General features: G+C 37.1%; 2 protein-coding genes across 2 annotated transcripts; both read left to right on the top strand.

The window, feature by feature from the left end:
* The first annotated feature begins 34,367 nt into the window (after positions 1-34,367).
* Positions 34,368-35,971, top strand: LOC121406258 (histone-lysine N-methyltransferase SETD1B-like). The gene has a single exon (XM_041597280.1). The coding sequence runs from the start codon at positions 34,377-34,379 to the stop codon at positions 35,769-35,771; it is 1,395 nt and encodes a 464-aa protein (XP_041453214.1). The 5' UTR covers positions 34,368-34,376; the 3' UTR covers positions 35,772-35,971.
* A 23,745-nt stretch (positions 35,972-59,716) lies between these two features.
* On the top strand, positions 59,717-116,259 carry LOC121429844 (amyloid-beta A4 precursor protein-binding family B member 2-like). The gene is made up of 13 exons (XM_041627092.1): positions 59,717-59,820; positions 62,122-62,176; positions 67,356-67,514; positions 68,218-68,376; positions 72,789-72,916; positions 91,903-91,908; positions 100,630-100,883; positions 103,331-103,423; positions 104,290-104,405; positions 104,873-104,940; positions 108,677-108,785; positions 112,325-112,390; positions 112,943-116,259. Exons 1-13 carry the CDS (start codon positions 59,717-59,719, stop codon positions 113,039-113,041), a joined length of 1,416 nt encoding a protein of 471 aa, XP_041483026.1. The 3' UTR covers positions 113,042-116,259.
* The last annotated feature ends 937 nt before the right edge of the window (positions 116,260-117,196 follow it).

Raw genomic sequence — 117,196 nt, forward strand, 5'->3', positions numbered from 1 at the left:
TTGTGTAACCGAGACCTAGGACACCATAGTGTTGTTGAGGAGCAGCTGATGCATAGCACTGTTGGGGGCAAATTGATATGACATTCTTCACTCCACGATTGCCAGATTGTGATGTTATCCATCATATTCAATTTAGAGCTTTCGTTATTGGAAACTTAAAGTCATAGATTACAAAAGGCTTATTTGAAAAAATCCAAACTTTCAAAGAGTTTTGTACATAGGAGCCCTTGTAAAAAGTCAGGGCAGCGTCTTTTGGGCATGACTCCAGCAAGTAGCTTTTCATTGCAAATTCTCATACGTCATAAGCTTCATCATAGACAGGAAATGCAGCAAAACCACTATGAAAAGACACATCTGGGCCCTGTCTTACAACGACTTGCGATTGAGCCGATCAATCACAACTATGGACGGCCAGCAATGGCAACATATAAAATGCATGTTAAAGAAATTTCATGATATGAATGTATATCCATAATTCATTGATTTCTTGACAATTTGGTGTTTTCTCCTTTGTTTACAAAGGACATTTTACCAATTTCCTGTAAGAAATTATGACACTGATGGATTTCCATAGAGTTACGATTGAGTGGATCGAGCATAACTCTTTGCAAGACAGGGCCCTACTGTAGTGGGATTCCTGCTAAATGAGAGGCACATAATTTTGACGAGGTACTATATCCATAAGGATATAAAGAAGGAAGAAAAATAACCATCAAATATGTGACTGAAATTTTTTTTAAATTCATCTCCTCAGGAGGTTACTTGCAACACATTTGGTGTTAAGTATGTGGAATGAATTTGGGACAGTGTTTCTGTCACTTTTTTTGAAGCTCTATGACACTTCTGGTCAGTTTTTTTTCCTGGGTTTCATTTTTACAACATATCATAGACAGAGGTGACAAATGGTTCCTTGTACATGTAGCTCAGATTTTTTAAATACTGTCATCAAACTGGCTACAAACACAGCTACAGTACCGGGACAGTCCCAATAGAGTAGCGGTGTTACCTGCAGTGTGAATTCTCGGACCCGCAATAAAACTACCGGTACTTGGGGATAACCTTGCCTTGCAATAACTCGGCAACAAACTATCGCTAGGCAACAAGCCAAAGTAATAATTGTTGCGGTGTTCTTTCAGTGTGAAGGCACACCGCTACAACATTGGGATAAACCGCTTGTGATATGTTTATAATAATGCGGGGGCATCGTGGTCTAGTGGTTATGACTCTCTTCTTTCAATGTGTAGGACGTGGGTTCGATTCTCCGCCCTCAAGTATTTCCGGTGTATCAGAGTCGGATCACTCACGGGGTCACAAGCCTGCACATGTTTAATATGGAGGTCATAAAAATCCCTTGCCGCAGTGTGAATGGATACATGCAATTTATTCCGGCACAGTCCCGGGGTAACCTTTCTATTGTGAATGCATTTATGATGGGTTTATAGCTTTGTCGCCGTGTTGCTACAGCACGGGGATAAATTTGAAAACCAGTGTGAAGACAGTATTAGAGTCGTCAACGATTTAATTCGTTTTGACCTTTATTAAAATTATATTTGAAAAGCTTATGGCAGTGTTAAGGAAAGTTTGGTGTGTCATGGAATGTGTATGAAATAGATCTTTTTCATCTGCTCTGCTTTGAAAGGAAAGTGTGAATGAATACTATCAAAAAAATTTATTATCAATGTATGAGAACGTGGGTGTAAAAACAAAGTCTTTGCAATTTTGAGATTTTGTCCGATAGATAAAACGTTGTGCTTGCTTATTTTATTACTTGGAATGGTGTTGGGTATTTCAGCTTGCCAACAATGTATGCTAGACTCCTTTCAAGACATACATTTACTTGCACATACCAATCAGGGTCTGTCCCCACAGACTATACATGTGTTTAAATGATGGTCTATGGAGGGACATGTTGAAGAAGAAAGATAAATGCAAATCTCATGATCAAAAAGATTTTTGTTTTGATATTCGGTCGGCAGAAGACGAATGCGGTAGCTTTGTTTGGAATTCATTGGCGTAATTGTTTATTCAGTTGATGTCGCTGGAAATTAATCATTCCCCGGACATGGTTATTGATGTTGCAAAATATGACATGCCTTCACTCAATCCATATTTCTACGTCCATGAGGTTGACAGTTTAATCTCGACGAAAGCTGTCATTTTTATTTTGTATTTCATGAAAATGTGTGTTTCACTCAATCCATTTTTCTACATCCATGAGGTGGCCAGTTTAATCTCGACAAAAATTGTAATTTTCATTTCTTATTTCATGGAAATGAGTGTTTCAGTCATATCCATTATATTTATTCTTGCTAAGCCTAGGTGGATTAAGTATGCATTTGAGTGTAGGTGTGAACTGGCTTTTTGATGGCCGATAGCACTGTCAGTACACTTTTGGAATGACGTTTTATCCTTTGGATTACATTTTGACAAATTTGAATGAGAAAGAGAGCACCAGCGATCACTTTAGCAAATGTCATGAAGAACTCTGGCATGGAATCAATAATTCAATCAGTTGCTACCAAATGTTATGCAAAGTGATGGTGTAATGTGCTGCTTCCAATAAAACACTCTTCGAGTATGATGCGTGTTTATTTGTACCAACTTCGTTCTGTCGTTGGTGGCATGGAATTAATCATATCCCCACCAAAACCATGATAGGCCCGGGTATTCGTTTCATTAATCCGTAGCCCCGAGCATATGCCCAGATATCAGGAATTAACTGCCTTTGCTTCTGCAGGGCAAGTAGACTGGCTGGGGCCACTGTGGAGATTTTTTCCCCTCATACAGCGAAAGAGGATAAGGTATTGATTTTGCAGTTCTATGTTTCCATTTTGTCTGCCGGCTGTAATTAGGTCTAGATTTCATCAATGCTGTTTCACACAAAAGCCCATGATGCATGCTTGCCTTGACCAAGTTTGTGAATACAGGCACGAGATGGAGATTAAAGAAAAAAAGATAATGTATTCTACTTGCTATTGTTCCAGCTATTGCTTTGATCTTACCGACAGTTCCTGAGAAGTATGAGATTGGTAGATGCAGTGACGCAGAGAGAAATGGAGTAATATCTAGTGTTGCCATGGCAATCTCTGCGTTATTATGTTTTTCTGAAGGAGATAGTGGCATGAGTTCCATAGTGGTATAAATTGATTGAAATTGCTGTTTCATTGTAGGGGTGTTTAATGTGTTGATAAAGGTATGACAACCAAGATTGAGCTGGTAAGGGCAGGATTTTTCGTCAAGTATAATAATAAAATAAAATACATCATTATTATGAAAGCAGACTCTGATAAATATAAATGTTGATTCCTGTTGCATTATACATATTTGTAATGCCTATTCGGGTCTTCTACCACTAAGGTGGATACATGTCTGGGGGGGGGGTGAGTTTTATTGTAGTATTCTGGTGTTTTACTGTATGTATGTCTTAACTCTTTGCATGCTGAATTAATTTTTTTTTTTTTTTTTTTTGGGGGGATAATAATGACAATTGTTTCTAGGTTTTCTTGAATTCAAGATTTCCATATTGCACCATTGATACTTATTATTATTATAAATAGATGTTATCCAAGAACTATCGCCTTTTATTAGCTTATCTAATTTTAAGGTAGGGGAGAAAACTAATTATTACGATTGTTGAATTTAATTGTATGTATGTGCAAGATTGCAACATCAGCAGGCAAAAAAACAACTGTTTATGCATGACTTGACAGCTGCATTATGGAGTGCTGAAATTCAAGCCCAGTATTTGTCATGTTTTAACAAAGTACTACCTTTTCAACATATTTGAAATGATTTCATTTGAATTGTGATAGATGATGTGCTTTGAATTTGCTATGTGAGTTGAAAAGTGTGCATTTTGGTTAATCAGCTAAAATTACCATATTTCAACTTTAACTTATTTTAATTAAATGATTTTGAGACCCATGATGCTTTCCATAATCCAATCACATATTAATGGCATGATAAGACTGGTCACTGTATCAGATTTACAAATATGTTGAATACTGAATGTAGTCAATCCTATTAAGACTTTGTAAACTTTGAGTAAGTCTAACACTTCTTATGAAGATATGAACTTACTACTATATTGTAGACCCTATTGCCAACTCTGGGAACAAATGCATGATTTAGGGTTGAAAATGTTCAATCTTTCAGAGTGAATTTAGATTAAAGAATGAATCATTTCTTTGAGTGTTGCTTGTAGTCCATCCCTAAACAGAGATGCCAAGTTCAAAGACCAGCTATGCGTGAGATTTTCTGTAAATCTGAGTGAGATCACAGACATTATGTACAATGTATACGGGGATAGGCTGTGATAGTTGCGTGAGACAGAGATTTGAGGGGATGAACAAGAGTCCAAAATGCTTGAGTCTCACGCATAATGCGTGAGACTTGGTAGCTCTGCCTAAAGTGAATAAAAATATTCTGTTCCACTCTGTGTTTTTCATGTACTCGCTCACTGCTGTCTGAATCCACTCCTTATAGAGTGACAATATTCATACTTTTTTAAATACAGAGGAGGGTACCGTAGTCCATCATGGTCGAGTAACATTACCCGTCATGACGGCATGTTGCGTCATCTTTACACTTCATCTGTTCTCCTGAGACATACATGACATGCACAAACTTTTTCAGAGATTCAATGACACCCTCCTCCCACCCCCCCCCCCCCGCCTTCTTGATGGCATCCATAAATCTTTCAGAAGTGATGTTCCTGCCATTAACTTTCTCCTTGTTTTCTTTTTTTGATTCTGTCACGTCTTCCCCTTTTCGATGCCCCTTCTTCGATGCACACTCATCGAGCCTAGAGTTATAGCTCGCTTGAAGTCTGCAAACATGGCAGAATGCCACGGAGTATATTAGTCATTAATGTCACGATAGAAAGCAATGATTAACCATATAGATCGATGACTAAAGGATTTGATTGAGTAGATCTGTGAATTCCAGTGCCAAGGAATAGCCGGTATTGCAAAATGATGATCAATAATCACTGATTGAGTAGTAATAGGATAAGATATTGGAAAACTAAAGAAGGCTATAGTTTTATTGTTTATTAGTATTGGTTTTAGAAGAGCATAATCCTACTGCCAACAATAATATTTTGTTTTATAGTGCTTAACTCGTTGTAGACTGAATGATTTTGCTATGACACAAGCTTTCCATAGACCCCAGTCCGCATATATTCGGGCTTGGTCTCTAATGGGGTATTGACATGTATGTAGGCCTACCCTGACCCCTATCTTACAAAGAGTTGTGATTGGTAAGATCAACAACTATGGAAAGCCAGCAACACCAAAATCTTAAAATCTGTGTTTGTTCAAAATGTTTTCAAGATACAAGGTATACTCATGCATTGGGTATTCGGTGTGATTCTCTTTGTTAACAAAGGATATTTTGCTAATTTCATGTCAGAAAAAAGTATGACAATGATGGATTTCCTTAATAGTTAAGGTTGATTTGATCAATCATATTTCTTTATAAGATGGGACTCAGAGTTATGTTTCATAAGGCCACCGCACACCTTACAACCCAACTGGTCTGCGACTGAGTGACGGGAGATGTATCGCAAGTTAGTCATAAGCCTCGACATTGCACACCTTGCGATCCGACTACCATGCTGTCTGCAACTCACGCATGCGCTTTTTACTTTTAGCCATAGCAACTGAGAAAATGCGCTTACTACTACTGAGTACTGCGTGTTGTTTATCATGTGCGCGTCATGCAACTCTGGCTGGAAGTTGGATCGAGCTTGTGATTCAGTCATAAGGATTCGACATGTCAATTCCTTACGATTTTCCTTGCGACTTGTCTCTGACCGGTCTGCGACTCTCAAGCTGACAAGAGCTGTGACGTCACATCTCCCCTCACTCAGTCGCAAGCCAGTTGTAGACCAGTCGGGTCGTAAGGTTTGCAGTGGCCTTTGGTGTTCTAGAGATATGTTATTACCCTGGTCATTAGATTCCGACTTTATCTCTTGGACATAGTAAACATGAAATTAATTTCACCTCTTTTTAATAATTATGTGACCCGCCACCCCAAAAACTAATAAAAGATCTCCAGGGAAGGTTCTCTAAAAATATATAGCCAATTAGTAATTGGTCTTCAAAACGCAGTAAAATTCAGAATCATTTTACCGTAAAGAGTCACTCTTCCTTTTCATACTGTAAGCATTTGTAGTTGTAAAGTTGAAAAAAAAAACAAGATACAAGAGTTTTTTTGACACCATTTTTTCGTGGACACCAATTTTTCGTGGAATACTTGAAAGTTTTACCGAGAGTGCACAGTGTTCACATGTCATGCACTAGTGAACCCTGGACTTTGTTTTCTCCTTTACATTTCTTCTGCATTTTCAATCAAGTGATTGTTAAGGTCATTGTTGATCAATTTTGGCAAGTGCTATGCTATATTAAAGCTTATGATGTGCATTTTCAAGCTATAGAAATGTCTCAAAATTCCTTTTTAGGCAACTTATTGTTGGTTTGGAGAACTGTGACAGATCACAATTAGTGGTTGTACAAGATGTTGTCAAAAGTCAATCTTGTTGATAATTAGGTCAATGGCATGCCTCTGTGTTAATACGGAGAGGGCATTACTCTGTAAATAGAAATAATAGATCTATATTGATTTTTTAGTGTGTTTGGAATGTGAATTGATCGGTATTTTATGAATTCCCATATGTCAAAGGCTGCACTAAATGGCATCAGCGCTTTTTAGACATGTCAATTATACATGTAAGTTAATGTATGCTGGGTAGTGGGAGGACTTAGTAGTACCATGGATCTACTACTGCTCTAGTAGTAGCTCAATATGGTAGTACATTGGTTTAATTTTTATTGTTTTAGAAACAAGTGTATTAAAACATGAAATTGATGTACTGTAGCATCATGAAAGGAGGTATGGATTTGTAGACTCTCTGATTCTGTCTGATAAACTGTTTCTGTGTCTTTCTGTTCTTTGTCTGTCTCCTGCTCTCTGTCCATCCCTTGTTCTGTTTTCAATTGTTCTTAGACCTTCCTTCACTTCCCCCTCTTCCATCTCTCTTTCCCCTTCTCACTCATTCTGCCCCCCCCCCCTCTGTCCTCTTTACCCTTATACTTCCACTTTTTCTTCCTTTCTCTTTCTCTCATCGGCTAGCTGTGCTCCCTTCTCCTCCCTCCCTCTCTTAACCTTTGCTTGTTTTTTATATCCCTCTTCAGATGTCTTTTTTTCTCTCGCTCTCTCACTGTTATGCCCCTTCTCCCCCTCTCTCTCTCTTTTAACCATCTTTCTCTTTTGATGCCCTGAACCTTCTTTCCGTTTCTCTTACTCCTTATCCCCTCTCTTTTCCCCCTTTCTCATTGATCCCCTTCTCTTCCTCTCTTTTACTCTGATTTTTATTTCCCCCCCCTCTTCTCTCCCCATCCTTGAGTCTTGACTTTGTGATGATGCAGCCTACTTAGGGATGTGGTCTTGCAAACCTCCTCGACCCTCACAGCAATACGCAGCTTAAGCCAGGGTTCACTCCGACCCACTTAAGCTCTAATCCTTCATCTATTTCTGCATTTATCATATCAAATGTATTTAGGAATACATGTGGACATTTGCCACGGTAGCTAGACAAAATAGTAATATACTCAAGAACTATGAGGCACGTAGACCAGGTAAGAGTGAACATCCTTGCCAATTTCTTCTGATGAAGATATGAACATATTGCATAAATGTGTAAAAGCAGTTTTGTTTACTGTATATTTTGAGTGCTTATTTCTCCTGGGCAAAGCCATGGAAATATTATCTCTTGTGCTGTTTACCTTTGTTGTTTCGATGTGCAAGAATTATAGTTCTTCAGAAGTTGAAACTTGAAATTAGAAATTGATAGAAAAATCGGTGTCATCATAAAGAAGGGAATAGTTAATAACCAATACAGATCTCTGCGAAGAATTAGAAAATCATTGTTACGGAATTAATACTAATATTTGGTAAAAAAAAGAGAGAATTAGTGAAAGAAAAAACCTGTGAGAAAGTGCAAGTTCAAATTCAGAAAGACTCTTTCATCACACCACTATGTATGATGGATGTAATGTCTATTGTGGGGGTATATTGCTTTTGGGTTTAGGAGGAACAAGATTTCTCCTCCGGGCTAGTCTTAACAATAGACCTTAAGAAATATCCGCTTGGCTTTTGCCAGAGCTGTCAGAAATGGTGAAGGATGGCAGTAATCTATTATACTTGCTATTTTCTTGGAGGAGAGAGATTGGAGAGGGAAAGTGCTATCGAGTATTCACATATTTCTGATGAAGTTATTACTTTTCAGATGAATACGTGTAGTAGAATGTGCTAGTCTGTGTATCCAGACCCATAGCGACCCTTTACACGGTCAATTGTGAATTGATTAATACTACAGAGCACCCAAATACAAGATTTGAGATATAAGATTCTCAAAATGGGTATGAATGTATTTTTTGAGAAGATTTGGAAAGGTATTTCATTATAGATTTTGATATGGACCCAAATATGAATCTTATTCTCCAGTCTGTATGTAGAATATTTATTGTCAACATTCAAAAGCCAAAGCACAAAGCATGTTTATAAGGCTATATATTTCCATTTCATTTTATTCTACTTTTTTTCTGGGAGGGAAAGGGGTTATAAATGGGATAAAAATTGTGTAGTAATTTTTTTCTTCAATATTTACTGAATTCGTTTTATTGAGTTGATGTAATATTTCCTCCCTATTTGTGGTATAGGATTGCTAGTATGGGCCTGGCAAGTTAAGACTAGCAAAAGCCCTCAGAAAAATATAAGTCCGCCAATATTGCGGAACCTGCCCAGGGGGCACGCATATACAGTATGACAAAGCTCATCTCGGGAGAGAACCCCTTTTACAAGTTAATATTTACCCACAGACCGCTGTGAACACACGCTCACAAGTTAAACCCAGGCTCGGGAGCTGACGATACGTCAGGGTTGCTTTATTGAAACCAGACTTGAAGCCACAAGCCCCAATTTCTAATTCATCGCGAGCTGCTTGGGTCTTGATTAAAGAAAGAGTATCGGAGGAGATTGTCGTCATTAGACTTGCATTTGCTGGTGAAAGAGGGATTTTGTGGGGACGTGCCCTTCATTTTCGCACCCCCAAAGAGATTTGATTGCTTACCCTACATCAAAGTCCAATATCCCCTCATGCAGGAATCTTGGAAGTGGAAGTTTGGAGAGAAATAGTATGCAAGTGGGGTTTCTGGTGACTGATTTCCTTGTACGATTTATGAAAGAAAAACGATTATAGTTAGACTGAACAAACAGTCAAGTTTTTAGATATTTTGCTCTGGAGGCTTGACTGTCTATTTTACTTTGTACATAAATGTCAATTGTTGTCACGATCGTTGCATGAATTGTATTATCAACTTTAAAGTAGATTCAGCAAATCGATGACCATTGATCTGAAAATTCATTGTGACTTCGAGATATTATTTTATATTTCCATGGGAATGTAATAAAAGCTGAATTTTACAAGAGTGTCAGTTTCATGTGAGGAAATCAATGTATCTATTTTGATTACCATTTTCTCGAGTGGAGTAATAGATGCATGACAATCAGAGAGCATTTCAGTTTGATATATTTGCGATTTGGTTTTGAAGAGAGAAACAAAAAATACATGTATGCTTTTGTTCAAGTTTGCTACTTAAAGTGGCTGTCACATGGAACATTAAAAGTTTAAAGTCTCAGCATATGCCAACTTATGTCTGGCAAACTGTTCTGAAATTTAATCAAATATTACTTAAAAACAATTATTTAATTCTTGATATAAAAGTTAAAGAATCCAAGAATTCATTTCCGGGTGTCAAGAAATTCATTTTGTCTTGGTAACAAATTTCTTCCCCTAACACTTGGTATAGAATAGAATAATGAATATTTGAAGAAATCTGAACAAAGTATAACGGTAAAATGGTAAAATTAATCTGATCAACCACTACTATGGAAAGCCAGCAACGTCAACATATTGTCATCATGTTTGTTTGAAATATTTTCCAGATACAATATATACATTCATTGTTTTCTTGAAAATTCAGTGTGCTTCTCTTTATTTACGAAGAACATTGTGTAAATTATGACATTGATGGATTTCCATATAACCATGGAAGGTTGATCAGATCAATTGTAACTCTTTGTAAGACAGGGCCCAGCTTACAAACACTTTTCTTGCCAGCCTTCATGCTATTTTAACTTTGCTGCTTGGCCCTGAGAGTAATTTTCACATTTTTGCAAATATAAAGTGTTTATGTGAATTTTTTTCTGATATTCATTTCATAAAGTGAGCATTTCTGACTCATGTTCCGATTGAACGCCAAAGTGTAAGCCTATTAATCCCTGTAGATTAATAGATGCTAGATATACGTGTATCATGAAGCCACAGGGTTGCTCAATATCACAAAATTAACCATCAAGGTCGTACGACCAGCTCCCCATCAAACGTAATTAACCAGGCTTGTGCATGAATTATCTCTGAGTACGTAGCTCAGGATGTCATCGCTTGGAATGCATGTTATCGTACAGACAACCATTTTTTACTGTTCCATTTTGGGAGGCATTCTTCAGGCATCAAAGCTTAGAGTTTCCAGGACGTTTCCTTGACGCATGCGAACGTCTTTAGCAGGTGTGCATGAATAAATTATGGGGTTAATGTGACAGCATTCCTATATGTTTTCCTACACAATAGCATTTTATATAATGGTTTAGGACTTGAGAGCTTAATTGATGATTGTACAGTTCTATGACCAATTCATCTTTGTATACATGCTCTTTATCTTGAAATTAAACCACACTGCAGTCAACTGCAAACTTCAAATTGGCAATTCCATTAAAACACCAAATCAACGATTAATGATGCAAATTGGTAACTTTTCATGAAAATCCTGCTATTATTACTTCCTTTCATTCATTTCATAGGATATCTATTTTTTTAAAAGTATGAATGAATAAATGTTACTGTTGCCAATTTTAGGAGCTAAACAAGGTTAATTTTACAAATGTTATGGGTTAAAGGTCGCCATTCATTAACCCTTCATAGACTGAATGATTTTGATATAACTTGATGAATTTAATAGACTCCAGCCCGCATAATATGAGGGTTCAGTCCCCAACAGGTTAATACATCCACTGTAGTGATATTGCTGCATTTTTGCTGGAATGATATAGTGTACATTTGTAGATGATTCAATATGATTGTCTTTTCCTTTTCTTTCTCTTTTTCTCTCTTTCTTTCTCATACTACCTTTTTAGAGTGCTATTAAGAGACTTAACCGTTCTTTGTGCGATATAAAAATTGAGTATTATTATTGTTATTAGATATTAATGATGAAAAACTCTGTTTTTTATCTTTATTTCTTCAATTCAATAGCTATTAAAAATTGTGAATGGAAGAAGAAGATATTTATCATGAAAGAGCGAAAATGAAGATTGTTTTATATTGGTGTTTGATATTGGATGTTAAAACTGTCCTTTTATATGTTTATATGGAAAAATGGATAGTAATTATTTCGAATAAAATGTGCATTATTAAATAAATAATAAGTTTAATTTTCCTTATGGGAAAAGTTGTTAGATGGTATATAATAAATTCATGTCATAACTGTCTTAATTCTTTGGAAAAAATTATGGTATTTTTTATTATCAGTTGTAACTGATAATTATTGGTATACAGTCTTACGATGTAAATAAAATTGGCAAATGCAAGTACTTTGTTATGATAAAAGTCATATCATAAATTTGGAAACAGTTCACGCCTAATGTAAAATGTCTTTCACAGGATATATATATGGCTTTTGTCGATTGTTATTAGACACTGCAAACAATGTGAGAACATCGTAATAACCATGCATTTATTTTAGTCTTATTAAACTGCTTTGCTTTGGAGGCTGCATCCTTCCGAGCTGGATAGATGCCAACTGATCCCATCATTAATTGATCATGAGTTGGATGTCACTTGTAGATGGGAATGAAACATCCTCACTACATGTAAGCTCTCCTTTTATATCATCACCTGCCTCACAATAATAAAACAAATAATGTTCAGGGCCAAACCTAAATTGTATACATTACTTCCTATTGCAGTGCTCTCAGTAGGAAGTCTTGTGCAGATATATATGCAGCATATTCTTAGTGAAGCAGTCTCACTATATAGCATATCTTGCTTGCAAGTATCTTGATAAGAAGTAGCAGGGGAGGGGGGGGATGGAGATTCAACTTTATGTTTTACACACACACACACACCCAGCCTGAAAAGCATGTATAGGATAGCGAGGTTAGAGATGGAATTTGAATGTGGCACAGTTACTGTAGGGAGGGTGACGGTGGGGGAGGGGGGCTATTAAAGTAAAGGAGTGTTGTATTTCTTTAGTATATCCCAATTTGCTGATAAAGCTTTTGTTGAGTTGTGAAAAGTGACTGAAAACATATCATCAATAAATCACAAATTAGGATACAAACTGTAAATAAGACACAGGTAATAATAATTGAAAATTTGAATTTTAAAGCATGAATGGACAAATAGATGCATGAATAAAAAAATGAATTTATGAATTTATAAATAAATCAGTAAATAGATTATGAATAAATGATAAATTGAATAAGTCAGCAAAAAGATTAATATACGAAGAGATAAATGATAGAAATTTTTAAACATGTAGGCTTAAATAGATAGTAAATAATTCATCATTAGCAGATTTAATTAAAGCCCTAAATAGATAGTAAAATAAAACTATAGCAGATTTAATTAAGCCCCTACATAATTTGGGCATCAATGGACCCTCAAAATACTACAGAAACTTTCTCTGATAACTGTGTGAATTGAATCGTGCCCATGGATGGACTGCAACTGTTTGCTATTTCTATCAAGGTCCATTATCATAAGCCTTCCATTATGATGAGGAAAAATAATTATAAAAGCCATGATTTTTCTGTCATCATTGAAAAGAGTGAAACCAATGAAATCAATGGGCAGTCATCCTTGAAATGGGATTGCCATTGTGTGGGTGCAATAGTCAACCATTGGTGATTTCAGACCGACCTGATCACCAGAATACCCTTAAATTTACAAAAAAAATTGTTCAGGCCTTAAAATAACCAAACCTTATTTTTTGCATTCATATCGACCGGAAGCAGGCCTTCTCTGGATAAGTTCTGAAAGTTACAAGCATGCTGTGGTCTGGGAGGAGGCACGATTGCTCAGTGGGTAGAGCAGGGGTTTTGCATTCCGGTGACCAGGGTTCGATTCCAACTTGGTGTGCTAATGCCCTTTGGTAACTAGGTCCCTCAGAGAAGACCTTAAGCCATTGGTCCTCTGGTTGCTTGCTTACAAGCATTCCTGCTTTCTTAGTAATCGAGTAAAAAATCACCACCATTTATCATTAGCAGGCAAGCTGTGCTTTTCAAAATCGCTGCCTCATCAGACCTATGGCGCCAATGCCCAGCTAATTGCTTTGTTGAAAAAATTCTCAGAATTTGCTTTCACACTGCCAAAATACCTGTAACCTAGGTAAATTGGTTGCGAAAGTTCTCGTAATTTTTCACAAGGATCTGCTATTAAGCTTTTGTTTACATTTGGGAATATCGCGAGTATTTTTCTTTCACATTGGCATAAATACCTAGTATTTTTTTATCAGGTATATGGTATTCTTGAACATCAATTCGGTCTGAATATGCACAATATAGATTATATAGATGGTATGGATCATCTCTAGCAGGTTGATAGATCTGCTGCTCGGGATACTAATCCCAAGAATGTGGATTCAATAATGAAAGGAAAAAAAAATAAATTGTGAGATGACAGTATAATCCTGAGATTTGGAGCCATAATGACAGCTAATGACAAATATCCAGCAACAAATACACATACAAACACCAGTAGAATATATTAGATGGACAGATATCATAATATGATCCATGATTCAATTATTAACTTCTCTTGGTTTTGGTAATATTTAAAATACATTTTAAAAGAATGATTCATCAAATAATATTTTGGTCTCAGGAAAAGAAAATATCTTTTTTTTCTGCGCATATTGGTCTCTCCCCTTCTCCCTCTCTCTCTCCTCTCTCTGTTTGTCTCTCTCTCCTATCACCCTCATCACCCTCTGTCCCCAGTGCCACAAGGGCCCCTCTCTCCCTTATGTGTGGGTGTGTGTATGCTTGTCTCCTCTCTCTTACCTTTTTCTTCTCTTCTATTCTTTTCTGCTCTCTCTTCCTTTGTCAGGATTCATAATCATATGACCATGTCTAATATTTGTTCAGCCACAGTGATACATATTTTTGTTTTGTTTTGCAGAGGATGCATTTTGGATACATGTTGGTGTCTTCCTTGCACGTCCAATTTAGTCTCTTTTCCCAGGCTCCTTGTCAATAATCGTACACCAGCTGCTCCTCAAAGCTCCCCCATCACCAGGTCCAATTTCATTATTCTGGGGCACGCTTGTTCTTTGGCACCAATCATGCTTATTACATATTCCAATTTTTGGTATCTTTATGTGGATCCCCCATGGTGGTGAACACCAGCTGAACCTATCTAGCCTGTATTAGTCTAGTACACCAGACACAGCTGTGCTACTTCTGCATGAAATAATGTTGCTGCGCGTATACAGTCGATGTAATTGACATGTGATTGTGTAGATCTGCGACCGCCCTTTAACGTCACCATCAGAAAGATGGAACGCAGAGGTCCAACCGTGAATTCCCTGGATCGGTATGTTTCTTCCCCTTTGTAGCTTGGGTAATAGATCTATGCCACAATGTCCAGAACTTGTCTTGTGTTTTAATTTGCGTCCCCAAATAACCATCGTAATTCTGACGGTTATTTGCAAAGATGTGAAATTGGGGTCTAGAAAGCCCGTAGAATATCGAGGTGTTTGGTTCATATTGCACTGTGTGGCAGAAGTGCCAATGTAATTATGATGTTGATCTTTAGGGGGACGAGCCAGAAGGGGACAGACATTCATGTGTGAGAAGGAGGCACAGGTTGTTGGCTCTTGTTGGTATTTTCCATTCCAGAGAGGTATTAGGCTTGGGTGATTTCAAGTCCGGTGTTGGCCTTGGTGTTAGTGTTAGTGACCATCTTGTCCCCATGCTCTTTGTATCACAGCCATGGCATGCATGCTCCATTCCATATCATAATGTATCCATGTAACTCCATGCTATACCTTACCACTTCATGTCTCTCCTCTCTCATCTCAAAATGCCACAGTTTCCATCCACTCTTTTCATCTGGTACCCCACCCAACCATCTTACTTTCTAGGAAAGATCACCCCCCCTCTCACCAGGGATATCACCCCTTCAGTCTTTTGCATCTCTCCCTAACTCAAGCCTCACTCCTACCATTCAGTAACCCCACCTTACCATATTAGATAAAAACCAACAGTTCCCCCACCCCAGGGGGTAGAGTCGGACTCTCGCTTGTTGCTATTCCAGGCAACAGCGTGGGAAGTGATTGCACTCTTGCTAAGTAGAAGCCAGGAGGTGGTGAATAAACTTTGCATCGGCGTAGATATGATTAGGGTCGACCCCCGCAGGATACCGACAATCTCTCGCACATTTATAAGCAGTCTGTCTGGGGTGTGTTTATACGCAGATGTTCATGTGCCCTGCCGTGTGAATGCCTTGCACAGTGCCATAAACATGTGGGGGCAGGGGTGGAGGTAACAAATCATTGATAAGCCCACTAGATCATCAAGAAAACCATTACCTCCATAGATCAATGCATGCTATTGCATGGTTTGATGATATTTTAAAGATGAAATGAGCATCGGAGGATCATCTACTTAAGGCTTACCTTGTATGAACACAGCCATATTGTTCACATACTTTACTATGTATTCTGTCTGTCGGTGTTCACATTTAGTCTTAAATGGATGGTTTGTATCAATCCAGTTACCTCTTACATAACAAGCAGTCATTGTGTTTGTGATGGCAACATAGTCATGTATAAACCTTAATATGTTACCATTCCAATACCATATCTAGCACATCTGGAAAAATTAATCATTGACAGCTACTTATGACTTGAGGATGGTTTATCAAATAACAAGGATTCACTTCATTATCTAACCTACACATCAATGTATTCCGGAATTAAATTTATGACACAAAATCATGTTTCCTTTGAAACAGTTCAAAACGTTATAACTGTTTTAAAGGTACTGTACCTACTGTGTGTTAATTCTTACTAATGCCTTGGATGTTGTGCATAATTTGTTGAGTAATTCTTCAACTGTCAGAGATAATTCATATCCGAGCAGGATTCTGTCTCACAAACAGTTATGATTGATCAGATCAACCTCAACTGTATGGAAATCCATCAATGTCATAATTTTTTCCTCCTGAACTTTGCACAATGTCCTTTGAAAAGAACAGAAGCACACTGAATTTGTAAGAAAACAATGAACGTATGAATATACATCATATCTAGAAAATATTTTGAACAAACATGCATTTTAGATGTTGGCGTTCTGGCTTTCCATAGTTGTGGTTGATCGGATCGATCACAACTCTTTGTAAGACAGGGCCCTGTTATTGAGTTGAAAGCACAGATGTACGAAATAAATTTCTAAGCATGTTTTTCACTGTTAAAGCAAACTACTTGTACTTGTATGCAGATCGATTCTGAAGTTTTGCTTTATCGAGCCAAAATTAAGCAAAATACTCACTAATAACCATAGCGATGTGATGACGTCTAAGCCAAATTTTCTGCCATGTACAGGTATTTAACCACCTGTGCGCAGCATTAATAACTATGCTTATCTAAATGTGCAAAACTGCATGCAAGCCAGACAATCGAGTCAGTCAGTAAGGGTGCTGACTAGGATTTAAGCAAAATTACTTTGCTGAAAAAGGCAAGAGAATAACTTTGATTTTAAAGTATTTTACTTTAGTAGAAAACTGAGTAAAATACTTAGAATTCATGGTTGAATAATTGAATTGAATACCGGGCCTCATCATAAATTTTTGTAGCCTTTGGTGTGAATATGGCTCTAAGCATGTCCAATAGATAGGCCCAGTGTACAGCATGTCAAGTGGTACATGTAGGGATTCACAGATGCAGTCCCAACACACCTGCAAGAGAAGAATGGCAGTTCCTCTGGACCTGTCATCGGTGAAGCTTTATATAAGTGTTCTTCTAAATGAAGCTCTCCTTCATTAGAACACCCCAAGGGAGGCCAGGCTCGGTAGCTGTCAGGACAGAGAAGATGCTACATGAAATGGCAGGTATCCAAGGAGTTTCTTTTACACCTACCCAATAAAAAACCACCTGTGAATTATGAGAACTTATACACTCCTCAGAATTATTCTTGCATTCATGCATGCCTTTATAAACCATTTAAGTTCTCCTATATGAGCCTATAACAAGATATAGGCCTACATTCTTGTAGTGATCCGTGTTCTTCTTGCATCACATCAAAATTTCTTTTAATTTACCTCGTCTTTGCAAACAGCTCCATGACTTTGCAGATATTAATGCCTAAGTTCTCATGATTTTTTACAAGCATCTTCTGATTTTGCAGACCTATTTATGTTCTTTTGAGGATGCTTGATACATGCAGGCATAATTTGCTTTCAAATAACGGGCAAAATACCTGATACCTTTGCGATTGGGTGGGTTTAAAAGCAGCCAATGATCAGACCTCTCCCCTTGCTCTACCCATCACTAACACGCCTAAACATCATTAATCCCGTTACCCGACACCTAAAGATGGCATGGCTAGGCCTTGTTTATACTTAACCGCGGTCTGCTAATGAAGCTTTGGCCGAGGAGAGCCGCATCCAGTGACGATTACGTATTCCATCTACCCTCCCGAGAGTGGAAATGTAGAAGTTCAGCTGAGCTTGGCGTATGGATGCCTGGGTGTATCCATTTCATGATCCGGCTACTTATTGGCATTCTTGATTAAAGCCAAGGTAATAGTCTGGACAGGAGGTTTCTGCCAGCATCAGATAAAAGCTTAGCTCTGATTTTTTTTGGTGCGATGGTTCCTGATATCACCTCCCAAGACAGGGCTCGCGGCCCAAACCTATCTGATGTATAGATTCTACATGCACACTTATTTTAATCCTAAAATTTTGTAAAAAGTAGATAAACCAGGGAGGGTGGGGAATCAGGAGGATTCCACCAACATCATAGAAAAAACTTACTTCTGTTTTTTTTTTGTTTTTTTGGGGGGTGCAATAATTCTTTATATCACCTCCCATGGCAGGGCTCTGCCCAAACCTTTCTTGACATGGAGAGTGGACGTGCACCCCTATATTAAATGTGGATATATTAGGGAGGGTGGGCGCATGGGAGGAGGGGGAGGGGAGCAGGAGGATTCCGCCATTATTAGATAAAAGCTTACCTCTGATATTTTTTTTGGTGCAATAGTTCTTTATATCCCCTCCCAAGCTAGGGCTCCTGAGGTTTGTGAAGGTAGGATAGGATGGGGTTGGTGTAGAGGATGGGTTTATACTACCAAAAAGATATCACATCTTCTTGATACTACTGCACCAAAACCCTTGTTCAAACCCTTGTTAAAAACTTTTAACTTTTAACTCTTAACTCTTTTACTGATAAGGCCCAGTGTCATTACCGATGCAGCAACCTCTTGCTACTTCTTTCGCTACTTCCACTATCATGGTTGATGGTGTTAGATGGTGGTCTTTCTGTTTATATTATAGTTGAACTCTTCTCCATATACCCCATTAACATGCATCGTGAAATCTGTTTATCTAGTCGCCATCTTTTGTGATAAATCTGACCTGAAATCTTCTATCACCCAAAGCACACTGCCTGTCCGATATAGTGCATTTTACCCCAAAATCGAATTTCTGCTTCACAGGACTAAAAGCATTCAGCCTAAGTACCCAGGGCTGGAAATAAAGCTAACAGATCTTTGATGAAACCCCCCCTCATCTTTGCGATTCCACCATACCCTACTCCAACCAGGCATGAGTTCTCTAAACAAACTCCTGCAGCGTTATATTTCCCCCTTTCTTATTCACCTCTAAACAGCACCTTTGCCCCTAACCAGCCAATCAAAACATGCGTTACATGTACAGACAGCAAGCCAACATGGAGCACACCCAATTGGAGAGTGCGGTGTAGCACCGAGGATGACTCATCCTTGCTGCTCAGTTTAGCCAATCAAATATCTCCACTTTATCTCTATGTCTCTTTCTTTATCATCGCCGCATCTCGCTATCGATAGAAGCAGAGATAAATTGACGTCAGAGGACGTGGCCCATCTTCAAGGTCTTTTCTCTAATTTTGTTCCTCCTTTCTCGTCTGTGCAGTCTCCATCTCGTTTCCCTTTTCAACATTTGTCGTATTCTTCTCTTTCCCTTTCTCTTAATTTCCCCGTTCAATTTCTATTTTTCCTACATGTTCTCTATCTCGTCTTTTACTTTATTTGTCATTATCTTTCATAAAATGCTTTTGTGTCTCTAAGCTCTTAATACTATCTATCTTTTTCTTTTCTTTCATTTCTGCCCCTGTATACCCCCCCCTCTTCATCTCTCTCGCTTTCTCAATTTCATATCCTGCCCCCCCCTTCGTTCTTCTTTTATCTTCTCCTGTTTCATCTTTCACTGTTTGTTTGATAATTCGCGAAGTGTTGCTCTCCCTTTCTCTTTCACCCTTTTATTCTCCACTCTACCTCTCGAGTATATAACATGTTAATCTCTCTCTCTTTCTCTCCATCTTTCTTTTCTTTCTGCTCATCGTCTCTCCTTTTCTCTATCTCTCTTTCTATCCATATCCCCCTCTTCCTCTCTTTCCTCCACTATATCTCTCTTTCCATCTCCATTTCTCTCCATCCCACGACCAACAAGCTTTATCCAAGACATGTTGCAGACTTGTAGAGAACGAGGTACCTCACGTTGGTGCCCACATAACAAACACACACACATTTTCATAAAGAGTACAAGATGACTTTTCTTTAGAAATACCCCTGTCAGACTGTTTTTATTAGCCAAGATTGAATTAGAAGCGCCTGGTTCTCCCCTCCCTGCGTACATGCGCATCTTGTGTTATTACCATTCTCTGGGCGAGATGGACAAAATGTCAATGAATATTACCCTGTATAGGGGCTTATTGAATAAATGAATGTGAGTGCATTTATGTTCCCTGCATATGAGGGTTATGATGTCAGGGACGGGGCATAGTTTTATTATTTGGTCTCGGATGAGTATGCAGTAGATGGTCTCACATGCGATATGTAATGTTTGTAGACTTATGAAATGAATTTGTTTTAAATCTTAACCTTTTTTTCCCTTGATATTCAGTAGGATCCATTCTAACATACCTTGGTTTATGAAGTTTGATATCAATTAGATAATAATGTTGCCTGTGCACTGGCTCTTCTAAAGAAATTGTCTGTAAATTAGGTTATCAAGGCAATATTGTTGAAGCTTCTTCATCACTTTGTCTAATGAAGGTTTACAAATATATTGATAATCATTTTTTTTTTAAAGTTTTAATTGACATCTAATGAAGATGTAGAAGTATTAGACTTGCCAGAGAGACATTGAGTACAACAGTGGGGATATGTAAAAGAGTTAGTAAAATGAAAATTAAAGTGGGAAGGGGGAGGTTTGGAGTTAGTGAAATAGAGGGAGAGAGAGAGAGAGAGGGGTGGGAAGGGGAAGGAGTAGAAGGGGATGGAGAGAGTGAAAGAGAAAAAAAGTAATTTATTTGTTGATAGGGGGTAACTGTTGTCATACTTTACATTATAAGAAAAAGAGGGATATGTATTCCTAAGAAATTGAAAATGAATAGCTTTTTCAAAATAACTGAAATAAATGTTTCTTTTGGGGTTGACTTATCTCCCTCCTTCTATTGTCACAACAGCCTATTCTAAAGACATTACATTGCCTTGATATGACTGCATACAGACCCTCATATTCAAAGTATAAACACGTACTATTAAATATTGCCTCCTCATCCCACATGGAATACAGACAACCTATCCTATATACAAGACGATCTCATTCAATGTTTATCATGACCTTTATCAAATCGTATCATCTTTGCCAGCGAGTTACCAAGCTAACCAGGCAATCCGAGGGGGAGAAGAATATGATGTCATCTACTGAAAGAAGTATTACTTAAGACGTCTCTGTCTGGTACGGGCATAGACGTTGAGAGGCCCTCGTTCGGCAATACCCCTTCGATTCCTCAAATTGGCAATTGCAGAAGGGGGAGGCCGGCTGTTGAGACTTCTTTGAGCCCAGTCGAGCGAGATGGACACTTTACCACGAGCAACTTGTTGATGCCCCAGTTCTTTTGGTGAGACATCCGACGACACTCTTGATTTAGCAGATTTAATGAGACATTGCTTTGTGCTCCTTGAAGATCTATTTTGCTTTGGAAATGTCTGCCCTATCCTATTTTTAATTCTAGGTGGTGGGGGGGGGGGTAGTTTTTCCCCTATATTTTTATGCATTCTGTAGTCGTGTCCTTGACTGTGAATCCCCTATGAGCCACTTCTTCAGTCGTGAGAACACGGACAGAATATCAAATCAAGGAGAGATCTCCTTGATCTAATCAAAACACAAGGCTCTGTGTATATAATGCTTTGACTTCAAAAGAGTACCACTTGTAGTCCATAACGACCCGCCCCCATCGTCAAGAACTCATTTAACTCATCGGTTTTTGAATGCCCCCATGATATCGCTGATCATTAAGTTGCGTCTGATCGCTCGAATCGCTCATTGCAAACGTCAGAATGTTGGCACCGCGTCTGGCCACCATGATGAATGGAATTAAAGATGGAGACGTACCCCACTCACCGATCTTGCAAGAGGAAAAAAAAATCATCCTTTTAACTTCCCTCAATCTCTTTCACCCAAGGAATGAACAAATGGAATGGGTGAAATCTAAAAAAATGGGAAAGGCAGCGGAATTTCCAGCGTATGCACCCGTGGCCTTCTCCCTGTCGTAATCCACATCCGTTTCAAATCATTTTTCGGTCACCCGCGCCAGACCGCAGACACAGCAAGGCCATGCGGATTTCACGGCACCGATTCAGTGCGAGGTCATTAGGCTCCCTCATCAATATCGACGAATGGGGAAAAAGAAAATGTAAAAGGCTCTTTCCGTTGGCCAAGTTCTAAATCTGCTTGAAATGATTAAGCTTGGGAAGCATACAGACCCCCTGGTGTGGTGGCTCCCTCCCGCTATCGATCTATATTTCATGGTTATCATCACCGACTATTTGCAAAATCTACATGAAACATGTAATGATTTGATAGTCACAGAGGGTTGGTGAGGTATCGACCAGGTTCAGAGGAGTATTCGTGCATCTGATTTGCAGATTGTTTCATCTCGCCCCACTATTTGTGGTGATAGTATAAAGGTTAGCTTTCTTCTTTGTCTGTTGGATTTGTATTCATGAGTGCAAAGCTTTCCATTGCCTAGGTATCCTATACTAATAAAGGATCTTAAGGATTTAGTTCATTGGGTATCTTCCCTTGGAAATTCATGTACCAAGACAAATGATGTTTGATAGGCATGTCTGTCCATGTTTTCCCGGGTGAGTTGAATTGAAACTTCTTTTTTGGTGTGGTGAAAAATGGTGTAAAATCCTTCTTGAATGGTACATTTTTATTCTTGTCACTTCATTGTCTTGACTTGCGTCAGTTTTCATGAGGGAATTTTACACCGTTTGGACGCTTAACATGTTACAGACGATGACGATTGCCCAGAGTAGAATGAGGAATCATAACCTGCAGACATTATGTCGTGTCCCTGGAAATCGCCTTCTGGTAAAGTCACTATCTCACATTCCCTGGACTGACAATTTAGTTGGCTAGACCAAAGAATTTCTCCCGGGTACATGTGCATCGCATTTGTTGCCCCCCTTCCCAAGAAGTCTTTCTCACAGGTATTTTCAATGTTTTTCTTGAAATCTGAAGTCAGCAAATAACAATCCTCTCCCCTTGAAAGCTGATGTCATATGACTTTGAATATATACACAGGGATTATATCTAATGAAGAAATATAGCAGAGAGAGAGAGAGAGACTGGAAAAAGCAGTGAAAACCTAGAACAGCGATGATCACAATTAATAATTCATTTATGTAGAGACAACTGCATCATGATTTGCAAGTGGCATGATTACTGCAGATTTCAGATTTTAATTGCTTCTCAAATATTGATATGGGAGCCGTGTTGTGTTTGCGGGTGATAATGGTTGTTGGCGCTAGAAAATTCCAGGTACTTCTTCGCTCTCCTGCGAGACCACTTAACCAATTTTCCTTTCAGACTTTTTGTCAAAAAATTCTGCAACGGCAATAACGTGATTGGCAACTGCGTTGAATATGGATGAATTTAGAGTAATGAAATCAACTGAGCGAATGGCATCGCTTTCAGCACAGATTCGGTGTTGGCTGGAGCTGGTGAGCCATTCAGATGGGGAGATAAATGAATAACCAAATTACAATGTATTGAGCTACTCTTGATGTTTAATCCCCTTTTTATGATAAAGATACAGTCAAATTGTGTGTGTGAGAGAGAGAGAGAGAGAGGGGAAGGGTAGGGGTCTGTATTCAACTATGGAAGGGTACATGTATGTCATGATAATTTATTTGGCTGTTTGTCTTCTATTCATTTTTTTCTCGTCAATGTAAACTCAAATGGCAATTTAAGCAAACACATTTACGAACCTGCATCTAGAATTCAATGGGAAAGAAAAAAAACATGAAAGCACATTAAATGACAACATTTCATACCATACCAAGATTAAAATTGCTTTGGAAATGTATTTGATTTATTTGAAGTACTGTGGTAACAGAATGCTAACACCAGTTGGAAACACCACAAATGCTGAAAACTCTTCACAGACCATATGGTAGCATTACCCATCTAATGTTGCAAAGATATGCAATGTTTATATATGCTATGTGACATCGATTATGATGAATATTCAACAAATTTTAATGCCCATTCAACTATGTGATTACGAAAACTATGGTAATGATAATGATTCCCGAAAGGTTACCAAAGGCTTAGGTCTCTAGAAAATTTAAACACTGTTTTAATATAGTTTTCTGGATGGTAATAAATTCCCAAAGTTGATTTAGTGATTTATATCTGAGAGAGAACCTCAGTACCTTGATTGCGATCCTTAGGAGGGCCCTATATTATTTTGAGTAATGGGAGATTTTGCTCGTTGCCATTCCAATGATGGTGCTCGTAATGCTTGGGGGTGAAATTTACTGCTAAGCCTACCTGCCGGACTGTTTCACGAGGGAGCATAAATTATGGCCCCGAGTGCGTGAGCTACGCACCTGAGCCCTTCAGACGCCGTTGCCAAATCTTCAGCACACTCTCCCTCTCTGCCCATAGTAGGTTTGCGACCAAGGGGGTAACGACAGTACTTTGGATGCATTAATGTATGACAAGTGTGTATAAATTACCCAGGCTCAGATTCACGAGTGCATGGCTCGCTCATACTAGGAATAGGTGTGTCCAGAGACCATACAGCCCCGGAGACATCGTACGACTGCAGGATACATGTCTGACTGAGGGGAACGTGGTAAGAGACGGGTTAATATTAGCTAATCAAGTGATAAAATGCGAATCTGCGATGAGGTGCTCGCGGGTATACAGACAGTATATTATTCAGAATGTTGTTAAATATCCCCTGTTATGCATCTGAGTCGTAGATCGGGATAGATCTGCGGTGCTTGAGGGGCAAATGTAACCCATGAAGCTGATGAAGGAGATTATGTGGTTTTGATGGATGCGAAAGTATGGTGCATTTCCCTATGAAATTCTAGAGGAATAATCACAACGAAGATGATTGGATAAGGGTTGATTTACAATTACAATACCCCAACCCCCAGGGAACGACGGTATAATTAACTAACATATTCATTTTCGCTGTGTTGTTTACCAGGTGTATGCAAGGCAGATGTCTAAAAGTACAGCAGGGAGAAGAAGAGAAAAGAGGAAAAGATGTAGGGTGGAAGAAAGAAAGGAAGAAAAAGAAAGCGGAAGAAGATTTGAACAATAGGGAGCAATGGGGAGCCTTCAAATACTAAAAAAAAGGAAAGGGGGAGAAAACATACCCCTGGGGAATTGCATGTTAATTGGAAATCAAGATTGAATGTTTTACTGTAGCTGTTTGACCTGTTAAATTGAGAGACTCATAGAGATAGATGGCACTGTTAGGGGGAAATATGTTGAAAAGTAATGAAATCATATCCAGTGAAATCCTTTCATAATAATTGAGTGTTTTTTGTTGATCAATATTAAACATGATTAAAGGAAAGGGTCACAGCACATAAATAGTAAAATCGCTTTGTGCACGTAATTTTACTTTTATTTTATAGAAAATAATTATTATAATGATAACAGTAGTACTAGCAGCAGCAGTAGAAGTAGTAGTAATAGTAGACGTAGCAATGATGTTGATGATGATGATAAAAACAGCAACAACAATGAAAGTAACAATAATAGGCATTTACATATATTGCCATCTATCTAGAAATATTCTATTTCGAAGCACACAAGAAATATAAAAAGACGAGTATAGATGAGATGAATTTAAGTTTTTTTAATGACAGAGAAAATATGCTTCAATGTCACCTATGAGCCAAGATGATTCTATCACAACGAGAAATACCAGTAGTTGCAGTAAACACTGATTTCATAAGAAAGTCTGTAAAACCAGGCTTAATTGTATCATCGAGGATCTAGATCTGGTACAGTTACATAAACTGAACTTTGTGAAATCTTGAAATCTACGCTGAAAAATGTTCAAGCTGAAGATCAACAACACAAATAAGCGCACGTGGGACACTGTATTATTATTGCTCTGAATGTCGGCCCGACGCTTGACCCGAATCCTGTGCTTAGTTGGTAATTTCTCAGCAATTACACAATTTCTTCCAGAATCCTTTGGAACATATTTTTTTATTTCTAATACAAACAGACACTTTGGTGGTCATTTCATTGGATTCTGTATGAACTCATTTTGATATTGTTAACCACAACTGGCATTTACCTTTAATTGACATGCTACAGGCCTTGTGAGTTGAAGGCCCGAAGCAGCTTTATTTATTAATGAATCTTCGCGATCCTCTGTAAACATGAATCCAAGCTATCAACCTCTGTTTATCTAATCAAGATGTTGACTTATTGACCTCTAGCAAGCCTACAACCTTCTCTACCCTTCTCATTGTCCATCCGAAAGGGCCTTCTTGGGAGCGAAAGTTTTATACCTCGATTACCGTACGTCACCTGAGGCTTGGTTCAAATAATATTGTTTCTCATTAAGAAAAGGTCTGTTTTCAATGGAGGGAAAGAATACATCACAGCAGTAATTATCCAATAGCTCTCTGTCAGAGTGATTACCCAATCTTCTGTTATGGTCATTATATGACAGGGATGGTTTTTCTGTCATGATGGATCCATTTTTTATTCCGGTCATCGTGTTCGTCGCAGCCGGTTTACCAATCCTCCCTTTCTTGATTCATGGTCGTATTGTGCTGGGAGGTATATTTAGAAAATTGTAGTCCAATTGGATTAGAGAAGTAATGGATGATTTGCTTTCATTATGTACATCAAATGGGATTTGATATTTACAAATGAAAATAATTTGAATGGGTTGAATGAGAGGGGGTTGGAATAGAGATAATTTTGTGTAGGCATGTGTGCATGTTTTTGCGTTATTATTTTCAGGACTTTTGATAACTGAAATTCATTGGCATTTTATTCTCACAATTAAAGCTTCTCTGTAGTTCACTGGAGCTTTGTTACAAATGTTATCTATATTTATTTTCATTGACCATTTATTTTCGAGGAAACTTAGTTCAACTTCAAGAAAGCTAAGTTTGGTTAGTTACAAAGTTAATCTACGTTTTATTTTCCCTGATCATTTAATTAAAAGAAAACTTATTTAAAGGCATGTAGTACAATAATGTTTTCCTTCATATGTCCCAGGATATAATGTAAGCATTTGAAATGAATTCTTGTAAATGGTTAAATCTCTGTAAGTTTTGTCTTGAAGATATTGAATCAAATCTTCGATGTAAGATAAATGCTGTTTGTAGAACTTTAGGATACACAAGTCAAAATGGAAATATAAAGATGGTTCAACATTCATATGGAGATATGTAACTATGAATCGTTCAGCTAAAATGAGGATCAACCTCGAATCTAAACTTCGGCAACTTTCCCATCTCTCTCTGTCCCTCAGTTTTTTTCAATCTCTACATCTCCTATCGTCCATGTATCTGTCTGTCGGTTTGGGTTTCCATTTTATCCTTATTTCTCTTGGGGGGGCCTCCTATGTATTATTCACAATTGGAGAATGTCACCAGACAGCTTAACATGCGTGCCCGTCAAAGGGCGTGTATGATCACAGAGCATTCGCCTTGTATGAGGTTTGTGTTTTTTAGTTGGGGAGTCGTGTCACTGCCCTGCCGGTTGTCCATAGGACCCCCCCTCAAAAGGAAGATCTGACGTATTTCTTACCCATGCATGTAATGTAAAAACTACCGGAGCGGTCACCTGTCTGTGAAGAAAAGGTGCAAAAGAGTGAAAAATAACATGTTTTAATGCTCGGGAAGATACGGCGCTGTCTCTTGCACAGGGCATGTCCGATCTAAATGCCATGTTCGAAAGTTACTTTTTATTTTACGATGGAGGTCTAAACAAACAAAGACTTTGTGTGCAAAGTGCAGATTATGCAGCATTGCCATTTTAGGGATTACTTCTGGTTTTTTTTTCATCACAACCTGGTTTTTATGCTGTAAGAGAGTCGTTTTTGTACATGTATATTGTTTACGTGATGAACAAAAGTTAAGAGATAAGATATGAAGTTAAGAAATAAAGTATGAAATTTATAGGCTTATTTTATTGAAAGAATTTTTTATCAATTATGAAATATCATTACTACATGATACAGGTTAGTTTTGTTCTGATTTCTGTAGGTCATTGGAATAAAAACTAGACATATGTTTATATATATGTGAAAGTTATTGGGTATCATCATATTTTTTATTGAAATAAGTATTTTGTTTAAGTTCGAATGAAAAATGAGGTGGTAAATTTCCCCTAGATGTTTCCAGATAATTATGCTGCCTTTGGTAGGCAAGATTGCATGTGTTGTTTTTAAGAATTCCCAAGTCGTAAAATGTTAGTTCTACCGAAAACCCTCAAGCGTAAATCGGGGGACAGATGGAGATTTGCATGTTTATTGAGAAATCAGAATTTAGGGGTTGCGTGAAGAGAAGGAGAGAGAGAGAGAGAGAGAGAGAGAGAGATGGAAAGAGTCAGAGAGAATAGGGACACTCAGTAATTATAAATATTGCTATTTGAGATATGGGAGGTGCAAGCTATTGGTATTTGCATTACTCAGAAACTTCTTTTAATGGCTCCGAAACAGGGGGTTGGCAATGTTTAGACGAAGTTGTCAGCTTTTAAGATTTCCTATTGCTTTTATAAACTTAATGTTTGAAGTAGCTTGGTGGTTTGCAAAATATCCAAATATGATTACTTGGGATTGCAATCAAGATGACTACTCCAACCCAAATATGCTTTTTTCACATCTTAATCATCATAGATAATCTCAAGATGGTTTTGATAAGAATTCTAAAATATAGCATGGTAATTTGAAAACTTGAACTAATACAGCTCTGTCAAAGAAATTCAGTTCTTTGATAGCCGTTGCTTGAAGGGTTCCATGATGTTTGCTCCAGTGACAGTTGCTCCACTGTAAATTCCACACATTAAGGGAATGACCAACCTTAACGCTGGATTTAAAACTATACCCTATCCCAAATCTAGCGTGAATCCTATTGCAATATTAATAGTAATAATAAGCATTTAAATTGTGCCATCTATCCAGAAATAATCTATTCCGAGGCACATTGTTATTATTATTACTGTCTTTAGCCGAGTTGCCTTTCAGCGCTCAGTACATTCAAGGAATTACTCCTGCCGGGTACCCATTTCCACCACCTGGGTTGAGTGCAGCACAATGTGGAAAGATTTCTTGCTGAAGAAAAATATGCTATGGCTGGGATTTGAACCTTCTCCCAACCCTAACCCGATATCTTGGACGAAATAAAGCCTGGAGCAATTGTTGGCAGAGCAAAGGGTCGTGTCACCGCACAAGAACCATGCACATACCCAACCACAAGAAAGCAAACCTCGATCCATTTGCAATTCCATGAATATCTCGGCCGTGCCCTTACCCTTGCGCTGCCTGTCGGTGGCAACGTTAGAGCCCTCAAAGCATATCATCAAGCCCCTCTCTATCACCTGTCGAATCGTCGCATTGCCAGGGTCTAGGTGAATTATTCATGATTTCCAAGCCGGAGTATATTAAAACCAGAGGAAGCGATAATAGGGCCATGCAGAGATTGGCCAGAAAGATGCTGTTTGCCGCAGCCCTATCACCTAGTATCATCAGCATCATTTCTTCCAAGAGCTTGTTTCATAAAACTTGTTTATATTAACAAATATGCAGTGACAGGGCCCCATTGCATAAAAAATACTATCATGGTAACTTTGCCATCCAATGGTAACTACCATGGTAACCCTGATCAACAGCCAATCAAAATCAAGGATTCCATGAAAGTTACCACTGCATGACAAAGTTACCATAATTAGTAGATTTTGTGTAATGGGGCCCAGTTTAAAGCTACTGAATTCCTTGTTTCTGATTGGCCTGGGGCAAATTAGTTAGGGGAAATCGCTGACAAAACTCTTCATGAAAATGCTGCCATGATGTTTTGCCTAGATGGAGTCTTGATCTAACATTATTGTATAAATTTTATGCAAGGATCAAAATGATATTCATGTTTTTAATAGATGCATAGATCTGACAATATAGGTAATCAGCAACACATAACTTTCAGGGATCATACAGATAACAAAATAAGGGCAAAATATTCATGGCGCATGTAATGACATTAGCAGTATTGAGTCATTATGTAACATAGAAACGTGAACTGTCGTTTTTATACACATATATTTTAGTAAGCTTTTAGGTATTCATTCCCAGTTTTTGTTTAGAATAGATTTTTTTTTCCTTTGGTATAATATGCTCATTTTTTGTAGCTCCCGAAGTTCCTAACATCCACCTGCGCGAATCATGTATCTTTCCAACAGGACTGCATTTCGGTATCTTTTTTTTATTCCTTTCGGGACGGAAATATACATGAGTGTCTCTGGGCATGCATCGATATGGTGTCAAGCAATTTAGTCCGGTTCAATAATTGATTTGAAAGGATGAATATTTGATGATATTGACAGTAATGTAATGTCTCCATGTTGACATCCTTCCAAGGTGTGTTTTAAGAAGCATCTTGTTAGACTCTCTGACAAGTTTGACCAGTAGTGTGTACTATACATAGGCACATTGACTATCTTCTTCTTCTACTTCTTCTCTCCTCCTTCTTCTTCTTCCTCTTCTTCTTCTTCCTCTTCTTCTTCTTCCTCTCCCTCTTCTTCTTCTTCCTTTTCTTCTTCTTTCTCTTCTTCCCCTTCTTTTTCTCCTCCTTGTTCTCCCTCTTCTTCTCCTTCTTCTTCTTCTTCCTGCTCCTTCTTTTCCTCTTCCTCTTTTTCATGCTCCTCCCCCCTCTCCTTTCCTTATTTTTAATCCCTCTTTCTTTCATTTATCCAGGACTATTTCTTTCATGCTTATTTTCTTCTTTTAGGCTGTTGGCATCACTGCATATCTTTCGTTTTCCCATCCATCCACTTATCACATATTTTTTTCCTTTTCTCTACCTCCGTTTTTTCACCTTCTCATTCATTCTTTTCATCCACTCGTGCATTTTACAATAGTAATCAAAATTTTAGATAGATGACAGTTCATTATCCATATTGTGTTATCGCTTCTGCATTTTATTATTCCTGAAATGTTCATTATGTCTGTGCATAATGACATACCGTCATCCATCGTCGTGCAAACACGGGATAATAGGGGGCGAGACATTAATACCATCCACCTGCCTACCACTTGGCAGTAAATTCAACATGACATTTTGCAGTGCTTCCTACATAAAAGTAGGCAACCATTTATGTGAACAAACTGTAATTGCAGACATAGTAGGATCATGTGATCAGCTTTTGTAGCTTTTTACAACACTGCATGGCTTTCATATAATATTAAGCTCTCAATATCTTGAGAATACTTTGTTTAGGCTATCATTTATTTCCACATTTGTTGGATTGGGGTTTGGTAATAGTCATCACTCTACCTTTATATTTTTTGTATATGTAATTCAGAAAACACTCCATTTTCTTAAATGATAATATTTTTTTTCAAGTGTTTGTTTGTGTGATTGAGTTTTTTAATAAAAATTCACAGGTGTATCAATCAGATATGATTATTTACTTCAAAACGTGACCAGGGCTGGATCCTCTGTTTTTATTATGTAACTTCCTACATGTAGCTTGTATTGTAGTCACACACAAGTATGCTCCGTGAAGGATCTACTCTTAGTTTCAGTCAAGTCTGTTATATTTTCTTTGAATTTGGATGATTACTGCAATTCATTATTCTCATTTTTTTCCACATTCTGTACTAAACTTGTCCCGTCTCTGATATGAACCACACGCTTTCCAATGCCAGAAGGGTGTTACAAATATGCATGAAGTATAAAGATCGAGTCTTTTTGCCTCTAACATATGATAATCTTCATGTAAGCAGTTAATGCATCTCTAACATTTTAAAAGTATCATTAACCTAGAACTACATTTACATGTAACCTTATTTCGCAGAGGCTAGTAATCTCAATGTCGATGCAAGGAAGAGGAATTAGATATGATCTCTGATAAAACTGTAAGCCGTTGATACATTTATCTTGCTCTTTTCTGAAGAGACCGCTCGTAAAGGGACCGTCTTTTTTATCTTCCTTAACCATCTCCCCATCTCAACATCACAGTCGGCCTACATGAAAGAGCTAATGGGGTCAGTAACTAACAAATGACTTTCCCAATAAGTCAATTAAGCACCATTAAGCCTCTTTTTTGGGTCAAGGGTCGATTACTGTTCTACATTGACATCAGGATGTCGGCATTTGTTATCCTCAATTAGCGTCGTTCTATCACAGTTATCTGTCATGTTTTGTCTGATAAACATATTTGTATGCATGTGATCTTCCCTGTTAATGCTGTCTGCCCATGGAGTCTTAGGGTACATAAGTCATGTAAGAATGTTGAGTAATGAGATAAACTATCCACAATCAATGACGAAAGCTTTATACACCCTAATTCTGTTAATCTTCGTAGTGTTCGGAACAAAAAAACATTATTCTATCATCCAGGTAGATTATAAGTCAGGAATGATTTCACCATAAAAACATGTATATCATCATCACCCTTTCTCAGGAGATGAAAGGATTTCAGTGAGATCTTCTGAAGATGTTGACATGTTATTATATTGGTAATGATGATGAATATGATACAATCAAGAAAATTGCAAATGAAAACAAGACGATGATGATGTTAATACTAGCACCCTTTGGTGGATATCTTTAATGCATTATCAACATTTTTATCAATATTCTGACAGTTGAATGATCACCCTGAATCCTGTGATAAAATTATAAGAATGTCCTAAATTGGGCTAATTCCATATTGTGGCTGAGTTGGTAAAACCTTGTAACTCAAATTTAAAAAATGTTGGTGACAGCTCAGATTAAGCTAGATTTTGTAGTTATAACATGGGTAGCAACCTTCTTTTGCCTCGAAAAAAATTCTCCACAGGTATCGGGAGATTGTTTTCCGAAATATTGCTTTGTTTTTAAAATACAGTTTTTTCCAAGCTGCCCTCATTTTTTTTTATTTTGAGATACAATGTTTTATCAGCCATGCTGGGATATGCTTCTTTCTCTGCAATCATGGTATTGAGTTTTGCCATAGAGCACTAGCAGCTCAAACTTGAAGTGGAGACACATTTGTAAAAAATATGTCAGACACGCAGACACGCAAACTCTACTTTATGAGTTTGCATTCCACCAGCCCTGCCATTATCATGGCATTATCCTTTACATCCCACGGTTGCTATGTGCTTAGCTTTTGATGGCGATGTTCGGTTCGTTCCTCGATCATTAAGTGTTGACTTTTTGATGCCTACCATTTTCCAAAAGTCGCTGGGCAGTGTGACAAATCACCCCTCTGCTCTTACATGCTGCTACAGTTCTATGTGCTGTGTAGCCAATGCCTATTGTTATGTTGGGATCGTTCATTTCTAGTTGGGAGCATCGATGATAACACAGGAACGTTGCAATATAATCAAGAGACTTCATTAATAATCAACTTCCAGCAGTTTATGCACCTAGAGCTGTAAAGAATATCTCAATGTAGATGGCGATCTTAACTCTGTGATAATCTCAACTTATCTCCCCTCAATCCTTGGGTGTTCACCCATTATATAATAAAGCTTCAACACAAATTATAATCCAAGGTTTTGGGTATAGGACAGGAGGGGATTTAATTATTGGGAAGTGGAAGGCAGTTCTTTGTTCTCTGATTAGGGGTTGTTTGAAACTATTAGCAATAAGGGTTTTAATGGCTTGGATAATAATGAATAGAGGTTCTTAGAAGGGGGTTCAAAGAGATGGCTCTCAGAAGGGGGTATATACATTACGAAGTATTGACTGTATGTAGTGACTTATGCAATCACTACATGACACTATAGATGCGTTTAATGTTATGCATGCGAGAAGAATGCTAGTGCTTTCATTTCTATGCATTGTAGATAATGAAATAAGGCATTCTGCTGCAAAAACCTAGGATTTTAGGACCTCTTTAAAAAGAAATCATGATATTATTGAATACTTGGTGAAAATCATTGTCTCAATGAATCCATAAAGATTTCATTCGTTTGCATTGGCGATGATAGTATTTCTAGTGGCATTATGTTTAAAACTCCCAAGCCCTGCACATAAATTTGCTTGCTTGAAATAGCTGATGGATTTATGAATGCATTTCATGCTATTTCGTCAAAGACTGTAAATCATCAATGATCATATTTTAGCAGTTGTGGAGATGCTTTGCATCAGGTTATATACTTAATGAATATGCATTATTAAGGCATATTAAGGCTGTGGTTATTTTGCTGTACATTTATGAAAGGATTTGATATTAAGGAAGCAATTGCAGACAAACATTCTTTAAAATGGACTAATCATCTGTCAAAGCAGATAAAAGGTTAACACCCATCTGGCCCCATTAGATAATGTCAAATAAAAACATCCAAGCTATTTCTGTTTGTTTTCAAACAGAAGGATAAATTCTTGCCTATGGGTACAATGAATTAGAATGGGAATTGTAATAGTCATGTCTGCCATTCTGTCTGTGTGTGAATGCTAATGGACTTCCTCTTTTTGTCTCTTCTTTTGCAGCCAAAAAAGAAGTCATGACGTCACTGGTCAACCCTGCTTACAACAGCACGGTGGGGTCCCCAACAGACCAAGTCAACGCAAACACGACAACGGCGGGACTCTCCGTGGAGGAACGCGACCCATTACAAAATGAGATTAACAAAATGATGAAGGAGAGCTTGATGGACTCAGACTTCAGCCAGACGGACAATAAGAATGAGGGGGTGTCCATCCAAAGTGCCGTTCTTGGGGGGTCGGCGGGGAAGAGCCGCTCCAAGTATGCTTCAACGGACTACTCTTCCATGGGAATAGGCAATCCATTAGAAAACCTGCCCGGGGCATACTCCGATGATGACTATGATGATGATGAGGACGATGTTTATGTGGAAGAGGAGGAGGAGGATAGGAGATTGACAGTAGCAGATGATAACATCCTTCGGGAGAGGAACAAGGTTAAAGCAGAAGCCATGTTTGCCGGCATTGATTTCATCGATGATGGGGAGGATGAGGATGATAGTGAGGACGAGGAGGAGGAGGAGGATGATGACGAGGATCAAGCAGAAGTTGTGATCATTGAGGAAGTCGATAGCGCAGATGAGAAAGCACCAAAGAGAGTGAAAACAGATGATAGCTGTTCACCAAAGGACCCTGATGCAGATCTTATGTCACCAGATGAAGTGATTGCCACAAAGCTAGGTGGCATTTTAAGTTATTATGCCAACTTAGAAGCATTGACGAAGCAACGTTCTGAACAGATTGAGGATGATACCACATCGTTACGAGGCAGTGTCAGTGATTCGTCAGATATAGAGGGAGAGAGGCACGAAGGCCTTTATGAAATGCCTCAGCAACCGACCCCTTTCGATTCAGGACCTTCTACTATGGATGATGAGAGCACAGATGATTGTGAATCCACATATGATATGCTTTACAAGAGCTTTGGGCTCAGGACACAAGAAGAAACCTTTAAGACGGATCTACTGTCCCCATCGCAAGGTCAACATGACCATGGATACGCCAGCGAGACATCCGCTGATGAGAGAGTATCTCCAATCAAGCGACCCGGAATGCTGGTCAGAGATGGATTCAAGCCCCCGCTCAGTGCTCTTACCGAAGACCTCCCCCTCAAGATTCTGTCCCCAACAACGGAAGCTGAGTCGGGCATCGAGGTCACTCCGGAACCCAAGTCCAGCAAACCTCTGTTGGATAAGGAACTTTCGGAAGCGCAGAAAAATGCGCTGACGAAGCCGACGACACTTCCACCAGGCTGGCGTGAGGTAGCCGATGCCCATGGAACATACTATTGGCATGTACCCACAGGAACTACGCAGTGGAGTCCACCCTCACCCACAGACAGCCAAGGATCTGCAAGCCCACCCAAGAAACCTGCTCGGGTATGTACAGTGCATGTATATTGGTTTCCATGTTAGTCATTGTCTAATCTTACTATTGTGCCTCGACATAATCCACAGTATACCTGCATCACAGAAACATCCATTGGTCACTCTAGGATTTCAAGTGTTCTGCCGACTAAAAGTCAGAAGTTTTTCATGAAACGGGTCACAGCTTCACGGTCATGTTTTCTTTGCCATTTATCTTGCATTCTTATTCCATATGTCTTTTCATCTCTAGTTTGGTCTATATTTTCCTTAAACAGTGATGACAATCTGTTTTTTATGAATGTAATAAGTTCTGCTCTTTATTAGTACACAGAAGATCTATTTTCTTCTCAATTCTTTATGAGAATATTGTGGCCTACTTCTTTTCTTGGAATCTGTTTGATTTGATCTGATAAATTCATACTCTCAAAGATGTATCAATATTTACCTACTCATCTCCATGTCTCATATTCCTCAATATTCTCATATTCATGGTGTCGTTGGTGTAAACACCGGTCAACCCTCACACAATACAGTGACTGTAAAAAATTGTTTTTTGTATGAGCCATCATAGAGCACGTTTGTTGAAATCTATCTGGATGAAGGAATCAGAAGCCCAACATCTTGGAGCGCCCAAATCCCAAAGTGTATTTATTCTGTATTGGGCCCACTTTCCTGCTTGTCAATTTCCCCTGCTTTCCCCCCAAATGAGGTATCTCTCCCAAGATGTCAACACGCTGCAATCAGATACTATGTATTCTAAGAGATTGATGAAGGAGCGGAAAGAAGACGGTCCAGAAACGAGGCGGTCGTCATTCAATACCGTTTGTTCTTTCCTCGATCGTGAGTCTGGGATTTTTAATGATGGAAATATGTCATTTTTTATGAGTTGTTTTTGTAGATTCTTCGATAGTAGTTGGAGCATCCGAAATCATTCCGAGGAATTTGTCAGTTGGGGAGGGGGGGGGGAGGTGTCTGCATGATGAAATAAGCCTTTGTCATTAAGTTTGAGTTCTTTTTCAATATTTTAGTTAGTAGTTGATAAGTTTTTAAATCTGAAGTGAGTTTGCGGTAATTCTACAAGGATGATAAGTATTTTAGAAAGCAAGAGCATTATCAAACAAAAATAATGATATAGATGCTCGGATATTACTGACCTATATGTAAGAATTGTAATATTTATTACATGTAGAGTAGGAAACCTGATCATTTTTTTCGTTTGTAAAAATGGTCTGAATATGTAGCCTAATTTCTCTGACTGCGACTTGCGCACAAAGGGCCCTCTCGTTTTCCTGCTATTGAAACGAGTCAGTCTTGATTCAAGACCCACTCGTTGATCAAAGTTCAATCGGCCTGTGCCTGCAGACTATATATAAAGCGTGTTTACTAGTAGTAATCCATACACCACTTAGGAATGCTTGCAAGATAGTAAAGGTCTGGGCATGGGAGACTAGGCAAGGCCACTGGTGTGAGGTAGAGAAGAACTGGAGAGGAAATGAGATGACAATAAATCAATTTCATTCTCCGACCTTGTCAAGGACACTTCCTATTTCACTGCCAAGGTAGCTGGTTAGTCTATTTTACATACCCTTCTCTATTCATTTGACCTTTTCCTTTGTCATTCTTTTGCCGTAAAGCCTGCCTTTAGCTTTGGTGAATCTCACAAAATGCATTGTTATTCAAATTCATTACCAGATTACATGAATGTATATGATAACAGTTACGATGTGGTGAATATGGAATGAAAATGTGTGAGGAAAGAACGTGTGATTTTACATGAAAATCTATGTGATCGGCTGCCTTTATCTCTTTTTTGAATAACTACAGAGAATGAACTCACTATTCAATTGAACCTAATTTGGTGGTTCATAATTGCTATCCAAATCCTGAATGTTAAATCTACCTCAGCTTGGCTCAAATTCCTACTCAAGTATTTCATATCTTCTTTATAGAGATGCTTTCATCTTTTCTTTCCGGCCTTGGCAGGTTTCGAACATTCCTTTTTTTTCTTTTTGAAAAAAAGTGCACACACCTTGACGCATATCGGAGAGTGATGTATATTTTCCATTGACTGAGTCGAATCGATTCCGCTTTTGTCTAGTCGAGCTTTAGGATGGGGGGAATTGAAGTATTCACCAGCCATGTCTGAATTCTCTTCTTGCAGCTGCTCACTCCACCGAGCTGCTCTTTAGGTCTCGTCTACATCAGTCTGTACTTTGATTTTATCTAGATATTCTAGGGCCTGTTTCACACAGGCGATTCTTGTTTCTTTGCCATCGTGGAAACTGACATAATGTAGAAACCTCGATTTTGATTGGCTGCTCGGCCTTGTTGCCACGGTAGTTGCCATGATGGCAAAGTCGCAGTTGTAACTCTTTATGAAAGGTCTCCAAATCTGGCGAGCTATCACATTTACTTTTGTGCATTTCTTTTAAACCTATTTTAATGCTGAGCCCTGTTACCATGACAGTTTCACTCTAAATTTCAAGGGATTTAGAATAAATCCAGATCGACTGTGAATAGTGATGAGCCGAATATCAGATTTAGATTTAAATCTTGCTGATTTAAAGATGCAGTTAAAAGATTTGAATTGAAATCTTTTGAGATTTAACAGTCAATTCTTAAAACTAAAATTAAATCCAATTTTCGGCTTTTCACTGTTGACAGCCGATCTGGATTTTTCAAGAAATAGATTTCTGCCAGGTTCCCATAATACCTTTAGTTTACCTAGATTGAATGCAGCACAATGTGGATCAATTCTAGCTGAAAGAAATTACACTATGGCATGAAATCAAACCCAAAACTTTATGTCCCAAAATCTGAAGACTTACCCACTGGCCCACAATACTCCACACTTGGGTTATTGCATTAGAAATGTTTATGATGTGAGCAAAATCAATGTCCATGTCGACAATTAAATGAAATTGAATTGGAATGAATTGAATTTTTGGAATCTTTATTTCAATCTCAAGATGCGCTAACCCTGCTTAGATTCTTGTGATTGAGCAAGCATGGGCTGATGGGAAACATCCCTCTTTTTCCTCCAAAAGCCTCTCAGGTTTAATGTTAAAACGTGTTCCAAGTCCAGACACCATTATGGGAATTTGTTCCAACATTACAAAAAAGGGAAGGTGGGGGTAATGTAGTCTGATAATGGGATTTGGATTTAGCCCAAATTTCTCAAAACTTAATTTCACTTTAAGTTCAGTAATTATCTAATATCTCCCTTTTTCCAGAACCATGAATGAAACATAATCATATGGCAAATTCTACCTCTTTTTGACATTGTACTTCTGCTTTATAAATGAATGAAAGTTCCTTTTGATTTTAAATGTTCACTCTTAATAGAATCTAATTTTTTTCTCAAAATTTACATGAAGAATAAAAACAATTCTGTATATTTCCTCCTAAAATATTTTCTAAAATCTAAATCCATAATTCATTGTTTGAAATAGACATGAAATGAAATACGCGAAAATTTGCTTTACCCAATTGATCATGGGCCCGGCAGCTGCTGTGCAGCGCGAGATCGCCGAGGCTCTATCCCTTTAATTGTTGAACACCAAACAGGGTAGCAGCAACTTCCGTCTTGTAACGTCTTTTGGTCTGACGCGGCCGGGGTTTGAACCCCCGATCTCCTGGTTGTGAGACGGATACTCTACCAACTGAGCCAATACAATATTTAAAATAGATGATTAAAATTTCTTCAATTTCATATTCCATTGTTCTATATAGCAAACTCTATTAGGACTGATTTAACATCTACAGTAGATAAATTTGCACTTATGGGGAGTTAGAAGAAAATATTTGAAAGCAGTTTCATATTTCTGTTGCTAATTTACAATTAATTTATCAATTATAATGTTATCAAAATTGATCTTTTTTTACATCTAATTGCATGAAGCAGCCCATCAATCTTCCTAATTGCAATGAATGACCTGACTTATGATTGATTTTGGAACCTAACATTGACTTGCAATTGATTGCAGGTTTCTTGCAACTCCCCATCACTCAGCACCAATTGCACAGCAGAACATGGCAATATGGGGAGGGGGGTAATTGTGCTTCAAATGCTACCACCTACATGAATACCATTGGTTTTCAAAAACACCCCCCATGAAATTTTTTTCAGACATAAAATTATATCCTTTTCATGTACCTTCATTATCTTTATATGCATATTTTACACCGTATACACGTGCATATCCTATGAAATATAAATGCTATTGATTTTTTATGTGATCGCTAAGAAAGCATGAATGCTTGTAAGCAAGCAACCAGAAGACCGACGGCTTAAGGTCCTCTCCGAGGGACCTGGTAATGGGAATCAAACCAAGAACCAAGTCCTAGCTTAGGAATATTCCCCTTATCTAGGACTTTTAGATCTCATGAAAATTCAGACCATTGTGGGAAAAAGACATCTGATTGCAAGTGACTATATATACTAGAAATTGAGCACGTCCAGCTCATTTATAAAAATTCGATAAAAAAGACAATAAAAAAAACAATATAGTGCTGGAAATATCTTTCAAAGCAAATGTTAAGTAAGAACTTATAAATTTTGAAAGGTTAAAATTTTGGTATGTTTCTTGTGGACATACCCTGTAGTCCAAATTTTCATTTGTGCTGATTTAGTTCTTAGCTTAGGAAATGGTCTTGAGTCATGTGCACACTATTGTGTATAAAAGTTGTTCTTAAATTTTTGTGTAAATCTTAGGACACAAAATATGCTCCTGTGACATTTGCTTTAGTCTTGATATCTCAGTAGGCGTAGGGTTAGAGTTAGGAATGCAAATAGAGATTTTGGTCCAGAAAAATGTAACGATAAGCATTCGGGATTTGTTAGCTTTGCAGGTTTGATTTGTGTTTGGCTTTAATTACAGAATTTCTATTGGAGCATCTGTCGCTGGAACAAATGTCATGGAACCTTTAAGATAAAACCCACTCCGCATTTATGAAAGCGGAGTAGCAGTTCCTACTGATGATGAGAGGAAAATCAATTACATCTCTCCATAGTCATTATTAACACCTCCATTCCTCAAACCACTTCCCTTAATCATATCTCCATTTATAACAACCCCCACATAAAATCAGTTAAGTTGTCTCTGAACCTGTTCAGACGAGAGAAAGACGTCTCCGGAACTTGTACATAGTCATACATTTGCATGTATTGGGTCATTCAGACGGCGTGATTACATTGGATTAAGCAGCAAAGAAATGCTGTGTCTTAATAGCGTTCATTGACAGCTGTCTGTTCACATTATAGGGTGTCAATGCTATTCATGTGAGCTCATTTTTGGGGAAAATATGCCATGCTTATTTCTATTTCAAAATATGACCATATCAGTAATGATAAGAAACTTTGTTTGAAATGGTGAATAAATTTTATTTTGTGACATCAGTTTACTGCATTATGTAGAAAGTACATAAAGATCTTAAGATACTAAAGAACTAAGATTCTATTCCATCAAAAGTTAAGAACACTTTGATACACTTAAGTTACAACCCACCTTAAAAAAACATAAGTATTTTGAATGAGTGAGCATTACAATTGCCATCAACTTTATTTCTTTTTCTTAACTTATCCTATGAAAGAGCCTATAGGAAGCATATGGCAGTACATTGTAATATACACTATCATTATTTTTGGTATTATTATTTTCATTAATATTACATTTGAAAAACAAAGAAATAACCACTATTGAGCAATTGACACAATTATTGTTATTAGTCTAAATGAGGATTATAGTTGCCTGTTGACCTTTGTGATTTCTTATTCTGCATATGACTTTCTTTGAGTCTTATCGCCCTCGCCTGCACAACCTCCCCGGATGTGTCTCGCCTCCGATGTTAATATTTCAAATTTCACTTTGGAAGTATGTGCTTTACAGACATGGAGTCTTGTCTGTAATAACTCTGTATTGTTCTTTAATAATCTCTGGGAAGGTGTCACTCTTTGCAGATGTTTGAGATAAAAGACAGTGGAATTTAGGAGCCAAGACATTCTGATGAAGATTATAATGTGTACAATGTGATTCCTCTATCATAAATCCATGTCAGAATCAAAAGGACTTTATCTTTGGTACTTGGGCGTGATTTCACTGCTGTGTAGAACAGTCCAAGACATCACTTTTTTCTTTTTTACTGTATATCACCAGAAAAATCATTTGCATCAAGACCGAATGGCTTTGTTTAGAACCTGTTTCTGTACTGAATTGAAAGATGCATTTAAAATAGAATATATGATGAGTGATAATGGTAGAATTGTTGTCTTTGAACGTGAAAGAGGATTCTATTTTTCATATATAATGCAAATATTTGATCATTCAAATTCAGTTTCTCATCACATCTGATACCCATGCTGTGGTGTTTTCACTCAGTATGCATTTTAGATCGAGTGCCTCATAGAGGATTTGGTGTTTCCGGTATTATTCACGATCTGACATTGCCATTACTCAACGTCAGATAATGTGTACATTAAAGAATGATGAAAGATCTTATAACATAGTAATTTGAGAGAGAGAGGGAGAGAGAAGATGGGGGGGGGGGGGTGTTAAGAAAAGGGTAGGGAAAGAGATTTTTTGTAACAAGAATTAGAGAGAGAGAGAGAGATATATATATATATATAAAGAAGGGGGGGAGGGCTGTGGGGATAATGTAAATGTTAAATTGTATTAATATCATGGAGTCCTCTTATGATGTTTTGGATGACAGGTGAATGTATGAAACATATGGCTTTTACAATCAAATGGATGGGGAAATATAATGCAAAACAGGAGCTGGTTCAGTATGATGAAAAGCAACATAAAATCTGTAGTAATACAGATTTACGGCAGTGTTGTGATATCCGAGAGCTCTTGGAATTAGACAGAGAGAGAGAGATGGGATGGGGGAAGGAGGGAGGAGAGAAAAGAAAAGGGAGGGGAGATGGCAGAGAGAAAGACAGATACAGACATATACACTCAGATCGAGAGAGGACACATATTGTAGGCCTCATATTTTTTTCTTTGTACAAGATTTGACATCAAATTTTGACTGAAATGGGGTCAATATGAAATGTGAGATATAGCGTTCCGACTGGGCCAGCAAACAATTGCAAATATTGTTTGAAACCGGATAGTTTAGCATTGTGATGCGAGATATTTACACCGCTATGGTGAGAAGCAGAATACAAACACGAAAAGAAAAAAAAAGACATGCAACATGATAGAACAAAGAAGATTTAGCTGGAAAGTTTAAGAAAGGCAAGACACACGAATGGAGCACCTCATCTTCCGCGAAGTATTTGGATGAAAAATGTTCAATATTCATGACATTAGTCACTATAGGATGTGATGCTCATGCCTGTAATTGCATCTTTCTTGCCTTTGGCCACTTAAGCGTTGAACGTGCTCTGTATACATCAACCCTCTTCAATATCTCATCTGTCTAATACTCCAACCCTCATGTCTTTCTATAATTCCAGCAGTTTTTTCTACCATTTTATTATTTCTTTTCTATCATTGAAAAAATAGGAACAAAAAACCAACAATTCACAATACTTGGCAAATTTACTCTCGTGTTGATATTTTGGTCATTTCCTCAGGATATTATAATGGGTAGCCCATTTTTTTTTAAGTTCTGCAGAAAAAATGATAGTTTTAAGAATTTTGAAACCCAAGGGTAGCCTATAAGATCATACTTTGAATATTCAAGTTTGAGACCCTTTCACTAACATATAAGAGAGGGGTATGTTTTGGTCTTATAATAATTCTTTCCTTTCATACTCCATCCTTCTTTGTTTCTTCCTTTTTGTATATACTCTGTATTATTATTTTTGTTTGCTTGCCAATTGTTTCAGCTCATTTTCAAGGAATCTCCCTCTTCTTTTTCTCTCACTCTTTTCCTCCCTGTATCAACACATGTGAGGTATCTATGACACAATCATACCATCTCCATAACAAAGGCTCAACTGGGATTTAGCCGAAGAAAAAGGAGACACAAAGAGGCTATAATCAGACAATTACTGATAAAGAGCGACAGCTTTTCATGGAAATAACCCAAAGCTAGATTGACAGGCTTTAGTGCATGGAGCGGAATTGTTGCCTATTATTGGGTGCGATCATGTTCAGGGAGCTCTTTTTCGGGGTGCCCCCAAAGCACAACAGGGTTCATATTACCCCCATCAGTGGGGAGTTCGCTAATTCCACCTTGCTACCCAAAGCGGGTAGTGATTGCCTCTTTCCCAGCTCAGACAAAGGTTGTTTTGGTGTGAAATTTGAAACGATCAAAGCATGTAGGAAAAAACAGAAAACTTGACAAGATACTGTAGTGGATGATGATCCTTATGTGTCAATTTTTAAACATATTTTATCCAGCATCTTTGTTTTTTATGAAGTGACCGTAGATAGTAATGAGGAAAAGAACATACTTTGCAGCTGTTTGCACCTTGTAAAATAATCTTCAGTGTATTTCTATGAAGTGAATGAAAAAGATCATCAAGGGAAAGAACATTCTATACCCGCAATCCATGTTTCCTGGAGGTTCCACAGGGTTCACTGATTCCTCCTACATTATTCATGTGTTCCCATTAACCAAGGAGGAAAAAAATGTTGGACATGTATTCAAGTATAAGGTAACAACTACAAACAATTGATGTATGGCATATACCATGCATCACAAAAACATCTTTATGCACCTCATATGGGCATTTTTACAGTAAGTGATGTTACACGGCACAATTTTACACACTTTTCATTGTGTCTATGATTATCTCTAAAACAACAAATGATAGGAGTTTGCTTAAAAGCAAACTCCAATGCTTTTAAGCTTTTAAGCAAACTCCCATCATTTGTTTTTTTTTCGAGATAATCATACACACAATGAAATGTGTGTAAATTTGTGCGGAGTAACGTCAGTTACCATGAAAATGCCCATGTAAGTAATTTATTTCACAATTATACATTATTATCCATTTTCCCCTTTTATTCAAAATCACAAAGGGCAGGGCAGATCTGGCAGAAGAAACCAAATTCATGATGGAAGTTTCATCTTAAAGTGCAAAATCATCCTCTTTCAAATATTGGTGTATATTTTGATTTGGTTGCAGAGTAAATCTGTAGAGGGCTAAATTGTTATTATGGGGGAATGTTGTTGAGTCTTTCCTTTTTCCTGAGGAAATGAGAATGTATGCTCTTTTTTTTTATTTCAATACCTAATAAAGCGGAAATGAGCATGCAGAATCCAATGGATGCATGCATTTCACCTTGGTTTCACAGAAAGAACCTCACTCATGCCTGCTGCATCACGTAGAGGAAGCGTGTGCAGTTCCGAATATCTCTTCAGCAAAGAAGGGCCTCCTGTTTAATTAATGCAATTGCGTGATTCATGTGGGTGGCTTATTTGCCTGCACTCATGTACCAATGATTGGATTGAACATTCGGTGGTAACATGAATGACTTGAGAGTGAAATCTAACCCCCCCCCCCCTTCCCCCTCCAATGAAATATTAAAGTTCTCAATTCATCATGGTTCTTTTGTTTTAGTGAGTCAGGTACATGATGAGTCGTTATAAATGGTCCATGAAAGCTGAATTTATGGGCGAAATCAATTATGATCTGTCTGCTCGTGGAGGGTGATGTTGATTTGGAGGGTGGAGATGAAGTTGATGATGATGAGGAGGAGGAGGAGGATGATGATAATGAGGATGTTGATGATGATGCTGCTGCTGATGGTGATGATGATGTTGATGATGATGATGATGTGATGATGTGATGATGATAATGATGATGATGCTGTTGATGATGATGATAATGGTGATGATGATGAAGTTAGTGATGATAGCAATGATGATGATGAGGATATGATGATCAGGATGTGATGATGATGATGAAGATAGTGGTGATAGCAATGATGTTGATGATGTTGTTGATGTAGATTGATGATTATGACAATGATGATGATGATGAATTTGATGATGATGTTGATGATGATTATTATGTTGATTATGATGAATCTTATTAGTTACCTATCATATCAGTTTTTAATCTTTATTGGATATTTCAGAGCTGACCTATGTGTTCCAATTCTTTATTACTCCCATATTGCGTGATACTGTTAAAAACCAACTCCACTTGATCTTCATACCATAAAACATATATCATCAATCAATATTTCATATCTGCCACAAACAAAATAGTAATCACATTAAAATATTGGTATTAGGATCAAACTCCTTTCCCCCATTTTCCCCTCTATAAAATAATGCAGCCATGCATTATCTACTTGCTGAAAGAGCATTGATCAATCCATCTATTATTCCTGTGACTCACTCTGTCGCCATCAAACATGGGGCCTACAAAGGGGTTTAAATTGATCGAATGCGAATCTTCAATTGTAGTTGGGGTGAATTCCACATATGATGGTGTGAAATAAGTTTCCTTGATTCTGCCGCTCCATTTTTAAGAATATTTTTTCATCAATCTTGATCCCCTGTGACAGATGACCTTAAACATTCAAACAGAGTTTGCTGCATGGCATGCATTAAATTGTGTCTATTTCAAACTACTCCTCCTGTTTACGTGATAGTAATCTTAGACATTTAGATTGCGTTAATTGCAATAAATCACAAGTTCCCAGTGTTAGTACCAAGCAAATTTTATTAAAGTAAAATAAAATAAGATGAAGACTTTACAATAACCCTAACTTAACACAAAATTATATCATTTTCAAATATTTTCTCTGATTTTTCACTATTAAAAATACTTCCTGTGGCTGTAACATGATCAAAGCTCAGGTTGGTAGGCCTATATTCTAAAATTCCAATCTGTGTTATTTCTCTTATTTTCAGAAATCAAAATGAGCTATTTTAACATCTAACAGTGTTAACTTATCATTTTTTTATTGTGCAATGCTACTAGTTCCCAAGATGGAATATGCCTCCCTCAGACATGCCAACTGTTCCCTTATTAGTGTATTTGTTCCTCTTTTTGTTATGAACACACCAATACTTTTTTGTTTGATTTGTTACTTTTTTAAAAAAAATTGCCAATCATGGAGTATGTATTATACACAGTGTGTGACACTAGCACTGGTCCGACGGTCCCACACCGGTACAAATCATGGTCGGGCCAGTAACTTGTTGCATGAAAAGAACAAGTAAATTATTACCTATGAGCACATGTTTAAAAGGGTGAATTATCAAGTTTTCAAGTAGAGTCATATCACATGTCTTTTCAGCGATCTCACTACAACAGGCTGGCGATTCTTACATTGAGACGTATTTTGAAAAGTACGCTTTTATGTCAAAAAAAATACTCTTTTTTTCCTTCTGAGAATACTTTTTTTGTTGTAGAAGGTTGGCAAGTCTACCCCCTTCCCCAATTCACCCTGATGCATCTCCTTTCCCTCTCATATGCTTTCAAATCTTAAGACTCCCCCATCCTTTCCATGTCAAATTTTCAAGACCCCCCTTCCTCTTCCCATCCTACCATACCTTCTCTTTCCCCTTTCATATGCCTTCTATTCTTAAGACTCGTGAAACAATCAAGTTCCTTCGAGGTAACGTTCAATTTCAAATGGCTACCTGTATGCGGCGGCAAACATCAAAGCCCTTTAAGAGTAATCGTACACCTGAAGAAATTTCTCATTACACTACCGAGACTGAATAGGAAACAAATTGAGTGAAATGTACCTAAAAAAGGAGGGATGTAAATTGAAATCCAGGGCTGTTTAAAAAAGTAAGGAGGAGAAGAAGGTATACCTGCATGGGTAGACAGTGTCTAGAGAAAGGCATGTTTCATGAACAGAGGAAGGTGGGCGTGATGAATCTAAAAGGAAAGAAAAAGTGATGCAAATATTTTTTATTCTTTTTCATCAATTTTTAATATACAAATGCATATGTTATATTTTGTTGCAGCTTCTCCCATTCTATTTATCTGTGATATCCAGACTGTGATTTAGCAATATTTATGTCTGTAGCAGTGTTCCAGCTTTGTATGTTTTTCTGGTTAGATGAGGCATCTTGCTATATGAATACGTGTCTTCACTGATTAATAACAATGTCAGATGAGACATTATTCGTGAGAGCAACTTAAGTGTCTAATAACATTGTCAGATGCACCATTTATCTATATTATTTTATAAGAACAACTTCAGTTGTTGATATCATTGCCAGAAAATGCATTTCTGTGTTTTCATAAGATATACTTATGTTGAGTGGTTGATATCATTGTCAGAAAAGACATTCCATTTTTTCATTAAAGGAACTAAAGTTAAACAGTTGATATCATTTTCAGACAATGCATTTCAGTGTATACATTACATTGAAGCATCTTTAGCAAATTAAGCGATTGATAAAATTGACAGATGAGGCATATCAGTGTATTCATAAGAGCAACTAAAGTGGTAGATAACATTGTCAGATAAGGAATTCTCTGTATTTATAAGAGCAACCTAAGTGGTTGATAACATTGTCGATGAACAATTTCAGTGTATTCATAAGAGCAAGTTAAGTGGTTGATAACATTGTCAGATAAGGAATTCTCTGTATTTATAAGAGCAACCTAAGTGGTTGATAACATTGTCGAATGAACAATTTCAGTGTATTCATAAGAGCAAGTTAAGTGGTTGATAACATTGTCAGATAAGGCATTTTCTGTATTTATAAGAGCAACCTAAGTGGTTGATAACATTGTCAAATGAACAATTTCAGTGTATTCATAAGAGCAACTTAAGTGGTTGATAACATTGTCAGATTAGGCATTTGCCGTATTCATAAGAGCAACCTAAGTGGTTGATATCATTGTCAAATGAACGATTTCAGTGTATTCATAAGAGCAACTTAGGTGGTTGATAACATTGTCAGATTAGGCATTTGCCGTATTCATAAGAGCAACCTATTAGTGGTTAATACCATTGTCAAATGAACAATTTCAGTGTATTTATAAGAGCAACTTAAGAGGTTGATAACATTGTCAGATTAGGCATTTGCCGTATTCATAAGAGCAGCCTAAGTGGTTGATAACATTGTCTAACAAGGCATTTTGAGGGTTTCAAGCAAAAAAAGAGATAGTTCAATGACTTTGTAAGAGATAGCTCTGTGAAGTGAATCACCGGCAAAGAGAATGCCCCAAATGAGAATCGATGAGAGGGCTTGCATCCTGTCATGAAGATGATCACTTTTATTCTTGAAAACTGAACAAAACGGGAAAAAAAGGAGTAATCATTGGAAGAACATAGTGTCATGTTAAATCTCTGTCTGTCTGTCTGTCTCCCTCTCTGTGCCCACTGACTCACACCTCTTTATAAATCTGGATTACAAGCACCCCCCCAAAAAATTGACAGTCTCTTATGTCTCTCTCTTACTCAGTACTCTCATTTCTTTTTCTGCAGTCTATTTTTCTTTATTTCTTCCTAACCTTTACATCGTATTTTGTGTGACCTGGGGCCCGTTACACAAAGCTTAGCAATGATCGGAGAACATTTTTCTACAATTGATTGCATTGGGTACAATTAATTGTAAAAATCAAGCGTATGATCAATCGCTTACCTTTGTGATACGGGACCCTTGTCTTTGTTCTCCATTCTTTTATCTAATTCTCTTGCTCTCTCTTCTGTCTCTTTAATTCTCTTTCTTTTCTTGTCCCTCTCTGTCTCTCCATTCCTCTTTTTCCCTGTCTTTTATACCATGGTCACATTTGCTACGGCCGCCGTAGATTCTAAAATTTCTACGGCGAGTAGCAATTCTACGGTCGCCTCAGAATTTCCACGGCCACTTACTCTAGCGGTCACATATGTTACGGTCGCCGCACGGCGTATTTTTTAATTTATGGAGAAAAGAAATCTGCGGCTGACGTATGTCCTTGAAATCATGACGTACGGTCGCCCTAGGGCGACCCTGCGCTGGCCGTAGGTTTTTGACAAATACTACGGCAGACGCAAGGTGGCCGCAAGGCGCCCTCACGGCGGCCGCAGGGGGACTATACAGTGAGAAATAACATCATGATATTTTACATTAGACATTTCATTTCAGAAAGTTTTCAAAGTGTCGTACCATGCCCATGCGCGTATTCTGGGCGGGTGGGAGGGGGTGGGTTTTCGGGGCCCCCGGGTAGGCGAAAAGGGGCGCCAAAAAGAGGGAGGAAAGAAAGGGAAAGAAAAGGGAGATAAAAAGGAGGTGGAAAGAAGAGAAAGAGAAAAGGGAGAAAAGAAAGAGAGAAGGAAACAAGAAGAAGGGAAAAGGAGAGAAGAGAAAAGGGGAAAGGGGGAGGAGTAATAAAAGTGCTGGGGCGCCAAATTGATGTTCGACTTAGGAAGGGGGGTCGCCAAATTAATGTTTGATACTGATCTGAATATTATACGATCAGTAATGTTCGACCTAGGAAAAAGGGGGGGGGGCAAATTCGACCTTTGTGGTGATTCGCGCTTCGCGCTCGCATCGAATGATTAGTTAGATGACATCCTGTTAATGATTACCTCAATTGCGTAGAATGTCTAGTTTTGGAACGGAATATAATCGAATAATTTTTAAGTGCCCATCCTGATCATGATTACCAATAATGCTTAGAATTTCCAAACTTTGGGTCATTTTGGAATATAGACAATCATCAGCTCGCCCTGACAGATAGATAGATACCCACCCTGCTCATGCTTACAAAACTTCTCAGAATATTCTATTTTCAGGTCTATACACAAGCTATCAAAAATCGCGTTCGCATTATTTATTTGGACTTATGAAATAAATCTCCCTTAACCATGTTAACTTGTTTGTATGAATAAAGTTAAGATGTTAATAAACACGTTAGTCTTAAGTAAGAACTACACCCTAGGAAACAACAAAAATCAGCATTTAACTCCCCATGATAGTAATAATAATGATAATGATAATAACATCATATTTTACCCAAGTTAGCCGCTAGTGAAAGGGCAATATCTGTGCTTCCTGGTCACATTTGTTTTTTTTTAAGTCGTATTACAGTATATCATATTCATGGATAGTTTGCTTTTTATGAAGTCATAATCAAAAAAGTTATCTGCAGTTGTCCTTTTTCATGTGATTATGAAATAAGATAATTCAACATGCATTTAAGGCACCTTTTTGCCTGACGAGGAGGGGTCACCATTTTTTTCCGAAAAGTACACATGCATATGGGCCAAAATTATAGGGCGGGCCCCCGAGGTGCAAAATTCTGAATACGCGCCTGGTGGCTTCCGAGCAGATAACACAATAGGAGAAGGGGAAAGGAGGGAAGAAAAACACGAGGGCAGCCGCACGGCCACCGTACGCTCAACGTACGGCCGCCGTAGACCGTTCTACGCCATGCCTACGGCTAGTCTAATTTCTACGGCGAGCGTAGAAAAGAAAAAATGTTATAACTCCGAGTTAAAATTCTACGGCCACCCCTACGGCCTGTAAAAAGTAGGAATCCGCCGTACGTCGACCCTGCGGCCACCGCAGATTTTTTGCGGCCGCCGCAGAAATCTCTCGAATTCATGTATCTACGGCCGCCGTACGGCTGCCGTAGAGCATATGTGACCAAGGTATTACATCCTATTTCCTCCCTTATTTCTCCTCTCTTTCTCCTGTCTTGTCTTGTCTTCTCTGCTCTTTCCTATGCTTCTGTGTCTCACCTCTCTCCATCTGTTGATTCATATTCTAAACCTTATACACCATCTCTTTGTCTCCCTGTTCTCTTTAAGTTTTTTTTTTGTCTTATCTTTTTGTCAGTCTTGGATTTTCATTTTGTTCACAATCAAATTACCTCATTAGCTTTTATACGCCCCCACTGGTTTCTTCAGGTTTTGTCTTCTTATCTACAGATGTACGCCTTTCTGCCTATCTTTTGTTGGTTTCTGCATGCCTGTTACTTTCTCTCTGTCTCTTGCTCCCTCTCTCACTCTCTCTTTCTCTCCTTCTCTCCACTTTATTTTCTTTCTAAACTGTCTTTTTTTTCTCACCCCTCTTTTCCTTAGAATGTAAGAGATCCATTGATGATTCATATCCAAGGAGTTCACATCTCACTCAGATAGTTTCACACTATGCAATTACATCATGCAGTGGTTTTCCCAAGGAGTATCGGGATATCTAATCCCCGTCTTCATTCACTTTTCCCATGATGCCATCCTCTTCCTGATTTCATCTTAAATTCCTCTTACATTGGTTTATCAATCTATTTGTCCTTTGTCCATTACACTGCATATGTTTTGAATTGAGATATGCTATGATGAATAAGAAATCGACACACGTCATATCTAGCCTAATACCTATCTAACATGACGTTTCTTTTTTGCCCAACTCTCCTCTTGTATCCCTTATCTTCAGCCAATCACTACTACCTTTTTAAAAATTTATCTTTATATGAGTGATTTTCATAATGTTATTGGTTATTCATCACCTCTACTATTTCTTTCATTCAGAGATGACTGGGCTTCCACTTTGTCTCCCTCTATTGTTGATCCTGACACAATCACCCCCTCTCTCCATTCCTCCCTCACTCTGTCCCTTTCTCATTTCATCTGTCTCCATGTCATTCACTCACACCACTACTTCTTGCTGTTTTCTTCTCTCTTCTTCCTCTCTGTCTTTCTAAACCCCTTATCCTCCCTCTTTCTTTCTTTCTTTCTTTCTTTTGTCTGTTCTTTCTTCTCTCTTCACTATGTCAACCGCTCCCACTCCACTATCCCTAATTCTCTTAACCATCATTATTTCCACTTCCTAACTCCCCTCTCTTGTCTCCTGGTAACGTTGGCTTTTGATCTTGATGCCGTCAAGGTGTGCATCTCAATCTGATGATTCATCCCCTGGTGATGAGGCCAATAACGGGGGCAGCTTAACCTGGCTTTTTTTTATCCATCCATCCATCTTGCCCAGCGGTCAGGTTGCGCTGGCAAAGTACACCAGCCCGCATCCCCTGCCCAGGGGCCCCCCAAATGGTATTTCTCTAATCCGCTTCCACGGCCATCAACACCTTGCCTCCCCGACCCGCTTTTGTGACCCACCAGTATCCTGCGTAGAACCCTGTATCATCTTGGTTACCCAAACTCTTTTCAAGAATCGATGCAGATTATACGAGATGAATTGAATCATTCAAATCAGTTAGGGATATATTTGTACAGGAAACACAAAAGCCACCTGTAATGTATGATAAGGTTTGCCCACTTTGGTTGAAGGGGGACAACATAGCAAATGGGAGAGTCAATGTCTTCGTGCAATATGAACATTAGAAAAAAGAATCAATTTCTATTTCAATAAATTGCATGATAAATCTGATGGATCACCGCAAACTCGCATCATTCAGGTGCATAATGATATCTTTATATTTTATTTAAGATGCAAATGATGTCCAAATCTAAATATGCCATAGGGGCATTATTTTAGTTTTTGTATTGATTTAATTTATGTTCTGTTTTTTAATGAATGCTTACTTCGAGCCAAAGTTTAGATAAACAATTTACATACATACAATGTTTCCTTCAAAGGGATTTTGCACTTTGAATATTCTTTTGTTTATGCTTAGTTCCTACAGTGTGTTTTGTATTGTTATTATCAATGTAGCATTACATTCTGTCAATTTATTTCTTGTTATGCATGGTGAAAAATACAATAAACAAATAAACAAAGAAACAAACTTTTATTGGGTGGGCTTGATTTTGTTTAATAAAAACATGGTTTAATCAGGATACACCATTCTTACAGTGATCGATCCCACATTGGGTTAGATTAAAATCAATTTGGTATCAAGTGTCTGAATCCAGACGGTTTCTTTCTGCCCCCTCCCTCCCATGACCGACCTCAGCTCCAAAATCAAATATGATATATCGTGTTGCTCCACTTCCTGCAGCCCTGGTTCTTGTCATATCTAAAGATTGCGATTGTTTCTTTCACGGAAAAAATTAGGGACAAGAAACCCTTCCGTCGGGTCCGCCACCACCTGCAGTAGTCCGTTCTTGAATTTCCTTTCTGCGGAAGATGATGATGGCCTCCGGCATCTTAGCGCTTGTTGACTAATATTCCCCTTTAATCTTTGTTCTCTCTCTCTCTCAGACTTGGAATTTATTTGTTGTTCAGGTTTGTATTAAAACAAAGATAAAGCAGTGGGTTGGTAATTGACTAATAATCGCCTCTAAACCTAAGAATTGCTTTCTTGTTTAGCCGTGAATTCTTGAATCTTTGTTCTTGCTGTCAGGCTTTTAATCTATTTTTAGTTCAGTCTTGTTTTAAGACAACAAAGACTTGAACTTGAGAGAACATTCCTTAAGCAGTTGGTGGGTTATTGACAGACAATCGCCTGTATACTGTATTTTTTCTCAGAATTTGAATCATGAATTTGAATTGTTGTTTCAGCCTTATAAAGTTGAAGCAAGGGACAAAAGAAAGATGCATATACTTCATTGCGTATCCCTTTAATCCTTGTCTGTTCAAAAAAGATATGTGTTATAGCTCTCTTGATGTATGAATGTGTATTACTTGTCCATCTATGCTGATTCTGTATGAATTTCTTTGATAAAGGATTTGCATGCTTTTAAAAGCTTTCTTTTAAGAGCTATCATCCGAAACATAACCCAGGAGATTGTTTAAGGACTATTTTACTTACAGGGTGTAATTAAAAACCTTTTGATTTATTCCAATTTCATTTTCAAATTTAGTAACAATATTACTGAACAATAACCACATAGGATATATATAAGTAACATAGCATCACTGAATAGTGTATTTTATAACCATGTTATTGAATGATTCTTCTTGGTAGGATATAACATAGCGTCACTGACTAGAGAGTTAATTGATTTCCGACCTCCTCTTCGTAAACAAGTCCTGCCCTCTCATTGGACAACATCAGTTCACGTCCTGCTGCACTTGTGGATTGTGACGTATGAGGATGCATGCGTGATGTCTTCGGAACGGCTCTTGCTCGTACCCCGCACTTTCCCCCACGGTGTGCTAAATGTCAAGATGGGTGATTCATCACTGGTGTGAATACTGCTTGGTACCGATTCACACTCACACACATACACACACAAACGTACTGGTTTATTCAGAGTGGGTACATGCAGACTTGGAGAGAGGGAGAGAGAGGGGGAGATGGGCACAGGTGTCAATCGGGGGGGGGGGACAAATCCATTTGCCCATTACAATTTTGACACCTTGATAAATTTACGATATGGAATGCAAATATATATTCAAAAGCAGTGGAAAGCAATACAAAAATATTAAACTTGGCATAAGAATACTATTGAACATACAAAATTGTTAATTTTTCATCCTGTTAAATTCTATCTTATAATTTTGGACATTTTTTTTACCCCCCCATAGGAAAATGTATCTTCACCCCAGAAGAGGGGAGTGAGGCAAGAGTGAAAGAGTCTGGGAGATGGAGAAAGAGAGAGAGAGAGAAGGAGGGAAGAGAGGAAGGGGGGATAAAAGGGAGGAGGAGATGTGAACATGTAGACAAACAATGGCACATAATTTTGAAGGCAAAAATAAAGAAAATATCCATCTTTATTTAATGCTTCTATCCCAGACATTAACATGTCCACCAGCACTGAATAGAAATGGCTAACTGTATGATAGGTGGCAACGGAATCGCTTCATGACAGCTCTTAGAAAGGGCATAGCGATATGAGCGAAATAAAAGATTTCATATTAGTTTTGTTAGTCTGCGAGGTTCTCCCCACTACCTTTCCTTCTTTTCCTCTCTCTTTTTCTTCCCCATCCCCTTTCTTAAAGGTATCGTTTAACTTTGTGAGCAGCCGATTTAAAAAATTCTCAAACCAAGATGAAACATGGGTACAAGTGCATGTATTAGAACTAATAAACCCTGAGAATGAAAAGCTAAAACTACAAGGCAAACCCCGATTTTGTAAATAGGCGTCTTATAGATGCCTAAATAGTACACATAAGTGTACGGAAAGAAATTAAGATGGTGTTTCCGGTCACTTTATATTTCAATTTTTGAAGCACTAAATAATTATTTTCGAACGCAATTTTTTCTGGGCATCATTTTTGTAGCATATCGCAGACATAGGTGACAAGTGTGACCTTCTGGCTCAGATTTTTTAAAGTCAAACCAATGTTAACCAATCACTTTAATATATTCAACCATTAGTATTCTTTTTGATACCTAAAAACATTTTCGTCCATCTCGCATTAATTTCTCATCTAAGTTCTAAAATGGGTACTAAAGATTTCTCAGTTATCTCTGAATTCCAAGGATTTAAGATAAATCCAGTAGGGACCAGCAGAATAATAGATTTTAGATTGAAACCTTTTGGATTTAAATATTAAAGTAGGGGATTGGCATTTAAATCTTTTGAGATTTAAAAGTTAATCTTTATGATTAAGAATAAATCTGATAATCATCTTGCAGTTTTCACAGCTGCCCCTGATTTATTTCAAATCCTTGAAATTTAGAGTGCTGTCTCTGCCTGGGAGTTCTCACCCCCCCTCCCCCGGGTCCCCACTCCCACCCCCTCTATCACTTCTCCTAAAAGTGTTCATACTATCTGTTTTCTATTCATCTCCATCTCACACTAATCCTCTCTTTTAATGTCTGAAATGGGGTTTTGAAAATGCTTTATTACAACTGTCTCTTCTCTGTGAGTCTTACCCTCCCCCCCCTCCAGATCCCCTTCCCAACCCCTAGGGCTCATTCCCCCTCTCCCGCCCCTCCCAAAGTTTTGATACCCTCCATTTTCTACCTTTCTCCATCTCTTCTTAATCCTCTCATGTGCGTTCTAAAATGGGATACTATCATACTAAAGGGGGCTTTCATAATCCGATATGCAAGTGGATTTTCAACCGTTGCAGCTATGTGCAAACTACATGTGTATCATGTAACCAAATAGTCATATAAACAGTCACATGACTAGTTATGAAATGGCCTTTAGGAATCCAATGAACCCTCTTTATGGTTCTTTCGCTTCCATTATCCTGTGCATATAAAGCTTTTATCCTGCGCTAATTTTGTGGCAGCATTTCATCGGCATCATATATTTACACAATCACCTGGAAGTTTTCATAGAAGATTTAATAACTTAATGCCATCTATCTCAGCACTTCAGATTAGATTGAGAAGATGTTGTGATATATGATTATCCAGACCTGTATTTGTATTCCGTGTGTTATAACTGACAAATAAAATCATAAATACTCTAGGTTAGAGTAGATGGATAAGTGGGACCTTACCTTTTGGATAATGTTGTATGTGAGGCAGAAGGGTGCTTTATTTTTGGAGTTGTAGATTTTTGTATTTTGATCCATATTCCCAGCAGTAAAGGAGCATTATACATTAATGTTTCAAGAGTGAACTGACCAATATTGTGTGGGGTCTGTTTCTGTTTCTGTTTGTGGTAACTCCCGTAGGAACTCGGCAGGACAGCATTTTGCTGGTAAACGCCAAGCTGGTATATAACCAATTACCTTGGAAACATTTTACGTCTAGGTTAATCAGTCATAGTGGCTGACGTAATAGACGACAGATATCACTCTTGGGCCTTTTTATCAAAGTGGAGACAATGGCAGAGTTGGGATTCGAACTCACAACCTTGCGATTATGAGTCCAATGCTCTAACCACTGGACCACACACGACCCGTCTGTATGTTAACTGTATGTTAACAACTGTATTAACAACTGTATGTTACAAATGGCTAGTCATAAAATGTATCTTTTTCAGATCAATAAAGACAGAGGATAAGAATTCATAATACAGAAAATAAATTGGCCAATAATATAATTCGTGTAGAGAAACTAAAATCTTTGGAGAGGAAAGCTACTTGTTTTGCTACGTGGTAGATATGGAAAGGTACAACTCCATATTTTGATATGTGCACAGTGTATTTTCGTTGCAATCCGGAGTAGATGTGGACGTACATGAGTTATGATACTCTGGCAAGGGGGTTCCTTTCCAGGGAATGGGTTTGACGTTGTGTGAATCACAATTACAAGTGTGAAAATTTATGTGCAAGAGAGGCATGAGCAGATGGGTGTGAGGATGTTGTTTTAGTGCAAGAAGGGTGTTAGCATCATCAGTACATAAAGTTTTGGCTTATCAGTATATATAAATTTGACTATTACCAAATGTGAGTCTTGTATTCCTGAGATGCTGTGTAGACTAAATTTTTTTTTAATGTTTGGCTTTTCTGTATTGAGGTGTGTGGTGTGTGTATTTGACTTTTGTGATTAGTTTTAATCTCATGTATCTTTCATTCTTCTTTATTCCCTCGCAGTAAAAACACGACCATACCCCATTTCATGTCTTATTTCTGTATTCATATATTTTTTCTACCATACCTGTCATTTCTTCCCCCTCTCCTCTCTTAACCATTTCATTTTCATTTAACTAATTCTGTATTTAACATTTTCCCAATATCGAACGCAATATCTTTCAGACAAATCTAACACTTCCACATCTCGATAAGATTGCAATTGCAATTTTCATTCATAAGGATAATAATGTGATGATTTACTGTGATTAAAATAAAAAATTTTTCCCCCCTCTCCTGCTCACTCTTCTCTTCATTCTCCATCTTTTCCTTTCTCTTCTTTTCAACTTTTGTTATTCACTTCCGCCTGTGGGGGCATTTGTGGGTGTGTGGGTGCGTCTTCATTGAATTTTCTCAGAGCTTGTTAATAAACCTTCGCATTTGCCTATCTATTTGCTTACCACCTTTTCTTTCAAATTCCTAACTCTGATGAATTCTGCCATGCAAATCAATATCTCTAATAACCGGAGCATGTATGTAATCATAAAAAATGAGAATTATTCCATGACATGCTAACTTTTACCATTTGAAATATGTTTTAATGGTAACAAAACAAAGTACATGTATATTGAAGAAAGTGATAATAATTGATGTGATACTTCATTAACATACCCATGTTTCTGATAGACTTAATTGAAATGATCATCAAAGTTTTTTTTTACCAAAATCAGTTGAATAATACCTACATTTATATTTTATAAGCTGGTAATGGATACCCAATACATTGTCATCATCTCCCTTCCTCCCCCGCTTGCCGCAGAGCTACAATTACAAAATGATCGGTCGGCCGTCTCGAGATGTTTTTTTGCTCAAAATAAGAAAAGCCGACACATGATGCTTCCCGGAATTTCCATTCCCTTTTATCAGCCTTGTCTGCTGCTATCGACTTATGAATATTCTATGAGTTGGTGCGTGTTGGTATCGTGTGGTCCAAACAATGGCCATCTTCCTGCCACAGCAGCTTATTCAATGTGGATTTATTGAGGGAGGTTGGACGGGCTGCAGGGCGCGGGTTATCTTTAGCTGAGGTTTGGAGTTTGAAAGCAGGTGTTTATTTCTGCTACAGATTCATCTAAATCTCACTTAACGTACTTTTAAAAAAAATATTAATTGCATTTTGTATGATAAAACCATAAAGTGATATTGAAACAATCTCACCCTTCCCTTTTACCCTTTTCTCTTCCTTTTGATCCATATCAGCTTCCCCCCTTTTTGTATTTTGTTTGGAAAATATAGAATTTGTGTATTCATATAGCACCGTGATTTATAATACTCGATACTGACAATCGATTGTACATCAAATTATAATGATGGCATGGATGATGATGAAGATGGTGATCTACTGATGATATTGATCATGAAATTTAAGCTGCTGACAACAGTGTAGGTAATGATGAGGATGATGATGATGATGATGATGATGATGATGATGATGATGAGGATGATGATGATGATGATGATGATGATGATAGATTCCTTTTGAAAATACCCTACTCTAAAACATATGCAACTTTTGGAGATTGCATAAATTTAAGTATGCAGATCCTAAACTATGGAACCAACTTACCTTTACAATTAGAATGGCCCAAACTGTACCTATATACTTTCAAAAATTGAAGACTCATCTGTGTAGGGAAGCGTCCAAATAGTGTTCGTAAGAATAGGGGTAACCAAAGTGCAGTACATGGAATATATCTGTATGGTGGCTATGCAATACAAGTTATAATTTGATTTGTTTGATGATGTTGAGAATGAAGATGGCTGGTGTTAATGATGATTCTGTACAGATGAAGGCGGGTGATGTTGACGGTGATGATGGCGATGTTGGCGATGATGATGGTGATGATCAGGAGGCGGAAAAGTAGGAGGAGGAGGAGAAGGAGGATTATTCTAGCGATGATGATGATGAGGATTATTGATGCTTGTAATGCTACTTTTGATGGTGATGGGATTGATGGTAATGATGGTGATGGTGATGATGATGACGAGGAGGATGAATAAGATTATAGCTGGTAATGATCATAATGAAAAGACAACTTTTGTCAAGGTTTGCTATCGAAGAAACTGCAGTCACCCTGTCTTTCTCTCCATCCTCCCCCTCTCTCTGAATTCCATGGGTATATGTACCTAATGCTTTCCACTCTGAAAGAACATTTCCGGTATGCAAGCAGACGACTGGCCTTGCATACTGGACCTGCATTCATGTTATTTCACGAGAGAACCTCAATGACAGATTCGATAACATACACAGAGTTGTGCGACCTTTACATCGAATCAACGCTGGATGAGTGTTGTCATCAATCCCACAATGCAGTGCAGATGGATCGCGTGTTTGGTTTTTCCGTGATCAATGTTTTTGCAGAAGTGTTATTCAACTCTATGTATGATACTGTCTTTATTTCACTATGTATGAGCTTTGAGGAAATTTTAGTCCTCGCATAATTGAAGAAAGGAGATTATTTGAAGATATATATAGTGAATTGCAGCTTTTGAAGAATTGTTTGCTAGAGGGAACAAATATATCCAGCCAACACTAGTGTCATTATACTTCATGTACTCATTCATTTTGAAATTAATTATTTTCAGCTACCCTACACCAAACAAAGTTTTAAGGGGATATATCAGAATCAGCATATGGTGGGGCAGTTGGTTGGTTGGTCTCTCTGTTGCAAATCTTGCGTATCAAACTACTTGCTGTGGTAACAACGTTATATGACAAAAATAAGATAAAATCCACTTCATCACTTTTCAACAAATTTTCCATGAAATTCATCTCACATTGGTCTTGAAGTAAAGATGTGCAAGATAAATTTTGTGCATGTGTTGCCATGGTAATGGAATATTACAATGAGGATTAGATTAAAATCTTGCGGTTTGAACTTTGGCTCTCATATTGGTCTTGGGGTAAAGATGGGTATTGGGCAATACCTTTTTTCTGTACTAAATATGTTGGAAAGTGCATTACCATGGTAACGCCATAGGGCGGTGGTATTAATCACCTTCAGTGATATAGTCTTTAGCTAGTTTTCATTCTTTCATTTTGGCCTCGCTGAAACCATGTCAGAGCTGTTAGATAATATGTCAATTCACCTTTTTTTTGTAAAGACATCTTTAAGAAATAATCACTCGGTGCAATTTGAATTTGGTTGGAAGGCTTTTGAGCTATTGAATTTAGGCTCTTAGAATAGAAATCTATGTTCCTTTTTGAAACATCCATCGACCTAATTACCTGGGAATTGGAGCATGCATGAATTGACTATTTAAAGTGGTGATGATGCCATTTGGAGATTGATTCTAATGGTTACTTCTTCAAGAATCTGTGTGAAACTACATTGGTTAGTGGAATAACTGTTAGAGCCTGTAATAAAAAACCCTCTTTAAAATCATATTTTAGACCTTGTGTTGTGATAAAGAATATACAAGGATCTTGACAGATACAGTGTGTAGCCCTTGTTACAAAAATGCTGAATTTTATCACTATTCTATAGAGCTTTAGATTCATCATCTCATCAGCATATTACATATTTTGTTTGTTTTAAGAATTTACCTGATTACAAACTTGCGATATCTATGTGAGAAATGAGGCATAGGTAATTTGCATGCTGATTGCATGTTTCCTTTGATGACTTTGGCCTCTTCTAGCAATGGGATTCCTCAAAGCCCTACTTTGGGGATCAGCTAGTGTCTCTATAAACATTCCAACGTGCATTAATTAGGCCATCTGCACATGAGAATAGAAGAGGTGTTTGTATGTTATCCTGTGGGTCACCCTCAATGAATCTAGGCATGATTATGTCTTGGGGAACTGGGTTTTCTCCCCAGAACATTGTCAATGAAATTATGTTGCAAGGGAGATGGCAATGCCTTAACAGCTTCTCTGTGCTGGATACCACAATTGTTTTTATTTTTGTTAAACATGGAATATTAATGTATTTTTATAGATTACCAAAATGCAAGCATTTTCAGGTTATACCGAAGCAGCTACAATACAGTGTATGCAAGAGAAGTGAGCACTATTGTAATTTTTTTGGCTATCCTCAAACCCCTTAATGAGGGTGACAAGCATATCACCTTGAAAATTTTCAGTATTAAACAAATTAGGAATTTTCGCACGTTAGATAGATTAGGAGTTATTTATTTTAATTATCGTTTCATGGATTAGTCATACTGCCTGTCGTTACCTGATGCATATAAACGTTGCGATCGTGTCTGTGGGGGTAGCTACCTGTTGATATTCTTCCATCAAGGCCTGTTGTTTATATCCAATATAAACAGAGGCCGGATCACTCGTATTTAGTAATTACTGAGTACTTTTTTTTTCAATGCCATTTTGCGATGATGTTCCCTCATGAGTCATCATCCGTTTATTGTTGTAATGTTAATGGGTTGCCGAAAGGTGAGAAAGTGCAAAACGCAAAGACCATGGAATGGAAGGCACTTTGGCGCTTCAGGCAATGAAAGTAGGCAAAAGGGAGGTCGGAGAATGATTGTTTACTTGATGTCTCGTCTGTTGTCATGACGATGCTAGAAATAATACATTCACAGCAGAGGTTTATTAATTTGTATCAGGGAAAGAAAATGGTATTTTTGTGCTTTTGGGCATTTTACTTCCTTTTTTTTGGAGGGGGGCAAGTACTTTTTCTTAAACGATATTTTTGATTGAACAGAAAAGGACATTGTCAGTGCTTTTAAAAAATTGTCTATGGGAAGTGTCATTTCCATTTTTTGTGACATATTTTTGTTTAATAAGTTATCTTTTGGGGGTGATTTGCACATTTATTTATTTATGATTATTTGTTATTCATTTATTATGTATTATTATTATTTTTTTCTTTTTTTTGGGGGGGGGAGGTTGTTTTTGGGCATGAATTGTCTGTCAAAACAGTTTAAAGAGTTCTTATACTAGACTAAACAAGATCTGTAAGGATGGCGGACTGAATTAGTTCCAAACTTGTTCTGTCAACATGAATTTGTGCTGTATAGAATAGCATGATCATGCAGCTTAGTAATCATTTCAAGATAAGTAGTCTAGATGATTCCTTGATGCTTTTGTTTCTATAATAATAATAATAATAGGCATTTATATAGCAACATCTGTCTAGAAATGTTTTATTCCGAGGCGCATTTTTCATAATTATTATTACCCAGCTTTAGCTAGAGCTGCCTTTCAGTGCTCGTACATTCAAGGAATTAATCCTGCTGGGTACCCATTCACCTCACCTGGGTTGAGTGCAGCACAATGTGGATAAATTTCTTACTGAAGGAAATTACGCCATGGCTGGGATTCGAACCCACAACCCTTTCAAAGTCAGAAGACTTATCTACTGGGCCAGAACTTTCTACGTTTAGACATCCTTGGCTTAATAACACAAAGATTAGTGATTAATTGCTAATAAAAATGGACTGACCAATCGATATCAATGTTTCATGCGCATTTGCTTTTAAATACTGACCAAGAACCAATCAGAAGTGTTCTTTCATATTTGCTATTCATTGCTAATCTTTGTGTTAAGGGGACCAGGGTCCCGTAACAAGGGTTAGTAATTAATTATTTTAAAGATTGATTGTACATTGTATTCGATGCAATCAATCGTAGAAAAGTGTTCTACGATCATTGCTAAGCTTTGTGTTACGTGCCCCTGGTAATATATTTTCAGGGAATCATGTTCAGTCTCTGCTAATTGTGTCTTCTTCTGTTAACCCATGGATCCTAAAACTAAGATCCATGGTTAAACTACAGTATACTATATCCGAAGAAAATGCAACCAGATACATCGTCCCTGCTCTCCAATGTTGATTTTAATAATGTCAAGTTTAGTACTCTCCCGGGGCGTATGCTTTCTAAGAACATAAATGGGTTTAACCTAAATTCAGTTGGTCCTGCGGTGGCGCTTTCCTCTTTTCTCCTGACCCACTGTGCCTTAGGTAAGAGGCGATGAAAGTAGGGGTTGTCGTGTAAGATGAGAGGAGCAAGATGCAGAGCTAAGAGGAACCTCAACCCCCCCCCCCCCCTAGCCTCTGAACATGATACTCTATTTTGATTTTAATTAATAACTGCGCTGTTGAGTTCCATTCATGTCAGTAAAGAGGAGAAATAAGTTTTGTCCAAAAAGAGTGAAACTCTCCCCTTGTGGGGCACATTGAAGGAAATGAATAGTTGAGCAAGATTACATGATACAGTTATTTGTTGATCCCATGTATAATTTCATGGATGTCTGTAGTTTGTGACCGGATAGAATTGCTGTGCCAGCTTTTTTCCCTTGCGTACATTAGTGACAGCCTGTACTTTACTTTTGCTGGAGCCCGTTTCATGAAGAGTTACAAAATACAATAGTCGTTACTTTGCCATGACGGCAACTACCATAGTAACAGGGCTTCAGCAGCCAATTAAAATCAAGGATTCCTTGGAAGTTACAATATTGACAAAATTATGATAGTTTTAATTCTCTATGAAACCGGCAATTATCTCTAATAATAACTTCCATGCATACTGTGACGTATTACTTTGCTTATATTGATGTTGTAAATTACATTTTGAAATGTTCTCTAATGCAGCCGATGACATTCATGTGTTCAGTTCAATTAAAAAAACAAAAACAAAACTAAAATTAGTAATCATCAGTTTTTAAAACAAATATTTAAGTTTGTTTTGAGAGAGAAAGAGCGAGAGGGGGTGTCAGCATAAAGCAAGATGGATGGGGGTGTCAACAATATCTGAATTCAACATAAAACCAGTGATATGTAATGTGCATGTATGTGTGCAGACATTCCCTGTGCACACTCAGTAATGGTATCAAACAGGATTTCAGTAAGTACTGTAATTCAGATTTGCCTTCAATTTAATGGCATCATTTATGGCTGTTACTGTGTTGACTGTTACTAACTTTGTGATTGGTGAAGATATTAAGGAATATAAAAGATGAATCCCCGTAGGGTAACTCTTTTCCAGTCTTTTACACTGTATCTGTATCTTTACCCTCATTTCTATGCAAATATTCATGGAATCCTTTTCTAGGTCAAATCTTCCTGATGTGCAGTGCTGTTTACGGCTAAAGCATCTTCATCACAATTTGAATTGTAGATTTCATCAACGATAACTCTTTCTTATCCTGAGCTCAATGTAAAAAACTGATAGATTAGGAGATTTTATGTTTCTCTTGTTATCTTCATGAATATACAGTACATTATATCTTTAATGTAAAAAGTGTACCGTATTCTATTTGCCAAAGTTACCCAGTTAAAAATGATTTGAGTGACTGTAACTGTATTCTAATTGTTGTTCCTGTTGTTTCTTTCATCAATGATGAAATAATAATTCAGAAACTGACGGCTCGGTGGTGGTACCTGGATCATGAATAGAATGTTGTGGGTTTGCATCCCTAATGAACAATTACAAACTGTTTGTCATCGTAGAATAGAGAAGAATGATTAGAGCACACAGTGAGATGAGCTCCTGTCTGATGTGTCTATCTTTATAGATTCAGGAAGAGTTATTACATGTTTTATCATTGGTGATGAAATTATATCACTTTTATTATCATTATTGTAAGTATCATTTCCTTTAATATTTCAATACATTGAAACCTGTCTAGAGTGAGCACCCAAGGGAAACACACAATATGGCCTTGATAGGCAGGTGACTGCTATATAGACCGGTTCATTTACACATAATCTGCCTCCATGGGAATCGGTTTTAGTGGTCACTATAGGCAGGTGACTGCTATATAGACCGGTTCTTCTACACATAATCTGCCTCCATGGGAATCGGTTTTAGTGGTCACTATAGGCAGGTGGCCACTATAGACAGGTGGTCACTAACACAGGTTTGACTGTATATGTTAATTGCAAGTTATAGGTTCGGCATACAAGATAAAAGTTGTACATATGCAATATCCTGTGTGGAAATAAAAACTTGTTTGAAAATAGAAAGTAGAATAATCATCTTCTTTGTGGACTAAACTCATAGGTTCTCTTCTTCTCTTCTCTACTAAATGATGGTAGTACTTTGGAATATTGTGAGTGAGTCTGGTTGGCCTGCTGACAGAGTGCATTGTGTGAGGTAGCGAGAGTATCTCGGGCAATGGGCTGTGGAAGCACGGTCGGTCGGCACACTCTTCATCACAGCTGGTCGCTCAGCAAGCGATTGTGCACAATTATGTCTGCTGCCCTCATGCTCTAATTTTGAGACAGTGTTGGGTCAAGCAATAGTGTGGGCTAACATTACCAGAGGTTTCTGGAGAGAAAAAGAATGTTCCCCCTTTTCCTATTCACCTTTTTTTTCAATCACTATTTTATCTTGTTTGCTTTAGTTGTATTCATCCTCTCCATGTCTGCTTGATGTCTGACATTAATACATCTGTACTTTGGCTTCTATTTCTGCATGAGCAATGTAGTTTCTCACAGGTCTTAAAAAGGGAGACTCTTCTAGTTTACAGGCAGAGATTGTGATTCAACTATGCAAATAGTATTTTCTTTCTCATGGTTGAATTGTTTTGACCTATTATGAAGAGAAAAATTATTTATTTTGAATAGCTTGCATTCATAGCTGCTTGTACTACTGTATTTGCACTAGTGATGTACCTGTAGATGATGGACACAATAGAGACCACTAGTGATGTACACTTGGATTATTGTGGGAAATGGCATTAAAATAATCTTCATCACTATTATTATATTTCTTGTCAATATCATTATTTACATTTAATCTTATTGTCAAGATATCTCTATTTTTCTCACAATAAACAATTTTTTTTATAAGCAAACGATCTTTATAAGCATAAGACAATGTCTATGATACTGCAGTGTGGAATCGATGTGTGTCAGGTGTCACTGACATTTTATCAGAATTTTTCAGGATTACTACTAAATGCCACCGCATACCTTACGACTGTTCGCAATCCGATCTTGGAACTAATCACATTTTGCTCATTTTCTGAAAATGTGAATGGAACATATCATTTTTTTTAGGTTAAAATTAATTGAAAGAATACTAATATAACCATTTTGAAAGATTGCAAGCCTTTATTTTGGAGTAAAGGCCAAATTGGTTTCAAATCGTAGCAAATCGCACGACTGCTATGACGTCATTACAACTAGATATTAAATTCCCTTTTTTTCTAAGAAGGATGATAGCACAGTCACAGATTTGAACATAGGCATTCGTACAATGATTTAGAACATTACACAGTAAGGTATTCCAAGTCTCAATATTAGCATCAAATTCTACTACATTTTATTCTGAAATCGGGTCGCAGACCAATCATATGGAGTGCGGTCGCCTTGAGTCATTTAAACAGTTCAATAATGTATGAAAGAGAATTGTGGTTGTGTAGTATTTAAAGTTTAGTCATTATGATTCTGATTGTTAATTTTGTCCTGTTTTGTTGGTCTTTCCAGGAGCAGAAACAAGGTCATTCATCTGGAGGAACCAAGGACCAAGAACAGGACCCCAACCTCAAAGAGTTCCAGAAGTCCACACTGCGTTATGCAAACCTGAAACTAGGACCAAGCACTTCTAAACAGAGCCAGGAACCAAAGCTCCTCTCAGAACAAAATGTAAGTAGATCGAATGTATATCATGGTGTTTTTATATCTACAGTATTTGTAGTAGTGGTAGTAGTAGTAGTGGGAGTAGGAGGAGGAGTAGTAGTAGTTTTAGTAGTAGAAGTAGTAAGTAGTAAGTAGTAGCAGCAACAGAAGTATCAATAGTAGTAGTAGTAGTAGTAGTAGTAGTAGTAGTAGTAGTAGAAGTAGTAGTAGTAGTAGTAGTAGTAGTAGAAGTAGTAGTAGTAGTAGTAGTAGTAGTAGTAGTAGTAGTAGAAGTAGTAGTAGTAGTAGTAGTAGTAGTAGTAGTAGTAGTAGTAGTAGTAGTACATGTAGTAGTAGGAGTAGTAATAGGAGTAGTACTTACATGTAGTAGTATATAGTAGTTGTAGTAGTATTAGCAGTGGTAATAAATACTAATATTAACAGTAGAATTTACAGACTTGACTTTTATAGCATTTCAATTGTGTAGGGAAAAATACTAAAAAATACTTGTTGTCTTGATTCTTTTTCATTCCTCATTAAAACAATTTAGCAATTTTATTGTTCCAGTAACAGCTTCATCAATCACTTTGCAAGTTGAAGCCGTAGAACAATTTACAATGTACACTGCCCAACACTTCCAAACATAACGTATCAGTCTACCAAAATTGCTACGGTATATTGATCATCTCTTTCTCCGTCTCTCTCTCTCTCTTTTCTTCTGCACGGACAGGTACGGGGTATCCGGTTCCACGTGCGCTCCCTTGGCTGGGTGGAGATGGAGGATGCGGACCTGTCGCCGGGCAAGAGCAGTCTGGCGGTCAATAACTGCATACGGCAGCTATCCTATCGCAAGAACGACATCCGCGACACGGCCGGGATCTGGGGAGAGGTGAGAACGCGTTCTGGGTCCGGTTTCATAAAACTTGTTACAGTGACAGATAGTAGACGAGTTGGCAATTGAACAATTTGGCTTTGGACCAAATGAAAAATGGTTTATTTTCAATTGGTCTACCATCAGTTTGTCCTCTATCCACATGGTCTGACTGCAATTTAGTCCACACACCAATTTATCTACATTTGCCACTCTCGACCCAGGTGTAGTAAATGGGTACCCGGTAGGAAGAAATTCCTTGGAATGCTCGATGCGCCCGATCAGGGTAGCCGTGCTAAAGCCGAGGTAATAGTATGCAGCGCTTAGAAACATTTGTATTAAGCGCTATATAAATGTTGCATTCTATTGCATATTATTATTCGTGTAATTGGACCAAGTGTTAATTTGGCGAAATGAGTGATAATAAAATGGATATTACACCAAGTGGTTATGAGACGAACTGGTGATCAGAAGAAGTGATGATTGGACCAAATGGTTGTTAGATAAAATGTTGATGGATGGAATGGCATTAGACTAAATGATGGTAGAACATGTGGTGAGTGGACGAGTTGGCAATTTATCATGAAAATAAGCCAAGAACTGCAATGAAACAATGCAGAGCATCCTCATAATTGGATTCCTGCTAAATGACATAAATTTACTACATTTGATAAAACAAAATATATTCAGTGATTTAAAAAAAAAATTCTTATGGGGGAGGGGGGCTCAAGACCTTTGGAGCACTTCATACAATCGTGACTAAAATTTGCACAATGGTAGAGATAGAATTACTTGATCTGTACGGTTGCATGTAGGTAAACTTCACCATATGAATTAATTATACTAATTTATTCATTAAATAATACTTTCTGCTCTGATGCACTAAATAAAGCTCCTATATTGCAAATTTTGGGTGTGAATATTCTTTATAGCATTTCTAATAATTGAAAAATGCTGAGGGGGTCAATTATTCTCCCTCCCACTAGAATATTAGGGTCAACATTGACATCAACTGTTTCCTATAAAAGTGGTTTAAGTTCATTTTACCACGTTAATGCAGCAGAAAGCTACACTGCCGAGGATCTTACTCGACTTATTGCAACGGAACCAGAATCGACAGAAAATGTTGTTTATTCTGGAAACCACTTGTATGACTGACACTGCGAATTAGGCTACCTCGGCATCTTGGATGAGTCTTGAATGAAAGTGGCGGCCATCTTGAATTAGGTGATGGGGAAAGGGGTGACCTATAGCCTCAAGGAAGGGGTATCACAAGACAAGATTTGATTAGGTTTGATCGCTGTTCCTTGAAAATGGGTCAGATGGGAATCACCAATATTGTGATATATTTCCAATGAATCAGGCAAAAACCCTGTTATTTGTTAAAGGGGAATGAAACCATTAGAACAAGTAGGCTTGTGTCGAAACAGAAAAATCAAAGAATAAGAACAAGGAAAGTTTGAGAAAAATGGACAAATAATGAGAAAGTTACGAGCATTTGAATATTGCAATCACTAATGCTATTGAGATCCTCCCATTGGCAATGCGACAAGGATGTGTGATGTCACATGTGAACAACTTTCCCTTTGATGGACTATAAAATACCCTCCAAATGTCTCTTTTTGCTTTTTCTTGTGGTGATACACACTCTTTACCCATGATGTATTCTTTAAACATCTGTATTACATGCCCACCTATAGAAAGAACACATGATCTACTGGAAGGTATGATAAAAGAGGCAATTTAAGTGAAGTATATACTAAAGTAATGGGGAGAGTTGTTCACAAGTGACATCACACATCTTTGTTGCATTGCCAATTTGAGGATCTCCATAGCATTAGTGATTGCAATATTCAAAAGCTCATAACTTTCTCATTATTTGTCCAATTTTTCTCAAACTTTCGTTGATCTGTTTCTTTGAATTTTCTGTTTTCACACAAGCTATCTTGTTCCAAAGGTTTTCTTCTCCTTTAACTTGTCGCCAAAGTCATTGGCACGTGTTTAAGGAGGATTCACAGCGACAACAAGTTGATTGCATTCAAATCAGAAATATGAGAGAAACAAAAGTTTAGCAAAATTACAGTAATCAATGTCAGAGTTATGGATTTTTAAAGTTGTAGTTTAGTGATAAAAGGCAGAAGTGTTGAAATTGTTAGAAATGTAATATTATTGGGATGTGGTTGACGAAGGGGATTTAAATTTCTAGTACCGGTAATACAAAGCCAAGATAAAGATATATATATATTCTATCCCTACGATGTTCATATCTAGCTTAGATTTCATTTCATTAAAAAAAACAACACAAAAATGAATTAAAAGTGAGGCACTATGCACACTTCCATTTGAATGGCCTGCTATTTATTTCTTTCATTAAAAGAATAAGCATTGTCCTTAGCTATTTCTAGATGTTTAACTTTGATAAAATATTTTGCCGATGTTGTTATTCACAGGAATGAACATAATTGGTGTGCCTGACAGTTTTCGAAATTCAGAATTCTTAACAAATTATTATTATATTTTTACCATCTCCTTTTTTATCATTCAGTTATCCATTGCTCATCCCCTCATTTGCTGAATCCATTCATAAATAAATCTCTTTGTATCTCTCTTCATAAAAAAAAATTTAACGTATCTTAAAGATAAATAACAGTTGTGGTAACAATCTCAAAGTGAGTTCAAACAGAATCCAATGATATTACCACCAAAGTGTTTGTATGTATGGATATAAAATATGTGCCAAATAGCTCTGGAAGAAAATGCCTAATTGCTTTGAAATGAGAAAAATAATCACGGAATTACATCAAATGTTGGGTATTTTTCAAAGCAAAATTAATACACTGTCCAAAATATGTTAAAATTCTGTGTTAGTGATCATCAGAATGATAGATTTCCAGCTAAGGTTTCATGATTTTACAAAGATAAGTTTACATTAATGTACCAGATTTAGATGTATGATAATATTTTGACAATTAATCTTGATTTAAAAGACTTGTTTTCCTTTTTTTTTCCTTTCATATACAATAATCATTTGCTGCAATTACTGTCTTTTACCTGAATATAGGAACCACACAAACTCTAACAAAAACTGACCATCATTTACTCCTTCATTCATTCATTCCTTCATTCATTCATTCATTCATTCATTCATACATTTGGCTGTCCGTCTGTTAGTTTGTTTGTTCGTTCGTTTGTTTGTTCATTCTAACATTGTTAAAAAAATGACACCTCATAAATCCCCAATTCAAGAAAAATATATGTCAGAAATGCATAATCATTATATATGGCTGGAAAGAGTATCTTCTCCCAAATAATTCAATACCATGTTCATGGGGTATGGGTTAATGCTTGGATGATCAGGAGGTATTGTTGTAGTGATGTAAATATTGATTTGTGTCAAAGTAAGGCATTTATGCAGTGAATGAACCCGAGATGCCAATAATGTCATTATCCTCCATGAGATAGTGAACATATTGCAAATCCCTTTTTTAATGAAATTAACTTCAGAATTTATACTAAAAAGTGTTTATTAGACAATTATAATGTAATTACTGAAAATGTGTTTTGAAATGGATTTGAATGCAACCCTTGAAGGATTATGACATCGTTGACATTTGAATTCATACATTGCAGTCATGCCTTACTTTGGTGCAAATTAAAATTTATATCACTGCAAAGAATACCTCCTGATCAAGCCATAACACATGGTAATTATTTGGGAAAACATACTCTTTCAGTCCATATAAATATGTATGTGTTTATGACATATTTTTTCTTAAATTGGAGATTTGTCAGGTGTCAAGTTTTTTTGACTAACATGGTACATATTCCTCTCCTCATATTGTAGCAGAATATACACAAACATGGTGACTCCATTGGTTCTTGGGACCTATATTTCATAAAAACTCCACCATCATTCTCTCTTTTTTATTATCTTTCACTCTTTCAGTATTTCATTCCATCATTGCTAATTCCTTATCCTCTACCCTTCCCCTAGTGTAAAGACATGTACATGCTTTTAGAAGATGTGTACCTGAAACTCATGGACCCTAACGACCCACCTTCATTCTTTCTTCTCTAACATCATTCATTCATTTCATCATTGCTAATCCCATCCGCTTACTTCTCTCTCCTAGAGTAAAAACGTGTACGTGGTCTTAGAAAACATTGAGTACCTGAAACTCACAGACCCTTAACAACCTCTTCATTCATTCTTCTCTACATCATTCATTCTTTCATTCCATCACAAACCACCTAATTCCATCCACAAACCACCTCTTCTCTTTCCCCCTAGGGTTAGAAAACGAGAACCCTAAAACTCATGGACCCTAACGACTCCATCGTCATTCTTCTCTCAAATAATTCATTCGTTCATTTGTTCATTCCATCATTGCTAATTCCATCTACAAACCACCTCTTCTCTTTCCCCCCAGGGTAAAGACATGTACATGGTCTTAGAGGACGAGTACCTGAAACTCACGGACCCTAACGACTCCACCATCCTCAACTCCCAGCACGTGTGCAGCATCCGAGTCTGGGGTGTCGGACGCGATAACGGAAGGTGAGAAAAGTTTATTTGACATTTCACTGTTTCCCACCCCAACTCCCAAGCCTTCCCTATTTGAGATTCAGACGTGAGTGTAGGCATGCACTTTGGTTGAATTGACATTTATCCGTTTCTTGGTTATCTTGGTTTTGGTTGTCTGAAGGTTGTTAAATTTCTTCAGGGAGTCTTTCCATAAAGCTTGATCTTCATAAAGCTTGATCTACATTAAAGTGATTGGTTAACATTGGTTTGAATTTTAAAAAATCTGAGCTAGAAGGTCACACTTGTCACCTGTGTCTGTGATATGTTACAAAAATTAAGCCCAGAAAAAATTGCGTCTGAAAATAATTATTTAGTGCTTCAAAAATTGAAATATAAAGTGACCGGAAACACCATCTTAATTTCATCCCATACACTTATGTGTACTTTTTAGGCGTCTATAAGACACCTATTTACAAAATCGGGGTTTGCCTTGTAGTTTTAGCTTTTCATTCTCAATAATGGTTGTTTTCAGGGTTTATTAGTTCTAATACATGCACTTGTACACATGTTTCATCTTGGTTTGAGAATTTTTTAAATCAGTTGCTCACAAAGTTAAACAATCCCTTTAAGCTTGATTTTCATAAAGTTACAAATGACTTTTAGGAAATGGTGTGGTAAGAGGGATAATAATAATGTCATATCATTATGATTTTTAATGCAGGACCCTGTCCACGGAGGACTATTCTATTGTTACAATAGATAATCCTCTGTGGCCAGGTCTGTGTTTAAATGGGACAATCTGATTCTTACAGCTTTTTTATGCATCCTCAGAATTGTCATAGATAAATTGGTGCAAGCGGTAGTATGAATTAGTATGAAGTAGTATTAACTTACCTACCGTTGGATGAAAGAAAATGCATGCAAAGTGAATTGGGATATTTTTTTAACCAATGGTTGTTTGCTTCATATTTTAAACAATTTTCAGGTTGATTAAAGAAAATTCTGAGAGTAGGTGTATGTCTTTTTGTCACATACGGATTGGGTAATTTTGAATAAAGTTAGACTTTGTTAAGACGTCAATGGCCATGTCCCAAGCTGGTTGTAAAATTGTGCATGAGATTTTATGTCACTGTAATGTGCAAGGCCACAACGTGAGACTACAAATTTTCTTTTCTTTTTTAATAATAATTATGATTTATGTAACACCTTTTGTCAGAGGATATATATCGCAACTATCATTTCCCAGCTTAATTGGAGCTATCACTTCATCAGCAGCATTCAGTGTGTTCAAGAAATTGATCCTATTTACTATACTTTTACCTCTTCTGGATATCTTTTGCTGGAGTGCAGAAATTGGCCCTTTTTTTTCATTCCACACTCATGTTGTTTATATTGCAAATTCAATGTTTTTAAAATTCTTCATCAGTCAGTGACGATGCAATGTAGAAATAATCTCAATTTAATTTCCATTTCGTGAAGACTGCGCTGTTTCACTTTCACGGCAGTATATGGCTGGCTTGTAAAAGAATTATAGGGAGAAAGATGAACAAATCCTGTGAGGAATTGCCTCCGATCATCTGCTGATGCATTGTGGGTAGCGAGGAAAGCCATAAGTAGACGGAGCCGGTTTCATCTATTTATAATAAGCTCCAGACAGTGTGATATTTGAATCCAGAGCAATTGACCCCAGTAAGGCTCAATCACGTACAAGGCCAAACACATCCCCATTCGCAGAGGGCAAAATTAGATAAATTGGACGGGTTTCCTGCGACCTTTGGCGCTAGTTATGTAAGATCTGATTTTTCATTTACAAAAATGGTTGTATTGATGGTGGAAAATATTCAGGTGATGTGTGGATTTTGGGGTTATTCCCGGCACCTTTCTTTGTTTGACAGATATGATAATCTTTTCATTCCTCTTTTTTTTGTATGCCGTAGAGTTGCCATTTTGATAGCAGAGGTTTACTGTAAATTCACTTGGTCTATATAAGCAGTTGGTCTTCTTGTCAGGCAGTCTTATGTCATATATCTTGTCCTTAAATCATTGTCCTTAATCTTGTCCTTAAATCATTTCCTTTCACAGGGCCTTCCTTTTGGAACAATTTAGACACCCATATAATTCAGGCGCCCTCTTTATATTCTTTTAAATGTAGGCTGAAAACATTTCTTTTACAATCGTACGCTAGTGGATAAGCGCCGTGCTTGAGTGACTATCATGTAGAACTCTTTATAATGTATTGATAATTTTTTTCATTTGATTTATCTCGCTTCATTGCGTTAGGAGTTTTTAATCCTTGATTATTTTCTTTTTGGAACCTAAATGTCTACAAGCTTTGCTTTTTTAAAAGGTTCCTCATATTTCACGTAATTGTATTTCCTTCTAAAACACTACAACTATGTATTGTTTGTCATCATGTTCCCATAACTATATTCAGGATGTATGTTTTTGTGGAATGTGAAACAATAAAAAAAAATATGGGCTAAACTAATAAAGACCCCCCAAAATATTTATGAAGAATATTTTGAAAGAGTGTCATTAAAAATGGCCCCCTGCCAAGGATGGCCTCCTGCCAAGGATGGCCTCCTGCCAAGGATGGCCTTTCCAATGAATGCTCTCACAATCAATAACTGGGAATGTAAGTGCAATTTTTAGTCATGCTTTTTCCTTGTGAAACTCCGCTGGGATATTGGCCTAATTAAATACCAAGTATGCAATTCCAGTAATTTATTAACCAAGACTGAGCCTGAAAACGTCACAACTTGCTCATATTCTGATTTTTCGGTTCAGAGGCATGTAACAGGAAGCACAGCAATTGATCATGTGGCTAATTTTTACGATTGATTATACACAATTATCAGTGCGATTAATCATAGAAACCAGCCCCCATGATCGATTGCTATTTCTTGTGCTACAGGGGACTGGAGGGACTTAGGGTCGTCTCAAGGTCACAAAATGATATTTGAATTCAAGTACCCATTATCGCTCCCCCAAGAAATTGATTCTCTTGTGAGCAAAAACCCTTGGACAGGAAAATAAATTCAAGTGATTTCGCACAACATCCCAAGAAGGAACTCATAGGAGATGGCATGACAAGATCGCCAGACAGAATAATATGAAAAGCGTTGATGACAGACAATGACTTGATGGAATAGAAAGACCCGGGAGCATTTCATAAAGCAAACAATCAGTGGTTTTCACTGACTATTGTTATAAGCTACTGAAATCCTTTCATCTGATTGGCTCAGAGCAAATTTGTCAGGGAAAATCACTTGACCAAACTTTTCTTGAAACACTCCCTGAGGGAGCATTTCACCAGACGAAAATAATGAATTTGCACTGACCATTGTAACAAGCTACTGAAATCCTTGCAGCTGAATGGCTCAGAGCAGATTTGTGAGTGAAACTTGCCAAGGAGATGCTTTATGAAATACTTCTGGATGGTGTGGGATGGAAATCTCGCTTGGAAATGTCACGCTGTAAGACTAGACATCCAGGTAGAAATCTCCAGGGGGAAGTGGGTTCTGCATCATAAAAAGGATTAACCGACATCTTGGATGGGGTCGGTGGAACACAGGTAAAGGAAAGGTAGGCCGGATTCCGCCCTGCGACTGGGGCCCTCATCTAAACTTGAGACGATCGGCGATAATGAAGCTCTTGTCTCGCCTTGCAATGTCGTACCTGTCCTCTTGGGTAATCGGAGCCTTGCGCAGGTAGATGGAAATGAGGGAAAGTAGAACTGTTATTGAGCAAGGTGGCTTATTTACCTTTATTTGGGACTATAAGCGGCTTGTTTGTCTGGGCCCTTGATGGACGTTTAAAGATATATCTTTGGGCTAGGTGTGTGGGTGATGTGATTACAGGGGCTATTATTGCATCAAAGATTCTTTCCAAAACAGAAATGTTCAAAGTGGGGTAAACCCATTTTATTTGACTGGATAAGCCACTGTTCATGTCCCAATTCTTATTAAATGATAATTATCATCTAATTCTATCACTCACCTAAAGGGTGTGGATGAATAAGGTTAATGGATTTGGGAGTCTATAATGATTTTAAATTGCTTCTGATAATCTTGTTTTTCTTGACTCCTTTGTCCGGCCGAGCTTTGAAGTAGCTGCGTCCAGGTAATCTTGCCGAAAGGCCGAAGGTACACAGACAGGTATTCTTAAGTGGAACACACCTCCACAGGGGGTAATGTTCTCTTTATCTCGGACAAGTGCTTAGGCTTAAGAGGGAAGAGAGGGATGCAGAAGAAGGCCTATTTATTTCAATCAGATTTTGCTTCCATGATCGACAAAAGAAGGCATTAACTTGACGTTGACTTAGCTCCCTTTTGGTTCCAGACAGGATGATGCAACAACATACTTGCAATCAATTGTTGCAAGTGATAGATCAGTTTTAGCTATCAACTTTTTATATTTTTGTGATAGTTGCATAAAGACAAGGATACTCTTATATTATATTCATAGAATGTGTGGATATACCAAGTAAAATCCAAAATGTTTATGATATGATCTGTCCATATTAAAGACTATGTTTTATGAAAAGCATATGTTTCAATGAATGAAAAAATGATATACAGCTAGAGCAGGTGGGAGGGAAAATTAATATTATACAGTGACATTTCAGAATCAAATCACTGCACTGAAAATGTAGGATTAGAAACTATTTGCAGCACACATAATCTCTGATTTCATCTGAATTCACATTATTCTTGACAATCAGTATTTTCTGTGTTGCTTTAGAAGAGAGACAAGACAAATTTCTGAGAATCTTTTCCTACTGAGCAATGATCTATTTTGGATTTTTTGATTAGTAGAAGGCCTTTCTCACAGAATACATAAAGGATTGTCAGCTAGAACTCAGAAGTACAAAAACTTGAAGGAAGTAATTAAGGATAAACATAAATTTTGGGCCACGTATCATGAGGTGGATAGCAGATATGAAAGAACAATTTCGATTGGTTCTTCCTCTGTGTTTGAATGGATCACGTATGCAACGATGACCTTGATTGGCCATTGCTACTTAACTATTGATTGCAGACTTTTGTGAATTGTGGAAGAAACCATCTCAAGGTGATTAGGAGCTCCCTTTGAAATTTCGGAATCACCAAAATGATAAGATAGTAACTGTGTTTCAATGTTGATATTCACCTTGCACCGCACACAGGAAATCATGCGTGGGACTGCACACAAATGTTCTGAAAATTTCACCGTTTTATTCAAATTTCATGGAATCTGAAGGGCAAGCTTTTGCATAGGACCTTTACACTATGCTGTACATGTACTTCTTTAACAACGTGAAAGGAAGTTGAAAACTTGAAATGGCTGTCTTGACATTTCCCACAACTGACGTTATTGATCCCTTTGAATATTAAAATGTAACTGTTATTGATCATTTCATCATGTTTAGCATGGATGATAAAGAAAGCTTTTGATTATTTCAAGCAAAACAGCATTTTCAAGCCTGATCATGAGCATTTTATTCATGACTTGAAAAGAATCGTTTGGAATGGTGAAAAGAGAAAGCATGGAGTTCTTTTGAAAGACATATATGCATTTTCAAGGACATGATCGCCGTCTTTTAATCCCTTTCTCCCATCATCGTATTAAGCAAGAACAGGTATGTGTTACTCTGACTGATCACCAAATAGCTCTTGTGTCACTCGTTTCTCTCACGTTGCATTTTCCTGACAAGGTAGCGTTGTCGCCCGTCGGTAAGCCCCTCCTTCACCTCCAGGGTAATGTTTTGCGTGTCGTTCACCTTACGTCACAAACAGCAGGTGCCCAAGCAAACAAGTCTTCTTCTTATCTGTCTCAACACCTCGTGCCGGGGATTTGTAGCTTGGTAGATTTCTGCCAATTTGGGGCTTTTATTCAACGATACTCACTGCATCTTAAGTGGCTTTCATAACTACCACATTATTATGAGGCTTTACAGATCCCATGTTCCTGGGGGGTTGTTCCCAGAATAAAGCTTTAATGGAGTCCTGTGAGTTTATCCTTCACCTGATGCTCTAATGATAAAAGGGATTCAATTTCATTTGGGGAAAGAAAAGGGAAGTGCTTCTTTTCATCAGGAAAAGGTAAAGACTGCAGCCGTTTATCCATGGCTTTGTAGGGAAAAGTAACCTAACATTTTATTGAGAAATCATTGTTTATAGTACTTGAAAAATTGTAAGAGTATGACTCCCATCCCATTCAGTGTGTTTTTAGTCACTTCATTTTCAATTAGTCAATTAGTGTTAGTTTGGTCTCGTTTCTTTCCTTGCGAATTTGTCTTTAGCATGTTATGAAACTGAGAAATATTGTTCTGCTGTAACAAAGTTTGATTTTACTATGTGCAAGCTTATGTGCATTAACATGAAAACAAAATACAAGCAAACCTACAAGAAAATCCTTGATTCCTTCCTGATCAATTTGACATTTTTTGGCAATAAAGTGAAAGAACGCCCTCTAAAGTTAAATGAAAGGCAGTTGGCATCCTTGATGACTCAATGCATTTGACCAATTAAAGCTGACCCACCAGGAAAGGTAATAGGGTTCCCTCAAGCTTCCTATTTGATGTGGATGGCCACTGATTGCCACCTTCTCTTCCTATAATTAGATAAGATTTTGAAAGTTTTTATTCGATACTGAAACTTGACCCTCTAAAGGGAGACACGGAAGGGGAGGGGAAAACTCCTGGACATGGCGAAGAGGGGATAAACTGGTAAAATTAACAGCTGGAAAAAGTAAGGGGAATGACATAAACCCATAATCTCACCATCTTGCTGCGGAATCTCTTGAATCTACTCAGGGGCCAGGGAGGGGCGGCTCTCTCCTTTAGTTTTCCCCCAGAGCAACCTGAGAGAGTTGTTTTTTGGCGAGGGGCGAGTGAGCGCAGAGTAAAGGTAAGACAAGAGATTGAAGGAAGGTGGAAGGAGAAGAAAAAACTGACAGACATATTGGTTGACAGGAGGAGACATTGGCGGCAGGTAAAACAAGAAGCGCTAAAAGCCCTTTTGCAGCGGTCATGAATAATCATAAGATTCGATGAGGTGTTTTTGTGCTTCTTGAGACGATGTCGCAAGATAGAAGACAGATGAGGAAAAGGTGTTGCGGGGGTGCAGGTAACGGAAAAGGGGTACACTAATGTTTGTCACGAGTTTCATGAGAAATTTGTCTAGTACCATATGTTTTGTTTATAGTCATGCATACCCGTAAAGGCAAATGTATGTATTCTGCTACTCATGAAGGAAAGAAATTCCATAGTTTTTATAAAAAGCAAACAACCAGCGGAAAATGTCAGGGGAAACTACAACAAAATCAATTCTTAAAAGGATTTGATTTGAACTAAAAACAACTTGTGCATGGTATCTTCTTATTAGCTCTGAACTAAAAATGAAAATCAGACATCTAAATAATGATTATTGATAATCTGTGCTTGTCTTTTTCTTTTCTTTTTCATTATTTTCATCTCCATCTTTACCTCTCCCCTCTACCATCTTTAAACCCAATGATATATAAAGAGCTTGATAGTCTGGAAAGGCACTTTCTTTATTAAACCGTAGCTTTCTGAAATTGCTTGTTACCTGCTAAAAGCCTTTATGAATTACAGGATTCGGTAGTGAATGGGTTTAGTTTAAGTGTGTATATAACATGATCATTCCTGTACTCTCAGCCTCTGAAAACTATTATTGCCCCAATTCACAATACCCCTTTTTTCATATCATCCCCCAGTGATATATCAGGGATCAGCTAGATTTTATTATTAGTTCAGGGGGACTTCTCAGGCAGACTGTATCCTCTACTATCAAGGAATAGATATACATAAATTATATTGCTATTTGGAAGAGGCATAATCCATTATAACTGACAAGCCAGTGCCTGGCCAGGAGGTTCAGAAAAGGGCACGAAAAATGGCAAATTGCTTTGATGAATGGTCTTCCTCGAGAATGAATGTATAATGATATCTTGTCTTCCCGCTTTCCTTTTAGAGAAATATATTCATCTTATCAACTCCCCCACACTGAATACATATCTTGGCTTCTTGTTTTCCTTCTGGAGAAATATATTCATCTTTAACAACCCCTCCCCCTTGTACAATGAATATATGATATATAATTGGCTTCTTGCTTTTGTTATAGAGAAATGTTCATGTGTAACAAGTGCCCACCTGTACAATTAATACATATTATCTTGGTTTCCTATTTTCCTTTAAGTGAAGAACAGTTTATCCATGTATGTAATAAGCCCCTCCACCCTGTACAATACATAGATAATATATCAGCTTCTTGCCTTTGTTTTAGAGGAATGTTCATGGGAAACAAATGCCCCCCCCCCCCTGTACAATGAACATGTAATATACTGGCAAAAGAATTTTAATTAATTTTCCTTTTGGAAAATTTAGCAAGCCTCCCCCATAACAATGAATACATTGTATATTGACTTCTTTCTTTGCTTGTACAGAAATATATTCATCTTTAACATGTGCCAACCCCCTTCCCTGTACAACAAATATTTGATACATTGGAAATTTGGTTACTTTTTAGAGAAATTTGTATAACAAGTGCCCCCCTCCCGTGCAATGAATATTCAATAGATTGGCTTGTAGCTGTCATTTTAGAGAAATGTTTTCATCTTAACAAGCTCCCCCCCCCCACAGCCGTACACCCGTACAATAAAGTCATAATATATGGACTGCTTACTTTCCTTGTATAGAAACATGATCATCTTTAACAAGGGATTGGTTAAACAAATTTATGAGAGTGTTTAGTGATGATGTTTAAATTGGATCTCCCAGACACTGTAGGTTACCTCTGAAATGTTTGTCAGGTGGACAGTTGTCTGTTACAGTTATACACAGTAACACACTGTTTAAAAGTACAATGTTGTTTACTACATGAACCTTAGGATATACTAAATTGAACTTTTGTTTTTTAAGATTTTCAACAATTATTTAAACTGTTTCAACCAACTTACTGTACGGGTCAATTAGTAAACGACGTTGTGTAAAAAATTTAAACAGCATTTTGACTGTGTAATGTATGTATTATATCTCCTGCAGCTCCAGGTAAGAGGCTCCTATATTCAGAAATAGATGGAGACATTGTGCTGCAATGCCTACTTGTCAAATTACGCATGTATCAGTCAATCTTGACTGGCAAAATTATTGATTTTTATCAAGCAATTTATCTAGGTTATGTCCTGCTTCAGTAGGTCCCAGACTGGAGAGTTCCTTGGGCAAAGAAACAGAATCAAAACAAAACCTCCCCCCTCCACCCCCTTCCATTATTTCTCCACTCTTTGGAGAAAATTCGCACCTTAGCTTGCTCCGATTGAATAAATTAACCTTTACGTCTGCACACCTTGATGTTGTGCACACCTAGCGAGTGTTTCATGGAGCATCTTCTCAGTCGTTTTCACCGACTGATTTGCTCTTGCCCAATCAGATGCGAGAATTACAGTAGCTAATAACAATTGTCACTGACTGTTGTTTCATGAAATGCTCCCCTAGAGATGCCTTTCAGTGGTAATGTTGTCATGATTTTTTTTCAAAGAACTGGATTGGTAAGTGTTTGAAGGTATTCATGTGGGGAGCATTACGTGAAACATGGGTTTTCACGGACTAAATCATGGACGGAAATCCTTGTATCTGATTGGCTCAGGATGAATTAGTCGGTGAAAATCACAGAATTTTTGCTTGATGAAACACTCCCTGGGAGGGTAGTATTGCCACAGGAAATGGGTGAACCCTGACATACAGTAGACTAAGAAGCACAGGTTGGATGCATTGATGATTTCAAAGCTCTTGGTGATAAGGGAGAAATCTAGTCTGCTGGGCAAACCCTTCACTCGAGTTAAGGGTCTGAATGTGCAGCCTACTCATGCCTCATGTACTGAAGGCTCTCTCGCTCTTGTATTGGAACAGCAAGTTTTGTATGTGCTAGTCTTTGCGTAGAGGCACACTTGTTGATCAAAGTTCCAACCAGGGTCTGTGCCTGCAGACTAGGAGAAATCAGTGTCCCAATAGCCATATGCTGTAAAACAAATCATGGGTTCTTGATTCTAACTCATGAAAATTAACCATCCCTGTCTTGTGACCTGTACCACAAATTTTCATCTTTTTAGAGAGTATATTAAACAGGATTAAGAAGAAGTCAGTCTTTTCCATTGCTACCAATCAAATTTTAAAGCATCCAACTCACCCCTCAGTCTACTTTCTTGCAAGGTGATTTCTTGAGATATGTTTGAACTTCCGATCAGGACCGGATGACCATCTCTTGTAGGCTGCCGTACAAAATTTGAAATTACAAGGGGGGAGGGGGGACAAATCCCTCATCCAGATTGTTTGTTTCCCATGCCAACCTCAGACCCCCCCCCAAAAAATGTTTCCAATCCAACCACTAAAAGGGACACCTATTTTGTCTTTGGTTTCAAGATTTCTAGTTTGTTGATGTCACACCTCGCCCCCCCCCCCCCCCGTCATACATATAGTTGCGATTGATACAATTAACCTTATCTGTATGGAAATCCATCAATGTCATAATTTTGGGGCCTAAAAAAAATTGCACAAAGTTCTTCGCAAACAAAAAACAAAGAAAAGCACACTGAATTCTCAAGAAAACTATGAAGGTATGAATCTGAAAAAACATGCATTTCAGAAGTTGACGTTGCTGGCTTTCCAAAGTTGTGGTTGATCGGATCTATTGCAACTCTTTGTAAGACCAGGCTCAGTTGTGGCAGCCCCTTATCTGTTCCCCCGTCACATTTAAAGCATGCCCAGTTAGTTATATTTGGATTAAATGTTGCTTTGTGATTTCAGACAACACATATCCTGGCTGAACTGTGTATTCCATCAATATTCTTTGAATAATGGATGAATTTGTGGCTTGAGAGGCCGGTGTAGGTTAAAAGCTACTAAGGTGGTCATTGACTTGTGATTGTGAGATAAGAAGAGAGAGGGATTGAGAAACAGGATTTTTGGCGCAATTTTCGAGGACCGACTATACACATTTTTGGTTCGGTGTTTGCTGAAATCGCACATTTGAGTGCTGCTAAAGGGTGGAATGTTCTATAGACATGAAGGGGCATGCTGTTGTCTTACTATTAAACATTATGTTCAGATATACATAAAATGATGACCAAATGAAGAAGATATGCATTATTCATTTTGTAATGTAAAAATGCTCTTCAGAAGCAAAAGTGTTAAGCATTTACCTCCATTTTATCCTCCCTATCTGTTTCCATTATTTCCCTTCCCTCTCGTTCATGATTCCTTAAGGGCATTGAGATTCAGATTAGAGGCATCTCAAATTTTTCCATTTTCTAAAAACCAGATTTTTTTTTTTCTAAATGGCACATTCTGTTAAAAAAAACTATACTCCTCGAACGCATGCTAAAGATCTATAGCTTCTAGTTAGATTTTCTGGTAATGTGCAATTGTCCTTTAGTGGATTTTGCTTGGTTTACACATGCTTTTTTATTCTCAAAGTTTGTAATTCCATTTTTGTACAAAACCGTTATGTTTTTGTGTAAAAACCAGTCGTCAGGAATTCTGAGATTTAGAAAAAAAATCTGTATAGATATGGAAAACTGGGGACTTTGAGTATTCTTATCTTCTAAAGTTCTCTCTCTCTCTCTCACTCACTCACTCACTTACTCGACCTCTTCTTCTTTTTTCATTCATTATGACATTAAGGCATAGAAGCATGACTGAAACATTCCAGCAGTAAAGATACATTTTATCCATTTAATAAGATTTTCAAAATGAAACATTTCCTCCAGCTGAGCCTGTATTCATATCTTAAAAAGATTACGCTTCTTAAATCCAGGAATATAGTGTCTTTAATCTTGTAATTGCATTATACCTGGCAGATCTGAAACTTATCCTGTCTCATGTTAAAGGCTTCAAGCATGAATGCTCGATATCTCCTCGCTTTAGAGCTGAAAGATTGTCACGCAATGAAATGGGGTTGAAGTTGGCACTGCGCTCCCTCTTAAGAGTAGATTTCTGGTAGGCTGGGATAACACGACCCCAGACATGAATGTAACATTGCCTCTAGCCCATTGGGGAAATTGATTTTCATTTTCACGTAACATATCTGATGGGTGCGGGCGCGGTTATAGGGCTATCATCACATTAGATTTGTACCTGTGAGATACCATTGAAGAGGGTAATGTTCCCCGTAGCCATTGGATATAAGTTGATTAAACCCTGTAGCATTGATACTTCGCTCCTTTATTTTTTCATTCAACCTACACCATCAATGTATTTCTGCGACTTACTTGCATTTAACATAATATAGAAGAATTCTTCACTGTATTTCATGTACCTAATATCCCCCTCCCTCATATCAGTGATAGCAACAGATTTTGAAAATAGAAATTATAATTTTTCTCCATAAGACACAAACAAAATTCGAGAAAGAAATTGGAATACAAAGCAAACCCTAATCCAGTCTTCAGTATCGTACACAACTAGCTCTCATTCATCAAGATGTCAGGTCGCGGAAAAGGAGGAAAGGGTCTTGGAAAGGGTGGTGCCAAGCGTCATCGCAAGGTTCTACGAGACAACATCCAAGATATCACGAAGCTTTGTGATACCTTGGAAGTCTGCAAAGAAGACTAAGACTACTGAGAAGAAAGTCCCTGCCAAGGGACTTTCTTCTTTAGTGTCTTTTTCTTTTCTTTCTTCCATATTACATATGGACAATAAGTGTGAGAGATGAACTGGACTTTGGAACATTCATACATAGTTTTTTGTATACATCCTTACATTAACCAAGAATTACAATCAGAATATAATAATAATATGCAACATTTATATAGCGCTTAATACAAAATGTTTCTAAGCGCTGCATACTATTACCCCGGCTTTAGCACGGCTACCCTGATCGGGCGCATCGAGCATTCAAGGAATTTCTTCCTACCGGGTACCCATTTACTACACCTGGGTCGAGAGTGGCAAATGTAGATATTGATTTGTGAGGATGAAATAAAGAAAGAGAGCCAAATAGAGGGTTATACAAGACATCAGGTAACTTTAAATTACTAGTCATTTTTGAGGACATATTCATTAATAGTGGGTGAGCATTATTCTCATATCATCACTTCGTCTCATGAATCACAAACTGATCGGTAAACAGTCCTTAGCGCAGATGTCCTGTTAATATCATGATTATTCATAGGTGATTATACCCCCTACGGATTGTTGCGATGATGTAAATAATGCAGCAATGAACTTAAGATCACCCTTAGGTTCTGTGGCAGGATATTAGTATCATAAAAGAAAATGACAGATTTCATATCCTGCATATTGAAAAGATTTGAATTATTCAGGTATATCCACCTGTGAATGAAAATTGAATTGAAATGACAGCATTTTCTATTTTCTGCAGTCACTTTTTTGATTTGATTTATATTACAACTTGCAGCCATCTTGTAAGTTTTGTTTCTTATACATCATCAAGAGACCTTTGATGCCCCCACAAAAAAGAGAAGTTTTTACAGTTAATCTCTGTTTTCTAATGGTTTAACTTCATGAATATTCATAGAAAAATTATTATACCCCTGGGAATACACCTCATTCTGCTAAGATGTTGGTGACCTCTGCAGCAACTGGTAGTTGGAGCTTATACAGTGCATCCCACAAAAAACGAAACTGAGATTTATCGATGATTTACCATAACTTAATCACAAATACAATGGAGACAAATGACCTATCAATTCAAAGCTTAGAATCTCCTCTTTCATCTGAAATTACTCAGAATATTTCTCATTCACACATGAGTGAGCAAAAACAATTTGAAAAGGGAATACCAAAAAGTCATTTGGCAGGCCTTATCTGGGTTTTTAAAAGAAAACCACATTTTTAAAAAGTTCAATATCTGCTCTTTAATTTGATACCTCAATTACAGAAAATGGTCAAGAAATAACAAAGTTCTAGTTATTTGAAATAAAGCTTGAATTTCAATAATTTCATAAAATGAAGAGGTTTTACAGGCTAGCGTTCAAACTCACTCGACACTCTGTTTTGTTGACGATCAGCCATGCATCAAGTCTTTTGTTACCGTGCGATAGCTTCTGTGGGAAACCGGTGAAAACACGTTTATTTAATGAAATTATGGAAATACAAGCATTGTTTCGAGGGATCATAACTTTTTTTAATTCTTAACCATTTTCTGTGATTATGGTACCAAACAAAAGAGCAGAAATTGAGCCTTTTAGTCATGTGATTTTCTTTTTGAAATTCAGATACCCCCCACCAAATGAGTTTTTGGCATCCTTTCTTAGGATTGTTCTTGCTCACTCATGCGTGAATGAGGAATAATCTAATTAATATCAGATGTAAGAGGAGATTCTAAGCTTTACACTGGTAGGTCATTTGTCTATTGTATTAATGAGAAAGTTATGATAAATCATCGCTAAATCTCAGTTTCGTTTTTTCTGGGACGCACTGTACAGCAAATAACAGATTATCTTGGGTGAGGTCTTTCAAAGAAAAGGGCGTGTATGATCACTTTTAATATAGTTTGAAGGATTATTCTGAATATTAATGTTAATCTTTTACACTTATCTCTTGATGGGAATTAAGGATTTCAAGTCAGGTGTAATTTATGATAGATATTGTATTATGAAAGAGAAATCAAAAAAAGAAAAATTATTTCTTTATCAAAGCAACGTATATTTTGGGGAGGGGGGGGGGTGTAGTCTGCATACACAGGCCCTGCTTGTAACTTTGATCAAGAAGTTGGTCTTTATACAAGACTAGCACAAATACATCTTACACAGAGAGGGACGTTGTATACACATGTCAAAGGTAGGAAATATGGGCTGCATTTCAGATCACTTTCCTCATGTAAGGAGGGGGGGGGTCATAATATTTATTGATTATATCATCAAATATATACTAACTTATGGGTTAACTAGAGTTGATGAGCTGGAGAGAATTAGCCTTCCCTCTCAATCTCAGAGATGATGAAAGGAAAGTGGACAAGAACAAAAGGGTGCTTTACTTAGATCTGTATTTTAATGAAAGTGTTTGAGAAATGAAAAGTGAGAAGAGAGCAGTGGCTATTTAAATCTGAGAAGAATGTATTAAAAAGATAGGATAAAGGGGGAAAGAGGGTGTGAAAGAGAGGGTGAAAGATAAAGAAAAAGAAGTAGGAGAGATATGCTGGAATGTTAGTTTAGAATTGTCTACTTCTTTATAGTATCCATGGAATTTTTCTTAAGGTTAAAAAGCAACACTGAGATTAACAAAAGAGGGAGAGTGTGAGAGAGAAAGAGAGGTGGGAAGGGGTGGGGAATAAGACAAGGACAGAGAGGGTAGCAAATTAAGAAAGATTTGTAAAAAGGGAGAAATATACACAACTTAAAACAGATATAATAACAGTTAAGACGGTACTCATTTGAATGTGTGAAGAGCAGAAAAGAGATGGAAAGAGGAAAGGAGATAGAGAAATCACTGAACTGGAAATGTAGCAATATATAAATATCTTAGGTATACATTCTCAGATGTATAAATAACAGTTCTGATGGCAGTTATTGAAATGTCTACAGAAGAGAGAGAGAGAGAGAGAGAGTGGGGGTGTGTGTAAGATGGAGATAGGAAAAGAAAGGAAATTGGAGAGATAATATACAAAAATCTGAAGTACAGAATTCTCAGTTTTTGATGCAGTTGCCATGGCAGACATGAACGTGTGAATATCAACAGTGAGAAAATGAGAGAGGGGGGGGGGGGGGGAGGAAGGAGAGACAGGAAAGAGAGAGGAAGAAAGGACTGCATGAATCCAAGGTGTACATTTCTCAGCTTTTTTAATACAGTTGCCACTGCAGTTATATGAATTTCGCCACCTTGCATTGACGTAGATGTCTTCCCATCATTATTACTGCTGATGACAGAGGCCCACCACAAGGACGAAGCCTGGAAATAAAAAGGCCGTGCTCGGTTCCAGCACACCGTGATATCCCTCTTAGACATAATACACCCAGGCAGAAAACAGTAGTCAATAAATTTTGGCCTTTGCTGGCTATTTTTTTCCACTCGCATGCATTCTGTGTCGGAGCTTGCTGAGCATACCGTCTCCTTTTTGTTGAGGTGGTGGTGGTGTATGAGCACAGCGTAGGGGAGATAATGAGAGGGTGTTATTGAAATTGTGGTGCTGGTAGAATTCCTAATATGCGGCAGTGAGACAGAGGGCACCCTGAATTAGAGGCACCCGACACCAGAGGTAACTTGTGTTTGTTATCTGTCTCTCATGTTTTGTCCGTGTCGTGTATGTGTGTCGTTGTTTGGGAGTACAGTGCTAGTGCAATGTCGTTCTGTGCTGCGGTGATGGCTTGTATGGTGTGCAGTGGTGATCGGAACACTAAAATGGCTTCTGAATGCGCCGTTGTGATGGTGTGTCGTCATCGTATCTTGGTCATTTATTCAGTCTGTTGATTCTTGAGTATGAGAATACCAATCATGTTTTCAAAAAACGATGCAGAAGAGGCCGGGGGGGGGGGGGTAGAAAGAGAGAAAAACACACAGACAGACATAGACGGAGAGAGAGGGGAGAGGTAAAGGAAATTAAAATGGGTTTATACAAGAGCATGTACAGTTTTCAATTTTCTGTAAGGTCAGATGGGGTAACGGGTAGTTGAAGTAGAAGTCTGAAGGGGTCAGCACAAAGAGAGAGTTGGATGGGGGGGGGGGGAGGAGGTAAAAGAAAAGAGAAGTGGCAAAGTAGAAGAGAAAGAGGGAGGTATCTTGTGTTTATTTGAATGAGTCCACATAATGGAGGTTGAGATACATGCAAGAGGTTGATATTGGCAGAGAGTGGCAGAGAGAGGAAGCAAGAGGGTGTGAGGGGGGGGGGGGGAGAAAAAGCATATGCTGAGGAGATCAATAAATAGCACTTCTAAAAACACATCTTCCATCAATTCCCATTACGTATTTGTGGTCTCTAGATTAAACTCTTTTAATGTACTACTCAAATTGAGACTCGTATCCGTTAACTGCATGCATTAATAACACCCAAACCCTGGGAAGAGAATTGATGATTATATTGGCCTTGGTGGAGTGAAGTAGTCCATTAATTTGCCACCGTAACCCACGGTTACCCCTCGTCTCTTTTTGCCATAGAGAGATATTAAGCATCCTTTGTGTGTAGTTATTAACATATACCCACAGTAGACTGCTGCGATGCGAAGATATATATATATAGCAGTAGCGAGCTGAGGCCCAGCTTAGGTAGGTCTGTATATATACAACTTGAAAACATCGCTAAAAGTTGGTTTATGACGTGCGTTCCAGACTCCCTGTTTGGCCGCCATTATTGTTTGGGTGCCGTGCCTTCTCCGAGCTTTAGATTTGGCGTAAGATGTTTCCCTTTTATCTCGTATTATCACAAGTGATGTGTATAAGTAAATGTAAATACCACTGGTGCATGCATTGAGTGTTGATGATATCTCATTATATAACCAGCTACCTTTAGAGTGCAATCTTCAGTGGAATAGAATGATCGTACTTTGAATAACTGGCTTGTGCTTAATACAGGTTTATATGACGTAACAAACCAGTAACATCGTTTTGCTTTCAGAGAGCAATTTTGAGCTCTGTTCCTTTCTTGGTCTTTTGCACGTCATTGTGAAAAATGGACAGATATACAGAGATATATTTGTCATAGTTCATGATATATGTAGACTGTGAGATGTGGCGATATTACATTTCATATGTTGGATACAGATAGATAGAAAACAGAGACACAAAGATATATATATATATGTATATATATGTGTGTGTGAATATATATATATATATATATATACATATTCACTCTGCAAATTGATCATTTTTTTTGTATATAAATCATGAATGATTATTGGTTTTCTTTTGATTATTTCAACTAACAATGATAATATTTAGATATAATTCATGTGTGTAGTATTCAGTGTGATAAATAGAAATATAGATGAAATGTGAGCGACAATTTATTTTAATCATTACAGCCAACTGAGATCATATTTTGCTGAAATTTAGATGTTACATGTTCAGTATGACAAATTGAATGACCTTGACATTCTACTTAAGCTACAGAATTCTATTTTTGCTTAAAACAAGAAGGGTTTTATAATAATTTCAATTGTATTTTGTCCTTATTCAGATTATTGATAATGTGCATTAAGATGTAATTGTGGCATATTATCACTTGAATTAGGTTATTCTGCCCGAGACTTATTGCTAAGATTGCCGTCAACTAAAGTCAAATCTTCAAGTCAATTTCATCTTATGATGGAAATTCTACAACCTATCTTATAAATATGAATTCATGACAAACATGGAATTCAAATCATACATTGTAAAAACTGTGGTGTTAAAACTGACACCAATTGGTGTTAATAGAGGACCACACCCTGAGGTGTTAAAATTACACCCTAGAGATTAAACAAAATACTAACAAATGTAAATGTAACAACAAAAGGTGATATGATAACACCTATAGGTGTTAAACTAACACCAGTGTAGAATAACTGGTGTGGTCCTCTATATACACCGGTTAACACCACAGTTTTTGCTGTGTATGATTTTCTTTCTTTGATCTATTCATTTGATATAAAAATTCATGTGCTGCATGCATAGTTTTATCTTCACATAACACGCTTTTAAATGCAAGTTCATTCTGCTAGAGCATGTAGACATTTTCTCGCATTTGAGAAATTAGGATTTCTTTAGCCCTTAAACATTTGTAGTATGGTCATGTACAGGTACTATTAATCTGGGTATTTATATTTAAAAAAGATTTTACAATTTTCTATAAATTGATAATAGGTATGATCTACAAATAATGACCTACTCAAATGCTTTTGACTAAATGTTTTTGGTCTTTGATGGATCATATTAATTATAGACTAATGTGTTCTGACATACTAGTATTAGCCATAATAATAATGCAAGTATTTCTTGATATGTTGCAAACTTTCTAATAGCATTATGAAACTAATATTATGATTCATTTTATTTCCTTTTATTTCCATTTTATCATGTCCCACAGAGAAAGGTAATGATGTTTATTTTTTTATTTGTAATTTGTGAATACTTGTGACCATCCTTGAATTATTTGCCACATTTGTTACTTTGCTCTTTATTGTTCTGTTTTCCTGTATTCTGTGTGTTGATTTATTCAAATAATATTTTATTTGGATGTTTAGGTATTCATTATTATCATCGCTTATTTTTGTTTATTTTTGTTTGTTTCTAAGAAGTAGGATACTTGTCAATTTGTGTATGTATTATTTTAGACGTTTCAGTTTTTTATATTAAGTCATAAATATTTTCTTTGCAATGATTGTTTTGTATTGAGTGCTTTATTTTCATCTACTTAAACAATATCTTTATTTATTTTTGTGATTTATTATAATTATTATCTACATTAGTACTTGATTGTTTTTACTCTCCGCCTCTGTATTTGTCTTTATGACTTCTGCATGCCCATGTGGATTATCAATTTCTTATTTTCTTTGACACATGAATACATCCCGCATGTTTTATTGTCCAAATACAACCCTGCTATTGAATTTGTATGTTGGTGTACACTTAATTGGTGGTATTGTTTTGATTTAAACAATAAAAATAGTTTTTCGTATCCATGTGCCATATATTACAATTGTGGCCTTTTATGAAAATCCCCCTTGATTGGAATTCATTCAATAAATCTGTTATCACTCCAGAAACTATTCAAATTTGATTAAATAATCATCAGAGAGGTAAATTTAGATTCTATTAAAATTTAGTTTTGTGTGAAAATGTATGTTTTTAAAATAATTAAAGAATCTATTCATCTTGACAGTATCTAGTAATTTGTGTAAAATACAAATTCTCTTTAGTACTCCTCTGACAATCTGTCTCTTTAAATTTTAGTAGATTTATGTAGAAAAATGGTAAAATGAAATAATGAATCCAGTTTTAAAATGTGTGTTGCTGCTTGGCATGATTGATACTTAAATCGCATTTTTAGGAAAAATTTCCACTTTCTACACCCAATATCACTTATAATTCAAATGATGGCATGATGATGATGCACTCCATCGGTCCTCTCCATCTGATAAGAAGCACCTGGATGGGTATAATATCTCAATATTCATTCCCGTAATTGGGGTACCCAGGAAATGCCAGAGATATGGTCACCGGTCTTGTGATATGACTCCAAGGCCTGGGAGTGTGTGTCATGAAAGCAACTTGTCAGTGATTTTCATTGACAAATTTGCTGTCAGCCAATCAGATGCGAGGATTCTGTAGCTTATAGCACTTGTCATTGAAAGCCACTGACTGTGAAACACTCCCCCATTTTTTCTCCTTGAGAGCGTATCATGAAGCATTTGTCTGATTTTTTCACTGACAACATGCGATGAGCCAATCAGATGCAAGGATTTCTGTAGCTTATAACAATAGAGAGTGATTTTTCACTTACTATTTGTTTCATGAAATTCTCCCTGATTCAGCCATTGCATCATTAGGCCTGGAGTGCACATGCCCAGAACAGTCATATCTTTTAACCTATGTGGGACCTACTCTCTATGTTAGTCTATATGGAAATGTGTGTCTAAAAATCAAATTGAGTGCAATGGGGATTGGAAATATCTTAACTACATTTTCTTTTCTTTTTTATTTTAGAGTTTGGGCAAGGTTTTGGGAAAAATTGTGACAAAATCCTGGTCAAAATTCAGGTCATTCATCAGTATATGTATAGAGTGGGCATGTATTATAAAATAAGATTGTGTGATCAAACTGTTGTATTGTGGGAAAGGAAACAATTAAAGTATTTGAGTAGTTTATGCCATCATGTCAAAGTGGCTGTGTCATTACATGTGTATAGTTTACTTCAATAATACAAGTTGGGTTGGGCCATGCCTTTATCAACATGATAAATCTTCTATCTCCTCTCTTATGACAGAGATTTTTGAGGATTCAACAAGTCAACATTTTTAAGTTGCTTTTTTTATAGTGTTAGTTGATGCCACACCATTCTGATTTAAAGTTATTCAGATCCTGACTCAATTAGATTTGACTCCCGGATGGCACAATTCCTAGTCAAATTCATTCAGAATCTGATTCAGTATGACTAGGAATAAAATTGACTCCCAGCTGCCACCATTCCGAGTTAAATTTGACTCAACGGAAATAAAACAGTGTGTGCGATCTACCTTAGATGTGTAGTAAGTGGGCTGCATTGCGTGGTATCGAAATTTAACTTATTTCTGAGGAGTCAAAGGGTCAATGCTTTAGTCAAAGTGACTTGTTTTTTAGTTACTTTGTGTCAGAATGAGCTAGTTTTTTTGTTGCTTCCAAACCATTCTGAGTCAAATTAAGAGTTTGTATGTGTGCGATCTACCTTAGATGTGTAGTGAGCAGGTTGCTATTGTGTTGTATCGATTTTTCAACACTTCTGTCAAACTCTACTGGTAAGGTAATTAAAGTTTAATTGCCTTCATACATGTATGTACATCAAAACCCATGCTACGCAATCTAGCACCCAGAGAAAATATATATTGTGAGCAAAATGTCTGCTAACAAGGCGGTGTTGATACGTGCATCAATAAACAGAAGCATATGGATTCGGAGGTATGAAAAACCTGCCAACTCATTCTCAATTATTGTGTATGCAATCAGTAAATTGGTAATTGGCACTCACCTAAAAGCATTCAGTCAAGATCAAAATGTCTGGGCAATGGTGCGTTGCTTGGCAACAGATTATCTGGGAAGGCTTATTACAAGCTTGTCTGGGGGAGAGAAAAATTTGCTGAGTGCCATGAATGTTCGTTTTAGAGGTTTGAGAGGAAAACAAATTGTTCTTCTGTTTAATTTGATGTGATACCTGGGTCTGATAACATAAAGCCTAGCAATCGATTTTAGGGCTGATTTTTACGATTGATTATACACGATAATCAATGCAATTAATCATAAAAAGCAGCTCCATGATCAATCGCTTAGCTTTGTGTTATTTGGGTCTCGTCTTATTCATTGAAAGAGATGATCCTTGATTGGAAAAAAATTCAAGCACTTGGAAGTTCTTCAGAAGTTTGTTCCTTCCCTGAGAATGCTACTTTTAATTCCTCAATACAGATTAGTAACACGTTAGGGTATGTAGACAAACATTCTTCCTCCCTGATAATTTAATTTGCCTGAATAATCAATACAATGATGTTTAAACAAAGCGTAAGAAAAAAATGTGGATGATATCTTCTATCTGAAGGCAGTCTTCTTGGACAAGTTTTACTTGCATTCATGCAGGTCTGGAGCATTCAAGCTCAAATGCTCGGCATACTTAATTGAGTTCGGCATCCTACCAAGTAACCATTTAGCACCTGGGTGGAGAGTGGCAGAAGTAGATTAATGGCTCGCCAAGGGATGGAAGTGCCATGATGAGGTCCAAACACATTACCCTCTGATAACAACGCAGGTGACAGAACCACCACACCAGGACGCATAAAATATTTGAAGCTTGGCTTTATATTGGCTTTATTTCTGAATATTCAGGATTTTAGAGTATGAAGGAGAAGAATCGCATCTTGGGAGATTATTTATGGAGATAATGCCCTATGGAATAAGTTTCCAAACTACAAGTTGCAAAACCGACCGAATGAATATCGCATTGGATATAAGTCACACCAGGGGATATGATGATGCACACAAAAAATTTGAAGCCATACCTCCCTCAAAATTCAGGTCAGGCACGCAGTGAGTAAGAGTTCATAAAAGCTGTGAAGATTGAGATGCTAATAGAAGAAAAGATGACTTTATTTTATAAAAGAAGTGAAGAAAAGGAAAACTGGATGTCAACCACAGAGTAAGAACTGAAATTGTACACCACTTGTTTGGGTATGCGCTGCCTTAACCGAAGTGTTGCCACTTTTGCATAGATATTTAATGCATGATGACACGTCATGTCCATGGTGGCGCCAGACTGTCTGGGCACTTGTTTACCTACCTTTTTTCACTCATCCGCGCTCGGCCATCCAATGCAATCCTCGCACGTGGACGGCAGGCACTCTTCAAAAACTTCCTTGTCTGCTCAATCATCGTGAAGATGAAAGTTGTCAGGTTGTTTGTGGATGACATTTGTATCTTCTAGGTATAACTCGGACTAAGAGGAGAGATGTGAAGGCCTTTATAGAGTTAAAGAGCATCCAACGCTGTAACTTTTCTGAATGCTATGCTCTGTTTATACCCTCGAGCTCTCACGCTGCCATCAGCAAAGAAACTTGTGATTTAGAGCCTCTTTTCCATTTTAAGACCCCATTTGGCTGAATTCCTGGGGTGGGGGTCGAGGAGAGGAAGCTTCTATGAAGCTTAGAAGAAATGATTATGCCTGAAAGGTCTCTGGCTGTGTCATCAATCACACCATTTCTATGAAGATGACAACGGGAGTGGGTCTGTATTGGTGGTTAACGAGGTAGGGAGACTTCCGACGCCAAATTGAATGAGTGGGACTGGGGTATTATGATCACAACTATCATTTGATGGGGAAATGGCGGTGGGCATAATTCAGTGACATTTGAATCGAATCTGTACTTTCTCTCAAGTTATAGATCCTGTTTATGTACTTTTCATGTCCCCTTGTAATGCTGACAGTGAAAAAACACTATCAGAACACTCAAAGAAATTTGGTTTACAAAAATTACACTGTGCCAGAATATTGGGGACATATCTATTTCCCACAAATCACTTCAAAAACCTATTACCAACTAACTATCTATGTTATTACACCTGGTATCACATTTGAGCAAATGTTGATGCGCAGATCCTGAAGGACCAGTATTCGAATACTGATTTTGTGGTGATCGGCACGGGGCAATTTATAAAGAATGTCTGGAGAATATGATGGTAATTATAAATCAAAATTCAAGAACACTTCCAGCAAATTCTCTCCAGGAATATATGTTATTTGAAACTTGGAGAGAGTGTTGAACTCGGCTGTGTCTTCTATTTCCTATCCTCTCAGTATTTAATCTGTGTTCTTATTCCATCTTCTCTTTCTGTCTCCCCTTCTCTCCCTCTCTCTCTTTATCTTTATCACAAGCAGTGCTTTTTTTCTTCGCAGTTCATCTCATTCCCTTCTCCATGCATCATTTCTGGCCTTTATTTCACAACAATTTCATGCTCTCTTCCTCCTAAGATCTTTTCTATTTTCCATTTTTCTCCCAGGTTACTCTATTTTTTCATCTGTATTGTCTGCTCTTCCTGTTGGTCACCTTTGATATAGTTTTACTCACAGATGGAGTAACTATTTCCCTCACATCAATTTCCCTCTTCATTTTGACTGCCTTTTTTTCTCTTTCTATCTATCTCTATTTCTCTCCTTCCCTTCTCTTTCTCTGTCTTCTCTCTTGTTCCCTTCTCTCCTTCCCTCTTTCTTTTTCTCGCTCTATCTTCCTTGTTTCTTTTTATTTTCACTTGTTCATGCCATTTGGAGCGAGGATATCATCTTATCCTTTCTTTTGTACCCTCTCCCCCTGTTGTAGGCTCATGCTCTTTAATTCTTTTCATGGGTTAGGTCTCCCATTTTCACTCTCTCTCTCTCTCTCTTTCTCTTCACTGTAACAGTATATTACGAGAACATGCCGAATCCCTCTCTATTCCTCTACGGATAGAGAGAAAACTCTAGGGAGAAAGGCAATTCCATGCAAAATTCCCTGCATTTCAGCGCTCCACTCCAAATCCCGGCAGATCGCCCATCACCGAAGACTGCCAGCGCACCCATACCCCGGATGGTCCCCGATACAGCGGGCCGGCTGACAGGAAACCAATGGGGTTATGGGAGGCATGTAAACATGGAAATATCAAAATACACTTGTTGTAGGCAGTTTGTTACCCCATTAGGTGTTCATCACTTAACCGCAATCGGCCCCGTCCGATGACCTCATGAATAGATCGTCAGACATCGCGGCGCCAGAATGTGATTAACACTTCGTGAGAACTACCACATTTTGCTCATTTCTCACTAAATTCCTTCCCTCTTGAATCTAGTGATACTCGACACTCCTGCCTCTTTCCCTCTCCCTCTACGTTTCTTCTTACAAATCCATTCATTGCTTTTAAATTCTTTATGACGGGCTGGTGCGTGGTGGTATGACCCACTTGAGATGCGATGACTTTGGAACACGTCCCAGAACCCTCCACTCCAACTCTTCATTCCCCTTTCTTTATTTCACAACACCTTTCAACGTCTTCTGTCTCTACAACATTGTTCCCTGAGCTGGTATCTCGTATAGGAGCCAGTCCCAAGTGATAAAAAAGTGCATTAGATTTTAGAGATCTTTTCCCCTGATAGATGTTAGAATATCAAATGCTCCAGTGATGCTCACCCTGAACAAATACATGTATAAAGACTTCAGCGGCAAGAATAGGGTTGCCGACTTGAAGAGCCGCCCCTGGGACTGGGTTATTGGTATGCAAGAAGTTTCACCAATTTGTCAGAGAATAAAATGCATGCGGTTTCTGTTTAATTTTCTGTAGAGGAAAGTCTGTGAGATTTGTATGGAAGCAAGCTGCCATGTGAGTGGCATTAGCCTTTCAGTGCAGTCATTTTTCAGAAGGTGAAAGAACAAAGCGGTAGACCGATGGTTGGTCTGGACATTGTAACTCCTGTCTCACAAGACTACAGTCTGCATGCATGATAATGATATTCAATCTTTCAGTGTTTGGATTTGCATCATTTATTTAGTTGATGCACTTGTTTTCTTGACTGGAACCTCACGCTAGGTAATTGATTTGTGATTCAGATTCTTCTTTTGAATAATTCAATATTTAGTTGAATTTTTTTATTATAATCTTCTTGGCATATCAAGTTATTCATATAAATATTTTGAAATGCATACATTTTCTATCCCCTACACCTTTTTTATGACTAAACCTTTTTGTCTCATAGTTCATGGTCATGAACTTGACTTGTCATCTTTTGTATTTCTCTGCACATAATATGTATTCTTTTCAGGGTTAATCTGTTCTGTAAACTCCGTTGATTTCATGATGCAAATGTAAAATTGTATAATTTAGCCACTTATATGCTGCAGAGTGCAGTCTTGATATGAAAAAATCTTTTGAATTCTAGTATTTCTTTGTTTTAATTCATTCTCACTTTTTGTTTTGCATGCAAGTTTTATAAAATAAATTTCATGTTTTTATCTTTAAATCTATTTCACTTTGTGTAATGTATCCCTTATTTTCAGTCTACAAGTGTGTTTTGTTGTTGATGATGATGATGTTATTCTGTTGTTTGAATTTGAATTTATTAACAAACTTCATTCATATGGCATGAATGTTTTGTTTTGAAATATATACAATGATAACATAAACAAAAACATTCATAACTGTATGTCGTATAAATCAGTAATACATCAATACATAGATTTCCAATTATCATAAAGATATACATCTATACAAAGAGAAATGACGAAATTGAAATTAAACGTAAAGAAGGTATAGCATAATGCAATATACATAAGTTATCTAATTATCGATTACAAATCAGAAAGTAAATAAATGTATAATGTTAGAGATATATCTTTGGTAATGGTGGCTTTGGTTTAAAAATTTAAAAAGAAAAATGTGCTTGATATTAAAACTCACCACTCCTATTTATAATCGCTTTGAAGAACTTACAAAAATTATCAATTATGTTTTCATTATCAAGTTTCATTATGAATATAAATTTGTCTTCATCGCTAAGGTTCTTAAACTGTTTATACATTTCAGCTATTTTGTCAAAAAACACCACCCTGTCAGTTGTGTGTACATTACATGTACATTTGTTTGCTTTCCCTGTTAAACTTGCACTTTATCATGATGAAGGCTCCTCACTTTTTTTACATTTTGTAGTGTACCTTAGTGTACATTTTGTAGTGTACCTTATCAGTGCTTAAATACTTTAATTTGATCATTGATGCACTGTGTTTAGGAATACATTTGTTATTTATATTATGATATTTGTTTTAAAGTGGAATCAATAAATGAAATGAAAAGTTTCATTTATGCTATCACACATCCATCTCACTTATGCATAATAGATTGAGGCTTGTATCACAAAGAGTTGCAATAGATTGCAATCCTGAAAATCAAACTCAAATCCATTTTCAGCCAATCAGAAGGACAGCATTTGGACTGGTTCAATTGTAAAGCTACATGTAAATGTATGACATTGAGTACATTCATCAAGTGTGTTGGTTACATGTATTCAGGTTGTGCATAAAAAAGGTTTATCCCAAAATGGCATTTTAAACTGTAAAACCGTTGTTTAGAATTCAATCACATTATTTGAAACAACTATTTTCTTGACTCTTAAACAATTATTTCATGTTCTTGAAACAAATGGTTTAAAAAGAATATATAACTATTGTTAAAAAAGTGTAAACAGTAGTTGTTAGAGCAATGGGCTTAAATAACATGCTTAAACTTTTAATAGCATTTATGCTGTATAATTTGTATTGGGGATAGATGTAATGGCGCAGTCACAGTTCTTTAATACTATGGTGAACAGCGAGTCAAAAACAGCTGTTTCTATTATTTTTGTACCAGCTTCCTGTATTTGGTTCATATAGAAATCTTGAAAACTGACTCCCATGTGGACACCATAGGGGAAAAAGGACTGCAGCTTAAGCAACATTAGGAGACATGTCTTCTGTCTTGCAGCACCAACAATGGTTCATGCAAAAAAACCTTTGGATTTCATTTCCCTGTTCTCAATATTTTACAGATTTTTCCCCTTCTTTTTCCTTTTTCCCAGGGACTTTGCCTATGTAGCCAGGGACAAAGTCACCAAGCGCTACAAGTGCCACGTGTTTCGATGCGATATCCCGGCTAAGGCCATCGCCAACGCGCTGCACGAAATCTGCGCCAAGGTGATGAGCGAGCGCCAAAAGGGCAACACAATCTCCATGGTAACTCAAGGTCAGATGATCAGACAACAACAGCAACAACAACTGATGCAAATGAAGAGTATTTCGCTAGACAGTAGCAAGGATGCCACCCACACACCATGTAAGTATTTGACCTTTAAGGTCAAAGTTCAAGGCTTATTCTCAACATTTTCCAAATACACATAGGTATTGTATTTAAGAGAATATCATTTAGCCTAAATATTAGGGTTAATGGATACCAAACCTTCCAAACAAGGACTCTTTTTATTACTGCTTCTAGTGCTATTACTGCTTCTCCTACTGCCGTTGCTTCTTCTACTACTTGTATATCTATTGATGCTCTTGTTAATCTTCTTTTTTCTCCTCCTCCTTCTCCTTCACCATTGTCTTCTTCATCTTTATCATCCTTCTTTTTCTTACCCTTCCTTTTCTTCTTACAAAAAAAATCAAGCTAGAAAAGAAGATTAAATTCATGAGATGGAAAGATTTTGAAAAAAAATTGCTATGATTTTAGAAATGTTATTCTTAATCTTTACATCGAGCCCCAGTGTCTGTTGATGTGCAAATATTGTTTGTCAACAAAATGAATTAGGTTTTATTCAAGGGTACACCAATCTTGGAAGTATTCTTGCTCCAAATCATGGGAATAAAACAAAATCTCTCAATGACATCATTCTTAGTACCTTCCTGCTTCATGTTACATGTTATTTTTCCTATAATGAAACTGGATGTCAAGTGGCATGTTTTGAAGATGGCAACTTCTTTCTTGTAGATGGTTACTCCTCAGTTCCTTTCCTTTTGACCCGTCTTAAATGAAACTAGGGAGGTCCTTCGGGAATCCAACGAAGTAGAAAAGTATGAGTGGTTTTGAATCTATGGTTACAGTTTTTACTCCTGTGTGTGAGCAGTGAAACCAGATGCGGGATATTTAGAGCGCCATTTACACTAGTCGAATAAAGACGAGGTATCGCCAAGGTGACATGTGTTTAGGGTGTAGTTGAAGCATTAATTTTGTATTGTGTTATTTCCTGTAGACTTTGACAAGGAATGTTGAAATAGGGAAAGGAATGGGAACATATAGCAGTACACTTCAATTAATGCTGTATACCCAAAAAGAAATTGTTAAAGGTCTGATGATTATAATTAGAAGATGAAGGTGAATATATTCTAGTTGCTTTCGTTCAGACCATGATCATTTACATTGATATTAATGAAGTTTAAGCAACATCTTCTTTATGTCCAAAAGAGCCAAACATTTATTTAGTTAGTTCTATGGGTCATTCGCGATTGTAATGCGTTATGACATTCACAATTCCATGTGGACTCAAATCAAATGTATGAATTGAAATAGATACTTTTATACTAGAAAATGCTCATGAACATTTATTTTTAGAATAATTCATTTCTGAGAGGATGGGCGGAGAATTCATTATAGTGTGGGGGGGGGGTTAGAGTTACATGATGATAGATCACCCCCATACCATAGTTTCACTGGCCTATTAAGCGTTGCCAATGCCTGAGAGCGATATATGAACGTATGATGTTGCGAGTGTGAATGCATTTCTCTTTACACGGGACAGAGCAAAGACATAAGAAAAACATCCAAAACCATGACTGGAAGAGAAATAGCACAGATCTTTTTGAGAGTAGATTAATTCATCATGATTGATACACTGAACCAGATCCATATATAACTCTGATATTCTACCCCGTGTGATATTTCCGTAAGGAGACCTTCTACCCGGGTAGGGTATCTTTGAAGAGCATTCCTACTGTCGAAAACAGTTCAATCAAGTTGAGTTATTCCCATGATTTTATTCCAACAAATCAGAATTGCTATAGATTTCCCATATACCCAATACTATGTTAGATGAAATATGGAACACTATGCTCTCATATGAGAAGAAAGTATCAATGTTCCATGGAGACTCTACTCCATTTATTCTTTCTCTATTGCATTTGAGTGTCTTTCTTTCTTTCTTTTTCTTTCTTTCTTTCTTTCTTTCTTTCTTTCTTTCTTTCTTTCTTTCTTTCTTTCTTTCTCCCTCCCTCCCTCCCTCCCTCTCTCCTCCATTCCTTCCTTCTTTTTCTTTATCATTTATTGTTTTGTCATTCTTTTTTGTCATTCTTATTTTGTCCTTCATCGCCATCATCTCATTCTGTTTGTCTCACTCTTTCTACTCTTCTTCATTTCCTCTCCCCCTTTCCCTTTCTCTATCTTTTCTTTCTCTCCCCTACTTCTCTATTACTCTTTCTCTCTGTCTTGCCCATTTTCCTTTTCTTTCCCTTGCTCTCTTTCATTCTTACTGTTGCTCGTGCTCTCTGTTTTCTATCTGTCTCTCTGTTTTGCTCCCTTTTTTTTAATTCCCATACTTCCTTTCTCTTATCTGTCAAATGTATCTTATATAACCTCGGACATTCTTGTATATCTCATATCTCTCGAGTTTATATATTCATTATTTTATGAGCCATGATATTGTTGTTTCATGTTTGTTAATATTTTTATAAGTGCATGTACTCTTTACCTGACCCTCGCTCTTTTATTTAATCTCCATTTGCCTGACCTAGCAGCAGGTGTGGACTTCCCTACGCCCAAGATGGAGCCCATTACTGTCTTCCGTGCAAACTATGTGGGAAGTACATCTGCACTCAAGCAATCAGGTCAGTTAAACCTATTAAACTTTTAACCTAGGGCCCGTCTTACAAGTTGTGATTGATCCAATCAACCGCAGCTATGGAAAGCCAGCAGAGTCAACATATAAAATGCATGTTTGTTCACAGAAAAATTTAGATATGAATGTATATATCTATAAATTCACTGATTTCTCGACGATTCGGTGTGTTCTCCTTTGTTTACCATGGACATTTGGCAAATATCCTGTAGAAAAAATTATGAAACTGATGAATTTCCATAGTTACGATTGATTGGATCAATTGTAACTCTTTGTAAGACGGGCCCTGACCTAGCAGCAGTTGCGGACTTCCCTACACCCTAAACCTATTGAACTTGATGACTACTGAATTCTATATCAGTCTTTATACTGAAACCATCCTAAGCATCGGATTAAACCCAGATTTTGACATTTACAGATATTTAATAGCCCCTTTATAGATCCTGTCATCCTTAAATTGTCATCCTTAACTTGATCTCATATTCTTCAAATTGGCAACAAATACACAACTTTTGTAATCAATTTCAAGAGTTGTGATTGATCGTGAAACCTAAAACAGAGTATGAGTTTTGTGCTGTACCCCCCCCCTCCCGAATCTTGACAGTTTTGCTGATTAGGGACGGAGCTTGTAAGTTTTGAGATCTTAGGAGCATTTCATGAAAGGTCTTGTCGAATGTTTAATTTGACAAAGTATGATTCATCTGACTGTTATAGTACTACCATAGGAACTGTACCTTTCAGCTCATCAAAATCAAGAATGTTGTTTGATCTGACAATTTGTTCGACAAATATGTTTATGAAATGCTATTTTGATAAATCGCTAGACAATAAAAGCTGATTGCCATTTTCTTTCAGGCATGGATGTGCTGAATGATGCCATTGATAAGGTGGTTGGAATGGTCAGTGAAGACCAGTGGACACCGGTCAGGATTGAAGTAGCTGTTTCAACGGTCACTGTCACAAGTGTGAAGGTAGGCCAAACATCCTCTTGGAGGAGTAGATCGTGTACAAGAACTACATGTAGTAATGTTGGTGATCATTGTAGTAGTAGAAGCAGTAGTAGTAGAACTAGTAGTAGTGGTAGTAGTAGTAGTAGTAGTAGTAGTAGTAGTAGTAGTAGTAGTAGTAGTAGTAGTAGTAGTAGTAGTAGTAGTAGTAGTAGTAGTAGTAGTAGTAGTAGTAGTAGTAGTAGTAGTAGTAGTAGTAGTAGTTAGTAGTAGTTAGTAGTAGTTAGTAGTTGTAGTAGTAGTAGTAGTAGTAGTAGTAGTAGTAGAAGTAGTAGTAGTAGTAGTAGTAGTAGTAGTAGTAGTAGTAGTAGTAGTAGTATTGGTAGTAGTAGTAGTAGTAGTAGTAGTAGTAGCAGTAGTAGTGGTTGTGGTGGTGTGTCATTTAGAAACCTCAGATTATCTATGTTTTTCTCTTTATTTTCAATATTTAGACCAAAGAAACAGTTGCCGAGAACAGGATACGGTTCATGTCATTCCTAGGCATCGGTAAAGACAGCAGGTAAGCAAGTGTGAACATGCCTTATTTTCTGAATGCCAAGGATGTATTTTCTTATGCAAAATACAAAACAGGTTCCCACTGGGAGATATTTGTTTGAAAATTTCCTGAATGCTAAACTATACATTGTATGGAGGAATATTTAGAAATTGATGTCTGATAAATAGAGGTATTGCAGAGAATGTTTGAGCATTTTTTTTTTTCAAATGAATTAAAAAGAGACACCATTTGAAACTCTGCTGTAAAGAAGATAAGTATGAAAATATAGTGCATTGATATTACAACTAGTGCATAGTTCCCGCTTAATACTGCATCCTCTGGAGTATGATCGTTTCGATAAGCAATTCTCGATCGCTTTGCAAATTGGCAATAAAGAAGCAATTTAGGAGGGCATTAGGAAAGCAGAGAAGTAAATTTGGGTGCATCACATTTGAGTTTAGCATAGCGTGTGTGTCTCAGGGCCCGGTTTCATTCAACCTGCTATTGATTACATAGTTGCAATCAGCCAATCACATTGAACGATTTCTGAACCTAATAATGGTAGCTTGCAAATTGCGATTGATAAAGATAGTTATGAACCGTTTCCCTGTTTTACTTTTTACTCCTTGTAGTACAGTGGTTAGGGTCCTGTCTTTCTTTACAGTTGTTTTCACTATCAAAACTTGTGATAACGTGGAGAAGGTCTACGGTTCACCATGTGTAATATGAAGAAGGGAAGGAAATACAGGCAGAAAAATTGAAATGGAAAGACGAGAAAGGATGAAAAGAGGAAATTAGAAGTATTCTTTTCTTGAAAGTGAGTGCAGTCCTGAAAAGGACTGTAAACCAGATGAGAATATCTGAATATGGCTTTAGTAGCGATGGTTTGAGTAGTAGCAGGATGGAGTGAAGAGGGGTTACTCAACGTTTCGGGCAGGTTGACCGTCCTTCTTCAGGAGTGAAGGATGCTAAATGAGCGTGGGGGACTTATTATACATGGTGAACCGTAAACCTTCTCCTCGTTATACATGTAGACTCCACCATGCAAACCTACAAAGTGATACCATTCATTTGAAAAAACATCCATCAGCCAATCAAATAGAAGTATTCCTGAGGGTCATAAGAGTAACCTGTTACTTGCAATTGATGAAAAAAATAATGAAATATTCATTCGATTTCTACTCCCTGTAGTTGTATTGTAAAGGGCCCTGTTTTCATTACCAAGAACAAACAGTGACTTGCAATTGATGAAGACAATTATGAAACATATCCATTTGATTTCTACTCCCTGTAGTTGTATTATAAAGGCCCTGTTTTCATTAAAACTCTTAACAAGAACAAACAGTGACTTGCAATTGATGAAGAAAATTATGAAACATATCCATTTGATTTCTACTCTGTGTAGTTGTATGGTAAAGGCCCTGTTTTCATTAAAACTATTACCAAGAACAAGGGATAATAATTCAAGAACAAATTTGCTTGTTGCCATTGGATGCACATTTTATGAAACCAGGTCCTGCAAAGGAACTACATGTACTCCCTGAACACATGAAATAGATTTAAGTACTACTACATATGACACGATACTTAAGGTACTGCATAGTTCTCTAATCTTCAATTCATGTTCTTTAATTCACTACACCTGAAATGTAAAATATACAACAAAAAAAATGTTGAAATGAAATTATAAAAAAAAGTGAAAAGTTATTCAGAAATTAAGAATATATAAAATGTGTGGCAAAATTAGTAACATATATATATGAATGATTGCAAAAAAAATGATATATAAAATAGAAAGTGTATACATATGAGAAAAGATAATAATAAAAAGACAGTATTTATTTGTGAATAGGTAATATTAAAAAAGACAGGTTCGTCTTGTAAATAGGAAATAATTTTACATGTAAAAAAGTACAGCATATTTCCGCGAATAGAAAATTCATGCTGATACAATGGTGTGTTTCTTAACGGAAACTGCATTTTATCAAGGTTAGATTTGAAAACCTTTAAAAAACGAAGAGGGTTGTATCGATGAAACACTTTTTTTGAAAACAAATCATTCACCCAACAGGTGGTCATGATGAATAGAACGCATTATCCATCTCCATTTCTATGGCGTTATGATCCTGTATCAATCCCAGCCTTGATATCGCACGGCAGCGGCGGTGGCGGCAGGGGAGCAATGAAAGATGAATAAGAAGATGTGACAGATTTAGGGCATCATGCACCAATGTGGAGCTCGAATGACTCATGCAGTGGAGCACAGCCTCGTGGATTTTCTCCGTAGCCCAAATTTCTTGTGTTATTAAAGACGGAGACCATCTCTCATTGAATGGCGATGATAGAGTGGATGGATCTATGGGGAGCATTTCACAAAGGATATTATAAGCTACTGATATCCTTGCCTCTCATTAGCTGAGAGCAACTTTGTCAGGGAAAATTACAGACGTGATGCTTCGTGAAACCCTCCCCTCATGGTTTAGGTAGAAAGGCTTTGCTTCTTCCATGAAGCAAGTAGGGATTTTCACAAACAACGGTCATGAGCTACTAAAATCCTTGCTTCTTATTGGCTGTTAGCAATTTTGTCAGGTAAAATCACAGACAAAATGCTTTGTGAAACTGTTTTCTCATGTCTTAGGTAGAAGGGGGCCTCTTTCGTCTTCTCTCTATCTAATATCAAACAATGATCAATATGCATAGAAAGTTTTATGATTATGATGATAATCTGCTTTAATATGGTGCTATATACATCGGAACGACGTCTCTTAGCGTTTTAAAGATATATTATTACTGTGTTCATCGGATCTTGGCATGCCCGCATACAATGTATACACTTCCTCCACTCCCTAGTGAACATTACAACAAGAGTTCCAAGACTCAATTGCTAGGCATACTACATATAGGCTTTCACATCCTACCGGGGTACCCATTTAACACCTGGGTGGGGAGTGGCAAATTGTGGATTGATGCCTTGACAAAGGATGCTAGGCCATGGTGGGATTCGAACACACGACCCTCTGATTACAAGGCAAGAGTCAGAACTGCGCCTACACCATGACGCTTCCACAAGAGATGAGATGTATATGAAATGTTCAGACTTGGGACACAGGGTTTACTGTTTACACGTGAAGTTTTCTGTGTTCAATCTGAAAACATTACTGGCAGCAAGATCTAACACTTGACTTTGACTACACATACATGTAAAAGCAAATTTTGCAAATTTGGGGTTCAACATACAGCACCTGTGCCTATTTCTCTTGAGACCTTCGAAATATGTTTTTAAACATGTTTTGCGTAATGGTCTTCCTTTATGGAAGGCAACCTATGCAGAGTCTACCCTAAACCTTTCTAGTTACCGTTTCTTTACAGTTGACTTGCATGGATTTTACTCTATAAGTTTTTTTATACGCCCGTCCGAGACGGAAGGAATTATGGTATCACGCTCGGTGTCCGTCCGTCTGTCTGTCCGTCCGTTAACTTTCCTTGTAAACGCGATAACTTGAGTTTAACTTAACCTAGGCTCATATAATTTGGTGTGTATGATACTAGCATGGATCCCAGGAAGACTTTTGATTTTGAGGTCAAAAGGTCAAAGGTCAAGTTCACAGTGACATGTTTTCCTCTTACCCTTCTGAAGTCCTTGTTAACGCGATATCTGCAGTTGATCTTAACCTAGGCTCATATAATTTAGTGTGTATGATACTAGCAAAGATCTCAGCAATTCTATTGATTTTTTATTCACTACCTTTTCATCATTCAGACACTTTGCATACATCATGTGTATTGGGAAGAACAAGTTCCAGTGTCATGTCTTCACCTGTGAGCATTCCGCTGGGGGTCTGGCTAAGGCAGTTGAAGCAGCATGCAAGGTATGTACAATTCCTCTGGTACTTGTAGGTGGCAAATGGCTGCCACCTTTCAGAACAATGAATTGTATGAATCCTTGGTTGTATTGTCTTCTTCAAAATTGGCAACAATGTTACTTCTCTTTCATTTAAATTGGAAACATTTCTTTTTTTTGGGGGGGGGGGATGGAAATTGAAAAAAATATTCATATGATATTGACTGGCCTTAAGGGGGACAAAAAATGTTTTGCCTACAACAGAATCATATTTTTTTGTTCATTCCCAAATTGAAAATGATATTAAATATAACATTTGAGGGGGGCATCAAAATATTGACTGGCCTTGAGGGGGACATCAAATGTATTGCCTACAAGAGAATCATATTTTTTGTTAATTCCCAAATTGAAAATGATATTCACCCTCTAAATGTTTTGAACATTTAATTTGTTCAACAGAGGTCCAATTTCATATTTTCAATCATATTTAGATTCCTGAATTTTGTAGTTTGTTGATATTAGACAGGAATGATCTCCATTGAATTTCTAGACAAAAACATTGAGCAATTGCACATTTCTTTTATTCCTTTATAGCGTTTCATGTGCACAGTTATCGTGTTATTTTCTTTGCAAATTCATCCAAGTTTCATTTCTGTTGAAGACAAAGCAAACAGTTAATAAACATTCAAAAAGCAAAATCATCTTTAGAAATTTAACACAGTAATGCTATTTGTCAAGTGATTAAGGATCAGCATTTAAATGATATTGAAGAGCTTAATACTTGGTGAATTGTCCCTTTACACAGTAATGTTGACTTAAAAATGAATTATTGCTACGATTTGGAGGAAAGTCGTGAAAACCATGAGAATAGAATTTGATGTAAACCTTCCCTAAAGTAGCTTAGAAATAATGAAATTCAAGGCATTGTAGACAAGGAAGTTTAAAATCTTTTTGTAATTGTCTTTAATCGCACAAAATAATAAGGATTTTAAAGGATGTGTTTATGAAAGTCTCTTTTGTTGAAATTGAGAAATATGTGTAAACTAAAAGTACAATCAGAAGTCATTTTGAGGTCTTTAAATGTCTTTACTTGCAGATGATAAGAAAGTTTTTCAAAGATGTATTTAAGAAAAACTCTTTTAGTTGTCAAGGAGAAGAATGTGTGAACTAAAACTAATTTCTGGAGACTTTTTGGGGACTCCATATGTCTTACATCGCACATAGTAATAAGGTTTTTTTTAAAAGTCTTTTCAAAATAGTTTTATTTGTCAAAGAAAAATATGTGTAAAAGTAAAACTAAAGTTAGAAGTCTTTTCTAGGTCTTTGAATGTCTTTAATTGCATGTGATAATAAGGGTTTTAAAAATAGCTCTATTTAAAAGTTTTACTTGTCAAAGAAAACTATGTGTATATTTTTAGGTCTATCTTTAATTGCAGATGATAATAGGGTTTGTGAAGATACTTTTATTTAAAACTTTTTAATTGTCAAAGAAAAAATGTGTAAACTAAACTGAATTTAGTCGCGTTTTAAGGGATTTAGATGTCCATAATTGCACCCGATAAAAAGTTTGTCTTTTTGAAAGACTGTAGTTGCCGATTAAAAGGCCTCATTGCTCATTGTAGATTATTGCTACCTTTTTTTGCTATAAATTTTTGAAGCTATCTGTATGTCTATCTGTCTGGTCTCTGCTATATATCCCGCAGTCATACCACCAATCAATCGGACGCCCACGAACCGAAACAATTGCCCTTGAAGTAATACACATTGTCAAGAGTGCTGGATACAAACATAAAACATCCCAAAACAATGTGAGACACACTCAAACTTTATCTCCTCGTCTTCGTCGAAGTCTCGTCCTATTATTTTAATCTGCTTTCCTCAGGCAACAAGTGTGGTGCATGGTTGCAAGTCTCGCTATTCCATTTTTGTTGAATATTTTTTTTTCATTGTTATGGTTGTAAAACTTCATTTTTTTCTGGTGTCATTTGTTTATTGAAATGCATCAGAACTGGCTTTCAATTTTTTGTTGGATATATACAACTCAGCACTCATTTTACCTCAATGGCAATTGCTTTGATAATACCAGCAATTTAAGTTCCTTTTATTTGTTTGATCATACCTTATTTGTGCATTTATGTCTAATGTTTAATCTAGTTTGTATTTGTATATAATGGGAATGTATAAAGCTAGTATAAATTGTATTTAAAGTATTAATATGTGTATCAATAATAAAAGCATTACCTTGATGATTTCCTTATAAAATCATTTAAATATGTTTGCAAAATACTGAATAGGTTTAGCTGGTAAATAAGCAAGTACAAAAAATATATTTCTAAATTCCATGATGGTGGTTTAGATGAGCCATTTAGAAAAGGTGCTTTTTCATGCTTAGGCATTTATTCATACCGCTGCCACTTTATTTCCAGGCCCTTATGGTCCCAGTGAAATGTGGTAACCTGTTATCAAAAGCTACTAAGAGTTGCCCGATAAGTACTTTAACTATCCAATTCTTAATTTTGACCCATGAACTCCAATCTAGAAGAAATCTGACCTTGTGCATTTCCTTCTGCAGTTACAAACTTCTGTGCATATACCACTTTTTATTCCCTTACCCATAACCTAAGACAGAATTGTAACCGCAATCCTTAACCTATATCTAAGACACAATTACCTAATTCCAAAACCTAACTTTTGCCACAAATTGTAATCCTTATCCTAAACCAAGCCCAAGCAACAATTACAATCTTTGACCCAAATCTAATCTAAAAGGTGATCATGCCAAACCTAAGTTGAAATGAAATTTTATGGCCCAAATTAAAAAGGGTGGTTTTTAAAACCATCGGTTGAACCCATGGTTTATGCAGATTTCCTGTATGAATTACACTTATATACTGCATATATTAAACAAATGTCTATTGCTGATGCGCGCTTTGGTTACATTACGTGAAATTGACGCCTGTTGCCATAGCTGAGTCCACTGTTTTGAATTCAATTCAATTCATTTATTTTCTCTTTGAACCTTTTTACATTTACAATGATAGTTCAATATACATATTTACAAAATATAACATTAAAATCATTTCTATAATACAATAATTCTATGATATCAAAAGAGAAGGGGACCGACTAAAAAGCAGAGCTTGTAGAGTGAAGGACCCCTTTCATATGTACATTTTATGAAAAAAAAAGTAAGATATCATAAAGAAATAAACATGTATAATGAATAAATAATAATGAAATCACTCTTCAAAACAGTGTACTCGTGAATAAAATAGCATACGTAAGCATTGTAACAGGCATCAATTTGGCACCCTGTGGCAAAAGCGTGCATCAGCATCGGACATTTCTAAATATACGTGGTAAATAAGCGTAATTCATACAGTGCATCTGCATAAATCATGGGTTCAATGAATGGTTTTCAAAACCACCTTCCTGAATTTGGTTCAAGATTTCAAATTGAAATCTTGCCTCTTTGCTCATTTCCAGATACTTGTCCATTTATGTTTGAACCTTCTTTTTCAATAATCTGATATTCCTACTTTATCTTCATTTTTCTCTCTCTTTTAGCTGAGGTATCAGAAGTGCTTGGATGCAAACCCCAAAGGATCACAAGTCAATGCAGCCGATGGCAAGGTAATGTTTTCACTCTTTATCTCATGTATTATGTTTGAGCATGATGTAGACAACCATAAAATGATTGTGATTCATTTTCCAAGTAGAAAAAAAACAATGATTGAAAATCAATAACAAAACATCAATACCTTTTTTCTTTTCTCTTTTTTTCTTCTATTTTGATCACTTGAAAATGTAAAAAAGGAGGGGGTGGTCAAATTAAAAAAGAAAATTTTAAAAAATGCAGTAACAAATCAATACCTTTTCATCTTTCCCCCTTTTTCCCTCCCTCTTCTATTTTGGTTTCTCTTTTCAATTTCTTTTTTCATTGCATGAAAATTTAAAAAAGAGAGGGGGTGGTCCCATCCCCCGGAAAGCATGAAGTATTTGAGCAAGAGGCTATAAACTTTGCCAGTGTAATTGCTGTTGTAGAATTCAACAGCAATCTACTTCAAAGATCAGTGGGTTTTCGAGCCAGAGCGATATTAGACAATGTGGGCTACACATGGATATGAAGTTTGTCTCTGAGTTTCCTAACTTCCAAAATCTTCTCTCTTTTTTCTTCTCTGACAGACGTGGGGCTGTGCACTCAAAACTGGCATCCAATCCATCTTCACCAAGTTTGGAACGATGAGGATACAGGGCAAAGATGCTCCAATCAGTGCCGTCTAGGGCATCCAGCCAATCAACGATGCGTTGCCTAGCAACCAACAGTCTTGGAGGTGGTTCCGTTAAACAACGTCAAGAGCCGTTTCCCCATTCTTCTGTACTCAACACATTCTATAAATACTATGTGATGTTGATGGTGATGATGTTTTCAAGCATTGATCTTGGAAGTGCTGATTTTCTGTGAGCCAGATGACGTGCAGTGTTTTGTCATATGCTTGTGTTATATGATGTGAGAGAGAGAGAGAGAATGAGAGCACTGGCAATCTGTATGTTTCTATAAACATGTATCTTATGTATGAGGCTTAATTGCATGAGAAATCAACTAATTACATTGCATATATATTGATGTTGTAAATGTTTGAAAAGATTCATTCTTGACTAGAACTCAATTATCTTGAACCAAAATAAAACAATTTGTTAGGAATATTTGGACAAAAATATTAAAGGGTGGTTATAGTCGGGTTGGGTCAATTTAACTATGTAATAACTAGTTGATTGAATATTACTGTTGAAATAATGCAATTTAAGTACACGACACAACTGCAGAATAAGAAGGTGTATTGAATATAGCCCTCTTGAATAAATGATGCTTTTAAGAAGATTAACATGTGAACTATCTGTACATATCATTGCACTGGAGAGCAGTATAATTATCTACTTGGATATTTATCACTTTATCGTATGCACTGTAACATAAATGTGAGCTTTATCGTGTCAATTTTCTGTTAATCCGCCTTCCCAGAAGGCCATATGAGTGACGAGAAGCAAACTTGAGGGAGAAGACGAGAGAGTGTCTCTTCTTATTTATACCGTTCATGTGTGCTGTTCCGTGCAATTGTAAGAACATTGAAAATGTTCACTGTTTTAAGGTGTTGTGATATGTACTTTATTGTATTATATATATATATATATTAACTCAAAAGGCAAATTTAGCATATAAATGACATTTTCTGAGGCCGCAGTATTTTAACCAGTGCTGTGCTGTATACATATGATATAGCTTTATTGTAGTGGTTGTGATGGTGGTAGAGGTAGGTAGTAGATATATGTACATTTGTGAAACTCAATATTACACGGTCAAGCTGCCCGCCTCACACGAGGGCGTTCTCACTTCTGCTTGTAAATAATGGGTCAGTTCACACACTGAAAGAAGTCGCATCATTTAGTCAAGTGGATTAATAGGACAACGTTTCATCCGAATTGTAATTTCAATACTTTGAGGTCAAATTCATGACTGTCAAAATCTGCTTGCTACTGATACCCTTACGAAATTCTAACATGTGAATAAGTATTTTGAATAAAGCATTGTTTACTGGACAGCGCTATACTTAGCTATATCATCTCATCAAATTGTTAAGATAATATAGCCAAGCAAAGACTAAAGAAGCATCTTCTCTCTCCGTGCCATTAACATCTGCGCACTTCCTGCCCGGTTGGCTCCCACTGTGGCGTTGGGCAGTATACCTAAAGAAGAAGAAGCTAATTAAGAGTAGCTTGAGTATGCTTCTCAGCAGTCTTTTTGATGAAGGGATCAACATTATTTTACGATACAGAAAACCTAATGTAAAGGGTCTAATAAAATGAAGGACTGGATACAGCTGATTTAAATTATAATTTCACTATTTCTGGATTCATTCGGTGACAATAGAACAGGGAGGAAGCACTGTTGTGAAGAATCGTTATTATACTGTACATGAACTCAGTGCAGCAGAGAAGTAGCAGGCTCTGAATTTGAAAGGAGCCAAATGAAAAATTCTTTTATTGGGGATAGGAGAGGAGACTATATTTAGGTTAGTAGATTTGAAGATAGAGGACTTCTGTTTTTAGTTTTGACAAAGGGAGAAACGAGTCCCCAAGCAGCTGGAATTTTTGATGACCGCAAATGCCTTGTTTTTTGTCCCTGAATTACAGTGCGAGTGTACCCAGGTACACAAACTGGTCGATGACTGTCGGTGGCCAAACATTCATGTAATTGGAAAAGCTGCACGTTTGTATACTTCGGTAGTAACTGTAAAAGAAAGTTAAACCTGTATTGGAGTCATATGCTCATTGTGTACGCAGATTCAGTTGAAAATTCGCAAGAAGCGCACACATGTATTTTACAGTGTAGAGTACTAATTAGATGCATGAAATCAATTAGGTCAAACTCACTGTGGATATATATATATGGACTAACTTCAAACTTCTACATGGCATTTCTAGTAGACATAAAATGCAGTGCTCTGTCTGTTTTGTGGAGTGAATATAGTAGAAATATTTAGACCAGTAGATGCTTATCGACTTCTCAAAGAGTTTAGAAAAAAATATATATTGTGAAATATAATGGCATACAAAAATCTAAATATATGTATATCTTAGATGTTGTTGTGATGGTGATGTGTGTGTGTAAAACTTGCCATTAGTTAATCTATTGCCAAATGTAAATGTAGGTATTTCTCTTTATTCTGATTCAGATATAAAATCAGCACATCACAATTTTACACTGATAATCATAAACTCAAAACATGACGCGAGCCAGATACAGCTTATCGAGATAGACATGATATATTTAAAAAGGCATGTCAAGATTTGACTGTGAATATTGAAAAATATTGTAATGATTTCTCAGAAAATGGATTTACTTCGTGCAGAAGGATTTTAAAATCAATGTTAAATTTCTCTGAGATGGACATAACATATTCATCTTTCTTCAACCAAATAAAGTCACATATGTCATCGAAGTAAGGTGCAATAGCGCCATCAGGAATTTAACAACTCAATGCCTTCACTGTTGACACACATACCTGTTTTTAAGTATCTTGGAAGAGAAGTAGGTTGCTTGTCAACAAACGGAACGGCCGATAGGTAGATTATTCGTAAAGTACTTACAAATTGCTTCTGTAAATAGCGCCAAAATTCATGACACAGTCTTTGTCATTCATCACAATGAACCATAACACTCTAGTGGTTGTGTAATATGTGTTTGCCTAAAAAATCATCAGAAATCTCACCATTTATCTGTATATAAATCATTCATATCTTTGTAGTGTACATATCTTTGTAAAAATAAAATAATGTGTGTTACATTGACTTGACATTGTAAGATGTTGAAAAGTGAACCATTGCACTCAAACAACCATTCAACAATCCAGTGTAGCTAGAGCGACTTGCAGCACCAGATGTGGTAAATCTTATTGTAGCTTGTATCTTACAGTAGCATGTTGCACCACTAGTATGTGTTACATCTGTAGCAAAAAAAAACACAATAGTAGATCAGTAGCTTAGAGTATACCATAGATATTATAACACCAATGCATTTAATAGCATGTCGTGTTGTCATCACATTTAGCTTGTTGAGTTTGTAAAAGTACATATATACTTTAAATATAGCAATCAAGGTTATCTGAATTAGATTTCTATTTGATGTTTTTTTCTGAAATTCTACATGAGTAATACTTCTATGTGTGTACAGAGAAATGTTTGTATTTTTTCTTCTCTTTCATTTAGTATCGTTTTCAATTATAGATTACGGACGGAATTAAGAATAGTATGGGATTCATGTTTACATAGTCATTTTAAGGTGGGAGAATGTACTTGCTTTAATTAAATGCAATTTCATTTTAATTCTTCTTAATCCTTTTTTGAAAGATATCAACGCTTTAACTCCAGATGAGATGCTTGTTGCATACTAATTCTCAGTGGGGGTGGGGTGGGTGTAGCCTTATACTTCTCAACAACTTTGGTTGTACATTTTTTTGCTTGTACACAGGCTGAAAAAATTATCTAGAATCTAGTTTTTATGCATGAAATATAGATCAGAGTCAAACATGAAAGAATATGTACAATAAAGACCAGAAGTTCCCAAATATTACGAAAGAGGGTATGAGAAATATGTACTTATGAGGACTGTATAATGAGATTATTTGTGTTTTATAAAAAAATATTGATTTATATATATTGCTGTGTATTCTTATGTTACATATTATTATTGCATTGCGTTGGACAATATCAAATCAACTATGCTTCCTTTGCAAATTGTTTTTTGTTTCCTTTTTTATTATGTTCTAGTTGTTTACTTGTAGAATATTACTGCCAAGACAATGAAGATATTTAAATACAAAGATTTATGCATTTTGAGAGTGTACTATATTATTAGCAAGAGATGAAAAATCATAAGTT

The sequence above is a fragment of the Lytechinus variegatus genome, chromosome 1, assembly GCF_018143015.1.
Source record: "Lytechinus variegatus isolate NC3 chromosome 1, Lvar_3.0, whole genome shotgun sequence".
NCBI lineage: Eukaryota > Metazoa > Echinodermata > Echinoidea > Temnopleuroida > Toxopneustidae > Lytechinus > Lytechinus variegatus.

Coding starts and splice junctions, on each gene's coding strand:
- LOC121406258 (XM_041597280.1), top strand. CDS start 34,377: ATGACGTCACTGGTCAACCCTGCTTACAACAGCACGGTGGGGTCCCCA.
- LOC121429844 (XM_041627092.1), top strand. CDS start 59,717: ATGGCTGGTGTTAATGATGATTCTGTACAGATGAAGGCGGGTGATGTT. Junction 59,821..62,121: donor GATGATCAGGAGGCGGAAAA/GTAGGAGGAGGA, acceptor TTCATGGATTAG/TCATACTGCCTGTCGTTACC. Junction 104,406..104,872: donor TCACTGTCACAAGTGTGAAG/GTAGGCCAAACA, acceptor TTCAATATTTAG/ACCAAAGAAACAGTTGCCGA.